The following is a 108,815-nucleotide window of genomic DNA, read 5'->3' as shown; positions in this document are numbered from 1 at the left end:
GTTGATCAAGCATTAATGATAAATTCTATTTTTGTAACAGAGCGCTATTTATAAAATAATAAAACAATAAAAAACCCAGATAAGACAGATAAAATGACACAACGGCCACATGACCTGAGCAAAGAGCAAGTAAAACCAATACAATGAACTGAATGAGATAAAATAACTACAAATAAAAACATTGCAAATAAAACATATATTAAACATTTCCAGACGCTTTCACAAAAAGAAACACCTTAAGAAGAGAATGAAAAGAAGCCAGAGACTCAGTGTGTCTGAGTTCAGTAGGCAGAGATTTCCATAATGTCGGGGCTCTAGAAGCAAAAGCCCCATCAAACGAGCATTTTGTGGAGATGGTGGAGGAATAATCAGCAATAATCAAGCTGAGAACAGATGAAAGCATTTAAGACTTGTCTTTTGAATGCAGCTGCAGACAAAAACAGCAGAAACAGTGACTACAAACTGGATCAAATACACGTCAGGATCTGGTTCATTTCCACACACAGTAAACTCCACTGCAGTGCTCATACTGGCACTTGTTCACAATCAGAAATCAGAAACAAGAAAAAGCTTTATTGCCAAGTACGATTTTTTTTTCCAGAAACACAGTCTGTTTTTTCAGAAAAAAGTCCAGGCTGAGCATTAATGTAACGCATAGAGTTATGACAATGTCAGTATGACAAGATGAGGCAGAGGTGAAGTGTGAAGAGTGTCAGGGGGGTTCTGGGCCTTGTTGATAAGGCTGACAGCAGACGGGAAAAAACTGTTCTTGTGGCATGAGGTTTTGGTCCTGATGGACTGTAGCCTTCTGCCAGAGGGGAGTGTCTCAAAGAGTTTGTGTCCAGGGTGGGAGGGATCAGCCACAATCTTTCCTGCACGCCTCAGGGTCCTGGGGGTGTACAGGTCCTGAAGAGATGGGAGATTGCAGTCGATCACCTTCTCTGCAGACCAAATAACACGCTGCAGTCTGCTCTTGTCCTTGGCGGTGGCAGCAGCGTACCAGATGGTGATGGAGGAGATGAGGATGGTCTTAATGATGGCTGTGTAGCAGTGCACCATCATTGTCTTTGGCAGATTGAATTTCTTCAGCTGCCGTAGGAAGTACATCCTCTGCTGTGCTTTCTTGATGAGGGAGCTGATGTTCGTCACAGAGGGTGACGGGGGCAGGAGAGGCTGAGTTCTTCCTGTAGTCCACAACCATCTGCACTGTCTTTAGAGCGTTGAGCTCTAGGTTGTTCTTGTTGCACCAGGTCACCAGATGGTCAACCTCCCACCTGTAGGCGGACTCGTCGCCATCAGAGATGAGTCTGATGAGGGTGGTGTCGTCCGCAATCTTCAGGAGCTTGATGGACTGGTGACTGGAGGTATAGGTGTTCGTGTACAGGGAGAAGAGCAGAGGAAAAAGAACGCAGCCCTGAGGGGATCCGATGCTGATGGTCTTTGCGTCGGAGACATGTTTCCCCAGCTTCACGCACTGTTTCTTGTCAGACAGGAAGTCTGTAATCCATCTGCATCTTCAGGCACGCTCAGCTGGGAGAGCTTCTCCTGAAGCAGAGTTGGGATGATGGTGTTAAAGGCAGAGCTGAAATCCACAAACAGGATCCTAGCGTAGGTTCCTGCAGAGTCCAGGTGCTGGAGGATGAAGTGAAGGGCCAAGCTGCATTGTCTACAGACCTGTTGGCTCTGTAAGCAAACTGCAGCGGGTCCAGGAGAGGGTCGGTGATGTCCTTCAGGTGTGAGAGCACAAGGCGCTCAAAGGACTTCATGACCACAGAGATCAGGGCAACGGTCTGAAATCGTTCAGCACTGTGGTCCTTGGCTTCTTGTGAACTGGGATGATGGTTGAAGACTTGAAGCTGGCTGGCATGTGACATGTCTCCAGTGAGGTGTTAAAAATGTCTGTGAACTCTGGAGACAGCTGATCAGCGCAGTGCTTCCAGGTGGATGGGGAGACACAATCCGGTCCAGCTGCTTTCCGGGGGTTCTGTCTCCTGAAGACTTTGTTGACGTCCCTCTCATGGATGGAAAGAGTCATCACTGAGGTGGGTGGGGAGGGGGAGGGGGGGACCTTTAAAGTGGGCATTGGTGGAGGTGACTGGAGCTGGAGCTGCTGGGACACGTCATGCACAATGTCTGGAGTGCAACGACTGACTGGCAGAACGAGGCACAAAGAAACCGTAAATTGTATGTGAACAGACGGTGCTGAAGGTTTCTGCTCAGTGCCACTTGTTACACCATTCCCAAATGTAGGTCGATAGGTGGTGTGTATATTCAATCTGATTGTTTCATTTTGTATAACTGTGCCAGAATCGGTCTCCTCTTGTGTGCAAGGGTGATTGAAAAGTGCTGAGTCACCGTGACTGTCCAGCAGTCTAATTTAAGTCGAATTGCCTCTAAACAGGAAAACAGAAAATCACTGCAGGAGTACTTTAAGATAAAGCCAACAAACTAAGATCATGTGCATAGATTTCCATAGGCACTTATTTTGTAAGTAATGTTTGTTGAAATGCTGCAGTCACGTTAGAGCACATAATAAATATCTACACATGTGACATGCCTACAACTACTCCACCCCCTCCAAGTCACTTTAACTGTGAAGATTACAGTTATTTCTATCGTACGGTGGTGATTCTGGATTCCTGTTTTTCTTCTGCTCACATTTCATGCATCAGAGAGTAGTAATGCAAAGCAAGAGAAGTCACTCCTCCTCCGGTCTCACTTGGTCAAATGCCTGTCAACATACTGTAAGCAGCTAGAGGTGGAATCATGCAGAAATAATAAAGACGCAGACTTTGGACATGACATCATGCTGCCCTGAGTGAATTGAAGAGGATGTATGGATGGATGGGGGGCATGCTCCGATAGGGTGTGAAGCATCTCAACTGTGTGGAGTCACAATCTTGGGTAAGAACACAAAAATGGGAGGGGACTCCTTTCCACCAATCTGGTTGTGAAGGGTTGGTCAGAGCTTGTTATAAAAACAGGCGTCTGACAAATTCCAGTTTTTCTCTTCAGCTGCAGTCAGGTGTAGCAGTTCACTCTGAAACCATGGCCAAAGACATGACTCTGCTGTGGGGCTCTGGCTCTCCACCCTGCTGGAGGATCATGATCGCTCTGGAGGAGAAGAACCTGAAGGGCTACAACCAGAAACTGCTCTCCTTTGATAAAAAGGAGCACAAGTCGAAGGAAGTCATGGACATGAATCCCAGGGGACAGGTGAGAGAATCTGGTCCTTTTTACAGTGTCAGCCTGCTTTTTCATGACCTGCACACATTTCTATTCATTGTGATACTAAGTTTTTATTCCACTCTATCTTTCTTCAAGCTGCCTGCCTTCAAACATGGAGACAAGGTCCTGAATGAGTCCCTCGCTGCCTGCTTTTACCTGGAGGTGAGAACTTTGCTAAGCTACTGATTTTGGCCTCGTGGTGCCATATTTCACCAAGGAGATAATAATTAATAGGGCTCGATGCCAAACAGACACAGCACACTGCAGAGGACAGGGAACCAGAGCTCCATGCAGCTGTTGATAATAGTTGCTCTTTTCATGTCTCCATTAACAGAGCCAGTTCAAGTCCCAGGGAAACAAGCTGATCCCTGACAGCGCTGCTGAGCAAGCACTGATGTACCAGCGCCTTTTTGAGGGTTTCACACTCGGCCAGAAAATGGGTATGTTAACCCAGACATGCAAAGCTGAGGTGTTTCACCTCTGTTTTGCATAACAACTGTGTTTGTTGGCCCTGTAAATCCTGCATATTAATAATCCCAATAAATAATCATTACATTTGAGCCACTTGCATTTAGTTATTAAAGCCTCACCAGGCTACAAAAGCTTTTTCTCACAAAGTTTTATGATTGAGCTGATGCTGTTGCCATTTCAAGGTCTGTCTTTTAGGATTTTGAACTGCATCGCTCTTGAGAGCATCACACACCAAACTACCACCATTACACCACTGAGACTTCTTGTCTTCAGTGAGGGAGGGGAGCTCCACATCCCTCCTCCCTAAGAGACCCAAGCTGTTCAAAACACAGCCAATGCACTAATGAGCTTTGCAGTCACACAATGAAACCATGGCACCATGCATGAAGTCTATGCAGTTCATCCCGTACAGCAGCTTGTGATGTTAAAAGTTCATAGCTTGCAAGTCATGAGACTTCCAAGAAGGGAGCTGCACCACAAGTTAATTCCAATCAAGTCATGCATTATTAGAAATACATTTCTAATATACAATTCCATGATCACAGTATTTTCCAACATTTTCAAGCATTATTTGAGCCACTTGTACTGTTTTTACTGATTGTTTTCCATAATACTTCAATGACTGACCCCACCCTCAACTGCTCAGGAAATGAAAGCATTTAAGAGTGCATGTTTGACAATGTTTGGATAGATTTATTATCTCTCATAGCTCCCATACCTTTGAGAGTCACCACTGAAAGCTTCTTTTAATATTTTTCAGCGGATTTTCTGTACTACAACTGGAGGGTCCCAGAGGAAGAGAAACACGAATCTGCTCAGAAGAGGAACAAAGAGGCTCTGATTGCTGAGCTCAAGCTGTGGGAGGGATACCTGGACAAGGTAAACCTGAAGATAACACCTGAAATCATATACACGCAGGAAACTGGTTCTGCTGCAGTAACAATAATAAAAACAGCACAGGGTCACACACACACACACACACACACACACACACACACACACACACACACACACACACACACACACACACACACACACACACACACACACAAAAGGCTAGAATGGCTCTTTGCCAAGATAAAAAATGTTATTATCTCATTTTTCAAATCCTTATATAAAAAACAAAGAAAAACAAAACTGTAAGCTGTGATTTTACCTGAAGTAATGTGTAGGACAAACCAGGAAGTATCAGGAATATATATAAGGAGACACAGAAGGGAGTAAAATACAAAATACAAAATGCAACTTTCTATATGTGCAATCTATACAAACCTTTATTGTTTGTGATATAAAAAGAAGAGATATAACATGTAAAATAAATACATTAGTGAGCCTTAGAAGTACTGGTTGCTACATTTTGTTAGCAGTGGACAGAGCCAGGCTACCTGTTTCCGGTCTTTGTACTAAGCTAAGCTAACTGGCTGTTGGCAGAGGCTTCATATTTAATGGACAGATACCAGAGTGTGAACATTGTCATCGAACTCTCTGCTAGAAAGTAAATGATTTCTTAAAAGGCACATGCACCCATAATATACCTAGTTAGCTCAGTAAATGTTTAGCCGTCGATCGCAGCTATGATTTGTGCAAAATGTGATTGTTACACGAGAAAGCATCAAATGAAAGCAGCTCTGTTCAGTGGCTGACATGACAGTCTTGGCTGTCAGATTTGCTCACCAGCACATGAATGTGTCCTTTAACTTTCTTGTTCTGTCCTCCAGGCACCCTGTTGCATGGCAGGAAAGACCTTTACACTGGCTGATGTGGCTGTTTATCCAAGCATCGCTTTTCTCTTCCGTTTTGGGTTTGTAACCTTATTGACTAAAACTGACTTTCAGCAGCATGAGAGAATGAATGCATGGATTACAAATGCCAAGTTCACATGAACTTTTCTCCATTCTAGGTTATGTGAGGAGCGTTACCCCAAACTGGCTGCTTACTATAACGGTCTTAAGGACAGACCCAGCATCAAAGCCACCTGGCCTCCCACCTGGCTGGACAGCCCAGGACAAGACATGCTGAAAGACTTCTGAGATGCTGACATGCTGAAATCATTCCTGTTACCACTCCTTGCATTGCACTATTCCATCTGGCAGCATTTTAACTTTTCTATGGTTGTTAATTTCCAAATAGAATTAACTGCAGATTACTCTTTTTGTGCTGTAAAAAAACAAACAAACAAACATAAATAAATAAATAAATAAAAAGTGACTTTCAGCATTGTGTTCATTTAAAGTTCAGCATCCACAGAGCCCTCGTTGAAGCCATGGTTGACTGGAATAGGTCGATGTAACAGGAATAATTTATATTAGAATATTGCTGTGGGTTTCTTCAAAAATGTATGTGATCATCGCCATCACAACTGGTCTCTCGCTGTAAGTTTGAAATCAGGACTTATTATTTTCTAATGACCATCGAGGTGAAAACTTTTCCGCAAAGAGACACCTTTAGTTCAGAGTCTGGGTTCAGGATGAAGTTTATTATCAGTCAGTGAGTCCCTCACCCTGGGATCAAAGCAAATGAAACCATGATTAGTGCAGATGAGTAAAACATATTGATGGTAAGAGCTTTGTTAGGTTATGTTAGGTTAAACTTAATTGTTGTTGTGATTTATTGTCAAGTACCAGTTGATCAAGCAATAATGATAAACTTTATTCATGTTCCAAAGTGCCTTGTGAAAGAACAAGATCACTTGATCACACACCTGAGATTCATTCTCAATCAGTCCAGTATTTAAGCTGCTCTACCACACTCACTCAGGGCCAGATTGTTTCCATGCAGGACTCTCCAATTACATTTGCACTGGTCTCTTGTTGCTGAAACTGTCTGCCTTTGACCACGTCTGTTCTACTGGTTCCTGGTATATATCTGAGCCTTTTGTCTCTGCCTTTTGTCTCACACTGCACTGCCTGGATCTTAATGCGCCTGTGACTGTTTTGTGTGTGCTGCAGCAAACACTTGAAGAGACTCTGAGATTTGATGTTATGCACTTCCTGGATCATAACCTGCCAGTGACTATTTCATGTTTGCTTCACCAGACATCTCAAGAGAAACTGTATTCCATTGAGAGACTGTAGTTCTGAATTTATCATTGCTGCTTATCTGTTTCTGCCATATCTCCAATTAAAGTGGGTACAAGTGACATACCCGTGTTCTGGTGGTACTGCTATTGGGTCCTAAATAAACCTGTTACAGTGATAGCATATTTACAGACAACAAATGGGGCCATGAACTGAGCCTTGAGGGAAACCACAATTCAACTGAGCCAAGGAAAAAGTGCCATCCAGTGACAGAAAAGGCTCTGTTTGAGAGGTATGTGTGTAATAAGCTAAGTCGAGCCCTTGATGCCTTCACAGGTTTCTAAACAACATAACAGGATGCTGTGATCGACTGTGTGAAGGACAGCACTTAAATTTAAAGAACTTAAGTTGAGCTGTGGCCTCTGTCTGCAGTTAGCAGAGGGTCATTAACAAGAGTAATTAGTAACCTTAACAAGTGCTGTCTCAGAACAATGAAGTGCTCTAAACCCAGACTGTTAAAATACTTTTAAAAGATATCAGTTTGGTATGAAATGACTTTCTCCAGAACCGTCGCCTCCAAAGACCTGGCATTCACATATGTGGACATCACATTTTGGATTGTCTAGACCACAATACTAAATTTTGCTGTACAAATTTGAAACAAATGTCCTCGTGGACATCATTTGTCTCAGAAACTACATCATGTAAAAAGATAATTCTTTGTTTCTTTGCCAAATAGCAAAGAGAAATTAAAAATGCATGCCATGCAAGAGTTCGAGTCTTAGCAGGTTAAATAAAAAAGATGGCTTGAAGGTAAAAGCAGCAGAACTGACGTGGGGAATGGAAGAATGTGAGGGTCCGGCTGGACTGGACACCTGATGTCCTCCACCTTCTTCACAAACGGAGCCAGAAATTTTTTGGACAGCTCAGTGCCAGGTACAGGAGAAGAAGTGGAGGGATCACTGATAACGGAATCAATTTTGGTTGTTTCTAGAAATCAGTTGAGAAAATATGAGAACATTCTTATTCTCTTAGTTTTTCATTTTCATCCTTATTCTTCGTTGTTCTATATATTATGTGTTTGTTTGTATGTTTAAACTGCTGCTGCAACAGAATAATTTTCCAAATTGGGATCATTAATTAACAGTCTTAGTCTAAGTCTAATCCGATCTCACATCCTTAACTGCTCTCTGATCAATGAATGTTTGGCTTTTAAGGGAGTTGAGTGCTGTTTCAGACTTTCTGACCATTCCATTGTTGTTCAGATTTTCTCATAAGTGCTTGATGGCGATTGTTCATCCAGGGGAGGGTATTTGATTTTAGTTTCCTGTATTCAAATGGTGCAATTTGGTCGAGGATGGATGGGTGCTGATTCTTAAATGAATCCGTGCATCTGGACTGAGAAGAGATATAGCAGAATTAAAGTGTGATGACTTACATGCATCACAGGGCTGCAGTCAGTGTTGAGAATGTGAGAGTGTGTTGTAAGGTAGGGACCAATAACAGAGAGCTGTAATAGTTGTAAATGTTGATTATAATCTGGACTCTGAAACTACCCATCGACTTAATTGGTTCATGGTTTACATGGGACTGTTAAGGTGGATTTCTGAAATTAATGTACTGTATATGGTCCAAGGATGGGTTAAAGGCGAAGAATAAATTTCACATATGCATGGCGTGTGCAGTTTCCCCTCCTAACTTCACATTTGTGTGTAAAAAATGTGACTAATAAAGGGATTTCTTCTTCTTCTTCTTCTTCTTCTTCTAATCACCCCAGCCACCAACTTGAAGCTCAGCTATGGTCCAACTGTAAATATAGGTTAGAAGATATTACAATAATCCAGGCATATGATGCAATACTCACTATGGGTTTATCTTATTTAGCTCCCCTGCAGGCTAATTTAGCACTTAACAACAATATTCCACGTAGCTCATAAGTTTGCTTTACTTGGTTCTAGGGCATGAAGTTGTAGTTGCTGTACAAAGGTTGCAGTAAGCCAATCGCTGAATGTGTCAACAATTCGCTGTACAAATAGATCAGACATACAAATCTGCAAATTGGGAAACTGTCCTTTGGCCAGCCTGCAGTTGCAGAACCACCTCTTTTACGGCATTTGTGCTCCAAGAATCTTCATTCACCAAGACAGTCTTATCAAAACTGAGACTATGGGAACACACTTGATTTGGGTGGGTCTGCTCGCGATCTGCAGCCTTTCCTTCTGTCAAGGTAATAAACAATCTATTCTAATCACAGCACTTGCTGTATGTGGGCAGTGTGTGTTTGCCTAAGTTTCTATTTCACTGCTTGTGTATATGTGGTAGAGTTTCTTCAGAATGTCAGCAGGAGCTTTTGGAGAATGTGGGTTTTCCAGGAGTAGACATAACATCTGTCTACTCTCCTGATGCTGAGCACTGCCAGCAGCTTTCTACCCAGCACCACGCCTGTGTGTAGAGTGCTCATACATGCAGAGGTTCAAATAAAATGAAAAAAACAAACAAGCACATGAATCCAGTAAAAGACTCAGCAGTAAGCCATCGGAGTGTTTTTTTTTTCTTTTTTTCATGAGAGATGTCATCACTGCCCTCCTTCACTCCATGCTGAACTCTTTTCTTCTCTTATCTTGGACTACCACATCTAACTTTCTTCCTCTCTGCTTCCTCCTGTCTGTTTGTTGTAGTGTCATGTGATTGCTATTCAAGCTGCAAATGAGCAGCCAATTTGAAAGTCATTATTCACAGAGCTCACTTTTAAAGTATGAGGAGAGCAATGATATTAAAGTATATCTTTGACGTCAAGTGAAGAACCAGTAAAATCCTACATATCGTTAATAATTATCTGCAGTAATTGATCAATTGCCTGCAGTTTGAAGCATCCCAGGGTCATATAGGTATTTAACATTTTCAGAACCCCCTCACCTATCACAATGGAGACCAGGGGCTTTCTCCAGGACTGGTGCAGAACATCTTAAATTTGGATTTCATAAACCACCTTAAGTCTACTGTGAACTTTGTTGTCAACAGCAAGCCAAGAGGTGAAGCTTCATGTAAACTTAACACCCCCCTCCAAAACAGAGGACATGGAGCCAAAGAGAGAGCTGACCCAGCTGCTGCTGCATCTGCATCTTTTGCTAGATTATTGTATCATCTAACATGTTTAAAAATGCTTAAAAGTTGAAGGAGCATGTTCACACACACACACACACACACACACACACACACACACACACACACACACACACACACACACACACACACACACACGCACAGTGGCAGAAACAGACAACAGGATGGGATGGCAGCGCCATTTACAGTTTCCAAAAGCCTTGTTTCTGCTTTATATGGGGCCCACAATCACACCCACAATGTTCATTTAATGTTGAGGCAATAAGCATGAATCCTGTTTATCACAATCTTATTCTTTCGTGAAGTTGATAAGCTTTAAAGTGATATATTCATGAAAGTTTAAAGCTGCAAAAAAATGGACCTAAAAGTCACCAGAGGAATGAAACACCACTCAAAATGAATTCAGCATATTGTAAAAGGATTTTTCTGCTGCCCCCAAGTGGCTAAAAGTATTTCACAAGTCAATTATTGCAGGTTTATAAAATCCTTTTAGGTTGTTGTCAGTTAGCTCTGCTTTATTTGTCATAATGAGCAGTATGTCATGAAACTGAGTTATTGATTAATTTATCTGCATGGATCACAATGGATTAGATTGCATGTCTGTGCTCTCATTGGTCGAGGCAGGGTGCAGCCTGGACTGATCAGCAGTCTGTCACACAGCTAACACAAACAGAAGACAACACTTTGATACATATAGATGAATTGAATCGTTATTTTTGAACAAACCAAACATAAGCCAAAAAACTCAAAGTCTGTGTTCAGCTGGTAGGGTGTGTGCCCCATGGATTGAGGCTGTCAGTCCTCTGTAGTGGCTGCAGGTTCAACTCCCACCTGTAGTTCATTTGCTGCATGTCATTCCCTATCTCACTGCCCCCTTTCCTGTTGTACCTTCAGCTGTCTCTATCATAAAGGCTAAAAAGCCCAAAAACACAATTAAAAAAAAAAATCTCAAAATCTGTCTTTACAAACTCTCCAGCTGTGGACATCCGCAGTCTCTGTGCTCCAGTGTTTCCTGTTTGTCTCTCCTGTCTGTCTAGTCTGTATCTGTATTGCTGCAGGGCGTGTCTGACAGGTCGGGACTGGCCTCCTAAACTCCCCTGCATGCAAACAAGACCCACCTGCTCACTCTATATAAAAGCACTGGGATTACTACCAGTGTTTGTTGTATCCTCTGCCTTGCTGTGTGGTCATGACCTAGCTGAAGCTCATGGTAAGTCTCCTTTCAGTTTTTGCCTTGTCCACTTTCTTTATATCGGTTGTCTTTTTCTTGTTGTGCTCAGGTGTCTCGCCCATACCTGCTTTGTTTGTGCCCTGCTGCTCTGCTGTCACAAAAGAACTCTCTCCTAACCCCTTTTATTCATTAAAATACTTAAACTGTTTTCTCACCTCCTGCCTCATTTGTCCGAGCCTGGCACATCCTGCAAATTCAGTCAAAACCAAACAACAGCATATGACACCCAGGGTCTTCCTGTGATAAAGCATGCATATTCAGAAAAAGTGTTTCTGTTATTTTAACCTTACTCTTACTCTTACTTTAACCTTACAAATTAGTTCAATATGAGTTAGTGGCTGAGGACCACATACACGGGAGGAAATTAGGAGAGCATTGAGAATCAAAGTGACTGACACTGCTGGTTTTGGTATTTTCATGTGACTTTGTGACAGTAAGAAAATTATAACAGCAGCCTCATCCTTCAATCACCTGTCTGTCTGTCCGTCAGGCTGTCTGTCTGACAGAGCCTTGTCTGCCTCAGGAGTGCCAGAACGTGGACTCCCCAGGTGCAGACCACCAACTCAGCCAACAATGTCACAGAGCCTGCCCACCAGACCTCACCTGTCAGTTCTTGACTTTGACCAATGGAGTGTTGACACTAGAGAAGATCAGGTGGGTCTGACTCACTCATTCATGACAGGACAAAACAAACTGAGCTGGCTCTGTCCTGGACTGCCCTCTGGACACCATTGAGGAGGTGGGTGAGAGGAGGATTTCAGCCAGGCTGACATCGATCATGGACAACCCGTCCCACCCCCTGCATGAGACAGTATGGGGATTCAGTAACAGACTGCTCCGTCCAGTCTGGAAGACAGAACTCCACCACATGTCCTTCATCCCAAACAGCTGTCAGACTGTTTAACTCCAGCATCATGTAATGTCGCACTGTTTTTTCCAATTCGACATCATAAACCTACTTTTGTTTTGCACTACTGTTATCAGTGCTAATACATGCTCCCATTATCCATTTCATCTGGTGCAATACATCTAAGATTGTATATTTTTTTTCCTCAACTGTGCAATAGCACTAATTATTGTCCATGTTGGCAACAGTTTGTGCGCATACTGTACATAGACTCGAGAAATTCAATGTCCTTTTTATACAACAGCATTTTTCAAGTGCAATACAACATGTGACATTGGTAGTTTTTCTTTTAAGAAATGAATAAGTATTTTGTATAATCTCTACACAATGTACGTAGTTGTTTTCTATTCTGTATCCTGTTTCCTTTGTTTTTATCTTGACCCTTCTGTGTCACCATTTTTGCTTTGTAATACTTGCTGCCTGTAATGACTTAATTTCCTCGGTGTGAGATCAACAAAGTCTTATCTTATCATGTTACATTGTACTATGAGTTATATTGTCAGCCTGCTATGAGGCAGAGGTAATGTCCTCAATTGAGATGAGCCTCAACGAGCAAAGCATTTTGGGACAAGTAATGGAGGAAGAATGAATGTTACAAAGCAAATGGGACACTCCAGTGAAGCTCTCTTGACATGCTGATTGACTGAAATAATAAATTACAAAAGAAATGTCTTTAACTTCTTTGTTACCTTCGATCTTTCTGTATTTGCTAGTTGTGTTTGCTCTCTGATAACCTAGATTTACCATCTCTATTTATTCAGAGAGCATTTTCCAACAACACCCTGCCGCACACTCACAGAAGTATTCCCTTATGATGCAGACAACTCATTTTGCATTGTTAACAAAAGCAAAAAAAAAAAAGAAAAAAGACTTTGTCTGCTTTATTAAACACTTTGTCTTTATTTATTAGTCAGCCTCCTTTTACAAGGAGTACTTGTCATGAAAACAGAGTGTGTTTGACTGTAATGATGTGTGCTAGCACAACACAACACCTGAACCAAAACCGGCTGGTGGACACTTGAGAGGCGGCCCAGATGTCTTTGGTAACCTTCTTCTCAACATGTTTTTGGGGATCATGTGTCATTAGCAGCAAATCAAATACATTTGAACAAACTGCATTCAAGCTCGGGAAATAAAAATCTAGATCTGTGCCACTTTGCATAGATAACATGAAAATGTTCTTACTTTAGATGACATCATTAATTATTGATTGGCTGATTTCATCAGTATTTCCTCTGCAAATGATGGACATAAATTTGCTGAATTTTCATCTTTGTTCTGCTCTCCTGCCTGATCATTTAATGACACTTGCTGGTCAGAGCTTGTGTGTTTGTCTTACTGTGTTATTATACATCAGGAGTACAGTGATTACTGCCAGCCAATGATAGAATGTGTCAACAATCAGTCATGCAAATCAATCAGAAGTATAAAAGTGTGAGTTGTGATAGTCTTTCAGGCAATCCATGCGGTTGCAGTTGCATCTCACTGACTGCTGATGGGACTGAAGAATCTCTCTGGCTTCAAAACTGAGACGATGACAACACATTTCATTTTAGTGGGCCTACTCGGCCTCTGCGGTCTCTCCCTGAATCTTGGGAATACAAACACCATTTGTTGCAAATCTGTTTAACCATGTGATTGTAGCACAGGTGAATATGTTTGTATTTCTTTTTCCTTTTCTTCAGAGTGTACACGGAAGCTTATAGTGAATATGGATTTTGCTGGAAAAGACATAATAACTCTGGACCAGAGACAACAGGTCGGAAACAAACAACAGAAGCTGACTGAGGGGTGAAGTACTTCATTAAGAATGCTTTCACAAAATGGAAAGACGTGGGTTGCAGCATTTCCTGATCACTTCGATTCACAACAGTTTCTATTTGGTATAATCTTAATTTGGGCTAAGAATCTCACAGAGCATGCAAAGTGTCTGTGTCACATTGAATAATGCAACATGCATCAAATTAATCAGAGCATCAAAGTGCTGTATGGAATCATCACTGGATGGTAATCAGTCATTATCAAGCAGTCCTCAACTAATTCTCATCAGAAGATAATGGAATAAAGAATCTAACATTACACTACTGTAAATCCAACATTTTTACAAGGTAAATTAAGATAGTGAATTAACTCCATCACTTAATTTTTATCCATCAAAAAGGAGTATTTTTACTGAACACATCAAATGCCAGATGTTTTGCCCACTCGCTAATTTACTTTTAGAATAATTATAATATATAATTATAATCATTATCACTTAGCATTGGGTGGAAGGAACACTCAGACCTTTGATTCCAGTACAAATAGTCATACCACCGTGTAGAAACACTCTTTTCCAAGTACAACTTACTTAAGTTATGATATCGTTTGTATTGTAATTGAATTGGTAGAATAACATATGAATCAGTTTAGTGTTGCATCTAGTAAAGATGGAGCTAATTCTAACTACGTTACTCAAAGTCTGAAGCACAAGCGTCTCCCACTGATCTCTGAGCAGATTCACTAGATCAGTTGGGGGTTCAGTGGCTCGCTCAGACGTGCTATTCATGAGGATTAATATTTGCAGTCTTCCAGTAACAAATGCATAACCTTCCTCTAACCAACGCTGCCTGAGAACATCGCCTACCTGCCTTCTTGATTGTCAGCTGCAGACTTCAGCACACCCGCCTCTCTCTCCACCAGGCACTTCTACTGCTACCTCAAGACCAGTCCCTCTGGACAGCCCACTGCTCGGACTCCACTGATGGGTGTCACCTCTGACTTTTCCCTCAAACAATGCCACCCAGGCCCCACATAGACATATAACAACTTTAATCCACCTTGATATCCATGAGCAACGAATGATATAAGTGTATGATCAAACACTGGCAGCAAAAGGTTGTAGCAACATCTTGCAGGCTGTTGTGCATGTTTTGAGGTACAATGTGTTGTCCTGTCTGTTGTGCAAAGGAACAGCCGCAATGACAAGAGATACAAATGTGCATTGGTTTATCAGAGAGACGACATTCAGTACAGTACTGCAGTGTGGGATGAGAAAGTCTAAATGTTAAATTATTCTTTTTCTTTGGACTTGCAAGTCTGCTGATGGTGTCTTTACCTTCCAGTGTTGCCTGATTGGACAGTTTCCTCCTAGTTGTGCTACATTTGATGTGATTGGTTAGGTGAACAAATTTAGGTCAATAGGTGGTGTGTAACTTCTGTACACTGTACTCATTTGAATAACTGTGCCGGAACTGGTCTCCTCTGTGTGTGCAGAGGTGAGTGAAAAGTGCATGGTCATTGTGACTGTTCAACAGTTTAATTTCAGTTAAAGTAAAACCAGCAAACTAAGATAATGTTGGCATAGGTGTCCATGCACACATATTATGTAAGTAATGATTGTTGGAATGCTACAGTAATGTTAGGGCACAGAATAAATAACTGCAGATGTGACATCCCAACAACTACGACACTACAAGTTGCTGCAGTGTTCCTGCAGTGACTTTAACTGTGATGATTGCAGTTATTTCTTTTGCAAGCGGGTGATTCTGGATTCCTGTTTTCCTTCCTTCCACACATCATGTTTGTCTTAGATCAGAGAGTATTAATGCAAAGCAAAATAAGTCACTCCTCCTCAGATCTAACTTCGTCTAATGCCTGTGGATATGAGCAGCCAGAAGTGAAATAATGCAGAAATAATAAAGACGCAGACTTTGAACATGACATCATGCTGCCCTGAGTGAATTGAAGCAGATGGGTATGGATGGATGGGGGGCGTGCTCCGATGATGGTATGAAGCATCTCAGCTGTGTGGAGTCACAATCTTGGGTAAGAACACAAAAATGGGAGGGGACTTCATTCCACCAATCTGGTCGTGAAGGGTTGGTCAGACCTTGTGATAAAAATAGGCTCTGTCAGATTTAAGTTTCTTTCTTCAGCTGCAGTCACGTGTAGCAGTTCACTCTGAAACCATGGCCAAGGACATGACTCTGCTGTGGGGCTCTGGCTCTCCACCCTGCTGGAGGGTGATGATCGCTCTGGAGGAGAAGAACCTGAAGGGCTACAACCAGAAAATGCTCTCCTTTGATAAAAAGGAGCACAAGTCGAAGGAAGTCATGGACATAAATCCCAGGGGACAGGTGAGAGAATCTGGAAATAATACAAGTCCTTTTACAGTGTCAGCCTGCTTTTTCATGACATGCACACATTTCTATTCATTGTGATACTAAGTTTTTATTCCACTCTATCTTTCTTAAAGCTGCCTGCCTTCAAACATGAAGACAAGGTCTTAAACGAGTCCCTCGCTATCTGCTTTTACCTGGAGGTGAGAACTTTGCGAAGCAGCTGAACTCTGCCTCTTGCTACCATATTTCACCAAGGAGTTAATAATTAGTAGGGCTCCTTGTATGTGTGACAATGCCTCAATGCCAAACAGACACAGCACACTGCAGAAGATAAGAAACCGGAGCTCCTATCCTGTTGATAACAGTTGCTCTTTTCATGTCTCCAATAACAGAGCCAGTTCAAATCCCAGGGAAACAAGCTGATCCCTGATGGCGCTGCTGAGCAAGCACTGATGTACCAGCGCCTTTTTGAGGGTTTCACGTTCAACCAGAAAATGAGTATGTTAACCCAGACATGCAAAGCTGAGGTGTTTCACTTCTGTTTTGCAATACAACTGTGTTTGTTGGCCCTGTAAATCCTGCATATTAATAATCCCAATAAATAATCATTACATTTGAGCCACTTGCATTTAGTTATTAAAGCCTCACCAGGCTACAAAAGCTTTTTCTCACAAAGCTTTATGATCGAGCTGATGCTGTTGCCATTTAGGCCTTTTGGGATTTTGAACTACATCGCTCTTGACAGCATCACACACCAAACTGCCACCTTTACACCACTGAGACTTCTTGTCTTCAGTGAGGGAGGGGATCTTCCAGTGCACCCCTTACAACAGGTTGTGATGTTAAAAGGTCACAGCTTGTAAGTCATGAGACAGTCCTTCAGGGTGCAAAAAGAAGAAAGCTGCCCCGTGAGTTAATCCCAATCAAATCATGCATTATTAGAAATACATTGATCACAGTATTTTCCAAGTTGGCGACTTCAAACATTATTTGAGTCACTTGTACTGTTTTCACTGATGTTCCATCATACTTTGATGACTGACCCCACCCTCAACTGCTCAGGAAATGAAAGCAATTGATCCACTAATGTGGTAGTGAATGTTTTACAATGTTTGTGTATTTTTATTATCTCTCATAGCTCCCATACCTTCGAGAGTCACCAATGAACGCCTGTTTTGACATTTTTCAGCGGATTATTTCTATCAGCACTCGAGGGTCCCAGAGGAAGAGAGACATGAGTCTGCTCTGAAGAGGAACAAAGAGGCTGCGATTGCTGAGCTCAAGCTGTGGGAGGGATACCTGGACAAGGTAAACCTGAAGGTAACACCTGAAATCACATACAGATGCTGGTCATAAAATTAGAATATCATGGAAAAGTTGATTTATTTCAGTAATTCCATTCAAAAAGTGAAACTTGTATATTATATTCATTCATTACACACAGATTGATATATTTCAAATGTTTAGTTCTTTAATTTTGATGATTTTAAACTAACAACTAATGAAAATCTGAATTTCAGTATCTCAGAAAACTAGAATATCACTTAAGACTGATACAAAAAAAGGATTTCTAAAAATGTTGAACTGAAAAGTATAAACATGAAAAGTATGAGCATGTACAGCACTCAATACTTAGTTGGGGCTCCTTTTGCCTGAATTACTGCAGCAATGCAGCGTGGCATGGAGTCGATCAGGCTGTGGCACTGCTCAGGTGTTATGAGAGCCCAGGTTGCTTTGATGGTGGCCTTCAGCTCTTCTGCGTTGTTGAGTCTGGCATCTCGCATCTTCCTCTTCACAATACCCCATAGATTTTCTATGGGGTTAAGGTCAGGGGAGTTTGCTGGCCAATCAAGAACAGGGATACCATGGTCCTTAAACCAGGTACTGGTAGCTTTGGCACTGTGAGCAGGTGAGTCCTGTTGAAAAATGAAATCTGCATCTCCATAAAGTTGGTCAGCAGCAGGAAGCTTGAAGCGCTCCAAAACTTCCTGATAGACAGCTGCATTGACCTTGGACCTAAGGAAACACAGTGGACCAACACCAGCAGATGACATGGCACCCCAAACCATCACTGACTGTGGAAACTTGACACTCGACCTCAGGCAACATGGATTCTGTGCCTCTCCTCTCTTCCTCCAGACTCTGGGACCTTGATTACCAAAGGACATGCAAAATTTACTTTCATCTGAGAACATGACTTTAGACCACTCAGCAGCAGTCCAGTCCTTTTTGTCTTTAGCCCGGGTGAGACGCTTCTGACGCTGTCTCTTGTTCAAGAGTGGCTTGACACAAGGGATGCGACAGCTGAAACCCATGTCTTGCATACGTCTGTGAGTGGTGGTTCTTGAAGCACTGACTCCATCTGCTGTCCACTCTTTGTGAATCTCCCCCGCAGTTTTGAATGGGTTTTGTCTCACTATCCTCTCCAGGGTGCCGTTATCCCTATTGCTTGTACACTTTTTTCTACCACATCTTTTCCTTCCCTTTGCCTTTCTACTAATGTGCTTGGACACAGAGCTCTGTGAACATCCAGCCTCTTTAGCAATGACCTTTTGGGACTTGCCCTCCTTGTGCAAGGTGTCAATGATCATCTTTTGGACAACTGTCAGGTCAGCAGTCTTCCCCATGATTGTGTAGCTTACAGAACTAGACTGAGAGACCATTTAAAGGCCTTTGCAGGTGTTTTGAGTTAATTAGCTGATTAGAGTGTGGCACCAGATATCTTCAATATTGACCTTTTCCACAATATTCTAATTTTCTGAGATACTCAATTGGGGGTTTTCATTAGTTGTCAGGTATAATCATCAATATTAAAAGAAGTAAATACTTGAAATATGTCGGTCTGTGTGAAATGAATGTATACATTATACAAGTTTCATTTTTTGAATGGAATTACTGAAAAATATCAACTTTTCCATGATATTCTAATTTTATGACCAGCACCTGTACATTCAGTTCTGCTGCAGTAACAATAAAAACAACACAGGGTGAGATTCACAAAGGAAAATAAAAATAAAGATGTGGAATGAAACATGATATTTATATATCATAAATATCATACATATAATAATACAAGAAAAAGAATGGAGAAACGGACAGGGTGTATAGATGTGCTGGTTCTACCTGCTATCTGCTTTCTGAGCAGTACCAAGCTCCCACAAGCAGCTGGTTGGCTTAGTTTAGTACAAACACTGCCAACACAGGGATATGGCTTGCCTGGCTCTGTCAAAAATATTACTATATCTCATTGTTCAAATCCTGATAAAAAATTAACATGAACGAACAAACAAACAAACAAACAAACAAAAACACTGCAGGCAGGTAATCTGCTGGACTAGGAAGTCACTGCGCCTGACCAGGAAAGAGTACTAGTTGTAGAAGTACTAGCAATAACAGTAGCACATAATCACCAGTAACACAACTTTTCTTTTTTTTTTTAGAAACTTGACTGTTCCTGATTAGCAGTGGACAGAGCCAGGCTACCTGTTTCCAGTCTTTGTGCTAAGTTAAGCTAACTGGCTGTTGACAGAGACTTCTTATTTAATGGACAGATACCAACGTGATGTCAATGTTTCATCAAATGTGGCTCTCTGCTAGATATTAAATGATTTCTTTAAAGGCACATGCACCCATCATGTATTTTAGTTTGCTCAGCTACTGTATAGCCATCCATCGCAGCTATGATTTGTGCAAAATGTGATTGTAACTTGAGAAAGCAGCAAATGAATTCAGCTCTGTTCAGTGGCTGACACGACAGTCTCGGTTGACACGACAGTCTCGGTTGTCAGATTTGCTCACCAGCACATGAATGTGGCCTTTAACTTAATTGTTCTGTCCTCCAGGCACCCTGTTGCGTGGCAGGAAAGACTTTTACGCTGGCTGATGTGGCTTTTTATCCAAGTGTCGCAGGTCTCTTCCGTTATGGGTATGTGACCTCATTCACTGAAACTGACTTTCAGCTGCTTGAGAGAATGAATGCATGAATTGCAAAAACCAAGTTCGCATGAACGTTTCTCCATTCTGTAGGTTATGTGAGGAGCGTTACCCCAAACTGGCTGCTTACTATAACAGTCTTAAGGACAGACCCAGCATCAAAGGCAGCTGGCCTCCCACCTGGCTGGACAGCCCAGGACAAGACATGCTGAAAGACCTTTGAGATGCTGACATGCTGAAATCATTCCTGTAACCACTCCTTGCATTGCACTATTCCATCTGGTGGCATTTTAACTTTACTATGATTGTTAATTCCCCACCAGAATCAACTGCAGATTAGTCTTATTATGCTGTAAAAAAATAAATAAATAAAAAATAAAAGTGACTGTGGTTGTTAATTTCCAAGCAGAATTTGTTTGCGACTTGAACTGCAGATCACTCTTTTTGTGCTGTTAACAAAAGACATAAAAACTGGCCTTCAGCACATCAGAGCCCTCTTTGAGCCCATGATTGACTGGAATGGATCGAAGTGACAGGAATAAATTATATCAAAATATAGCTGTGTGTTTCTACAACAAGATACGTGACCATAGCCATCACAACTGGTCTCTCACTGGAAGTGTGGAATTTGGAGTTTTTTATTTTCTAATAACTGTCAAGGTGAAAACTTTTCAAGACGAGACACCTTTAGATCAGAGTCTGAGTTAAGGGTGAAGTTTATTATCAGCACCTGAGTCCCTCACCCTGGGATCAAAGCAAATGAAACCATAATCAGTGCAGATGAGTAAAACATATTGATGGTAAGAGCTTTGTTAGATTATGTTCTAGTCAACTCCATTTTTGTTGTCATTTGTTGTCAAGTGCTCGTTGATCAAGCAATGATGCTAAACTTTATGTAACAAACATGCTTGATAAAAGAACAAAATAATAAAAAATAAAACCAGACAAGGCAGATAAAGTGAGATAATGGCCAACGGACATGAGCAAATAAAACCAGTACAATGAACTGAATGAGATTAAATGAACAGGTATTTTTTTAGAATCTGTAAACAATGTTGGTGGAGCCATACAGTATCTGTCAAAAGTTTGGACACACCTTCTCACTCAATTGTTTTTCTTCATTAGACATCTAAATTATGAAGGAACACATATGGAATGATGTAGTAAACAAAAAGTGTTAAACAAACCAGAATGTTTTATATTTTAGCTTATTCAAAGCAGCCACCATCTGCATGACAGCTTTGCACTCTCTTGGCATGCTCTTAATCAGCTTCACGAAGTAGTCACCTGGAATTGTTTTCAATTAACAGTTGTGCCTCGTCAAGAGTTAATTTCTGGAATTTCTTGCCTTCTTAATGTGTTTGAGACCATCAGTTGTGTTGTGCAGAGGTAGGGTTGGTTCAAGGGTCCATTTAACCAATATCAGCACTAGTGTTGTTCAGTCGCAGGCACAAGAGATTATGATTTGTTTGTTTATTTAATCATTTATTTGGCTCCGCCAACACAAATAGTTCCGCAACTGTAAGGGAGACAACCAGGGTCAGGCAACACATAAACATTTCCTACACACAAGCTTGCTACTCTGTGTCTGCATATTACTGCTACTTTGTATTATTTTACATTAATCTGAATGTTTCCATTTATTGTGCAACCACTGAAATGAGAGTCTGTTGACAGATGCTTTGGTGGCATGACGTGTGTTTCTGATGAGTTAACAGCTCAATCAGACAGCAGGTTGCTCCATTGTTTCAGGCTCTCCAGTAACTTTTTAGCGAGCTTTCAGTCCCGTGAAACAAGTTTTTATTTTTTTGTGTTCTGCGACACATTATCTATGAATCAAAATTGATAACGTAGTTTGCGTCTGTTTATATAAAGCATCTCACCTATGCCCACTCACTGCCATGATCTCCCTCGCCTCAAGTCCGGTGTCAGACAGTTTCTGTGTGGCAGTGGCTCTCAGGCTGTGGTTGGTGTAAGACGTGTACTCCCAGGTTATACCAGAAGCTGTCTGTTGCCAATGTTACCCTCCTCGGTTTCAGATACAGGGCTGTTGCATCAGGTGGAATTTTCTTTAGGTATTTTTCAAGCACATTTCATTGCTTCTCATACATAGCACCCCTCGGGTTTTCTCTGTCTCTCTCCAGTGGGTCTTTATGAGTTTTTTTTCTTTGTTGAACGTCATGGGGAAATATTTTTCTCCATTGTTGTCACATTTAAGGATAAATGAGTCAGGTTTGAGATCCCAATTTCCCTCTTTGCCCTTGCTTCCAAAGTGCAACTGAAATTTACCACAATCTAAGACAGTTAACAACTGATGTAACGTTAATTAATGGTTATTAGAATACCTGTACAGCGGAGTGATAATGTCAGTAAAAAGTCCCAGTGCTGTTGTATTCTATATCAGCACTCATGGAATGTCTCTTGTCTAATCAAATTCCTAGGTCAGAACTCAACTCACTGTTGTATAAACAGTGAATAGCCCTATTTGACTACTGTTCTAATCCATATTATGACAAGAACCACTCAACTAAGTAAAGAGAAATGACAGTTCATCATTACTTTATGACATGAAGGTCAGTCAATCAGGAAAATTTCAAGAACTTTCAACGTTTCCTCAAGTGCAGTCGCAAAGACATCAAATGCTATGATGAAACTGGCTCTCATGAGTACTGCCACATGAAAGGAAGACCAAGATTAACCTCTGCTGCAGAGGATAAGTTCATCAGATTTACCGGCATCAGAATTCGAAAATTAACAGCACCTCAGATTAGAGGCCACATAAAGGCTTTGCAGAGTTCAAGTATCAGACACATATCAGCATCAACTGTTCAGAGGAGACTGTGTGAATCAGGGCTTCATAGTCGAATTGCTGCAAAGAAACCACCAATGAGGAAGAACAACAAGAAGAAGAAAACTACTTGGGCCAAGAACCACAAGGAATGGACATTAGACCAGTGGAAATATGTGCTTTTGTCTGATGAGTCCAATTTTGAGATTTTTGGCTCCACCTGCCATATCTTTGTGAGATGCAGAAAAGGTGAGCGGATATGTGTGGTTCCCACCATGAAGCATATAGAGCAGGTGTGACGGTCTGGGTGTCCTTTGCTGGTGATACTGTTGGAGATTTATTCATCCATCCATCCATCCATCCATTATCTATACCGCCTATCCCTTTCGGGGTTGCGGGGGGCTGGAGCCTATCCCAGCTACAATGGGCGAGAGGCGGGGTACACCCTGAACCGGTCGCCAGCCGATTGCAGGGCCACATGCAAAGACAGACAAACATTCACACTCACACTCACACCTACGGACAATTTAGAGTCATCAATTAACCTAATGAGCATGTTTTTGGTCTGTGGGAGGAAGCCGGAGTACCCGGAGAGAACCCACGCATGCACGGGAAGAACATGCAAACTTCACACAGAAAGGCCCCGCCTGACCCGGGGATCGAACCGGCAACCTCCTTGCTGTGAGGCACGCGCACTACCTGCTGCGCCACCGTGCAGCCCGAGATTTATTCAATTCAATTCAATTTTATTTGTATAGCGCCACAGCAAAAGTTGTCTCAGGACACTTTCCATATAGAGTTGGTACAGGCCAAGCTCTTTTATCTACAGAGACCCAACAATTCCCTCATGAGCAAGCACTATGCGACAGTGGCGAGGAAAAACTTCCTTTTAACAGGCAGACACCTCAGGCAGAACCAGGCTCTGGGTGGGCAGCCATCTGCCTCGACTGGTTGGGTGAGAGAGGGAGAGCAAGAGAGAAAGAGTAAGACAGACAGAGAGAGACAGACAGACAGAAATGCAGTCACAGTAACAGGGACAGTGGATGCTTTCATGTACTACCACGGCGTGTTACTAACTTAGTTCCTTCCCTGGAGTCTCTGTGTCTCTGTGTCTGTTGTCGTCTTGCAGGTTCCCATGGACAGTGGCTGAATCTGGATTGTGGATTACAGCTACGTCTCCTGTCCGACAGTCTAATCCTATAGCAGCATAACTGGGGGCTGGTCCAGGACAAGCCAGCCCTAACTATAAGCTTTATCAAAAAGGAAAGTTTTAAGCCTACTCTTAAATGTAGAGACAGTGTCTGCCTCCCGGACAAAGACTGGAAGATGGTTCCACAGGAGAGGAGCTCAATAGCTAAATGCTCTGGCTCCTGTTCTGCTTTTGGAGACTTTAGGAACCAAAAGTAGACCTGCATTCTGGGAACGCAGTGTTCGAATGGGGTAATATGGTACTATGAGCTCTTTAAGATAAGAAGGTGCCGGACCATTTATGGCTTTGTAAGTTAGGAGGAGAATTTTAAATTCTAGCCAGTGCCAGTGCAGAGTGGCTAATATTGGAGAAATATGATCTCTCTTCCTCGTTTTTGTCAGAACACGTGCTGCAGCGTTCTGGAGCAACTGGAGAATATTCAGCAACGAATTTGGGCAGCCTGATAGTAACGATGGTGTCAAATGCAGCACTAAGATGGAATAAGACTAGTACAGAGACAAATCCTTTATCAGATGCAATTAGAAGGTCATTTGTAACTTTAACCAGTGCTGTCTCTGTGCTATGATGCACTCTAAAGATTGATCATGTCTAATACTGAAGAGTCAATTAAAGGTAATACTTCTTTAAACAGCTTAGTTGGGATGGGGTCTAAAATACAGGTTGATGATTTTGATGATGAAATTGTTGAAATTAGTTGGTGAAGGTCGACAGGTGTAAAACAGTCTAAAACTGCGACAGACTGAGTAACAGTTTCTACGGTTTCTGTGTTTGAAGACAAAACAGTACGGCAGGAGGGAGGGCTTTCCTGTATATTTTAAGACTGTCTTGCCAGGCAAACCGAAATTCTTCCAAATTGGTAGAACGCCAACGCCTTTGTATTTTCCGTGAAGTTTGCTTTAATTTGCAGGTTTGAGGGGTATACCATGGAGCTAACCTCCTCTGTTTAATTATCTTCTTTTTTAGGGGAGCAACAGAGTCAGGTGTCAAACGCAATGAACCTGTAGCACTATCAACCAGGTAGTCAATCTGGGAGGGACTAAGGTTAGTATAGGAATCCTCTGTTGTATTGAGACATGGCATTGAATTAAATGCTGATGGGATCATATCTTTAAATTTAGCTACAGCACTATCAGACAGGAGTCTGGGATAAGAATTTTTGCCTACTGGCTGGTAGTCTGGTAATATGAATTCAAAAGTTATTAAATGATGGTCAATTAAAAGAGGATTCTGTGAGGAGACTATTCGGTCTTCAATTTCAATGCCATATGTCAGAACAAGGTGTTTTTAAAACACTGAGTCGGTTTATGTACATTCTGATGGGAGCCAACTGAGTCTAATGCTGAGATAAACGCAGTGCTAAGGCTGTCATTTTCAACGTCCACATGTACATTAAAGTCACCTAAAATAATTACTTTATCTGCTTTAAGGACTAAACCTGATAGAAACTCTGAGAACTCAGCTATAAATTCGGAGTAAGGACCAGGAGAGCGGTATACTATAACAAATAAAACTGGCTGCACTGTTTTCCATTTTTCATGAGAAAGAGTGAGAACAAGGCTTTCAAATGAGTTTAGGTTTAGGGTTGATTAAAAGGCTTGAGTCAAGAATGGCTACAACTCCACCTCCTCTGCCACTGCCTCGAGGAATGTGAGTATTAACAAATTGACAGGCCGGTCACGCCTTCCGCGGTCAGTTCGCTACCTCCAAGATACAGCTCCTGGTAGGGCAGAGCATACTATGCTCCCTCGTCCCTGTTGATGGTCTTCTGGCCCTGCTTCCTGATCTCGATGGCCTCCCTGATCCAACGCTGATGTTTGTTTTCTATGGTGCGGGTCGCTTTGGCGTTCTCCCAGTCCATGATGTGATTTTCCTGTTTACAGTGGTCTGTGATGGCTGACGTGTAGTTATCCTGCTGTGCCTTTTCTTTTATTGCTCTTGTTTGTCTTGCTCCTCCCTGTCTCCCTGATGTTTGTTTGCACGATAGGCATGCTCATATATGGTGTTGCACCTGTCTGGATGTATTGTTGGTTCAAACCACACACAACACTCCGTCAGATCCTGGTTCATCCCAAAGACAAAATACATCCAGACAAGAGGTGCAACACCATATATGAGAACCCATGCCTATCATGCAATAAAACATACATCAGGGAGACAGGGGGTAGCTTCATTACAAGAAAGAAGAATATAAGAAGGAATGTGAGAAGGAGACAGCAACAAGACTAACAAGAGCAATAAAAGAAAAGGCACAGCAGGATAACTACATGTCAGCCATCACAGACCACTGTAAACAGGAAAATCACATCATGGACTAGGAGAACGCCAGAGTGACCCGCACCATAGAAAACAAACATCAGTGCTGGATCAGAGAGGCCATCGAGATACACTGCACAGAGACATACTGCATGCCATTTAAATTCTTTTTTAAAAAGGATCCAACTTGATCCAACATAACTACATATCCTCTTTTGTATTCACATTCTTCTCCCTTGTTAAAACTTGTCAGGTATGTCATGCTTGTAAAGGCCGATGGATGTGTGCTGTGTCATTCATGTTTTCATATTTTAACACTGACCACAGTTGTGCTCAGTAAATATCAGGAAATATTAACCCTGAATAATTTTTCTGTGACTCTAACTGCAACGAGTGACATATAGTGAGACTAACTCAGTTAATCGCCATGTCTTCATGTCTCAAAGAAGAATGAAGACTAACTAGAATACAAACTAACCCGGCCATAGAACATTAGCCAAAAATATGTTATTGACGTTTTATCATTATCAGATTTCCCAAGGGGTTTGGTTGCTTCACTCATTACAAGTGTTCTGAAAGCAGTCCAGCTTACCGCAGGTTTTACTGCATGTCCCTGTTCAATGTCACCACCACCACCACTGTCATCGGCCATGGGAGCTGATGAAGGCCCTGCCGTGGCAAACATATCAGAAATTTTTGCGCATCTGGCAGCGTTGGCTTGAAGAGCCAGCCTCTTCTTGTCTCACAGTTTCTCTGCACCTCCTTTTCATTCAGTATTATGGGCCAGTCAGGTCAATATTTAAAATAAAAAACAAGCAGCTGACAGTCGGCCCAAATAGCATGTCGGCCCACCGGGAAAATGCCCACTATGCCAAATGGTCAGTCCGTCCCTGTTACCTCTACACGTCACAACTGATGGTCTCAAAGACATTAAGAAGGCAAGAAATTCCAGATATTAACTCTTGACATGGCACACCTGTTAACTGAAAACCATTCCTGGTGACTACCTCATGAAGCTGATTGAAAGCATGCCAAGAGTGGGCAAAGCTGTCATCAAAGCAAATGGCTACTTTGAAAAATCTAAAATATAAAACGTGCTCTGGTTTGTTTAATGCTTTTTTGTTTACTATATCATTTCATATGTGTTCCTTCATAGTGTGGATGTCTTCAGTATTAATTTACAATTTAAAAAAGCATTAAATGAGAAGGTGTGTCCAATCTTTTGGCTGGTACTGTACATAGTCGTTTATCTATTCAGTATCCTGTTTCCTTTGTTTTTATCTTGACCTTTCGAGCCACTGTTTTTGCTTTGTAATACTTGCTGGCTGTAATGACTTAATTTCCCCTGTGTGCGATCAATTAAGTCTTATCTTATCATGTTACATTGTAGTATGAATTATATTGTCAGCCTGCTCTGAGGCAGAGGTAACATCCTCGATTAAGATGAACCTCAACAAGCAAAGCATTTTGGGAGAAGTAATAGAGGAAGAATGAATGCTACAAAGCTTATGAGACATTCCAGTGACTGACTATTACTATAATATTATTATATACTATTACTTTAAGTGGGAGAAGCAGAAGCTAAGGCTCTTGTATATGTAAAAGCTCCAAAAACACTGGATGTTATATTTCCTATCATGCAACCAGCATCATTTTATTTTGAGTGCAGCATTGCCATCCACACAGCAGTGCCACCAGCCATACAAGCCTGAAGCTCTCTTGACATGCTAATTGACTGAAATGTTAAATTTCTAAGAGGGAACCAAAAAAATGTCATTTGTTACCTTAGATCTTTCGGTATTTGCCTGTTGTGTTTGCTCTCTGATAACCTAGATTTTCATTCATTCATTCATTCATTCATTCATTCATTCATTCATTCATTCATTCATTCATTCATTCATTCATTCACTTGTTATTTATTATTATTCATAGAACCATAAAGATAATGTTCTATATAATCTGATGTTACACTACTGTAAATCCAATATTTTTACAAGGCTTTTCTCTCAAACCTTGCCACGCAGACCCACGTAAGCATGTAACAACTTTAATCCACCATGATAACCATTTGCAATGAATAAGTGTATAATCAAACACTGGCAGCAAAAGGTTGTAGCAACATCTTGCAGGCTGTTGTGCATGTTTTGAGGTACAATGTGTTGTCCTGTCTGTTGTGCAAAAGAACAGCCACAATAACAAGAGATACAACTGTGCTTTGCTTTGTCAGAGACACGACATTGTTGAAGGCTATCAGTCGCTTTAAGATAATACAGTACTGCAGTGTGAGATAAGAAAGTCTAAATATTAAGTTATTTTTAGACTTGCAAGTCTGCTGATGGTATCTTAATCATTCAGTGTTGCCAGATTGGACACTCTCCTCCCAGTTGTGCTACATTTGATGTGATTAGATCGGTGAAAAACTTTAGGTGTGTAAATTCTGTACACCGTACTCATTTGAATCACCGTGCTGGAACTGGTCTCCTCTGTGTGTGCAGAGGTGAGTGAAAAGTGCATGGTCACTGTGACTGTTCAACAGTAAATCACTGCAGGAGTACTTTAAGATAAAACCAACAAAGATAATGATGGCATAGGTTTCCATTCCACCAATCTGGTTGTGAAGGGTTGGTCAGAGCTTGTTATAAAAACAGGCATCTGTCAGATTCCAGTTTCACTTTTACTCCTTCCATCTTCAGCTGCAGTCAGGTGTAGTAGTTCACTCTGAAACCATGGCCAAGGACATGACTCTGCTGTGGGCCTCCGGTTCTCCTTTCTCCTGGAGGGTGATGATCGCTCTGGAGGAGAAGAACCTGAAGGGCTACAACCAGAAAATGCTCTCCTTTGAGAAAAAAGAGCAAAAGTCGAAGGAAGTCATGGACATGAATCCCAGGGGACAGGTGAGAGAATCTGGAAATAATACAAGTCCATTCACAGTGTCAGCCTGCTTTTTCATGACATGCACACATTTTTATTCATTGTAATACTAAGTTTTTATTCCACTCTATCTTTCTTAAAGCTGCCTACCTTCAAACATGGAGACATGATCGTGAATGAGTCCCTCGCTATCTGCTTTTACCTGGAGGTGGGAACTTTGCGAAGCTGCTGAACTCGGCCTCTTTCTGCCATATTTCACCAGGGAGTTAATAATTAGTAGGGCTCATTGTACTCTGTATGTGTAACAATGCCTCGATGCCAAACAGACACGGCACACTGCAGAGGACAGGGAACCAGAGCTCCATGCAGCTGTTGATAACAGTTGCTCTTTTTATGTCTCCAACAACAGAGCCAGTTCAAGTCCCAGGGAAACAAGCTGATCCCTGACGACCCTGCTGAGCAATCACTGATGTACCAGCGCCTTTTTGAGAGTTTCACACTCATTCAGAAAATGGGTATGTTAACCCAGACATGCAAAGCTGAGGTTGTTGCAATACAACTGTGTTTGTTGGCCCTGTAAATCCTGCATATTAATAATCCGAATAAATAATCATCACATTTGAGCCACTTGCATTTAGTTATTAAAGCCTCACCAGGCTACAAAAGCTTTTTCTCACAAAGGCCTTTTGGGACTTTGAACTACATCACTCTTGGCAGCATCACACACCAAACTGCCAACAGGTTGTGATGATAAAAAGGTGTAGCCTGCAAGTCACGAGACAGTCCTTCAGGGTGCGATAAGAAGAGAGCGGCACTGCAAGTTAATTCCAATCAACTCATGCATTATTAGAAATATATTTCTCAGAGTGATCACAGTATTTTCCAAGTTGGCAACTTCAAACGATATTTGAGCCACTTGTACTGTTTTCACTGATGTTCCATATTACTTCAATGACTGACCCCACCCTCAACTGCTCAGGAAATGAAAGCAATTGATTTTACAATGTTTAGGTAGATTTATTATCTCTCATAGCTCCCATACCTTTGAGAATCACCACTGAAAGCTTGTTTTGACATTTTTCAGTGGATTATCAGCACTCGAGGGTCCCAGAGGAAGAGAGACATGAGTCTGCTCTGAAGAGGAACAAAGAGGCTGCGATTGCTGAGCTCAAGCTGTGGGAGGGATACCTGGACAAGGTAAACCTGAAGATAACACCTGAAATCATATACCTCTAGTTCTGCTGCAGATACATTAAAAACAACAAAGGCTGAGATTCACAAGAGAACATAAAAATAAAGACATGTGCAGTGACATGATATATACCTGACTCATAAAAAGTGAGGGATATTTGGCTTTCGGGTGAAATTTATGGAAAGTGTAAAAAGTTCATGCTACAGTGATATTGTATCATGGAAGTAGGGCATTTCAGTAGAAGCATGTAATGGTGATTTCCTCATCTCAAACAATTTATTGAAGCAAAAGCCAACAACAGTGGTGGGTATACCACAACAAAAAATGTCAATATCTCAATAACTTGTCATATGCCCTTGAGCATCAATTACAGCTTGACAACGACGTCCCATGCTGTTCACATGTTGACTTAATGTCTGCTGAGGTATGGCATCCCACTCTTCTTGAAGGGCGGCCCTCTGGTCATTGAGGTTCTGGGGTACAGAGTTACGTGCCTCTACACAACGACTCCCGTAGGTTTTCTGTGGGATTCAGGTCTGGGGAAAGTGCAGGCTACTCCATTTGGTGTACCCCAGTCTCCAGCAGCTGTTCCCTAATGATGCGACCTCGATGAGCTGGAACATGGTTGTCCATGAAGTTGAAGTTAGGTCTGTGTTGTTCATGCAGGGGCACAATGACTGGATTAATGATGTTATTCAGGTAGTATGGGCTTGTCACTGTACCATTCACAAAGTGTAGGGCAGTTCTGTATTGACTAGACACACCTGCCCGCACTGTAACACCACCACCAAAGGGTCGTCTGGTGACAACAGTGGCTGATGCATTATACTCTCCTTGACATCTCCAACATCGTTGGCGGCCATCATATGTGCTCAACGTGAATCAACTTTCATCAGAGAACAGCACTGAGGCCCACTGGTCCCTCATGCTGCGTAAATGCTCCCTGGCCCATGCAAGACGATGATACCTATGCCTGGCGGTGTGGTCAGGTACCCTTACAGGTCGTCAGGTAGTATGCAGACCACGCTGATGTAAACAGTTTTGAATGGTCTGATGTGACACTTGTGTGCATCTCACCTCCCTTAAATGTGCCTGGAGTTGAGTGCCATTCATCATCCGGTTCTGCAGGGCACCGCTCACAATGAAGTGGTCATCAGTGTGGGATGTGACCAAAGGATGTCCGCAGTACCAATTTCACCTGAAAGCCAAATATATATATATATATATATATGCTACAATATGGAGTAATAAATAGAATTGAATAATAATAGAATAAAAAAGAGTGGAGAAACAGGGAGGGTGTATGGATGTGCTGGTTCAACCTGCTGTCTGCTTTCTGAGCAGTACCAAGCTACAACAAGCAGCTGGTTAGTTTAACTCACACTACAAACACTACAAACACGGGGATATATCTTGCCTGGCTCTGTCCGAAGGTAAAAAATGTTATTATATTTTTCAAATCCTTATCAAAAAAGAAAACAAACAAACAAACAAGCAATAACCACTGCAGTTTGTGGTCTTACCTGATGTAATGTGCTGGACTAACCAGGAAGTCACTGCGTCTGGCCAGGAAATAGTACAACACATAATCACCAGTAACACAACAACTTTTTTATAAACATAATGTTTGTGATTAAAAAAAAAAGAGAGAAGAGAGAAATAACACGTTAATTAAATACATTAGTGATTCTTAGAAGTACTGGTTGGCACATTTTGTTAGCAGTGGACAAAGCCAGGCTACCTGTTTTCAGTCTTTGTGCTAAGCTAAGCTAACTGGCTGTTTACAGAGGCTTCATATTTAATGGACAGATACCAGAGTGATCTTCTCATGTAGCTCTCTGCTAGAAAGTAAATGATTTCTTTAAAGGCACATGCAAACATAATGTATTTTAGTTTGCTCAGCTACTGTATAGCCATCCATCGCAGCTATGATTTATGCAAATTGTGATTGTAATGTCAGAAAGTAGCAAATGAAAGCAGCTCTGTTCAGTGGCTGACATGACAGTCTTGGCTGTCAGATCTGCTCACCAGCACATGCTCTGGCCTTTAACTTTCTTGTTCTGTCCTCCAGGCACCCTGTTGCATGGCAGGAAAGACCTTTACACTGGCTGATGTGGCTGTTTTTCCGAGCATTGCTTATCTCTTCTATTTTGGGTATGTGACCTCATTGACTGAAACTGACTTTCTGCTGCATGAGAGAATGAATGCATGGATTACAAATGCCAAGTTCACATGAACTTTTCTCCTTTCTGTAGGTTATGTGAGGAGCGTTACCCCAAACTGGCAGCTTACTATAACAGTCTTAAGGACAGACCCAGCATCAAAGCCACCTGGCCTCCCACCTGGCTGGAAAGTCCGGGAGAAGACACGCTGAAAGACTTTTGAGATGCTGACATGCTGAAATCATTCCTGTTACCACTCCTTGCATTGCACTTCTCCATCTGGCAAAATTTGAAGAAAAATGTATTTGTCTTTACTTTCCAAACTCCGATGACATCACTCTTTTTGTGCTGTAAACAAAATAAATAAAAAATGACTTTCAGCACTTCAGAGCTCTCTTTGAGCCCATGGTTGACTGGGATAGATTGAAGTAGCAGGGATAAATTATATCAAAATATAGCTGTGGGTTTCCATAACAAGATATGTGACCATTTCCATCACAACTCTCTCACTACAAGTTTGAAATCAGGACTTGTTATTTTCGAATAACCGTCGAGGTGAAAACCTTTCTGCAAAGAGACACCTTTAGATCAGAGTCTTGGTTCAGGGTGAAGTTTATTATCAGTCAGTGAGTCCCTCACCCTGGGATCAAAGCAAATGAAACCATAATCAGTGCAGATGAGTAAAACATATTAATGATAAGAGCTTTATTAGATCATGTTCGATTCAACTTGATTTTTGTTGTCATTTGTTGTCAAGTGCTCGTTGATCAAGCAATGATGATACATTTTATTTTTGCTATTTATAAAATAATAAAACAATAAAAAACCGAGATAAGACAGATAAAATGACACAGCGGCCACATGACCTGAGCAAGTAAAACAAATAAAATGAACTGAATGGTAACTAACATTGTAAATATAATATAATATATAAATGACGAGCTTGAATGCAGTTTCTTCAAATGTTCAAATGTTTGATTAGCTGCTAATGACACACGATCCCCAAAAACATGCTGAGAAGTTTACATGTTGAGCTTCGTCATAAAACCAGCAGGCATCTCACAGCACATCATTACACTCAAACACACACCGTATGCTGTGGCTGTGGTTTTGGCTCTTGTTAAGACCCTCTGGAGCAACACGGTGCCGTGATGTTAAAGAGCAAAAATGGCGTTTATCGTTTAATGAATCAACGCACAAAAAAAAAAAAAAAAAAAAAGGCAACAAAACAAAAACCACAAGCAAGGAATGACAAAGGGAGAGGGCGGCAGGAGGCGGCAAATCATAAAACAAACAAAAACCAGCTACGCCTATCCCCAAATCCACCGCAAACCTAACTACCATCCAAAGAAAAACAAAAGAAGAAATTTACCTATCTACATTATTTCCTACCTCAACAAAAATACACAGGAACAGCCACCCATAAACCTAATGTGCCTGTGGTGTGGTGCACGGTGATGTGTGAAAAACTAAATAAACCCACCATAGCCCAGCTCCCCAAACCTAGTGCCTCAGTGCAAGTAACCGAACCGAGCTAACTAGTCGACCTAAAAATAAACTTGGATCTACAAAGGACTCACGAGCAATAACAATCTTAACACTGTCAAAGAGGCACAACAGCCGCACCGGGCAGCGACGGCAAACACTTTTTATCATGTGCGCTAGTGCCCGGATTGGAGAGGGCGCTGATGAATGGAGGGAGGAGAGACCAGGTGGAACCACGGCATTGGTCGGTACACTCATCGAGGGGACGGGTCCCGGACAGTCGGGAGGCATCTCCGCATCAGCAGCCGCCGCGAAAGGGAATCTCCGATGACGTCACGGTTCCCACGCTACTGAACTGGAGATGCTCATGAATGAATTAAACGGTAATAGCTCTGATTTTGCCTCTGTGTGTTTCCAGGGCTGGAGCGCGGCAGGGGCGGGGTTGATCTTCTCTCGGGCGAGCGGCGATCTTACACACCTGTCAGTAATCTTCTCTCATTAGGACTCTCCTTCTTAAGCATGCTTCTCCCATACTCTGGTACCAGCTGATCCTTTGCTCATGCGTTTGCGTCTCGCCACGTGTTCTCCAGCGGCCTTGCCCTTGTGCAGCGCTTTCATTATTACCTGTGAGTTAGCGTTACCTGCCTTTGAGCGTTATCCCTGACGGAGATTTTTGTTATTTCCTGTGACTGTCGTTTCTCCAGCACTTGTTGATTCTTGTTTGCCTGCGTGCCTGTTTCCCCTTGTGGAGTTTTTGTTGTTGTTGTTGTTGTTGTGATTCCAGTGACTGTCTAGCTCTCTCCAGCACCACTTTAACTTTAGTCAGCCTTTGTGTTTTTTTTTCTAGTGGAGATTTTTTTTTATCTGTGGCTGTCGAGTTTTCCTCCAGCACCTGTTTCCTTTCATTCCGCCCATGAGCTTTCCCTTTAACGGAGATATGTGTTTTTCTTACCAGAAGCTGTTGAGTGTCCTCCAGCAGAGACTACCATCTTCATTTTGATTTACGCCGCCTGGTTGAAAATATTTCTGTTGCTACTTTCTTAAGTAAACTGTGAGAACTTCTCCCTGCAGTGCAGGGTGTTGTTGGAAAATGCTCTCTGAATAAATAGAGATGGAAAATCTAGGTTATCAGAGAGCAACACAAGTAGCAAATATAGGAAGATATAAGGTAACAAAGAAGTTAAAGACATTTCATTTGTTACCTCTTAGAAATTTAGGATTCCAGTCAATCAGCATGTCAAGAGGGCTTCAGGCTTGTATGGCTGGTGGCACTGCTGTGTGGATGGCAATGCTGCATTCAAAACAAAATGATGCTGGCAACATGACAGGAAATATAACATCCAGTGTTTTTGCAGCTTTTAAATATGCGAGAGCCTTAGCTTCTGCTTCTCCCACTTAAAGTAATAGTATATAATAATATTATAGTAATGGTCAGTCACTGTAGTGAGCTTTGTAACATTCATTCTTCCTCTATTATTTTTCCCAAAATGCTTTGCTCGTTGAAGTTCATCTCAGTCGAGGACATTACCTCTGCCTCAGAGCAGGCTGACAATATAATTCATACTACAACATAACATGATAAGACTTTATTGATCCCACACAGGGGAAATTAAATTTTGACAGCCGGCAAGTATTACAAAGCAAAAACAGTAGGTGGAAGGATCAAGATTAAAAAAAAAAAAAAGTAAAGAAAAGAAACATGAAACAGGTGAATGAAGGATGAGGTTGCTGTTATATTTTTCCTTACTTTCACAAAGTCACATGAAAATACCAAAAACAGCAGTGTCAGTCACTTTGATTCTCAATGCTCTCCTCATCTCCTCCCCTGTCTGTGGTCCTCAGCCATTAGCTCATACTCAACTAATTTGTTGATTCAGTTTTAAATTTTAAAAACAAGATGAACATGAACCTAGATACAGCTATATATTCCGCTTATATACAGAGTGAGCAGGTGGGTCTTCATTGGTGATTGCATTCAGGTGAGTTCAAGGCCCTGTGCGAACTTGAAGCATAATCATATGACTTTTTGTAATTTATTTCAAAGGGGGATGGGCGGGTGGAATCAACTGTGCAACAAGTGGCTTTCCAACAAGTCAGCTCAGTCACTTTATTTTTGGCATCTTGACATTTTAAAGAACTAGTTTAGGACACTTTTCATTCATAATATACCTTCATTTTCATTACAACTATACACAACATATTTACTGCACTGTAACTCTAACAGATGAGATGGACTCGCCATGCATAAATTGCACAGAAACTGACGATGTCAGAGTTACTTTCCTTGCCTTCTTGGCCGCGAACTCAGCAATAAGATCTTTATAATCCAGTTTGGATGCAAGTCCTTTTCAACTGATAGCAGGGCAAACCCGCACAGTCTGTCCTGTGACATGGAGTTGAAAAAAAAAAAAGCAGGATTGCAGGCCAGAGGCCCCTTTGTGGCGCAAGGCCCTGTGGGGTTACACAGTTCGCACAGTCCATGATGACTCTGTGTAGAACGCTCTTGGTTAATGTTTTCCTCCAGCCGGTCAGTTCACAGAGCCAAGAGAATAATTTGTTCTTCTTCTTGTGTCAGAGAAGACCTCCTCCCTGGTTTGTGGTCAGCGGGGTCGGCTCTCTTTTTGGCTCCATGTCCTCTGTTTTAGAGGAGGATGTTCAGTTTATATGAAGCTTCATCTCCAGGTTTGCTGAAGTTCACAGTAGGCTTAAGGTGGTTTACATGATATCTGGGTGGTCAGCACAATTCACGGTTTTGATGTCATGTTTCAGGTCCTGAGAGACGAGGCAGGAGGAGTAGTGGTGGAGTTAAGGTTTTGGAGTATTTCTCTGTTTTTTTAACAAGTGGTTCTGCCCCACCACTACGTTTCATAGATCAGGGTCTTCTGGTGCTGTGGTTTTTTTTAGAAGTTCTTATCCCAAGTGCTAAAGCTGTCAAACTGTGCAAACCAGGAAAGTCTGAAATAGGACAGGATGAAGAAATAGGTGTGTGTGAGCACTTCAGTGTTAGAACAGTGAATGTGTCTCATTTTCACCCTTTTCTCACCAGTGGCGTCGCTAGGGTCTCTTTGGGCTCCAAGCAAGAAATCCCTGGGGCCCCCACCTCATTTAATATTAATATTTAATTAATGTCTTTGATTTCTACTGATACTAAAAATAACGAAACTGTCTGATTCTGATTAAATGACAAACACAAACACAAAACGAGGCACAAACTATTACTGAAAATGTTAAACACCGTAATGACCTTGGGATGCTTCAAACCACAAGCAGCCGTTGCAACAATTATTGCAGATAATTATCTATATGAAGGATTTTACTGTATCTTCACTTGATGTCTGTGGAAGGAACACACAAATATATTTTAAAAATCCATAAAATCTGTCAAGTTGGCTGATCATTTTGACTCTTTTGTTTTTTGTGGGAGAATCCAGATACTACACCAGTCTTTGCTTCAACAGTGGGAGTCCTTGGTATTGTCCAGCTGAATTTTCGTCCCCACCGCTGGCGGGGCGCAGAGTGCATGCCCTGCGCAGTGGTATTTTCGTGCAGCCCCAGATAGCAATCAGACCCCGCATCGGATCCGTTCCGGAGGCTTCATAAGGTCCGGAACGGGTCCACAAAACACATTCGGATCGGAGTCCACTTGCACGGCGGGACGGATCCAGATAGGATGAGGATCCCAGATAGCAATCAGACCCCGCACCGGATCCGTTCCGGAGGCTTCATAAGGTCCGGAACGGATCCACAAAACACTTTCGGATTGGAGTCCACTTCCATGGCGGACAGATCCAGATAGGATGAGGATCCAGTCTTGTCCGATTCAGATCTGATTTTAATCCGTTCATTCAGTCGCTAATTTGCTATGTTTAAAATGTCTCATCTGTCCAAAATTAGTTACATAAATTTAATCCAACATCACACTGACCAAAATCTACATTTTATATAAATAAATTTCATTTTACCACTGTGTACAATGGCAATAAAGCTTCCTTATTCTGATAAAAGCTTTAATACTTGTTATGACCAGTGTATCTTAATTAATCAATATTTGCTTTGATTAACACTTGGAAAAAATAGAAAATAAATTTGAAGCCACTCTATGGTTCTTAAAGAAGTGCAGAAATTCTACTATAGGTGCGTTGCGAGCCACGAGCATGGATGGCCGCGAGTTGGACAACATCCAATCAAATTCGGTTAGCTAGAGTAGAGGGGCGTTCATCCAAAAAAGGTTGAGAACCACTGACTTAAAGCATCGATTTTTTTAGACTTTTTAGTCGTCATGCATTAGTAGTATTAGTATTTTGTTTGCTTGAAAAATAAGTGTCCCCATAAAGCCACCTTTTGTTAGGACCTGGCAGTGTGTCTCTCCCTTTTGTTTCCTTTTCCCCTGTTTCCCCCAGTGTGTTTTGTCTGTCTTTCCAGGACCGTGCAATAAGGCTGCGCCTGCCAGTCAATCTCCACCTGCCTGCCTCCTCTCACGCCTGCAGATCATCAGCTCATCACCACCTAATCAGCAGCTGCATATAACCCAGGCTTTTCCCTCCAGTACTCGTCAGATCGTCTGCTTACTTCCATGGTATTCTGTCCTTCCTCTGCCCGTCGACTGATGCTCTGTGTCTGTCCGGTCCAATCTGACCCGTATTTTTGTCTTCCCTCTTCCAGGAGCCTTTGCCCCGTGGATAAGCCCTCAGCCCAGCCCAGCCTCGGTCGTGAGAGGAGTTGGAGCTTCTAGCAGAGTGTTTGTTTGATATCGCCCTCAGTTTTTCCCGTTCTGGAGGACACCTTTAGTTGGACTTTGCAGAGTGTTTTTGTGCTCTCGCTTTTTGTTTACCCGTTCTTGTGGACACTTTTTGGTTAATAAACCTTCTGTTGAATTTTACCTGCCTTAGTTCTGTGTTCTCTCTCAGCCATCCCTGTGAGTTCGCCTTCATCCTGTCTCAGCGTGTGTACACACATAACACCTTTCTATTTACAGGGAATTTCCAAGGTAATGACACAAGAACGGACAACAGCTGCCAGCGTGTGGTGTTTGTAGAGACTGACAGTGTGTGTGAAGGAAGTCGAATCCCTCAACCAGCTTTATGCTCTTTTCTCTCTGCTGTGACACCAAATGAAGTCGCTTGGCCTTAAACTCTTAAACCACCTTCATATCTCAATCAAACAAAGATTTGAACATTACACCAACATTTCACAATTAAAAATTCATCAACCGACCTACAAACAAACAGACAAACAAACAATTATTTCTGATTATTTTGATTTGATTTTTATTCGTTTATTTTCTTCAATGCAATTCTTGTTAGTTTTGTTGTATTTTTTGGTTATTTTCATCTTTTTTAGCCTGATTCAGTTTAGTAATTATTAGTGCAGCTGATTGTGTTGCTGCGGAAAGTGAAGACATTTCAGTCTCACTCCTTCTGAGCTTCTGGAGCCAGCTGTTTGAAGATTCACCACCACTTCTTCTTCTTCTTCTTTGTCTTGGTGACCTGGCTCTCGATCTTTTCCACTCGCGACCTCATGGAGCTCTCCATCAACTCCCACTGCTGCTCCTTGTCTTGCATGGTCTGCTTGAGGCCAGTGATGGTCTGAAGGAGGAATTCCTTCTCCTTCTTCCAGCCCTGTTGCACAGTCTGCAGAGCAGCCATGAGCCTATTATTCTCATGTTTCTGCGCATCCACTTGAGCCAGACAGGAAGTATTCTGCTGCTCTAAGCGGTGGCGTTCAGCCTTCAGCAGACTCTTTGTGTTTTCCAGAGCTGCTCTGATCTTCTTGACCTCCGTCCTGTGTTTGTCCAGCTGTGCTTGATGGGAAGCCTGGCATCTTACCATGCTCTCCGTTGCCTTTTCGGTCTCTTTTTGTAGAGCTTTCTCCATGTTGCTCACTTTCCTCTGGAGCTTGTGAGCTTCAGCACTCTCAAATATCAGGTCTTTCTGCAGCTGTTCTACTCTTAAGAGAGCCTCAAGCTGTGCAGCGTCTTTGTCTGAAAGCTGCGCCTTCAGACTCCGAGTGCTCGTCTCAAGTTTGTCTTCAGCTGCTGCATGGGACTGCTTTTCTTTAAGGAGCTCCACCTTCAAGGCCTTGATCTGCTTTTCAAGGCTGGCGTTTGCTTCCCTCGTGTGCTCTTCAGCAAGGAGCTCCGCCTTCAAGTACTTGATCTGCTTTTCAAGGCTGGCGTTTGCTTCCCTCGTGTGCTCTTCAGCAAGGAGCTCCGCCTTCAAGGCCTTGATCTGCTTTTCAAGGCTGGCGTTTGCTTCCCTCGTGTGCTCTTCAGCAAGGAGCTCCGCCTTCAAGGCCTTGATCTGCTTTTCAAGGCTGGCGTTTGCTTCCCTCGTGTGCTCTTCAGCAAGGAGCTCCGCCTTCAAGGCCTTGATCTGCTTTTCAAGGCTGGCGCTTGCTTCCCTCGTGTGCTCTTCAGCAAGGAGCTCCGCCTTCGCTGCCTTAAGCTCGTTTTCAAGTTTGTCCTTCACTTCCCCCATGTGCTCCAGTTTGATTGAGATGGCCTTGATCAGCTGATCGAGACCATCAGCCTCAAGCTGTGCAGTGTCTTTCTCTGAAAGCTGCGCCTTCAGACTCCGAGTGCTCGTCTCAAGTTTGTCTTCAGCCGCTGCATGGGACTGCTTTTCGGCAAGGAGCTCCGCCTTCAAGGCCTTGATCTGCTTTTCAAGGCTGGCGTTTGCTTCCCTTGTGTGCTTTTCAGCAAGGAGCTCCGCCTTCAAGGCCTTGATCTGCTTTTCAAGGCTGGCGTTGGCTTCCATCATGTTCTGCAGTTTGAATGAAGGGTCCCTGGCGTCGCCACTCAGCCGATCGATATTTTCTTGATTTTTCATTCCGATGCCTCTCAGCCTCTCGGTTTCCTGGTGTGCAGCGTGGCCACGTGGAGCCGTGGCCTCGGCAAGCTGGACTTTCAGGCTGCTGATCTCCCACTGCATGAGCTCTCTCTCCTGTGTCCAGTTGCCCGCTCCGTTTCCTGGGACGTCATGGAGGAAGGTATCCAGCAAGTCCTCCCGAACGTCAATCAGGACTCTGTTTTCTTCAGGAATTTGGATGAGGGTCGCCTTGCTGTCCTTCAGGTGGACCCTCACCTGTTCTTCCAGGTAGCTGAGATAGAAATCAAGTGGTTGTTCAAGCTTCATTGCCCAGAATTCTTTGTCTTCCAAGTGTGAAGCAGTTGACAGCAGTTGTGTTTCCTCTGAACGCTGTTTTCTCTGAACAGTGTTTTCTCCGAACGGTATTCTCTCACGGGTGTTTTCTCCGAACGGTATTCTCTCACGGGTGTTTTCTCCGAACGGTATTCTCTCACGGGTGTTTTCTCCGAACGGTATTCTCTCACTGGTGTTTTCTCCGAACAGTATTCTCTCACAGGTGTTTTCTCTGCAGTCCTCTCTGAGTGGTCTGTGTCTTCAGTGGTCACTTGTGGTCTTAAGGCAACCTCTGTTGTCTTTGATGATGATGTCATCACAAATTCCTTTGATCTTTGCTCAAAGGAATGAATCTTGATTCGTTCTCCTCCACTCACACACTGCACTTTGATCTTGTTGCTGTGGATACCATTTGTTTACGTTTGAACATAGGAATGGGATGAATGGGACACCAGTAGATGTTATGCACATGTAGGCCAAGCCTACAATTACCAAATATAGGCAAATAAAGTTTCAAACCAGTGACAATGTGTTGTTTTGTTTCAGCAGATGATAATGTAAATAACCCTGGAAGTCATGCCAGTGGTGCAGCTGTGCTGTGAAGATGAGGTATAGTTGAAGCCACTAAAATGTCAATAATGTTTCTTGTTGTCTGGAAATTAACTTAATGCATGACAATTTTCTTTTCTTACAGTATGTTGGTCTTACTGTAGTTACCAACCAAAAGAATGAAATTCATCTGAATGGCAGTAAGAGAATATAAAGTTAAAAACAAAAATTTCCACAACATATCAAGTGCATGTAATTGAAAACTTTTATTGGCCTTTGATTATTGATCACACTTGCAGATAAAGTAGCCTAGTAGGGCCAGTCTTATTCATATTTAGAGAGCACCGCTGTCCAAGCTTAGTAACTGCTGAAAACAAAAGCGCTGCCTGGTAATACATCTCCTTCTTTGCACCCTTATGTTGCTCCATGGGAACTCACACTTGTTTCCTTTCCATTAGCTTGTAATGTGCAGCCTAGCTATCTGCTGGACTGAACCATCTGCGTCAGGATGACCAGCTGGAGATCAGAAGGATGCTGATTGGTTTGAAATATTAAAATCATGAGAGTGAAAGGATTTACTATAGAGTTTGATCATACCAAAACTTATTTACACCTGGCTGAGGGCAGAGTGTGTCTTGTGTGTAACTTGTATGCAAAGAGAGAGATAAAAAGACAGATTTGAGTGGAATTTCTTCTTAGTCTTAGACTGTGTTTTATTTTGGTAAAGCTCTTCCATGCCTCCTTTGTATTATACACTAGTATATTTGAGTAGTTTGGCTTGTTTTTTTTATAAGAATATTCCAAAATGTCTTGTCTTGTACTGGTACTGAAACTCAGCTTTTACTCTATGATTCCCAGGTCCAGGTGCGAGCAGTTGTATGATACAGTAATATTGCTATTTGTCCAGTGTGGTAACATATGACACATTGGTCACCAAAATCTAATCTGAGAAGGAACACTGGGGCTCAGCGCTCCTTTGATATTATAACTTTATCCTCATTTCCATTTGCCAAGTTGAATTCATTATGAGCTGAAAACATTCAAGCCAAATCCTCAAGACTGCAGCCAAGCCAGTAGCAGGCAGGAAGGTTGGAACACCGTGTTCTGAACACAGGTCACCTGGAGCTCCAGCTGGAGAAATAAAAATACTTATGACTAGATGGACGACCACTCCTCCTCCTGAGCCACAGCCACCGATAACATTTCAGTCCTGTTTCCCACACCTATGGAGACTTTGCTGTTGCATATTTGCACCTTCACATGTATTTTGATCTTTGGTTTTACAAGTTTCAGCGCAATATGCAATATTTTTGCATTTTGATAACTCTATTTGAAACTCCTTGAACCATGTATCAAGTATAAAAGAAAAGGAGCAATTAAAGAAAAGGCACAGCAGGATAACTACACGTCAGCCATCACAGACCACTGTAAACAGGAAAATCACATCATGGACTAGGAGAACGCCAGAGTGACCCGCACCATAGAAAACAAACATCAGCGCTGGATCAGGGAGGCCATCGAGATCAGGAAGCAGGGCCAGAAGACCATCAACAGGGACGAGGGAGCATAGTATGCTCTGCCCTACCAGGAGCTGTATCTTGGAGGTGGCGAACTGACCGTGGAAGGCGTGACCGGCCTCTCAATTGGACAAACTGGTATGATTGCCTGAACAAAAATGAGTTTGTTTTAATTACATAAAATACTCAATACAGACGAGTGAGCTGCATCGTGTAGTCACTCCTCATTCCTCTTACGGCTATCCCCTTATTTAAGGGCACAACAAAAACACTGTAAAACGCTGCCGCCTTGTTGATGGTGTGATATGTGATATTACTATGGTGACATTATTTACATGCATGCTTCTCCCTCTGTTCTTAAACCACTTGATATAATTTATCATTCTGCTATTAGATTTATTACTGGCGATGGGTTCATGACCCATCACTGCCATCTCTATCAGAATGTCGGTTGGACTTCCCTGGCTCAGAGAAGGGAGCAACACTGTATATTGTTTATTTATAAGGCACTGCATAAAAAAATTCCTCTATACCCATCGAGCCTATTGAGCTTCAGATCTCTTAGCTACCCCACTCGTGTACAAAACCCACTGGCTCTTAATATCCCAGCTGTTAAAACGAAGGTAGGGAAATTTGCTTTTAGTTATTTCGCTCCTTTTAAATGGAATAATCTGCTGTCTCGGCTTTGATTAGATACACTGATTCCTTTTAATCATTTTAAATGCATTCTTGTTGATTTCATGATTTCTGAATGTACATGTGCGGCTGTTGCTAATAATTGATCGCAGTGAAATGCCAGACACTGTGGAAACCTGACCGCGCGACTCCGCCGGTTTACGAAAATCCACTTGCGCCGCTGGCGCACAGAGTTGACCAGGTCTGAGGTGGCGAGCTTTCAGCATACTTTTAAGCCGCCGTCACAGACCGAAATGTTCGAAAATCCCAATGCGCCGGCTCATTATGACACCTCCCCCCTACTGCGCCGCAACGCCCATCCTGGCGCACCTCTGTACGCCTTGGTTTACCAAAATACCAAGTGCGCCGTGCGCCTGCCCGCGCAGCTCGAAAATACTACTGCGCCGCCGGCGGAGTCGAAAATAGAGCCCATGTTGTTTAGCTCTCCTATAGGCTAATTTAGCACTTATATAATTTTGCTTAACGTGGTTCGAGGGCATGACGTTATAGTTGCTGTACAAAGGTTGCAGTGAGCCAATCATTGAATGTGTCAACAATCCGCTGTGCAAATAGATCACACATCTAATTGAGAAACTGTCCTTTGGCCAGCCTGCAGTTGCAGAACCACCTCTTTTACTGCATTTGTGCTCCAAGAATCTTCATTCACCAAGACAGTCTTATCAAAACTGAGACTATGGGAACACACTTGATTTGGGTGGGTCTGCTCGCGATCTGCAGCCTTTCCTTCTGTCAAGGTAATAGACAATCTATTCTAATCACAGGACTTGCTGTATGTGGGCAGTGTGTGTTTGCCTAAGTTTCTATTTCACTGCTTGTGTATATGTGGAACAATGTATTCAGTGTATATATTTGTATCTATACATGTTAAAGTGCCTCTGTTTCCATTTCTTCAGAATGTCAGCAGGAGCTTTTGGAGAATCTGGATTTTCCAGGAACAGACATAACATCTGTCTACTCTCCTGATGCTGAGCACTGCCAGCAGCTTTGTACCCAGCACCACGCCTGTCTCTTCTTTACCTTTGTTCGGGCTGACTGGACCAGAGATAACAGGTACAAAACTAGCAACACCACACGGAATTACAAATAAATCAGTCATTTGTTTGTGAAGAGTGGCATATTTTTTTGGAAAACAGGGCACTTAAAGTAAATGTAAGTCTTTTTTCATGCAGAGCGCCCAGAAGTAAATTATCATACCATTATTATCTTTAAAAACTTTTTCATTTGCTTATTAAGTCATTTTCATGTGTTCTTATTGTTTGTCCGTTTGTTTTTCACTGAAAACATTTTCCTCTTGAAGTTTTAAGGTTGATGTTCAATAAAAATCAAAACAACAAATATAAAACCATCTTCCTTTCTCTGCAGGCACTTCTTTTGCTACCTGAAGACCACTCCCTCTGGACAGCCCAATGTTCGGACTCCACTTCTGGGTGTCACCTCTGGTTTTTCTCTCAAGTCCTGCAGCCCAGACTCACGTAGGCTCATGACCATTTCAAAGCATTCTGAAATCATCAGTTAATTAGTGATGCATGATCACACTCTCCTTTACTCTGCCTGCCAGAGCCCTGTCTGTCTCAGGTGTACGAGAACGTGGACTTCTTTGGGGCGGACTACCAAACCTTGTTCACAACAGACTATGAGGAGTGTCAGAGAGTCTGCACACAGGACCCTGCCTGTCAGTTCTTTACTTTTGTTAATGGGGTCTTCACACCAGAAAAGCTCAGGTAAGGGCACATTGTTACTCTGTTTTTGAGATTAGATTGTCATCGAGAGGTAGTGCGCTTGAGGTATACCTCCATGAGTGAAGTGGTTGTGGCCTCAGCAAATTGTGACAGATGCCCAGTGTAAAGGGTGAACACCTCTCGGAATAACTGCTGTTATAAAGATTAATTTATGCGCAAAAATGTAGTCTATTTACACAATGTTGTACAGGTTAACTGCTGCACACGTCTCAGTCTTGCAAGCTCAGAAATTATCCACAGCAGCCTGAAGGGGATCATGTGTTTGGTCATGTGTCTGTGGGCTCTAAATCCAAATCTGCTGGCTGATCCTGCTGACACCTCCCCCTACTGCGCTGCAACGCCCATCCTGGCGTATCTCTGTGCACCTTGGTTTACCAAAATACCAAGTGCACTGCACGCCCGCCTGCGCTACACAAGAATACCACTGTGTGGGGCACGTACCCTGCGCCCCACTAGCAGCAAAGACAAAAAGCTAGCCCATAGGCTCTACGATCCCATACTGATATTATTTCTTGTTCTGCTTTAGATACAAGTGCCACCTTAAATTCAGCTGGACAATACCAAGGACTCCCATTGTCGAAGCAAAGACTGGTGTAGTATCTGGATTCTCCCACAAAACACAAATGAGTCAAAACGTTAACACAGGTACACAAACATAGTCATAGCAAAAGCTGCAGCATTAAGAAGACATCCTGCAGGTCATTGTGCATGCTGCCTTATGGTATTATCCATGTTTTATACAGCATGTCAGGGCAAGCTGTTTTCAAACACTGACATCCCAGGAAGCGACATCCAGATGCTGCCTGCTGCCTCTCATGAGCACTGTCAGGCATTGTGCTCTGCTCATCCACGCTGCACCTACTTCTCTTTTATCAGGTAATATATATGGGTTGCATTAGTGTATTTGTTGTTCCAGATACTTACAGTATCTTCACTCTACTGACATCATTAAACATAATTTTCTCCTTTTTTGCAGTAATTCCTTCAATTGTCACCTGAAGAGCAATTCAAATGAAATGGTGACCAAAGCTAATGACGGAGTAACTTCTGGGATACCAGCACGCTTCTGTCAGCTGGATAATGGTACAAATCACTATTCAATATTAAAAGATTCATAAAAGGCACACTTTCAGTCAACCACTGGAACTATTTTGGGTATATCGATTGACTAACTCAATAACTTGTTGTATCCAGTCTGAGTTGTTGAAGAGAGGCAGACAGAAATGCAACCACACAATTTAATCTCAGCAATTACACATAGAATTGCAGCATTGTGCTCGAAGTTTAAGACCAAAAAATAAATAAATAAATAAATAAATAAAAAATAAGCACCAGCCCGATCCTACAAATCATGATTCAATATTAAAAGAGTATAAGAGAATAAACTGACAGAAGGGTGGGGCGGAGATAAAATTGCAAATCTGTCTGCTACTTCAGCACCACAGACAGTTCCATGGATTAATGAATACACAGCAATTAGCTGTTATCTCATTGACATGGCCGAGGCCTTAGACTCACACAAATCTCAGTCAGACCTCAGCCACATATTCAACTAAACAACCACTCTGCTCTTGCACTCTCTCTGATATGAGAGAATTGAGTGGGGGTATGGCAGGAGATACATATTGGTCATTTTTGGATATATCACATACTGGTGGTATCTTTCCCTGTTCTTTTTAGCCATGTGAATGTAGAGTGAAATGTCTAAACACCAATTGAACAGATTGCATCAAAATTGGGTACAAATGTCCATATTTGCCACAGGATGAAGAGCACTTTTCATGGATGACTCATTTCATGGCTCGAGGCTCGCAGTTTTGTTTGTATGATGAAGCTATTTAATCTCAGCAGTTACATGTAGAATTACAGCATTGTGCATTTAAGACCAAAAAAAAAAAAAAAAAGAAATGGTTGCATTATGGAAACTCCACTTTCACTGAATGGCAACATAATTTAGTCACAAACAAAGATAAGCCAAACCTCTGCAATTTTTCTTTCACACTGCATGTTCAGATAAATGGCAAACCTTCTTATTGTGGATTTGGCTGTTGTGTGATCTTGGATTGCAAAGACTAAAATCATTCAGGACATATGAATGAGTGGAGTATTTCTGTATCTTAGCCAGCAGCAGAAGTCTAACCTAGCTCCTCTCTGCTCACAGACTGGGTAAAGGTGGCTCAGGTAGATGTCGATTTCAGAGCTTCTGACATTCGCTTCGAGCTGATGGATGATGCACACACCTGTCAGAGGACCTGCACTGAGGATGCTAGCTGCCAGTTCTACACCTATGTCAAGGAAAACTTCTTTAACCCTGATTACAGGTACAGTATTCTTTATGCAAGCATGCAAACCTGCATGAACACAAATATTGTCCATTTCTTCAAATGAAATGTTACCAACAATTCAGGCAATACCCAGAAATCATGTCACATTTAGATTGATCATCACTGTTGCACCCCCCAGTTTTTGATTTAACTGCTGTATTTTTGGTGCCTTGTTAAAATGCCGCTGTTGATTTTGTGTTGTAGGCGTCGCTGTTACCTCAAGCGTGTCATCACCATGCCTGCTCCTCCGAAAATTACCAAACTGGCCAATGTTGTATCTGGCTTCACCCTGAGGAACTGTGTGTAGAGTACTCTACACACATGCAGAGATTCAAATAAAAAGGAAAACAAAACACATGAATCCAGTAAAAGACTCAGCAGTAAACCATCTGTGTGGATTGTTTTTTGACATGAGAGATGTCGTCGCTGCCCTCCCTCACTCTTCTCTCAGCTTGGACCACCACATCTAACCTTTCCATTACGTGATTGCTATTCAAGCTGCAAATGAGCAGCCCACTTTAGGAATTTGAAAGTCATTATCCATAGAGCTCACTTTTATAGTATGAGGAGAGTAATGACATTAAGATAAAAAATAAATTCAGCCGGCACGCTGAATAGGGGCAACGGGTGGATGACAACCTTGTGGGGATTAATACGGGCAGTAGCTCCAGTGTGTAGCCTATTGTGTGCTGTGTAACTGAGGGGTGCAGTGACGCGTTGTTTGGAGTGTGCAGTGGCGTGCTGTTATTTAAACCTGAGTGCTGTGTGTTTAATGCTAGTCCAGTTTCTATCTAGCTCTTTATGGTGTGGGCTGAGCTCTGTAATTCCCCTCCTGGCTGTCTCTTGCCTGTCTGTGTCTTATAGCCTCTGTATTCCTGCGCCCTAATTTATTAACCATTTTAAGATTAATACTATATATTTTATACACTACTGCTGTCCGTCTCGTGTTGGTTTATTTGATTCCTCTGACAGAAACCTTACTAGTAAATTCCAGGTAGTGGCAGTATTCCTAAAGCCTACACTTTTAGTAACATTCATACATGTGTTTTTTGTTATGCAATGTACTATATTTTTCACTGTCTTTTCTTTTAATCCAAGGTGAAGTGTTTCTTGTGTGCTAAAGAATTGGGGTACAACAACACCTCATCCATGCTGAGGCATTTTCGTGCTTTGCATGAAAATAATGAGGGGAGTGTGGCTGGACACAGCCCATATTTTGGGCTCTTCATGTTCACAAGCACATCAACTTCCCCTTACCTTGATAAAACACTGCAGCAGTTTTAAAACAATTGCTCTGTCATTATGAGTTATTCAAACGTTGACAAAATTATTTATTGATAAACATTTGACAAGTAATATTAGATTCCATTGTATTGTCATGTTACATACCCATAATACACTAAACAAAAATATTTAATTTATATGAATGAATACATGAACGATACCTGAAATGCATTTATGAAGATGAATTGATTTATTTTACTTGGCAGTCATTCCCAAGGCTGCACTGTTGCAGGACAGTCTTGAGTGTATTACAAATAGAGAAAATGCTACGCTGCTTTGCTTTTGAGTACTTTTGTTTTTCGTTATTTAGCTCATTCAGTTTACTCTGCCCATTGACCCGAGTTGTTAATTTCTTTGATATTTTGGTTGGGCAGAGGATTGTTTTCTTCTCAGTATTTGTTTTCATCTCTTGATTAATTTGGTGGTTGGCTGTTTTGTTTAGATTTTTTCTCTTTTGGTTGCTGAGGTCCGGTGGTGGTGCTGGTGATTTGGTGGTGGGATTCCCCCTTCTCGTGTGCTGTGCTCCCCTGGGTTCTTGCTTTCCTCACAGTCTGTGCGTGTGTGACTGTCACGAGTGTGTGTCTGGGTGCTTATATTTTTGGTTGGGTTTCTCTGCACCAATCACTAATCCTAATCCAAATAATCCTAATAATATATAATGTTATTTATTAATAATAACATTATATATCCTTCCAATCAAGGAAATGGCTTGTTCCCAGAAAGATCTCTTCTCAGAACTCCTCTTGCTGGCCCGCCTGGCCTCTTCCTCACCCTTGAGCTCAGTAACAAGCTCAGGAAGTTGCTGCTGAAGGTTGGCAATGATCTGTCTTTGTGTGGTGATGTCAGTGTTGTACCTGTGGTGGATCTCGTTGCATGCTCGCTCGAGATAATTGTTCTTTAAGAGGAGTTCATTGTAAGAATCAGTGAGCGTCTGGATGCCTCTCTGAGTTTCTCTCTCTTTAGACACGGACGATTCTTCCTGGCGCCTCAGTTCATCCAAATGCCTTTCTATTTCCTCTTCTTGTTGCTGGATCTTGAGGGTCATAGTGGACATCTCACAATCCTTGGCTCTTTCTCTTTCTTCGAGATCAAGTCTACACTCCTTCTCCTTAGAGAGCTTGTCCCAGAGAAGCCTGATTTCAATAAAACATGCTGCTATTTCCTTTTGACGTTGTTGCTCTAGCTTCAGGATCATACTGGACACCTCAAAATCCTTGAATCTTAATCTTTGCTTCATATCATGGATATCGTGCCTCTGCATAAGGAACTGTTTGGTCAAATGCTCAACCTGGTCTTGGAGCTGCTTCTTCTGAACAGCCTCTAATTCCAGGTTGGTGGTGAGCTTGCTGATTGTCTGCTCCAGAGAGGAATTGTGTTTCCTTGCTCCTTGGAGCTCAGTTTTCAGCTCCTCCACCTGTTTGGAAAGGCCTTCAATTTCTGTCTTGCCTACAAGGTTGGAAATCAGGTGCCTGGTCCAGTGGTGGGGACCCAGAGCCCCTTGCATCCAAATTCGTCTCATAGCCATCTGGTTACCTGAGATCATCACTCACTACTAAGTATAACTTATATAAGTCTCCCTGTTTTTCTTCTTCAAACCAAGGAAATGGCGAACTCTTTTCCAGAAATATCTCTTCTTTTTCTTGACGTACTTCAACTCACACTGGTCTACTTCACAGGTTAGAGAGTATATATATATTTGCTAATGACATCACACACAGATCAAAGCAAGCATCAGAGACATCAAAGCAACAGTTCCCTGTCCTCCATAGTTACTGTTGCCATGACGACAACAGAGCACATGCACTAAAATAATCAGTTTATTGATCGGGATTCTTTGTTTTTATTTAAAAAACAACTAAGAATTATGATCAATAAATTTAAATAATACTTTTGTCAGTTCCACACAGAAGCTGACAAAAGCAAAATCTTGTTCTTTTTTCCCATCCCATCCCATCCCATTTTCTCCCGCTTCATCCGGGGCTGGGTCGCGGGGGGAGCAGTCTGAGCAGGGACGCCCAAGCTTCCCTCTCCCCGGACACCTCCCCTAGCTCGTCCGGGGGGGATCCGAGGTGTTCCCAGGCCAGCCGAGTGACATAGTCACCCCAACGTATCCTGGGTCTTCCCCGGGGCCTCCTCCCGGTGGGACATGCCTGGAATACCTCCCTAGGGAGGCGTCCAGGGGGCATCCGATAGAGATGCCCAAGGCACCTCAGCTGGCTCCTCTCAATGTGGAGGAGCAGCGACTCTACTCTGAGCTCCTCCCGGGTGACAGAGCCCCTCACCCTATCTCTAAGGGAGCGCCCTGCCACCCTGTGGAGGAAACTCATTTCAGCTGCTTGCATCTGGGACCTCGTTCTTTCGGTCATGACCCAAAGTTCATGACCATAGGTGAGGGTAGGAACGTAGATTGACCGGTAAATCAAGAGCTTTGCCTTCCGGCTCAGCTCCTTCTTCACCACGACAGACCGGTACAGTGACCGCATTACTGTAGCCGCTGCACCAATCCGCCTGTCAATCTCATACTCCATCCTTCCCTCGTGAACAGGATCCCAGGATACTTAAACTCCTCGACTTGAGGCAGGAACTCTCCTCCAACCTGAAGGGAGCAAGCCACCTTTTTCCGGTCGAGAACCATGGCCTCGGACTTGGAGGTGCTGACTCTCATCCCAGCTGCCTCACACTCGGCTGCGAACCGCCCCAGCGCATGCTGAAGGTCCTGGCTTGAGGGAGCCAACAAAACAACATCATCCGCGAAAAGCAGAGACGAAATCTGCCGGCTCCCGAACCAAACCCCCTCCGGCCCCTGGCTGCGCCTAGAAATTCTGTCCATAAAAATGATGAACAGAGCCGGTGACAAAGGGCAGCCCTGCCTGAGTCCAACATGCACCGGAAACAGGTCCGACTTACTACCGGCAATGTGGACCAAGCTCCTGCTCTGGTTGTACAGGGACTGTACAGCTCTCAACAGAGGGCCTCCAACCCCATACTCCCAGAGCACCTCCCACAGAATGTCGCGAGGGACACGGTCGAATGCCTTCTCCAAGTCCACAAAACACATGTGGACTGGTTGGGCAAACTCCCATGAACCCTCAAGCACCCTGTGGAGGGTATAGAGCTGGTCCAGTGTTCCACGGCCAGGACGAAAACCGCATTGTTCCTCCTGAATCCGAGGTTCGACTATCAGCCGGATTCTCCTCTCCAGTACCCTGGAATAGACTTTCCCAGGGAGGCTGAGGAGTGTTTTCCCCTGATAGTTGGAACAGACCCTCCGCTCCCCCTTTTTAAAGAGAGGGACCACCACCCCAGTCTGCCAGTCCAGAGGCACTGTTCCCCGACTGCCACGCGATGTTGCAGAGGCGTGTCAACCAAGACAGTCCCACAACATCCAGGGACTTGAGGTACTCAGGGCGGATCTCATCCACCCCCGGTGCTTTGCCACTGGGGAGCTTGCAAACTACCTCAGTGTCTTCAGCCCCGGTGATGGATGAACCGACTTCCAAGTCCCCAGTCTCTGCTTCCTCTACAGAAGACATGACAGTGGGATTGAGGAGATCCTCGAAGTATTCCTTCTACCGCCCGACAGTATCCCCAGTCGAGGTCAACAGCTCCCCACCTCCACTGTAAACAGTGTTGACAGAAAGCTGCTTCCCCTTCCTGAGGCGCCGAATTTGCCAGAATTTCCTCGAGGCTGACTGGTAGTCCTCCTCCATGGCCTCCCTGAACTCCTCCGAGACCCAAGTTTTTGTTTCTACAACCGCCCAAGCTGCCGCATGCTTGGCCTGCCGTTACCCGTCAGCTGCCTCAGGAGTCCCATGAGCCAACCAGGCCCGATAGGACTCCTTCTTCAGCTTGACGGCATCCCTTACTTCCGGTGTCCACCACCGGGTTCAGGGGGTGTCGCCACAACAGGCACCGCCGACTTTATGGCCACAGCTACGGACGGCTGCATCAACAATGGAAGTGGAGAACATGGTCCATTCGGACTCAATGTCTCCAGCCTCCCTCGGAATCTGGTCGAAGCTCTCCCGGAGGTGGGAGTTGAAAACCTCCCTGACAGCGGGTTCCGCCAGATGTTCCCAACAGACCCTCACAGTACATTTGGGTCTGCCAAGTCTGTCCCGTTTCCTCCCCTGCCAGCGAATCCAACTCGCCACCAGGTGGTGATCAGTTGACAGCTCAGCCCCTCTCTTTACCTGAGTGTCCAACACATACCACCGAAGGTTAGATGATACAACTACAAAGTCGATCATTGACCTCCGGCCTAGGGTGTCCTGGTGCCACGTGCATTGATGGACACCCTTATGCTTGAACATGGTGTTTGTTATGGACAAACTGTGACTAGCACAGAAATCCAATAACAGAACACCACTCGGGTTCAGATCGGGGAGGCTGTTCCTCCCAATCACACCCCTCCAGGTATCACTGTCACTACCCATGTGAGCATTGAAGTCCCCCAGCAGAACAATGGAGTCCCTGGTTGGAGCACTTTCCAGTACCCCCCCCAAGGACTCCAAGAAGGCCGGGTACTCTGCACTACTGTTCAGCCCATAGGCCGAAACAACAATGAGGGACCTATCCCCGACCCGAAGGCGCAGGGAAGTGACCCTCTCGCTCAGCGAGGAGAACTCCAACACATGGTAGCTGAGCTGGGGGGCTATAAGCAAGCCCACACCAGCTCGCCGCCTCTCACCGCAGGCAACTCCAGAGTAGAAGAGAGTCCAGCCTCTCTCAAGGAGTTGGGTTCCAGAGCCCAGACTGTGCGTGGAGGTGAGCCCAACTATCTCTAGCCGGTACCACTCGACCTCCCGCACTAGCTCAGGCTCTTTCCCCCCCAGCGGGGTGACATTCCATGTCCCCATAGCCAGAGTTGTTGTCCAGGGTTTGGGTCGTCGGGCTGCGGCTGCCACCCATATCGCATAGCACCGGCCCCTTCTGATCCTTCCTGCCGGTGGTGGGCCTACGGGAAAAAAAAAAATCCTCTTTATTACTGTAAAATGATTATTATCACGGGCAGCAGGTAGTGCGCGTGCCTCACAGCAAGAAGGTTGCCGGTTCGATCCCCGGCGGGGCCTTTCTGTGTGAAGTTTGCATGTTCTTCCCGTGCATGCGTGGGTTCTCTCTGGGTACTCCAGCTTCCTCCCACAGACCAAAAACATGCTCATTAGGTTAATTGGTGACTGCCCAACCTAGGTGTGAGTGTGAGTGTGAATGGTTGTTTGTCTTGTATGTTGCCCTACGATCGACTGGCGACCGGCTCAGGGTGTACCCCGCCTCTCGCCCGTTGACAGCTGGGATAGGCTCCAGCCCCCCCCGCAACCCCGAAAGGGATAGGCGGTATAGAAAATGGATGGATGGATGGATGATTATCACATAATTATACAATATAGAATGAAACCCCTGAAAATTACAAGCACAGAAATGACTTGGACAAGTGAATGTCTTACAAAATTAGTCTTTATTAAAGTCAATGCAATATCCAACACATTCAGTTACTGACGTAGAATCATTTCATTTTTGTAGAATACATAAAAAACATGATCCATATAAACACTATTCCTCGTGCTGAACAGCTTCTCGTTCCTTTTTTTCTTGAGCTATGATAAGAGGTGTCTATATCACATGACATTTATTAAAGCCACTCCATAAATCAACACATTATTACCCTGAATGTAGTTCTTGTAATTAGTGGGAGCCCTGCGCTTGTTTCTCTTTAACGAGAAAGCTTCATTGCCTCATTTGCGAGCCTGTCACCACACAGAGCGGGGTTGGTGTGTGAGAATCACCTGAAGCGATAAACCCGGCCCGGGTTTCCTCTACATTCATTTAGGAGTGGCGGGCCGCCAAACAACTATTCATCTTTTATTATTTGAGGGTATAGCTAATCCAGTTGATGGGTCTTGGTCATAATTTGCTCTGTGTCTTCCATGTGTTTTAAGTGTTTTTTTGTTTTGTTTTGTTTTTCAGTTTATGGAGTTAATCCAATTTGTTAAATATTCTTGTTATATAGCCATTGTTTGCTTTGTAGCAGGATAGCAGGATGAAGAGCAGTGTGTAGAGTACTCTACACACATACAGAGATTCAAATAAAAAGGAAAAACAAACAAACACATCCAGTAAAAGACTCAGCAGAACCATCTGTGTGGATTGTTTTTTGACATGAGAGATGTCATCGCTGCCTACTCTCCTCACTCTTCTTTCAGCTTGGACCACCACATCTAACCTTTCCATGTTTCCTTGTTTCACTCATGCACTCAGACAAACCAAACTTCCTCCCTCTCTGCTTCCTCCAGACAGGCCTGTTGGTCATTACGTGATTGCTATTCAAGCTGCAAATGAGCAGCCCACTTTAGGAATTTGAAAGTCATTATTCATAGAGTTCACTTTTATAGTACGAGGAGAGTAATGACATTAAAATAAAAAATAAATTCAGCCGGCAGGCTGAATCGAGGCAACGGGTGGATGACAACCTTGTGGGGATTAATACGGGCAGTAGCTCCAGTGTGTAGCCTATTGTGTGCTGTGTAACTGAGGGGTGCAGTGACGCGTTGTTTGGAGTGTGCAGTGGCGTGCTGTTATTTAAACCTGAGTGCTGTGTGTTTAATGCTAGTCCAGTTTCTATCTAGCTCTTTATGGTGTGGGCTGAGCTCTGTAATTCCCCTCCTGGCTGTCTCTTGCCTGTCTGTGTCTTATAGCCTCTGTATTCCTGCGCCCTAATTTATTAACCATTTTAAGATTAATACTATATATTTTATACACTACTGCTGTCCGTCCCGTGTTGGTTTATTCGATTCCTCTGACAGAAACCTTACTGGTAAATTCCAGGTAGTGGCAGTATTCCTCTGCCTGGTTTACAAGGTTAATTACAGTAGCCTACATTTTAGTAACATTCATACATGTGTTTTTTGTTATGCAATGTACTATATTTTTCACTGTCTTTTCTTTTAATCCAAGGTGAAGTGTTTCTTGTGTGCTAAAGAATTGGGGTACAACAACACCTCATCCATGCTGAGGCATTTTCGTGCTTTGCATGAAGATAATGAGGGGAGTGTGGCTGGACACAGCCCATATTTTGTTTCTGAATAAAAATCAATGAAGTCCTTAAGTTGTACAATCGAATTCACTGCCCTCTTCATGTTCACAAGCACATCAACTGCCCCTTACCTTGATAAAACACTGCAGCAGTTTTAAAACAATTGCTCTGTCATTATGAGTTATTCAAACGTTGACAAAATTATTTATTGCTAAACGTTTGACAAGTAATATTAGATCCCATTGTATTGTCATGTTACATACCCATAATACACTAAACAAAAATATTTATTTAATTTATATGAATGAATACATGAACGATACCTGAAATGCATTTATGAAGATGAATTGATTTATTTTACTTGGCAGTCATTCCCAAGGCTGCACTGTTGCAGGACAGTCTTGAGTGTATTACAAATAGAGAAAATGCTACGCTGCTTTGCTTTTGAGTACTTTTGTTTTTCGTTATTAAGTTCATTCAGTTTACTCTGCCCATTGACCCGAGTTGTTAATTTCTTTGATTTTGATATTTTGGTTGGGCAGAGGATTGTTTTCTTCTCAGTATTTGTTTTCATCTCTTGATTAATTTGGCGGTTGGTAGTTTGTATTTTTGTTTCGTTCACGATTTATCTTTCCTGACAACTGCCTGTTTTGTTAAGATTTGGGGTGTTCTATTTGTATTTGTGTTGGTATAACCCCACTACTTCCTTTTTTCTCTTTTGGTTGCTGAGGTCCGGTGGTGGTGCTGGTGATCTGGTGGTGGGATCCCCCCTTCTCGTGTGCTGTGCTCCCCTGGGTTCTGGCTTTCCTCACAGTCTGTGCGTGTGTGACTGTCACGAGTGTCTTCTCCGCACCAATCACTAATCCTAATCCTAATCCAAATAATCCTAATAATATATAATGTTATTTATTAATAATAACATTATATATCCTTCCAATCATCTTAACAGGAGGCGCGTCGAGGCTCGGCAGTTGGTTTTATTTCTCTGCCCCACATTTTTAACCTTCACGCTAGAATAGGCATCAATCCGTGGCAGGCCTTTAAACCCTCAATGACTAATGTTATATATGCTACTAGGTGCAAGGCCTGCCACAAAATGTATGTGGGGCAGACCAGACACTCAATTGCCACTAGAATAAAACAGCATTTTTACATTATGAACGATGGGAGTGGCACCAGTGTCCTGTATGCACATGTTAAACTCCATGGCCAACACAATGTCCAGAGCATGGGCCTGGAGAGCAGAAGGGATTGGACCATGGGCCAGAGACAGGCGGCGGAGAGGAAATGGATTCATCTACTAAAGACCATAGATCCCACAGGGCTAAATGAAAAGTATGGCTGATGAGTCCATTTCCACTTGATAACAAACCTTTTTTTACAGCATTTACTAGAAGTGCTCACCTCCTTACTTTCCAGGGCCTCTTCTCCCACAGGTTTCTGACAGGGCTCCGGCTGCGGCGATCCAAGAAACATTGTTCTTTTAATGGTCCTTTTTTTTCCACCAACTTTTATTGTGATTTAACCTTCGTTAACTTTTTAACTCCTTTTCTTAAATTATTTATTACCTATTATTGATATATTTATTCTACTTATATGTATGGATATATGTGTGTAGACATAGATGTGTGTATGTGTGCAGACATGTATGTGTAGGTATGTTGAGATATGTATATATGTATGTGTATACATATGTGTATATGTATATGTGGGTGTGTGCGTGTGTGTGTGTGTGTGTGTGTGTGTGTGTGCATGTATATAGGTATGTATTTTTAGTCATAGTTTTAATTTTCCTTAAACAAACACCTTTTAGCAAATAACAAGCTTTTATTTTATTTTAGAATTGGTCTTTTTTACAAATGTAAGGTTTTAGACAAAGAACAACAGTATTACACATGATTTTATTTTAACCCTGTATATATATGTGTGTGTGTTTTTCTCTTTTTTAATGGTTATTTTTTGCACTCGTATATATTTTGTGACTTTTAACAGCACTTGTTTGAAGACACTTATTTTATGTTTTTAGTACTTATGTTTTACTAATTCCTCTTGTTTTGTGTCTGACTCCTTACATTCATATCCTAGCACTTATTATTATTTATTCTTTTTTTTTATATTGTATAAAGCTTGCTCTTTTTTAAGTAATGATAGCCTTAAATGTTACAGCAGAGACCCTGGAAAGAGGGGGGACTTTGATAAACATACAAGTTCCCGCGGCTGGCCTGTACCGTGGCCCAATCCACCGAGCACATTTTAACATCACACTCAGTCAGGCTTTTAAGTATTTTTAAGGATCAAAGATCCTTTGAACCTCCGAGAGCCCATGCCCCTCGGAGTGCTCCCCCAAGAGCACTGCGCCCTTACCCAAACCTAATCCAAATAATCCTAATAATATATAATGTGGCTGCACGGTGGCGCAGCAGGTAGTGCGTGTGCCTCACAGCCACAAGGTTGCTGGTTCGATTCCCGGGCCTTTCTGTGTGAAGTTTGCATGTTCTTCCCGTGCATGTGTGGGTTTTCTCCAGGTACTCCGGCTTCCTCCCACAGACCAAAAACATGCTCATTAGGTTAATTGGTGACTGTAAAATTGCCCCTAGGTGTGAGTGTGAATGGTTGTGTGTTTGTGCCCTGCCAACCAGCCCAGGGTGTACCGCGCCTCTTGCCCGCTGACGGCTGGGATGGGCTCAGCACCCCCCGCAACCCCGAAAGGGATACGTGGTATAGAAAAAGGATGGATAGAATATATAATGTTATTTATTAATAATAACATTATATATCCTTCCAATCAAGGAAATGGCTTGTTCCCAGAAAGATCTCTTCTCCTCACAGACTACAGTCTCCTTTGCAGGTTCTGGGTCCTGTAGTACAGCAGGGACACGACTCCTCTTGCTGGCCCGCCTGGCCTCTTCCTCACCCTTGAGCTCAGTAACAAGCTCAGGAAGTTGCTGCTGAAGGTTGGCAATGATCTGTCTTTGTGTGGCGATGTCAGTGTTGTACCTGTGGTGGATCTCGTTGCATGCTCGTTCAAGATAATTGTACTTTAAGAGGAGTTCATTGTAAGAATCAGTGAGCGTCTGGATGTCTCCCTGAGTTTCTCTCTCTTTAGACACCGACAATTCTTCCTGGCGCCTCAGCTCATCCAAATGTCCTTCTATTTCCTCTTCTTGTTGCTGGATCTTGAGGGTCATAGTGGACATCTCACAATTCTTGGCTCTTTCTCTTTCTTTGAGATCAAGTCTACACTCCCTCTCCTTAGAGAGCTCATCGGACAGATGCTGACTCTTGTCCCAGATAAGCCTCATTTCAATAAAACATGCTTCTATTTCCTTTTGACGTTGTTGCTCTAGCTTCAGGATCATACTGGACAACTCAAAATCCTTGACTCTAAATCTTTCCTTCATATCATGAATATAGTTCCTCTGTGTAAAGATCTGCTTGGTCAAATACTTAACCTGGTCCCGGAGCGTCTTCTTCTGAACAGCCTGTAATTCCAGGTGGGTGGTAAGCTTGCTGATCTTCTGCTCCAGAGAGGAATTGTGTTTCCTTGCTCCTTGGAGCTCAGTTTTCAGCTCCTCCACCTGTTTGGAAAGGCCCCCAATTTCTGTCTTGCCTACAAAGTTGGAAATCAGGTGCCTGGTCCAGTGGTAGGGACGCAGAGCCCCTTGCATCCAAATTCGTCTCATAGCCATCTGGTTACCTGAGATCATCACTCACTACTAAGTATAACTTATATAAGTCTCCCTGTTTTTCTTCTTCAAACCAAGGAAATGGCAAACTCTTTTCCAGAAATATCTCTTCTTTTTCTTGACGTACTTCAGCTCACACTGGTCTACTTCACAGGTTAAAGAGTATGTATTTATATACTTGCTTATGACATCACACACACATCAAAGCAAGCATCAGAGACATCAAAGCAACAGTAGTAGAATAGCAATGGTGGATTTATTGATCAGGATTCTTTGTTTTTATTTAAAAAACAACTAAGAATCATGATCAATAAATTTAAATAATGCTTTTGTCAGTTACACACAGAAGCTGTTTTGTTTTGTTTTTTCAAATAAAAAAAAATCCACTTCATTACTGTAAAATAATTATTATCACAGAACTATACAATATAGAATGAAAACCTTGAAAATTACAAGCACAGAAATGACTTGGACAAGTGAATGTCTTACAAAATTAGTCTTTTATTAAAGTCAATGCAGCATCCAACACATGCAGTAACTGACAAATATTTGTCATCATGAGGAGTGTGTCATGTTATTGATTCATTTGTCTGCATGCTTTTAATTGAGCTCACATGTCCTCAACAAGATAATGGGTTAGATTGGATGTCTGTGTTCTCATTGGTCAAGGCGTTCTGCAACCTGGACAGCTCAGTTGTCTGTCACACAGCTAACACAAACAAAAGACAACACTTTGATTCATATAGATGAATTGGAAACACAACTAACCTGCTTTTGACTGTAATAGAGCAACTGGAATACATTCTTTGGTGTGTTTGATTAAGCAATAATATTTACAATGTTAGGATTTGTATGGCAGGTTAAATGTCAAATACAGCTCTTTCTATAATTATAATTGATGGTGGCCTGTATTTGATTCAGCCACAATGCTGTTCTGGTATTTTTGAATAAGATCAGAATCTGCAGCCTGTTCCATAGTCAAATCAATTTAATTTTATTTACATAGGCCAAAATCACAACTTTGTCTTTTCAAACTCTACAGCTGCAGACATCTGCAGTCTCTGTGCAGTTGTCCCAGTTTTCTGTCCTCCAAGTGTCTCCTGTTTGTCTCTCCTCTGTCTGTCTAGTGGCGGCACAGTGGGGCAGCAGGTGGTGGCAGGGCCTTTCTGTGTGACGTTTGCATGTTCTTACCATGCATGCGTGGGTTCTCTCCGGACACTCTGGCTTCCTCCCACAGACCAAAAACATGCTCATTAGGTTAATTGGTGACTCTAACATTGTCCTTAGGTGTGAGTGTGAGCATGAATGGTTGCATGTTTGTACATGTTGTACCCCGCCTCTCACCCGTTGACAGCTGGGATAGGCTCCAGCCCCCCCACAACCCCAGAAAGGGATATTCGGGTATAGATGATGGATGGATGGATGGATGGATGGATGGATGGATGGATGGATGGATGGATGGATGGATGGATGGATGTCTATTCTGTGTCTGGGGGTGTGGCAGGGCGTAGCTGACAGGTTGGGACCGGCCTCCTGAGCTCATCTGCATGCAATCACCAATCAATCCCACCTGCTCACTCTATATATAAGAACCCAGATTACTAGCAGTACTTGTCTTATTGTCTGCCTTGCTACCTTGGTAACGATCTAGTCTAAGTTCATGTTAAGTATCGTCTTGGTTCTTGCCTTCTTTCTTCATACTTAATTGGTTGTGTTCTCCCTGTTGTGCTCAGGTGCATAGCCTTGTCTGCTCTCACAGAGGAACATGGATCAGTCAGCTTGCTCTCACTGAGGAATTGGACCTGTCTAGCTATTCCTGCCAAGGGAATGGATCCATCTACTCTTCAGTTTGTATAGGGGCTGATTTTTTATTGATTAAAATACCTAAACTGTTTTCCTGCCTCCTGCCTCATTTGTCCGAGCCTGGCACTTTGGGTCCTGCAAATTCAGTCAAAACAGCAACATATAACACCCAGGGCCTCCTGTGACAGAGCGTGCATATTCAGAAAAACTACCAAAGTGTTTCTGTTATTTTAACCTGACTCAAACAGGTTGTTTTTAAAATTTAAAATTGAATCAAAAATTTAGTTCAATCTGAGCTCATGGCTGAGGACCATATACAGGGGAGGAAATTAGGAAAGCGGAAAGCATTGAGAATCAAAGTGACTGACACTGCTGGTTTTGGTATTTTCATGTGACTTTGTGACAGTAAGAAAAATATAACAGCAGCCTCATCCTTCAATCACCTGTCTGTCTGTCTGTCAGGCTGTCAGTCTGACAGAGCCTTTTCTGCCTCAGGAGTGCCAGAACGTGGACTCCCCAGGTGCAGATCGCCAGCCAACAATGTCACAGAGCCTGCCCACCAGACCTCACCTGTCAGTTCTTGACTTTTACCAATGGAGTGTTGACACTAGAGAAGATCAGGTGAGTCTGACTCACATCGTGTTACATTGCAGAATGAATTATATTGTCCAAGTGTCAGCCTGCTCTGAGGCAGAGGTAATGTCCTCGATTGAGAGGAACCTCAACGAGCAAAGCATTTTGTGAAAAGTAATGGAGGAAGAATGAATGTTACAAAGCTCCCAAGGACACTCCAGTGACTGACCATTACTATAATATTATTATTTACTATAACTTCAAGTGGGAAAAGCAGAAGCTAAGGGTTTCGCTTATCTGAAAGTCCCAGAAACACTGGATGTTATATTTCCTGTCATGCAACCAGCATCATCTTGTTTTGCATGCATTGCCGTCCACACAGCAGTGCCACCAGCCATACTAGCCTGAAGCTCTCTTGACATGCTGATTGACTGAAATGCTAAATTTTTAAGAGGTAACAAAAGAAATGTCTTTAACTTCTTTGTTACCTTCGATCTTTCTGTATTTGCTAGTTGTGTTTGCTCTCTGATAACATAGATTTACCATCTCTATTTATTCAGAGAGCATTTTCCAACAACACCCTGCCGCACACTCACAGTTATCCAGTACAAATACAGTCAGTAGTTTTGCCCAGACAGAATTCAAAGCTGGCTTTTACCAAGGAATATTCCTATGTCCTGTTATTTCCCTCCAGTCTTTCTCTGTATGTTTACAATGTAGATTTCTTAAATCCCTATTAAATCATTCAAATTTTCTCTCAAGTGAAATACAAATAAGGAGTTGTTTGCATTCTAGGCGTCGCTGCTATCTGAAGCGTGTCTTCACTGTCCCTAATCACACATACAATGATGAAGTATTCCCTTATGATGCAGACAACTCATTTTGCATTGTTAACAAAAGCAAAAAAAAAAAAAATAAAAAAGCTGACTTGCCTGCTTTATTAATGCTTTGCCAACTTTTACAAGGAGTGTGTTTGTCTATGATGTGAGCTAGCACAACAGAACACCTGAACCAAAACTGGTTGGTGGACGCTTGAGAGGCGGCCCGGATGTCTTTGGTGTGAGATGCTTGCTTGGTGATGTGCAGTTTTAGCTCCTGAGCCACGAAGCTAAACCTTCTTCTCAACATGTTTTTGGGGATCATGTCATTAGCAGCAAATCAAATACATTCGAACAAACTGCATTCAAGCTCGTTATTGATGGGAAATGAAAATCTAGATCTGTGCCACTTTGCAAAGATAACATGAAACTGATCTTACTTTAGATGATGTCACACACTGGCTTCATCAGTTTTTCCTCCGCAAATGTTTGTCTTACTGTGTTATTATACATCAGGAGTACAGTGATTACTGCCAGCCAATGATAGAATGTGTCAACAATCAGTCATGCAAATCAATCAGAAGTATAAAAGTGTGAGTTGTGATAGTCTTTCAGGCAATCCATGCGGTTGCAGTTGCATCTCACTGACTGCTGATGGGACTGAAGCATCTCTCTGGCTTCAAAACTGAGACGATGACAACACATTTCATTTTAGTGGGCCTACTCGGCCTCTGCGGTCTCTCCCTTAGTCTTGGTAATACAAACACTGTTGAGCTAATCTGTTTAACCATGTGTTTGTAGCACAGGTGAATATGTTTGTATTTCTTTTTCCATTTCTTCAGAGTGTACACGGAAGCTTATAGTGAATATGGATTTTGCTGGAAAAGACATAATAACTCTCTACTCTCCTGATGCCGAGCACTGTCAACACCTGTGCACCCAGTACTCCTCCTGTGTCTTCTTCACCTTTCTGCGGCCAGACTGGACCAGAGACAACAGGTCGGAAACAAACAACAGAAGCTGACTGAGTGGTGATGTATTTTATCAAAAATGCTTTCACAAAATAAATCTCAAACAACGCAATCCTGCCTGTTAAAAGGTCTGAATTACCGTATTTTCTGATCAGTTTTCACAACAGTTTCGATGTATAATCTTAATTTGGGCTAAGAATCTCTCACAGCACGCAAAGTGTCTGTGTCACATTGGATAATGCATCATGCATCAAATTAATCAGAGCATCACAGCATTGTATGTTTATCACTGGATGGTAATCAGTCATTATCAAGCAGTCCTCAACTAATTCTCATCAGAGGACGTCACACAAAATGCAACAAGAAAATGCGCAAATTAGACAAACAGATTTATTTTAAATAATAAAGATTGAGGCTTTATTTTGAAAATGTATGCTAATTATATGACATTTTACTTTAAACATACATACATGCATAAATATACAGCATATAACCTTAAAGATAATGCCATATATAGTCTGACAAGGTAAAATTAAGATTGTGAATAAACTCCATCACTTGATTTATATCCATCAAAAAAAAGAGTATTTTTACTGAATGCATGAAATGCCAGATATTTTTACTATATTATATAATAATTATTATCACAGCAACACTCAGATCTTGAACTCAAGTAAAAGCAGTAGCATAGAATGCTCTGTTACTCTGTTAAGTACAACTTCAAAAAGTAAAAGTACCCTCTCAGAGTAAAATCCATTATATCATTGAGTTGTAATCATTATTGGAAAAATACATGAATCAGTTTAGTGTTGCATCTTGTAAAGATGGAGCTAATTCTAATTATATTACTCAAAGTTTGAAGCATAAACATCTCCACTGATCTCTGAGCAGATTCACTGGATCAGTTGGGGGTTCAGTGGCTCGCTCAGGCGTGCTATTAATATTTGCAGTCTTCCAGTAACAAATGCATAACCTTCCTCTAACCACTGCTGCCTGACAACATCGCCTACCTGCCTCCTTGATTGTCAGCTGCAGACTTCAGCACACCCGCCTCTCTCTCCACCAGGCACTTCTACTGCTACCTCAAGACCAGTCCCTCTGGACAGCCCACTGCTCGGACTCCACTGCTGGGTGTTACCTCTGGCTTTTCTCTCAAACCCTGCCACCCAGACCCACGTAGGCATAAAACAACTTTAATCCACCGTGATATCCATGAGCAATGAATGATATCAGGCAAAACTCACCTTAATTATCTGTTGGGCTGTCTTTCTGCCAGAGCCCTGTCTGTCTCAGGTGTATCATCATGTGAACTTCCCAGGGGCAAACTACCGAACCTTGTTCACGGCAGACTATGAGGAGTGTCAGAGAGCCTGCACACGAGACCCGGCCTGTCAGTTCTTCACGTTTGTCGAACACGTCTTTGTGCCTGGCACTGTCAGGTACATGAAGTCAAGAATTTACAAATGATGCTAAACAAAGACCTGGAGTGAGACGTAATATCACAGTTTGAGACAAATGTCAGTGGGCAAACAGTAGGCTGAGTAATTTTAAAAGACTCACATGAAAAGAAAAGAACAAAGACATGCACATCACTGAGCCTGATGCCACTGAGGTCTGTATACTGCTGGTAGCTTCAGTGCCAGTGAGGGAAAACATTGACTTGCAGCCACACACTTTACCTTTTTGTTATTTCTCTGTCTGTGTTTAGGTATAAGTGCTACCTTAAATTCAGCTGGGCAGTACCAAGGATCCCCATAATTACCCGAGCTGATAGAACAATATCTGGATTCTCCCACAGAATACAATCAACTCAATACTTTGATGCAGGTAACCAAACACTCGTAGCAAAAGACATCCTGCAGGCTGCTGTGCATGTTTTCTCACCGCGCTGCTTGTTTTGTACAGCGTGTGATGGCAAGCTCTTTCCAAACACCAACATCCCAGGACACGACATTGAGGTCCTGTTTGCTGCCTCTCCTGAGCACTGTCGGACATACTGCTCTGCTCATCCACACTGCACCTACTTCTCCTATATGAGGTACAGTGTCCTCTCTGTTGTGCAAAGGAACAGTCGCACTGGCAAGAGGAACAACTGCGTCTGATATTTGAGACACTTTCTGGACCATTCCTACCTGCATTTAGCCGTGTTTTTGTTCTCATGCTGTTCGCAGTTATGCCTTTAAATGTTGCCTGAAGAACAATCCAGACCAAATGGTCCGCAGAGCTGTAAGGGGAATCACATCTGGGTTACCAGCACGCTTATGTCAGCTGGATAACGGTACGTAACACACACCAAAACTCGTCCAACCAAAACATTGAAATCATTCAACAAATATGAAAGTGTAATTGTTCTGTTTATATTCAGGAGTGAGTTTCTACAGTTTGAGCAGCAGCAGCAGCAGCAGCAGCAGCAGCAGCAGTGGTCTAACCCTCTTCCTCTCTGCTAACAGACTGGATTAAGAAGACTCATGTTGGAATAGATTTCCCATATTCAGACATTCGCGATTTTCCGACGAGTTCTGTTGAGGCATGCCAGAGAAACTGTACTGATGATCCCAACTGCCAGTTCTACAGCTACATCACAGACAAGATCAGTAACCCTGCTCGCAGGTGCAGTATGACGTATGATTCAGTATCCAGAAACCATGAAATAATCAACTTAATCCTTGATCACATGTTATTGTAGCCTACATTGTAATTTGAAGACACATCACTGAAGGTGCTGCTGTTGATTGTTTTCTTCTAGGCAACGCTGCTATCTCAAGCGTGTCATCACGATGCCTGCTCCTTCTAAAGTTATCAAACTGGCCAATGTCGTGTCTGGCTTCTCCCTGAAGAACTGTTATTATAAAGTCATTTTTTGAATCCAGCAACTCCAACAAACAGAAATAAACACATAATCCATACATAATCAGTGTAATCAACATCAGTGTAATCTATAGATAATCAAATAAAAGACAGAGCAGAAAGCAATGTGTGTAAATTATTATTTTCATGTAACACCTGAGATGCTTTCTCTCACTGCACTGCTCCCCCTCCCTCCATGTTGTAACATCCTCTTTCTCTTCTTTCTTTCACTAAGATAAATTATCACATGTAACAAAAATTATTTTCTTTAACAAATTTGAACTTTGGATCTTCACTGTTTAATTACATTTAAGTTGAGGGGAAAGCACCCTTGTCCCTGCAGTTCTTCCTTGCTTCCTGCACTGGTGCCGTTTTGACAGCAGAGGTCACTAAACTATATGTTGTAATGGCCCCAGCATCCTTGGCTTTGGTCCTATGTGGTGTGTGTGCAACTGTGGTAACTGCAAACATCTGGCCAATGTTCCTAAGTCCTCTGAGGCTGTTTTACACTGACAATGTGCATCTCATACGAGCCACTGCAGTCATACACTTGATGCATCCTTGACACACCTCAGTGGATTTATTATTATCCATCCATCCATCCATTTTCTATACCGCCTATCCCTTTCGGGGTTGCGGGGGGGCTGGAGCCTATCCCAGCTGTCGGATTTATTATTATTTGTTGAATAAATTTCAGTTTATTATTGCAAAGTTTGGTGTGTGTCTCCTCCCTTTGTTGTCAAAGCATTGGATCAACCACTCACTGTCTTCAGCACTGCTCAGTGTGGACACTTTTGGGTTTTAGTTTGGTTATTTCCTGTTTTATGTTGAAAGAGTTTTTCCTCATGTGGTGTGCTTTGTTTTACTTCCTGCCTTTGTTTCTCGCCCATGTGATTATAGATCAGTCTCACCTGTCCCTCCTTAGTCTTTGCTTTGTGTGTTTCCATCTTTCAGTTGCAGGTCGTTTGTTCCCTTGTCCTGCATTTGTTTCCTGCTTGTGCCAAACTGGTTTCTTATTAGTTTGTTATTTGTATTTCTTCTTCTTTGTTATTCAAACTGCTTGCCTGAGTGTCCTGCATGTGGGTCTTTTGAACTCTGAACATAACAGACGTAGTCACAGGGGGCTTAAGACTTCATACTGTAGCAGTGGATGCAACAAATGGGCCGAATGTTACCCTCCAACAAAAACTTTTGGCCCCTGCTGAAAGCTGAATTTACACTTTTATAGCTTTCATTAAACCTTTACAGGTTTTTTTTTTTCAGAAGTCTAATGTAGAACAAGCCAAAACAAAACAGTCTCTGATTGTGTGGATAGATTAATTGCATGTCCAGCCTCATAGTGTGACACAGATCATGTATATAAGTCATTTTTAGTTAAATGAGTATTATTCCAAGCTGCTGTAACTATCTTAGTCCTTAAAAAGTGACATCTGCTCTGTATCAATACATATTTAAGACATACAGTATCGGCTCAGGCGAATCGTACATCCAGGACATGCTCAAACCATGCTCAAATGGCTTGCCGCTCCCTCACCTTGACGAGGACCACCTACTGCTCAGCAGAATCAAGGCTGTTTGAGCTCCCCGTTTGATATCATCTTCTGTTACAGACTGTAAACTCATCAGTTCAGACTGCACCTTGGGCCATGAAAAGTTGGTTTTGTTTCTAAGTGTAGCTCTTGAAGAAGTTCAGATGGCTTGATTAGGTTACTTGCAATGTTTGGGTTGTATCCACATGGCTGAACGCTGGCGCTGTGGATAAAAGCGTGAGCTAAACGAATGTGATGCAGCGTCATGCAGGCCTGCGTTTCCACTGTCCCTGTACAACACTGGCTCCCAGTGAGCAATGTTGAAAAAAACAGACAAACTGGCTCATGGCTGAATTATTTGCTGACCCATACTTTAAAAGGATTTATATTTTACCACCACAGTGAAAGTTCAACCACCCCTTGATGTTAATCCGGACTCTGAAACAGCAAACAGCTCACAGGTACTTGTTGTGCCGGCTGGGAGTTCACAGCACTGGGTTATAAAAGCTTGCATGGTACAGCAGCATATAGCCCACCTCACTAAAACTAATGCAGTCTAATAAAACAATCTATAGTATGCATACCCATTTAAGCCTATGACTATTATAACTTACCACGCTTACTGATCTTTGCAAGTTGTGTTTTCATTTTCTTTTTTATCTCAGCAGGGCAGGGCTGTGCAGGAATTGAAGCCAACCAGTCACTGAGAGAGTCAACAATCATTTATATAATACAAAGTACAAATGTGCGGACTGAGTTAAATAACCCTTTGGTAAACTTGCAGGTGCAGTTTGTTTGCTGCAGTGCTTGGAGAAGCCTCAACACCAGCAAGATGAAAACACATGTCGTTTTCGTGGGGCTGCTGTCCTTCTGTGGTCTCTGCAGCAGTAAAGGTAATACATGTCTAGTAAAAACCTAAATTTGCGTTTAACCATCAGTACAACATACAGCCGCTTTTTCCTCTGATAGCTCGCACAGGCGCAGGTTTTGCTGTTTTACATGCACTTTGTGGCTGCCTAAGTGTTTTACTTGTTATCATGTGGTATAATCTATCTGAATGTGTGCGTATTCCCATGTGTTTGTTTTCCCATGTCTTTAGAGTGTAGTTCAGGGTTTCTGGAGAACGTGGTTTTGCTGGGAACAGAGAAGGAGTTCCTCTACTCGCCCGATACTGAACATTGTCAGCAGCTTTGCACCCATCATCCTGCCTGCCGCTTCTTCACCTTTAGACGGCCTGACTCGAGTGATGAAAACCGGTGTGCTATTACAAGTTCACACTGAAATAAATACAAAGAGTAATTCCAGTATTTCACTGAAAACAATTTCGGAAAATAAATCTTAAATCTTTATGTGTAAAATCAAAGTCCTGTTGCATCTGGTGCAGTGAATCTTCTGTTCCAGCTGTGCAGACGTTAGCTGTTAGGTAGCCAGCAACAGACCAGATCAGCTCCGAATGTTCTCAGAAGTCCCCAGAAACTCCCTTTCTTTACTTCCCTCCCATCCCTCTTCCTTTCCCTTACTTCTCTGTACATTCGTGAAGCCCCAGGATATGTGCAAATGTTTTGCTTTAAGTTGAAACATTTTCAACTCGTGTTGCGGGCTGCTTGTGCTGCTTCATGCAGCCCCAGGTGAATTCACAAATAATCCGTTTTTTTTCTATTGACTTTGTATGCAATCATGCCGGCTCCAAACATGGTTTTGTGCTAATTTCAAATGCTGCGTTAACAGAACTGTAGGATCCTCTGTTTGTGAGCTTGAGCCACTGATACATATTCTTGTTTCTGGAGCCATTGGACCCAGTCTGAAACCTTTGCCTTCCTGCATTGTGGATTTGTCAATTGCTGATTTCAGCACTCTTCTCTCTTCACAGACACTTCCACTGCCACATGAAGACCAGTTCCTCTGGACTGCCAGAAGATCAAACTTCACTGCAGGGAGTCACCTCTGGCTTATCTCTCAAATCCTGCAACACAGACTTTAGTAAGCATAAAGCCATTTTAAGTCAGTTCAGTTGCTACGTCGTAGTTGGTGGTGACCTCTCCTTAACTGTCTGTCTCCCAGTGCCTTGCCTGCCTCAGGTGTACCCCGGTGTGGACTTCTCTGGAGCAGACTACCAGACCTTGTTCACAGCAGACTATGACGAGTGTCAGAGAACTTGTACAAATGACCCCAGCTGCCAGTTCTTTACCTTTCTCAATGGAAATTTCACACCAGGAGAATACAGGTGAAAGAGGATACGTTGGTTTGTCTCCTTTTAATTTCAGCATTGCACAGAAAATGGAGGTATGGCTGTGATAAACATCCATGGGAATTCGTAACCTATAAACTATGCTTAAACTATCAGCTTAAATTGGGTGACATCTGTTCACAGTCCCACTATGATTCATGGGGTGCAGTGACAACGTACCAAACCCCACTAATATTATTTCTTATTTTGTTTGTAGGTATAAGTGCCACCTTAAATTCAGCTGGACAGTACCAAGGACCAAGATAAAGAAATTGGCTGGTTTAGTGTCTGGATTCTCCCAAAAAATACACACAAGTCAACAGTCTGACAAAGGTACACACACACACACACACACACACACACACACACACACACACACACATTCATAGTAAACAAGGCAGAAATTGCTCTTGGAGGCATCTTGCAGGCTGTTTTTTTCACCCTTTTCTTTTTTCTGTGTATTGACAGCATGTCAGACCAAGTTATTTGCAAATACTGTCATCCCGGGAAACAACATGGAGAATCTGCATGCTGCCTCTCCTGAACACTGTCAGGCTCTGTGCTCTGCTCATCCAAAATGCACCTACTTCTCTTACATCAGGTAGTCTCTGAGGGTGTGATTACAGTAGTCAGTAATATTAGCAGTCCTTTTAAATGCACTAACCATGAAAAAACAAATAATGAGTGAAGAGAAAGTATTCAGAAGTCCTTTATAATCATGCCTCTGTCTTGCTTAGGATTCTTTACCTTCTTGCAGAGAGTTAGATGTCATGTTTTAAGTGTGGAGCTAGAGAGCAGGTGATTAGCCGAACTTAGCATAAAGATTGCTGTCAAATATATCAGCACCTTCAAAGCTAACTGGTTAACTTGAGGTATCCTTTTTCTTTAATGAAAACACAGCGTTGTGGTTTTGACATGAAGTTCAGAGCTCTAACTATTTCTTGGTGACTTTTGTTTCTAGTCGTGACTTTAAGTGTTACCTGAAGAACAATCCAAATGAAATGGTGGTGAAAGCTGAAGATGGAGCCACATCTGGGTTACCGACACGGTCCTGTCAGCCAGACAACAGTATGTATTATCAAATCTAAAGCATAGTGACAGAGGCACAACATTGATATTTGGTGTTTAGAAAGGCTAAGCTGTAATGCTCTTTGTATGTGTGTGTTCCTTTGTGCCTCATAAAAGTAATACAAGTCATTTTTTTGGGTCAAGGTGGGATATTAGCTGTAATTGGCAAAAGCAAACGTTACATAAATGACAGCATTATTGGATGTTTCAGGTGCTGTTCCTGGATTGTTTTTTTTTTGTTTGTTTGTTTTTTTTTGGCCTCTTGGCGGCAGTACACAGCACTGATGTTTCCTTAAGATATAATGAGGAACTTTTTAGAAAACAGTTGTCTGTGTTGACATCCAGCAGGCACAGAGAAACATTCATTTTAAGTGTTTCTGGTCATGTGACAAATGAATAACTAATAGCCACTCTTCTTTTTGTTCTGTTTTGGTCTCCAGCTCTTGATGGAATTACAGTAGATTTAGGCACTACTTAGCTAGGTTTAGGAAAATAACATGGTTTGGCTTAAAGTAACAACTTCTTTAAAGCAATCAACAATGACAATTGGTCTCCTGTGTGAGGGTCCTGTGTGTGACCAACCATTCTACTACCACTCTACCCTGACCTCCACCTGCAGGCATACTTTGTAACCTGTTATGCTAAGTCAGTTCTTTGCTCCTGTCATCATCAAACATTACCAAAACATACATGTTGCTGCCATCAAATTGAGACTAAGCAGATATTAACGAAAATCAATGAAGCTGACCAGGTAAAAAACTAAATGTATTGTCTTTGTACTGTTTTCAGTTGAGTATATGTCAAAAAGGATTAGCAAGTTATCACTTTCTGTTTCATTTACGTTTTACACAGCTTCCCAACTTTCAGGCTTTCAGGCAATCAGGCTTTTATAACAGAACCATCTGTTTTGTCAGATTTGGTTCTAAGATAATCTAATGTTATATAAAAGGACTTGAGCAATGAATGTGGATGTGTATCTGTTTTTATCCTCTCAGTTTACTCTTGCTGTTAACCTTCTGGAGATAAGTCAGCAGTAAAGGTGTAACCCTGGTCCTCTCTGCCAACAGGCTGGATTAAGACGACTCATGCAGATATAGATTTCTGGGGTTCCGACTATCACGACGTGCTGGCAGATGATGCAGATGCATGCCAGAGGACCTGTACTGAGGATCCAAACTGCCAGTTCTACAGCTACGTCACTGACGGTTCCTCTGAGCTTGTTCACATACAGTATGTCTGTGGATTATGCACACACATGCACATGTACACACAAACTCCAATACTGTCAAACAGAGATGAAGCTGCATTAGGTGACATTGCAAATTGCTAATACAGTACCAGAAACAAAAGACAGGACTCTCTAAAAGCAGTAAATTAGTACAAAGACATCATGTAACAGCACACAACAGTAGATGCTACTGTCTGTTGCAGCCACACTTTGAACCTTAATCAATTCAAAGATTTAATGATAGATGCGCAACTGATACACAAAACTGTTCACGGCACATAATTAAAGATGTTGTTGTTGATTCTGTGTTCCAGGCGCATATGCTATCTCAAACGTGTCATCACCGCACCTGCTCCTCCTAATGTTGCCAAATTGGCCAATGTTGTGTCTGGATTCTCCCTGAAGAACTGTAGGTTGAGTGCTCCACCCCCAACTACACCAACCCTGGAAGAAGTAGTCACGCCCTTGACTTAAGTAAAAGTATTCATTGTGTACTGTACTGCATTAATACTCTGCTACGAGTAAAAGTCCTGCAATTAAAATGTTACTTAAGTGAAAGTATGATCAGGAAAATGTACTTACTTGAAGTATTATAAATAAAGTCCTCAATGCAGAAAAATGTCCCCTGTGGCTGTATGTATGTATGTATGTATGTGTGTGTGTGTGTGTGTGTGTGTGTGTGTATATATATATAGTATTACTCATGCATTAACGTGAAAGCAGGATTTAAGTGCACAGTTGGTTGAGGTGGTCCTCGTTTTGAACTATATTAACATAAGATTGCAACTAATGATTATTTTCATTATATATTAATTCACTAGTTATTGTACTGAGGACAAGTTGCAAATGGTATGAAAAGAAAAGACTCAAAAACGTGCTTTAAGTGGAAACAGACAACTTTCCAACCCTCCTGGTGTTTCCAGGCGGTATTACCGCTGTCACAAAGAAAACTGGATTGCTGTTCGATTTCCTTGGAGCTCAGCAAGTACCAACAAAGAATATATTTCATCTGTTTCCAAATTTCTGTGAAGGAATGATCAACATCGCTTTGGAAATAAGAGAGAATAACAAAGTATTTCCAGTGAAGAGGTAAAATTCAGTTTTGTCTGGAGTTAGCATAGCCTGATTATTGCTTTGCACAAACAGGTTGGGCGTTGGGGTGGAGAAGAGAGCAGAAGAAAACACTGGGAGAAAAGGTGCGAGTTCATTCATTTAGTTTCTAATAGAAACATGAAAGCAGACAGAAACGGTGCCATTTGGACTGAATCGGCAGTTAACCTTCATTTTCCTGGAAGATCGTACCAGGTGGCAGACAGAGTTGCACAGTGAAAGCGATGCTTCCAAGGAAACAATTTACACACTGATGGTGTCATTATTTTATTGGACAGAGTCAATAAATGACATTGCACATATATCATCCAATAAAACATTAAGCACTAATACATGGAGGAGTTTATTTACACGATGAAGGAGAAATTTCTCTCACTTCCTGATTTTCGATTCTGCCTCCTCCCTGCATAGTGAACCCTCCTCTTTTCCTCATTCGGCTTGGACCACAACGTCGGTCTAGTCTGTACACTCTTGTCCCGCGTACACACTGACACACACACACACACTGACACACACACACACACACACACACACACACACACACACACACACACACACACACACACACACACACACACACACACTCACTTCCCTCCTTTCTCCATCGTTCCCTTCCCTCCTTGCTCTCTTCTCCCTCCAGCCTCCCCTCCCCCGTGGGAAAGCCAGTGCAGTGTGACTGTGGTTGTCCTTCCTGGAAGCTGTGGTGGTGACTCTGGCTCCTCCACTCAGAGGCTAGAATAGTGCCAGCCAGCCCGTGTGTGTCTGTGTTTGTGTGTTGTCTGAGTGCCTGTGTGTGTGTGTGTGTGTGTGTGTGTGTGTGTGTGTGTGTGTGTGTGTGTGTGTGTGTGTGTGTGTGTGTGTGTGTGTGTGTGTGTGTGTACGCATGCACCCTCCACAAACATTCCACCACCATACCGTCCGTCCGACCGCCGGCCGGCCTTGCACGAGAGCCACGCCGCCAGTGCGGTTCAGTCCTGACGCCAGCCCTGAAGACTCACATTACACACACACACGCACACACAAGACGTGTGTGCACACAACACCACATAAACAAAACACTCAGCAAGGCACAAACACACACACACACACACAGGGCGGCGAGCACATGAAACTGGCTTAAGCACACACTAGCACACTCACTCGAATAAACAATATGCACTTTGCGGAACACACACATTTTTGGACCGCAGACCACAGACATTGCATCCTGAAGTAGATCAAAGCGTTCCCCAGCAGTAAACACACACAAGGCTCTTCTCTGCTCTCTCATCCCCGCGGAGCCGTTTTGGTGAAGCACGGCACAATTATGCCGATCTTCTTGAGAAACAACTCATTGCAACTGTCATTCATCATTGTCCGGGGGGTTTCCTGAGCACCCTCTACGTGCTGGCCGACTCTCGCTGATTCACACTCTTTCTCTCTCTGTCCTTTTAAACCTTCACAGTCCTTCTCATCTCCCCTTAACCCTGTCTCCTGCCTCCCTCCCACCCTGTCATTGAACGTCTACGCCAAATCAGTCACTCAACCACAGCCCTTCAGATCTTTTTCTTTGTTTTCCCCTCTCTCCATCTCTCCATCCTCCCTCTTGCCCTCTCCTTTACTGTCTGTCCATTGTTGAGGAGACAGTGGCGCAGACAAACAGGGAGAGAAGATATCCGCTGGTGTACCACAAGATTGGAGAGAAAGAATGGCAGAGAGACAGCAGAGGAGAGGAAGATACATGGACTGATATGAGGGTAAAGTTAATTACAGGGGACTGCCAATTAGAGGGCAAAGTGATGGGTCTGTTTGCCTCGCCGCGGCATCCCAAAAACATCACCAGCTCCCACCATGTTTATCCTCTGCAGCCACAAGACCACAGCTCTCATCAGCCATCACTGGAGACAGCTTAGATACTGAGGGGGTTACGGTTGGGGAACATACAAGCAGTGTTTGCAGACATGGCTAATATGGATAAGTAGCTAACATGTAGCTTTTAACCATTCCCTTGCCATTTGTACTGACAGTAGAGAATGTATAGCTGCAATTACATGTTACCATTTACTTATGCAGTCAGAAAAAACACACATGAACATGAGAAAAGGTAAAGGCACTTAGTCTTTATAGAGATTTTTGTTGAACATTCTTTAAAATTGGAAAATGTAATCAAATGTATAAATGTTTTGGAAAAAAAACAAACAAACATCACAGTTAAAAATCAGTGAAAACTCAACGTCACTCTGTTGAGCGTGGTATACATGGCTCTGTTGGACACTGTATGTGTGTATTTGTCAAGCAAGATCATGAATTATTCAAATCTTCTTTCACATTCCTTCAATATTTTATTATATATGATTGTTTTGTGATTATCTGAAACTTCATCCACAGTCTGATATGGCTTTTTAGAGTCCCTCAAAAGCAGAGACAATCATCAAATGTTCAATACTTTCTCCAAAGGTATCATGTTTGCTACATGGTGCACATGGGAGCTCCATGTCCACTGTACAGAGTTCATTTGGAAGTCAAAACCAGAGTTGACACTCAGAAAGCTCCGATCTCAGTCCCCCATCCCTGGGCTGACTTGGCTGATTCGCTCAAGCTCCTACGCTGGGCTGCGGGAGATGGCAGTGGTGCGAAGGGCCTGAAAGAGACTTGCAGTGGGGCAGAAGATGATGAAGTAGAAGAGGAGGAGGTAGAAGGAGAGGAAGAGGAAGGGGTGAGGAGAGGGAGGGGCGAAGCCCTGGTGGCGCTGTGAGGGGATGGTTGAGTGGGTCTGGAGGGGGCGAGGACCGGGGATGCTGCGAGGGAGGGCACCCTGTGGACGGTGGCCAGGGCTGTGGGCGCGAGAAGCGGCGGTGCGCCCTGCTGGCACCCGGCCAGGGGGGCGAGGCGGAGGGAAGCGTGCGACGGGTAGCTCCCCAGCAGGGCCAGATCCCTTCGCCCACTGGGGAAAGGAGGTGAGGAGGAAGCCTGTGAGGTGGGGGAGATCTGAGGGAAGGACGCCCATGGCCATGGAGGAAAGGGCAGGGCGGAGGCTGGGGGTGACTGTAGGAGGAGAGGGTCGAGCTCACTTGCACAGTGGGACAGGTGGGAGACCAGGCGGGCCCCTATAGGATCCGGGGACTCCCCGTCAAGGGAGCTGAGGTACCGCACCACCTCCCCAACACACTCCCTAAAGCCCAGGGTCCTGTAGTCGACTGCCAGGGCTCTTGCATCAAAGTAACCTGAGAGGGAGAAAGAGAGTTTAGTCATCCACTGAATAACAACGATGGAATGCAGCTCGTCCTGAAAAACATTCCGACTGAACAGACTGCGTGTTTTTTCCTTTGTCCAAAAAAAAAGAATGAATAACTACGTTTGTCCACTTTCTGATGGGAAATAGATGTATATTACATATTCCAGCATTATCCCAAGGGCTTTAGTGTCCATGCTCCACAGAAAAATGGATGAAACGGATGCAGAAAAAGCAAGAAAGTGACTTTCTTTTTTTGCAAGCAACAAAGTGTCACCTTTGCCTCCCATGGCATGCAGGAGTTTGAGGTGGTCCACAGTCATCTGCAGGATCTCTGCTTTCTCCAGCTTAGATGAGCCCTGCAGGGAAAGTGCGCAACATTTCACTCAGTTGCATCATATTTTACAAAGCTGGTTCATTACTTCTGTTATTGAAACAGTGGTAGCAGATTTAATTAATCAGAAAAAATTGCAATAGTGGTTTTAATTTTAGAATAAAAAAGAATTGATATTGGTCTTCGTGAGCGGTTACCTGTTTCTCGAAAGCACTGGGTACCAGCCTCCTGAGCTCTGACAGGCTGTGGTTGATCCGGTCTCTGCGCCTCTTCTCTATGATCTACAAGAAGAAGAGAGAGACAGTCAGGGCCAACCAAAAATGACAGGACTAAAAAGATTAAGATCCAAGGCTATAATCCACTCACCCCTCGTCTCTTCTTCCGGGCAAGAATCTGCGAGGCGCTGCCAGGAGACATGGACCCGGTGACTGGGCTGTACCATGAGACAGATAGAGGGAAAGAGGGAGATGGGGGGATGGCATTGGCACAGAGAGAAAAATGGTGACTTTGATTCTCCTGCATATTGTTATTATTACCCTCCTTAATATAACACAGAGGCAGGATGGCACATCAGCTCCCTTCAATCTAATTTGTTTGTTGGGCACAGAACGGCAGAGGAGTGCCCGTGAGAGGAGGGAAGACAAGATTGTTTTTGGTTTAATGCATTTCTGGACATTAGTCTCAGTGAAATGACATGCTGTTCTCCTTTCCATCTGAGCGAAAGCACTTTTAGAAAGATGATTATATAGCCTCGGGGTGATGCTTTCGCTCGCATGGGACTCCAACATGCAGCATGGGATCTGAGCTCCTCCGAGTACAGTCACTCAATATGGATTGTGTTTGTTTGTGAACTCTCAGCTCACAGGCCTGTAAGAGCCTGACAGCTTGGAGTTCCCTTCAAAATGCCCCACCAGAGACTTATTGAGTTTCTATTGGATTTTAACATGAAGGCTGCCAATTTAGCTGTGTGTTTTTGTTTAGGTTTATGTTTGATGGGGCTGACTTGAAAAGGCAGCACTGTCTTCTGTTTGCGTGTCACATGGCAATTTGATTTATCCAAACCGTCTTTAGTGTTACTGGCTTGCCCAGCACTTGTGACGTAACCAGTATTGCTGTGAATGTATTTCTGTATGTGCACTGATACAAATACACTGTAATGAATATCCCCTGTAATCCACATTTCCTTAATTCCAGCTGAGGAATTTGACGAAAAGCTTTGACTTGTAAAGATTGTGTGCAGTGCTGGGAGTCATTTTACAGTGAAACACGTCATACAAAATAGACTGCAGTTTAACAGCTTGGTATTGTTAGGTCACATTTTGCATTCAAAGGTTCAAATGATAAAGAGTATTTAAGTTTAGTATCTTGCATTATACCTGCTTAGTTGTTTTTTGTTTGTTTTTTTTATTTACTAGATCATTTCTTCTCTATGAATGAAGAACAAATTATGATTTATTACATTATATCAAGTTACCTGTATGTAAGATTAGAATTTAAATGCAATAAAGCTGAAAAGACAGTCATCATAGCCTTTAAATATGTCAGTATTTTTTGACAGTGAATGAAATCTGTCAAATAAAGCAAAATGTCATATAAGTCAAATGTTCCAGCAAAATGCTGCAAAAGCCTCAGTCTGTTTGCTGTGGTGTTGTTTCTCTATTTGACTGTTTTCTGCTTTACGCAACACCAAAGAGTTCCTGAACTGGAAAAAGAATAAAACTTAATGTTGTCACATCAAAATAATTTCCAGTCATAACTGCAAAATATTCAGTGATTAAATTGTGGCTGACAAGACTTTTTCTAAAGTATTTGATATGTTTTATATTGACTGCATTCAGTTTCAAATGATACACTGTCAGAAACACTGACTTCAGCCTCTGCCGCCATGCTTCAGACATGACAGGCCTTACATCATTTTTAAATGACACTTGTAATGCATGTCATGCGTGCAATGACTATCACAAACTGGTGTGTTCACTCACATGGGCAAATAAAAGCAGCAAACATGACAGTTTCCTTGAGAGGGGAAATCAAATGAATAGAAGTTCAGTGAATATAGGAGATTTGCTGCCAGTGGTCTGATGTTAATACAGGCAGCTCAGATTATTTGAAAGGTCAGTGGTGTTCAATTACTTAAACACATTTGTCAAAAGGATTTAATGTGTTTAAGCTGAAGGCAGAAAACTTTTAAGAATGGGAATCATTCATTTTTAACTTTAACTTTTCCTGCTATCCTTCAACTGCAATTTCATGTATGGCAGCATTTAAATCCTGAAAAGCCTGTAGTAGCCGGCAGTTCGCTGCCAAATTTGTTTAGAGCACATTTGTCTTTAGCTACCAATTGCAGTTGCACACCATGTCATTTTCCTTTAAAGTGTGACTGGAGGGCATGTGTTACAACCTCAGGTGTGGTTGGCGGATGCTCACCAAAAGCTGTCTTCTTGTCCGACGTCAATAAACTCGTCTGTGTCCGAGTCTGGGGAGCTGTAGTCGTGAGGTCTCTTCATGTCTCTGCCCCTTCCTCACTGGCTGGACCGACAGATAGATGGATGGATGATGGGCTGATGGATTTGGGTGATCTTGTCGGCCGCTCTCTCTGCTGCGCGGAGGCAACACACTGACGACCGTCTGTCCTCTAGATGAAGCTCTCAAACTGTGTGCCCCTCACTCTGTTGTTCTTGCGCTGTTACTTATAAAAGCCTTGTTGTCCTTAGTTACTTCTTGTCACTTGTTTTTTTTTGTCGTTTGCTCATGTGTCTTCTGTCCTTTCCTCTGTGAGTCAGCAGTGCCACTTGATCGACCCCCAAGGGCCCATGGCAACTAAGAAAATTCACAAGCTGCTTTAGTCTTTTACTCTATCACTGGCATCCAATCATAGTCTCTCTCTCTCCCTCTCTCTCTCTCTGTTATTTCTCTCTTGGCTCCCTCTCTCTGTCACAGCCACCCAATGACAAAATAGGACTTTGGCAGTTGGGGCAGGGTTGCCAGTTTTGGCTCCCCCGCCTCTTCTCCCTGTTCCTCCTCCCTCCCTTTAATCTGGCCTTCCCCGGTTTGTCACCCTCCTTCCCTTCCCCCCGCCCCATCTTTCCAACCCTTTGCTCAGTCATCCTCAGTCAATTAGCCTCCAATCTCATCCTGCTCTCCTTCCTTCCTTCTTTCTATCCTTCTTTCTTTCTCTTTCTGTACCTTTAATTATACTGCTTTGTAGAACAATGGCAGCCAGAGGGAGGGAAGGAGAGAGGTGAGGAGTGTGGGAATGATGGACTGTGAAAACACTTCATCATGTGCAGGGGAGTGTGTGACAGTGCATAAAGCTTTACTCTCACACAACCACACAGGTGACTGTAAGAATGGAGTAGCTGAACTGCTTTTTTTTTTTTTTTTGGGGGGGGGGGGGGGGGGGAGTATAAGAGATAAATAGCAGAGGGAGAAAACACTACTGCCGTGATTAAAACAAAACAAAACAAAACAAAACAAAACAAAACAAAACAAAACTTATCACCTCTAGGCAGCTGTCAGTGATCAACAAATATGGAGAAAAGTCTGAATAATCAAGCACATTTTTAATTTCATCCTCAAACAAAACTTCATATTATTTTAATGCTGCTTAATAAGGCTTAAACTCAGTAAATCAGTAAGTTCATTTCCACCCAATCAGACGTACCCCCACAACCCTGTTGTGTGAGCTGAAGTGCCCCTTCATCAACCCCACCTGCCCTGCTACAAATCTTATGTTTTGTTTTTAGCACTTTTTAACTTTCAAAAAGTTTATTGTTACAATATTTATTTTTGTACAACTGAACTGTCAATGTATAGGTTACATTGGAAAAATGTACATACATGCCACTATCACTTGTAGTAGCAGATGCTAGTTTTAATCATATTATCCATTACTTTAAGCTAATGATCTGAACATCTGTTAGCATGTAGCTAACTATTTGAACATTTTGTTAATAACTTTTGTTAAAAGGTAATTGTAACTGTTTTTCCGTCACTATTGGCATCTTTTTCAACTGTTTATGAATTAACATTTACTTTTAGCTAGCAACACCTGTTTATCCATGAACTACTTTTAGCTAACTCAACTCAACAGCATGCTAGCTAGCTGTCACAAGTCATTTCTCTTCTGTCAATCATTCACCTTCAGAAATGTATAAAAGCACGAAAGGCAAGAGCCCCTATGAAGAGAAGGTTTAGACAGAGGCAAAGCGGCAGTATGTTACTAAATATGAAATTGTTAATGATAGAGTTATGGTTAGCTCATGTTATGCTAAGTGAATGCTAACAAAACATCAGCTTAATCTACTGCTATCTCTTAAAATGAACCACAACACATTAGCCTACATTTATGTCTGACTGTTCACTGCAACATTTCATGTTTTGAACCTTCATTAATGTGTAGTGACTTTTATGTTAGTTCAGCAACAGCTGACGGACGGAATTCTTGTAGCTAACATCACGTGTTGGTCGTGCATTTGGCTGTTACAGCCCACGATACAACAATGTTCACCCTCTATGTTGGAACTAAAGTTGACATGACATGCTTATTGTACATAAACTATAAAAAAATAAAAAATAAAAAAAATAAACTACTCAAATAATTATTGATCATTATCTTTGGTATTTTGTCATATATAGATATGCAGTGATGATTGCTGGGTGATGTGTTTGTTATACGGTGTTGTGCAATGTAGAGTCTCTATTTGATCATGTGACGACACGTTATGTGTATGCTTCATAAGCAGTGACTAGCTTGCAATGGGGCTGTGACTACTTAACGCCACTGGCATCAAGAAATCCTGCTAATCGAGAGCGTGGAATCAGACCTCAGGCTCTGACAATTAAAGCCAACGTCTTTCCAAACATTTTTAATTTGACATGCATGAAAGTGAGTGTGTGCAGAAACGAGTGAAGACAGGAATCAACCCAGTGAGTGTCTGAACATCTGGGCTCTTCACTGGACAAGATAGCGCTCTCTGGAACTGACATACACGCAGATGCACTCACACACACGGTTCCTGCAGCACTCGGTTCCGCTGCCACCGTGGGAAGATTGCTGGTAGCCTACAGATTGCCATGGAAACACGAAGCCCAGGCGCCCGTTGTTAGGAGCGAGGCCTGACTGACCCTGCAGTGTGTGCATATGTGTGTGTGAAAGACGGAGAGAGGCCAAGTGGCATGCCCCCTTCCACACAATGCCCAGCTGAGTGTGTCTCTTCCTGCTTGGCAGACTGGAAGGGTGTGTTAGTTTAAACATAAGCCTACTACAAGCACAATGCATGGGTGCCAGATCTGTGTATATTTATTTTTTTGTTGGTTATTTAGTTCGGTCCTGTATCTTGCAACCAGCTCTTCAGAAATAAAATCAGGTATACTTTGATTGATTTCTTTTTTTCTCTCACTGCAGATGTTTCTTTTTCTTTGTCTCTTTTAGGAGGACATCCTTTTCAACAGCCTTGTTTTCCTGTTTGCCTCCCTTGCATTAGATGTGGCTGTAACTGAGCCCTGCCAGCCTGCATTTTATCATATCATACATGTAAAGCAATGAAGTAACTTAAAACATGGACATGTGCGTGTGTTTGTAATACCCAAGTGTCAGTAATCAGTGTGACTGTCACCAGGGGGGATTAGAGTGTGGCGAGTATGAGTCAGGACTAACAGAAAAGAGAAATCCCTCTCTCTCTTCCTCCTAGCCTCACTCTAAACAACCCCCACTGTCTACATGTCCTTTCATTACCAATCATTCCTTAATTCAGATCTGGATCTAATTTCAGCATCAGAAAACAGGGAAAAAAAAGAGTCTGACAGAAATGAGACATCTATGAAGTCAGGCTTCAGTCTCTTCTCTGTTGTTATTTTTATCACCCACCCATCCTTCTCTTCAAAGAACAACTTTCTTCTCTCTATCACAAGCACCCCCCCCCCCCCCCCCCCCCCCTTTTTTTTTAATGAAATCGCTCTGGTTTCACTCATTGTTTTTTTTGCCGGCCACACTTCCCAGTTGTTCCAAGATGAGGCAAGTCGCATGAAAAACACGTTCGAAATGGAAAGCAATTAAGAAGATGAATGAATAAATAAATAAGTTAATTATGAAAATGGTTTCATGGTGGGGGTGTGTGAAGAGGGGGTGATGGAGAGAAACATAAAGAAGGAGAGGGAGAACTGGCACTGGATGGTGGGATGGAATTCTGGGAGATTTCTGGCGATCTTGGTCGGCCACTTCAAGTCCTCTCCCTCCCATCCTCCAAACCACAACAAGGCAACGTCCCTTATTGAAATTAACAAGCTCATACTTTTACAATTTGCACACACACGCACACATGCGCAACTGGAGTATGAACGTGTGAACGCTCTGGGAAATACACACACACACATGGGCCATGAACTGATTCACACAAGCACATACACACATACGCAACTCCTCCACACGCATGTGGACAGTGCATACCCACAATTTATAAGGCACAAACAATTGCAATTATTGTTTCTGATGCATGACTATTGCTATTGTTTGAAAGTCTGTGAGATGGAACCAGCTCAGCATTTGTTTGCGACCTTTTTCTCCGCATTCATGTCAAACTGAATAACTGATCAGATATGTCTCACTGCATGGATGACTTTGATTATTTGTACTGTTTTTCAACAGCAAAAAAACAACTTTCAGCAACATTTTTTCCCTTAAAATGTTGATACTTCCATGTAAAAAGACACCCAGAGGATTGTAACCTGTTGACAACGAAGAGAATAACTCATAGTGAGCCATTAAAGAACCATTAAAGATCAAACAGACACAGAGAGTCTTTTTTAGTGCATTTTTTTTTTAACAAAAGTGCACATTTACAAACAGTAGTGGTCTCAATATCACACAGAGTCATTCTGAAACCTCTGGAGTCGATTCAGCTGTGAATATATTAAATATGTTTTATTTTTAGTGACATAACTTGATTTATATATCATGCAGAGACAAGCTAGGAAACCACTTGAAAATGCTTTTTTAATATCTTTCGATCATAAAAAAAAAAATTCTGGAAGAATATTGAATTTGTAATGTTTTTAGCGATTTACAGGCATACAGACTTCCAGTGTTAAAACCATACAACTGACTTGGAAAAAAGTCACAATACATTTCTTTAGTACATGTAAACAATATTTTTACAACCTGTTCTATAAAATCTGTTGTTCTATAGTAATATTTTGAGTGATTATCATTTAAGATGTGTAAATCTTTATTAAAGTCTGTCATTTTTATGTGTTTTGGGTTCCTATCAGCTTTACAATTTGTTAAACTGACAAAATTAGAGGCCAGACTTGAGCAGTTTAAAATGTGCTGAAGAAAAACAAAATGAATGCATAGAAAGCCAGAAAAATGACCCAAAATGAACCTGGATTCCGAAGCGTTAAAGGGCCCTGGAGACAAAAATTCTGTTTACATTCAGTGTTACTCACTGAAATGTATTATGTGTATCCTTGAGGTCTAACAAATATTTCAAGTGCATTTCTTTCCTCATTAAACATTTGCAAAACTGATTTTTTCTTAGTTTTTTTTTTTTTTTTTTTAAAGCTTTAAAGGCAAGGGCAAAGTAAGTTTATTTGTACAGTACCTTTGAACATCAAGGCAACATGAAAAGACACATTACAGCATTTCAAAGTAATAAAACTAAAGAGATGGTTAAAAATAAGATTAAATAAATGATAATATTCATAACCTCAATTTAATGCTTGTCTGATGCCACATTTTTATAACCTAATAAAACAACCTTGTTCAGTTCCATTTTCTAAAATAAATTCTGACAACGACAAGATAATCTTTCAGTTTATCAGATAACTTACAGTAGATATGGAGATGGCGCATGGTTTCCACTGCAGCAATGACGTGCAACTAAATAACTAATATAAGAGAGTTTATATCTTAATGCAAAAGCATAGAAAAACACATTTAACACAGACATGTTGAAATACGAGCAAGTTTTTTAAAATGTAAGAGGAAATATTGAAATGAGGGAGCAATACTTTGATGGTGAGTCAATGAAACTGTTATTCTTTAAAAAATATTTGTTGCTTTTGATTATTCAAAATTCTTTTTTTTTAAACGATTTATATTTAAGAGACGTTACTAAGAATGTCATTGGTGTTTGTAACCATATCTTTTAAAATAATAAGGTACCCAAAAATAAATCCTCAGCTGTAATCGGATAACATCAGTCAAAATCAAATGTTTGTTCACAGTCTAGAGCCCCTGAAGAGAATATATGAAAGGCCAATTGTGGTCAAAGGAGCCCTGCATGGTGCCCTGCTGTATGCAAGTGCTATTGACATACACCCTCCCCAAAAAATCGGTTGATTTCTTATTGGTATGAGGCCTTTATAGTAGTCAGCCGGTGGCTGGGCGCTCAGTCACTGGGGTCAAGATTGGATTGGCATGGGAACTGGCACTGGAGTAGCTTGGCACTGTCCGGGCTGGACCCATGAGGGAATTATCTGCCCTTCAGACACATAAGGAATGCCTGGGACCTGTGGCACTGCCTGTTTGGCCGTCTCCACCATTCACTCAGAATAACCTGGATATATGAGGCATTCCTGGGAAGGGCAGGTTTGTTCCTATAGGGTGCTTCCAAAGAGCTGCATTGTGTTTTTAATGATCTGATTGAGCTGATATGAGGTGTGAATAAACCTCCGGAGAAATGGGGTTAGACACAGTCAGTATATATGTTTGATATAGTTGCTGCTGTGATTTGAGGTGTCAAGAGGGCAGGAGGGCTGCAGTGACGAGTACCGCTGCCTGTCGGAGAGCGAGAGACATAGAGAGAGAGAGAGAGAGAGAGAGAGAGAGAGAGAGAGAGAGAGTCCTCCCTCCTCATCCGGCTCCCCTACACAAAAATAAATAAAGAGGCTAAAAGCCGAAGAGAAGAAGCAGAAAGGAACTTTTGTGGCTTCCGAGTGGGGTCCCTTTCATGGCGGTTCCCACAGTACTAGGCCCATGATGACATTCACCATGTTTCACACACACACACACACACACACACACACACACACACACACACACACACACACACACACACACACACACACACACACACACACACGCTGATGGGCCCTATGACTGCGGTGACTTTCGCTGGTGCCGGGCCCCAGACGGGACGGCGAGGGCCCCGAGAGCCACAGGCAGCCATTGTGCTGTCGCCGCGGAAACCAGCCTCTTTATGTCAGACATGTTTTTCTGTTTGTTTTCTTTTTTATGTCTTTAATGTGGGCGAGGGGGGAATGTTTCCCCTCTCATCTCCTCCCCTCCCTCCTCACTGCTCCGTGTTATTTCCCCCCAATACCCATCTTCCTCCTCCTCCCACCGATCCATCCACATTTGTTTCTCCTCTTCTCCTCCCTCCTCCTCTTCCCCTCCCATCCTCCCTTATTTTGTCTCCCCCCTTTTTTTCCCCATGGAGATCGTCATTTGTAAAGCTCTTTGCTTGGACAGCCCATATCTTTGTCGTGGTGTTGCGGCCTCCCTCTCACTCAGCCCCTTTTTATCTATACTTCATGAGGTTTTGGCACAGACTGGCACTTTTTCTTCCTGCACTGCAAAAACAACGCGCACAACTCTAAAACAACAAAACCTATCCCCAAAAGAATTCCGCCTTTCCCACGCTAAGCCAATTTTCTTTACAAGATTAAACAAACTCCCAATAACAAAATGAAAGGGGGGTAGGGGGTGAAGGGGGAAAAAAAAGAATCTGGTTATGATTCCAGTCTCCAAAAAAGCCAAGAGAGGATGCCCCAAAGTCGTCCAATGAGAAAAACAAACCTGAAAAAAAAAAAAAAGCCAACTGTTACTATTTTTAAGCGCTTCAAGAATGTCGTTCGGTGCCATGACTCAAAGGCACGCCGGCCCTCGTCCGTAATCAGTTCATTCTGACTGCGCTCGTCCGCCACATCACACGCGGGACGCAATCTTTTATGAGCCACAGAGAGAGAGGAGGAGGAGAAGGGGAAAGTGAAAAATGAAAGAGTTCAGGGCTAATCCACAGTGTCCCTTCAGCCATGCATGCGACTGTGCCTGATTTGATGACTGAGAGGGTTGGTGGGGGGGGGGGGGGGGGGGGGGGGTATGGCTCAGCTAATATTAGCCACTTTAAGACTAGTTTTGCTCAAGCGCATTGCCTGGGAAGCTGACTATCATTCAAGTTTATGGAGGAGACTCATTTTTATTGCATGGAGTCATGTGATGCTTAATTCCTCTATCGGCTTTCTATTCTGGTCAGTGTCTGAAGAAAAGGCGCGAGCAGTTCTCAAAGGAAACTGTACATGACAAGGATATATTAAAAACATATGCATCTATTCCCACATCAGCTTGAAATTCAGAGATTTAGATTAAGAGGTTGGTTCATAAAACCTCTCATAGAGCAATAAACCCTGGAGGTAGTGGTCCATCATTGCTTCACACTGCCCCAGGCGCCCTTTGCTGTTGCTCTTTGACAGCGTCTCACTTTCCCAAATCCCTCTTATAACTTTACACCTCAGATTACGGCCTTATCAGGGAGGCATCCAGCCATCACCTCGTTCCGACGGCAGCTCGGAAGAGCAGGCATAAGCCCCTAAAAACCAGCATAAAAACCTGCCGCCACCCCGCTGCTGGGTCATTTTTAGCGTTCTGAGAAGGGGATTACAGTGAGTGTGCAGGGAAAGAAAGGGAGATTTATTTCGAAGGAAAGATGAGGATAATAACGTCAGTGTCCTGACCAAGTTGGTACCACTTTTAATGGTCTTGATTGAGGCTTTTACGATTAAAAATTACTACTGAGCTAATGGATGCACTGAACACTGAATCTGGATTCTGTCTGCATTCTTATTTATACTGTCGCCAAACTAAGTTGGTCAATAAAACTAATGGACTGGGTCAGCTCAGCTGATCTATAAACACGCACACACTCTGTACTGTGCATTGTAGTGAAGAATTGAAAAGATCCTCTCATGAATTGTTATCACTGAGGTTCCCATTCTTTCCCATGTGACACACCCCCACTTTCCTGTCAGATGAGTTCACACTCCAGCTATTACGTCAAAATATTATATATAAGTAAAATGTATACGTTTCTGAATGGATCATAAACTTAATCTTATTTAACATGATCCATCAAATAAATCATACTGTTGAATTGTCAGTGTTTAGGTGATCAAGTTGGCTACCACTTAGAGTGATAGTAGTGCAATTACTTTAAGCTAAGCTAAGAATTGATTGAAGGCTCTTTTTTTTTTTTTTTTTTTACTTCTAACTGTCTGAACTGTTTAGTCATTATTTTTAGCTACCTATTTCAACTGTATACCCATTATTTTAGCAACTATTTCAACAGTTTATCCACAGTTTATAGCTGAAGAGTATATTTAAACTGCATATGTGATACTTTTAGCTACATTTTCCACCATTTATTTATGCTTTTCACAATTTAAACTGTTTATTCACCACTTTTAGCTTGGTATTTTATTTGCTTTATGTTACTTTTAGCTAATTATTTGTGTATTGATTACGTTTCAGTGAGCAATTTAAACCCTGCTCGCTTGGCAACTAGTTTTAGGTAACACATGCGCAGCTCCCGGGTTATAAATTTACAAAAGATCTGCATTACACCAATTTGTAATCCTATGGCTGTTTATTTTCAAGAGCCCCTGTTTGGGACTCACTTTTCTCTATGTAAGCGCACTGCTGTCATTTTTGACATAGGACAAACACAAAACAATGCCATGACAAAGCTTGACTTACAGCACAGAGATAAATGGATGTAGACAGACATGAAAGCTCTCGCACACATTCAGAAAAGCACACACAACAGATGTTCATGCAAAACTGGCTTGCTGGAAGGCATACTTGTGTAGTGAACTAATTCTATACACTCTGCATGTAGCTCATGCACAAACACACGCTGTCTTTCTCAGACATGAAAACTTGCTTGAGGTCAATGCTTGAGGACGACGAGCTAACTGTATATAGTACAAGAGGCTTTGATCTTTGGACTTGGCTGTGGCAAAGACAGCCAGCCAGCGCTGAGGCCCTGCGCTACCGGAAGCTTGTGGTCTGGGACGGCTCCATTTACTACTCTGTTCTGGTGCTAAATATACAATAATAAAAAGGCTGGCAGATTTATTTCAGACTGTTATACATTTCCTCTCCAGCGAGGGAAGAAAGGACAGCGAGAGACAGACGTCTCCAGATCACCGAGGAACATTAAGTGATAATTACAGAGAGAGATAGACAGAAAGAGAGGGACGAGGTTTCCCCCTCTTGCTTTTCTCTTCCTCTGCCACCACAGAGGAGAGTGGCGTCTCCAAGCTAGAGAGGGGCGCCCGCTGTATTAGAATCCCAATGATTGGCTATGATTGCTTTATCTGATCCCATGAGGGATAAAAGGACAGCAAGACACACACATACACACACACACCACATGCCTGTGTTTCATTGCTCAATGCTCACTGCCTCCTCAGAAGTCAAACATGGCTTTTTTTGAAAACATCTTTAGACATGTAGCCATAAAAGAAAGTATGATTCAAATTCAAACATTGTCTTTATCTGTTTCAAGTCAGTGTTCTGAAACACACAAGCATGCACACACACATACTCCCCTATGTACTCGACTTCACCACCAGTCCACCGCACTCCTCTCAAAGCTCTTTGATCCCCGGTCGAGGGTCCTCTCCGCGGTGCCTCTGTCTGAATTCCAGAGATTCTGGGATAATTCAAACGTTTCATGGCACATACTTGGTCCCCCCAGGAGACAGCGGCAGAGATGGAAAATGCCACCACGGTCTCTCTCCCTCCATTGTCCCTACTCTTTAATCAGGCCCTCTCTGTGGCTCGCGCTGCCACCGTGGTGTGTTGTCTCAGCCTGGGAAAATGCCGTCCTAAGTGGCTGTTATGCGCTGAGGCGCAGACCACAGGGACCCAGAGGGGTGCTGCTGGAGCCCTCTGTGCCAGCCGTGGGTCTCACAGTGGCTAACACACACAATGAGTGAGGTCCCAAATCTGGATGCAGCCTTACATAACAGCCGTCGCTACATCTATTTACTTTTTAGACTGGGCTTAGATCGGTAAATCATACGCCATCATAATCATAGAGCCAAAACCCAGTCATAAATCAACAATATTATTTGTTCCTAAGGGGTTGCTGGGTGTAAACTAGCATTAAACTGCCACACAGATAGGGCAGTATTGTACAAACTCCAGTGTGATTGCTTGGCTGTGAAATGTCTGTGGAGAGGGAGTTTCCTGCCCTTATGTCAACAAAAGACCAAAACAAAGGCCTTGTGTTTCCCTGAGTCAGTGCAAGAAGAAGGTCAGCAACCAGAGCTACCTCAGAGTTCATCCCATTTCAGCTTTACTTTGGGGTAGACTCGTGTTAGGGATGGGCAGCTAGGTCAACCGACGGTTGGCCTGCCTTCGGCCGGACACGGCGCTCCATCAGGTCAAGTTTACAAGGACTGAGTCAAACCCTGCTGGTTTATATTTAGTGCTTATAAGCATGAATAGAGTTTTTATGAGGTGCTATAAATTTCATTTTCAAAAGAGGGTGAGTATGGAGGCTCATGTACGCCTACCCTGTGGTTTCTCCAGGCCACCACGAAGCCTTTGTATTCGCCCTGTTTGCCATGGGAAAATATCTGAAACAAATAAGTCGCTCGGTCGGCACCCATCAGTGTAAAAACACTTCTGAGAGCTGTGGATTGTGCTGAGAGGGTGTGGCGCAGCGCTGAAGGAACTACTTGTTTACTCTTGCTGTGTCCGAAAATAAAAAAAGCAACTATTTTCTCTCCGAAATGGAAGGCAAATAAACAAGTATTCTTGAGCAGACAACGTGGGCAGGCACGAGCTGCTTGCGGTCGAGCAGCGGCATGCTGGACTTGGTATGAGAAGGAGGGTGACACTTTGAGGTTCTTCCCCACAACATCATCACCATCATCATCATTGTCATCATCACTATCAGTGAGTTTCTGTGATGGAGAAAGGCAGACGGAACTCAAATTCCAGCTGTAGGTGAAGAAAACATTTTACTGTTGAAAACGTGTAGTTACCATCATGTTTTTAAGGGGGGAAGGAAACGTGTGTGTTAAACTGCTCAATGATGAAACATTTTGCTCTAAAATGACAAAAAAAGAGGTGAGTCAAGTGATGCATTTTAGCACATCTGCTTAATACGCCTTTTAATCACACCATGAATTAAAGAGGTATTTTATATTTCTCTGCCCTAAATACTTCCATGAATCTCCTCTCTAATTAGCCAGATTACCTGTTTCCATGGTGATATTTTGGAGGTTAATTTGTACATTGTGTCCCTACTGTAGAGAGCATTGGTTTGTTTTGTTGCTCACAGTTGAATGGAACATTGTGGAAAATAATGTTGCACATGAGGCACATGATGTGCAGAATTTACACTCCCTTTTAATTAAATTAGTTTGTGTCAGTCTGCCTTCAGCTGAGCTACAGCAATGACTGCACTAACCACACTATACTGCAGCAGCTGAAGGCTGACACCACGATGTTTCGTTGATGCTGAACACTTTCTCAGTCAGAGCTCTGTGTTAAAGTTTAGCTCAAACTTATAGTAACAAATCAATCCATTTGATGGACAATTAATATTCCCATGTAGAAGGGTTATTTCATGATTTCAAAGAAGACACAAATGTACATGAAATACACATGGGATACATGGGATTTAACAATCCCATTAAATATTTTGGATGAAAACTCAATGCAAAAAGAATTAATTTAAATGCAAAATCTGCATCTTGCTTAAGATCACTTCGACAGGAAACACCTTAATATCAAATCGGGGGCTTTTCCATATTTTGTGACCTTGCCACCAGATAATCCTGCTATTCATGAAAGTCCCATTTTCATAGTACATGATTTAAAGACCAAATTAGATTTAGTCTCATGGCGTTGACTGTCTGATTGAACCCGCAATCCCTTCTCTTAAGTCTTCATAGTTCAAAAATCAAGTTCAAGACCTAACTACGAAGGAATTTTACAAACGTGGTCACCAAATCCACATAAAAGTTTACAATACATGAACAGTACGCCTCTGTCACTCACCGACTGTCTCTGCTGCAAGCGGAAGACAAATGTTTGACTGTAGTTGAATATCTAGACTGTTGTAAACGTGCTCCTGTTCTATATACTCCGGTACGGTAGGTGGCGGTATGTATCCAAGAGTTGGTATTGCAGTCCGAATAATGACAGAAAGAGGAAGAAAGCGGAAGTTGTTGGCTAATGTGGAAACGGCGTACCTGGGTGATGTGTATGCGTGTGATGATATAGGTGTTCTCACGCTCAGTCGCGCTATTACACAGGTGAGACGGTATTATATGTCCTTTTACCTCAATGTATGTCCTTAGTGTGCTGTTTCGTTTCAGAATGTATCACCAACCAGCTACTCGGCGCTAGCGACACGTTAGCCTGTAAGCAAACACAAAGCGCTTTGACAGTTGATTTTTTTTTTTTTTTTTAATCTCCTCTATCAAAAGTCTTTTGTTTGGTTTAATGTGTTTGTGTTTAAGCTTTGTTGTCTTTCAGGGTGTTTAACGTTACCTAATCGTCGTGAATATGCACAACAGAACTGGCTGCTCATCAAGTTACAAATACTTGATATACTGTATATGTGTCCGTGTGTGTGTGTATATGTATACATACGCAGACACACGTGTATATATATAAATATATACATGTATGTATGTATGTATTTGTGTGTGTGTGTGTGTGTGTGTGTGTGTGTGTGTGTATAAACATATACGTGTGTGTGTGTGTGTGTGTGTGTGTGTGTGTGTGTGTGTGTGTGTGTGTATGTGTGTGTGTATACTTAAGTGTCAGTATCAACCTCATGCTGTTTCCCTTAACCCTTAAACTGTCTCTCTCTTCCCTGTCCCTGGTAGGGCTCACTGAGGTGTAGACATGGAAGTGCCTTGCTACCTGCCCAAACTACTGTTTGAGCTCAATGAGCAGCGTAAGCGGGACTTCTTCTGTGACTGCAGCATCCTTGTTGAAGGTCGTGTCTTCAAAGCCCACCGCAATGTGTTGTTTGCTGGAAGCGGCTATTTCCGGGCTCTTCTGGTTCACTATCTGCAGGTGAGAATAGCTGCTATCAGTGATTCTCTGAGGTTTGCAAGCTTTGGACATGACCTCTTAGCAACAAATGTAATCATTTGGCTAAGATAATGCTTTTGTTATTATGTCATTAATGATTAATTTAATGCCTTAAAGTGTTAAGAAACAAAATGAAGAAACAAAACATGACTTTCTATGAAAGCAGTGAAGAAGAACATAACAAGTAAGTGACTTCCCCATGGGTGGAGTGGATAGTGGGAGTCAGGACCCTCTGTAAGGCAATTGGTATGGAGGTCTGTTCTGGTTTGTTATGCAGGCCATGCATTGCTGATTTAGTCAAAGTAGGGCATTCACTTCTTTTAAATCTTACTACTTTTAAAAAGTTTTGAAGTAAGCCAGGTCCAAAAATAATGAATAATGAAAAACCGGATTTCGCTCTCAGTCTAGTTCTATTAACAGCAAAACTGTATTTTTAAGGAAATTCAGTCTTAAATTGTCTTTAATCTCTCAATGCATCCTTTTCAGGATAATGGACAACGTTACAGCACAGCATCATTGGACATTGTGACAGCGGATGCCTTCTCTATTATTCTGGACTTCCTTTACTCTGGCCGCTTGGCCCTGAACAGAAGCAATGTCATAGAGGTGATGTCAGCAGCCAGCTACCTGCAGATGACTGATCTGGTAAACTTCTGTAAGGGATACATCCGCTCATCTTTGGAAATATGCAACAAGGAGAAGGAAAGGAACACAGAGAAGGAGAACCAGGCGCAGGACGGAGGGATGGGTCCCGCGGACAGCGGCACTCCTGCTGCTGCTGCTGCTGTCTCCAGCGGTGCAGAGGCCGCAGAGCCTCATTCACAGGTTGCAGAGGCAGATAGAGGGTCGGGGTTAGGTACAGAGTCTGTGGCCTTGGCGAGAACCCCCTTGTCTATCCCTGTCACCTCAACTCCAGGCACCAGCAGGGACAGTGACTACCATTCCAGGGAGGAATTTGGATCTGGTAGCGAGGGACAGAAGGGACACATGGATCAGACTAATCTCTCATCCTCTTCATCGTCTGTTTTGACCCTGGAGTTAGTGAACCCCAAGATAGAGTACGACCCTGATGAGGAGCTTATGGAGTCCCCTGACACCAAAGACCTGGCCTCGTATCCAGGGCCCTCTCTCCATAACTCTCATCATGGTCGGATGCTTCCCCCAAGCCCATCTCCCTCCAATGAGCGGTCTCCCTTGGGATACAGCCCTTCCTTCAATTCCAGGCAGCTGATGGAGATGTTGGCAAGAGGTGAAGGCCCCAGTCCTCCAGGGGACAGAGCGGGGCCGCGCTTTAACCAAGGACTAGGTAGCAGCACAGGAGGAGGCCGAATGGATGAAGGTTTAGGATTTGTGGGATCATCTATCATGGAGATCCAATCTGATTGGCTCGGAGAGGATGCGGGTAATTTACAAGCTCAATCGCAGCCTTGCAAATGACCTATGCAAATACATATGTTTCCTTGTAGGATTGAAAAAAGAAACAAATGCTATGTTGCATTGAACACATTTTCATGCAGAAGAGTGAGGCTGCAAATTTTCCAGTGCTGCTCTATTGGGAAAAATCTGAACAGCTGGCCTCTTTCTCCCCCTGCAGGTGACGGTTTGGTAGTGCCAGTGAAACTCCACAAGTGCCCTTTCTGCCCTTACACTGCTAAGCAGAAGGGAATCATGAAGAGACACATCCGTTGCCACACGGGAGAGAGGCCCTTCCCCTGTCCCATGTGTGGCAAGAGGTTCACAAGACAGGAGCACCTTCGCAGCCACGCCCTCAGTGTAAGAAGTCCAGTCATAATAAATAATAATCAGACTAATTTTCTATTGTCTCGTTTTACAAGATTTCTTCTTTCTAATTGTCGAAAAGTCAAACAGGGAAGTTACAAGTGGTTTTGAATTGTGATCTATTTTTTTTTTTTACATTATCGAAGACTGTTGAGGATTTATGCCTTATGTTGGGAACTGTGGGAACAAAAAAAAGAGATCACGTGTTGAAGATAACTTTTTCAATTGTTGTGGGGAATTGCACAGTGGCAATGGTCTGTTCTCTTGTATTTCACAGTTAAATTGTTGTGTTTTGTCTCAGTTGTAGTAGAATTGTAGTTTAGATATAATGGTTTGGACAAAACCAGTTAAAGCTGGTAATTGCTAGCAGTTAGTTGTAAACATTAATTAGCTCTTTGAGTGCTGTTGGTGTTAAATTCAGCTCTTTTTTCCCCCGACGCTTGTGTTTTGTGTGCAGTGAAGGAAGTATGAGAGCATTAAATGTTTCTGCTCCCTTGTTGTTTTTCTTCACCTGTAAATAATCTGAACATTGGTGTTGCCCATACAAACTGATTCACATTCTGCTGTCTCTCACTGTATTGACCACTGGCAGGTCCACAGGCACTATTGGCCGGTGTCATGTAAGAGCTGCAGGCGAACCTTCACAGGATCCAGTGTTTCACCAGGACTCAGGCGCTTCGGCATCTGCGACAGCTGCAACTGCGTTACCACCACTCATGATGATGCTGCCCCTGTTCACCCCACCAGCCAACCAGAGCCCATGGAACGTGCGGACGGGGGTACAGATTGGTCCAGTTTTATGGATGACGTAGATGAGGTGGAGGTCGGCAGAGTGGAGGACTTGGTAGAGAAACAGATGCTTGAAAGGCAGCTGGCTGTCTGCACTGATGTAGGTCACACACTGTGAATCTGTGGCCGACTGCACTTGGAAAAGACAACCATTCCTTGAACTGTTCAACTGTTTTGGTTAAGTGTGGCCATACTGTTATTGATGTTGATGTTAAATTATTACTGTATGATGATGGTCTTTTTTTAAGATGATTTATTTAGACATTCCTGCTTTATTTGATATTGACAATAGAGAGAGAGACAGGAAAGGAGAGAAAGAGGGGACAACATGAAGCAACACGAACCCAGAGTGCTGCGGTAAGGACTCAGCCTTGATACATGCCACGCGCTTGACCGCATGATTTTGTTGATCACTTCCAAATTTCTCTATATGTGTTGTACATAAAGAGAATGTGGTTGTCGAAGTTTTCTGGATTTCTCCTAATGTCATAGAGGTTGAGCAAAGAAGCCTGTTCCACATTTTGTCCAGAAGTTCACAGATAAAATGAGCCCTGTGGTTATAATGGAGCTGTTGTGGATGTTGTCACAATAAATGTGTTATGTCATTGCGGACATATTTCCTTCTATCACACTTTGTTTTTCTACATGAAGATACTTTCAAATCCACTGACATACAGTTCCCTGCTGCTTGTCATGCATCAGGCACCAGGTGATTGTCCTGCAGTATTTTGATCCAAAAAGTGACCTTTGACGCCCTCTAGTGGCTGCAAGGCTGCCATTACATATAAGAATTTGTTCTTAATGACCACCTGGTTAAATAAAGTTATAATTAAAAAAAAGTGGTTGAGCGCCACACCACTAAGGAATAAATATTCAGTGCTTAGTAATCTGTCCCAGAAGTCAGTGAAATCAGTGACTACCTAACAATGTATAGAGATCAGTAACTATATATATATATATATGGAATTGTACAATTAGTGAACACTGAGTCAAATGTAACCGGGATGGACGTCGTACTTTTATTTAAGCCCCTTCTCTTTCGTTGGAATTGCACCAACAGAGGGCGATGCTGCAGTTGTTACACAGGTAGAGGAGTCCACTCAGCTGTCGAGTCTGACTTTGTGACAGTAATAAGAGCTTTCTAATCAGCGTGGGACTCTGGCCACTTCAAATGCGACTCACATGCATTAATGTTACACCTGTGATTCATCTCATTCCCCTGCTCATGTTGGGATGTAGGAAGTAATGTAGACAACTTGATAGATTGATTCACATAGGAAACTCTTTAAGGGGGGTTTATTGTCATCTACAGAGCAGCACCCAGTGGTGCAATGTAACAAAAAACAAAAATAAACATCCACTATTGGCATTAATGGTCTGAGTCTTAAATGAATCAGGTTGGAAACAGTTGACAGGCCAGCAGGTCCCTGCACTTGGGTCTCTACCACTCTGTGTGTTTCTTCAGGATGTGGTGCTTACCAATGACAGGTGGGGTAAGGGCTGCTACTGCAAACATGGTGGCTACTACAACTGTGCTGACAGGTACACACCTGGCAAACTTACACACCACAAATGAGAGAAATGCCAGTCTATCCACACCTGTTCCTGGGGCTACAGGAGAGACATGAAGCTAAGAGACCTCATGGACCTGAATAAAGGTCAGAGGTCAAGAAAAGTTGTCACCTAGCCGATTTATGTCCAGTCATTTTGTGATAAATTATTGCAATAATCCAGTGTTTCTCAATTCCGGTCCTCAGGCCCCCCTGCCCTGCATGTTTTAGATGTTTCCCTCCTCCACCACACCTGATTCAAATGATCGGCTCGTCATCAAGCTCTGCAGTGGCCTGATGACGAGCTGATCATTTGAATCAGGTGTGTTGAAGCAGGAAACATCTAAAACATGCAGGGCAGGGGGGCCCGAGGACCAGAATTGAGAAACACTGCAATAATCTAACACTCTCTTTCCTCGGATCTTGGTGTACGTGGTGGCAATGGGTGGTAACAACCTGCGTACCATTGGTGTGACGGCAGATGGCACGTTTGCCCCGGTGGCTGAGGGGAATTGGTGCTTGGTTGGGGATTAATGGGGAGGCCATCTATGCTTCCAAACCCTGCAGGGCCCAGACGGAGAACGGCACTGTCACCGTCTAGTGAGATGCTGATTGTGTTTTTCATCCCATTTCCTGCTGCTTTTCCAGGGGCCAGGTCACACTGGCAGCACGCTAGGCAAGCAACATATTGTGATTTTGTGATTAGAAAACAATGCAAAGCCTGTCGTGGCTTGGCTCTCGCCACTGATTGCTCTTATTATAGGTACACTGCCAAAAAACAATACAGTTCATGACACAATCTTTGGTTCCAAGCAACCACTTTGGCTCTCAACTCCAAAGGCGTTTGTGGCCAAAAAAAAGTAAGCCTTTATGCCTACAGACTTAAATTCCAGTTACCTTCATTTGTCATGTTCATAAACTCTACACACAACTCTTTTACATCCACAGGAAACACTTATGGACTATCCTAATATAAATCACGTGTACGATAAGCAGAGTGTGTGTATAATGGACATGTTATTGTCCTTTTTCATGTTCATTTTAATCATATGCCATGGTGGAAAAAAGCCAAAGCTGATACACAGGTGTTACTACTCACATTAATGAAGGTACAGGGCCTTAATTAATGTGGTTAGTAACACCTGTGTTTAAAAAATGGCTGTGAGAAAAGTCTGGCCGAAGAAGAAGAAATCGCGAAGCCAACTGAGGAGGGCGACAATAAGCCTTCGTTGAATCTAATAACCACAGAAGAAGAACGCTTATTTACGACTTTGTTTTGTGCTTGGCAGACAGCGGGTGTCTGCGGTGCTGCTCCAGAGGGACTGTCGGACTACGCGGTGACATATGGGCAAGTCGCGGGATTTGAGCGAGTTCCAGCGGGGCATGATCGTGGGAGCGCGGCGCGCCGGCTGCAGCATCTCGGAAACGGTTAACCGGCTGGGATTTTCCAAGACCAGCGTGTCTCGAGTTTACAGGGAATGGTGCGAGAAGCAGAAGACCTCCAGTCACCGGGGGTCCTGCGGGAGAAAACGCCTGGTCGGTGACAGCGGTGAGAGGAGGATGGAGAGTGTGGTGGAGGCGAACAACCACGCGACGAGTGAGCAGATCCAGGCTCTGTACAACAGCAGCGGGCAGGAGAAGCCCATCTCTCTCAGGACCACACGGCGGACCTTGAAGCGGCTCGGTTACAGCCGCAGGGCTCAGCGGCGGGATTCACTCGTCCTGGCCGGGTTGGAAGCTCTGGCTGTGTACGCATCATGCCCGGAGCGCACTGAGACAGACACGGACGTTGTGTGCAGCAACAATAATGAGTCGGACTCAAGAATTCAGACCTCCACCGACCTTGTGTGCAGCAGCGAGAAAGACCCGGTCCCAAGGGTGCAGTAGAGACCTGGATACCTTGTTCCGCGGTGGCCTCCCTATTAAGTCCAAAGAAAGTTGCCTCCTGAGCGCATTTCTTTCTTAAGGGAACAATATGTACAAAGAGAACTTGCACATAACGAGAAAGTATTGTAAAGATACAAAGTCAAAACAAACAAACAAAGATGTAAAAGAATCTATGTGCACATGTATTTAACAAAAAATAGGTTTTGACCTTCTTTCGCCATAGCATGCCTTTCTATTTGTAGGGTCATATTCAAATAGATCGGGGCTAATTGAAACCAGATTTGTTCTGGAGTCAGTCCATTTCTTTCTTTTGTTAAATTATTATTTTTATATAAAAATATACTTGGCCAACATCTACAAATGTACAGAGAAAATCTTTGCCCAATTTGTTGAATTAAAAAAATTCTGTATGCTGTAGTTTTCCCAGTCAGTCTCCTTACATCGCCTATCCAGAATATATTGTTATTTCTCTAGCCCATTATTTAGGACCAGAAATATCTAATTTACCAACTAAACCTTATGTTTACGCAAAACATATCAAAAAGTACACATGCATCAGGACAGTTACGATCAACGTCGAAAAAAGGCTCCGAGTTATGATCTCCAGACACCCTTACTTACACATTTAAAAGCGCCACAACATACCAGAATGAATTATTCTTAATTAAACAAATGGATGCTGAGTTTGCTTTGTCGAGAAATGTGGACTAAAGCAGTAATGCAAACTGTCATCAGCAGGCCTGTATCTACTACTGAGCAGGCCAAGGCCATTTTTTGTTGGCCTCCTGCTATTGAAAGCTTGCACATGGTGGGCATTTTAGTATGAAGGGTGAGTCCACCAGAATTGTATTCCTGGCAGCGTGGGGAGGGTACTGAGAGAGCATTTAGACTTTCGTGTTGTCCATAAAGTTTACAACAAATAGAAATATGTCAATTAATAAATACAGGTTATGAACCACCCCACGTATCTTATATAATCTGTCGTCACAACAATTAGGATGTAATTAAGATATAAGAAATCTTATCTTGTGTGACGCACAGTGAAACTCCCATGTGTGAAGGCATACCCCGTGTTATGTTTATCTGTAAATAAAGTTGTGCAAAAAAAAAAAAGAAAAAGAAAAAAAAGGAGCGACAGTCACGTGACCATTCATGCGCTGCAGTCATATGATGGTCATCATTTTAACTGACTGGTAACACCAGAAGTGGAATCCCCGTCTAATGTTTGACAGTGTCGCGGGCCTGTTGGTGTCCCAGCCGCTGAAAACATATCTCCGCAGGAGTTAGCAGGAAGACTAACCTGCTGCAGTCATGCTCGCCGTGTATGCCATCGTCGCTGCTGTAGTTTCTCAAACGGCGGCTCGGTACACTGCGAACTGGACGAGCCTGGACGCCAGACCGCTGCCGTCATGGTACGACGAGGCTAAGGTGGGGATTTTTATCCACTGGGGCGTGTTTTCCGTCCCCGGGTTCGGCAGTGAGTGGTTCTGGTGGCACTGGCAGGGCCAAAAGCCTCCGGACCAGAAGTATGTGAACTACATGTCAAAGAACTACCCGCCTGGGTTCAGCTACGCGGAGTTTGCTCCCCAGTTTCACGCGCAGTTCTTCGACCCGGGGGAGTGGGCGGACATATTCAAGGCTTCAGGTGCAAAGTGAGTGTTATTTGTAGCTAAAAGTCCAAACAGAGCGTGGGCTAACACTTTTTTTTTCTTGTTTTTTTTAACTTCCGGGTTCTTATTTTACCTGAATGTGCTCTGGTCCGCAGTCTGACGCAGAATGTATGTTACACTGACTCATTATTTTAACTGCAGATATGTCGTCCTGACTGCCAAGCACCACGAAGGATTTACTAACTGGGCGTCTCCTAACTCCTGGAACTGGAATTCAGTTGATTCTGGTCCTCACAGGGACTTAGTGGGAGACCTGGCAGAGGCGGTGCGCAACAGGTGGGCCATTAAATGTTTAGTTATGAAGCACAGGGAAGGCGTGTATAGATGTGCTGACTGATAATGCAGTGAATCAAAGAGTATTGTACAATCCCCTGCGTTCATGTCACCTTTTAACCAATCACATTCACATTCTTATGGATTCTGCATGTCTTCAGTGACAGATTTTAAGGTTTTTAATTCCCTCGTTTAGGTCATTGCACTATGGACTCTACAACTCCTTGTACGAGTGGTTCCACCCGCTATACCTGATGGACAAGAAGAATGGATTCAAAACGCAGGAGTTTGTGATGCATAAACTACTACCAGAGCTCTATAACATGGTTGTAAGGTCTGCACTAAAATTTCTCCATCAGCTGATTGCAGTATAAATGTGTTTATTGCACTTGCATGCACATTAAGTCAGACTTAGTTACATGGGCCTGTGTGAGTGACAGGCACATGTCAATAACACTGAACAGTAGCGTGTTTAAACCTTTATCTTCCTGTTGTTTTACAGGTACAGACCTGAGGTGATCTGGTCTGATGGGGACTGGGAAGCACCTGACACCTACTGGAACTCCACCCAGTTCCTGGCCTGGCTCTACAATGACAGCCCGGTCAAAGTACGTGTTTTTTTGAAGTCATATGTTCAGTTATCATTTCCATACAGCTACATGTATTTACCAGACTTTCCTGGTTTTAGGATATTGTTGTGACCAATGACAGATGGGGATCTGGCTGTGCGTGTAAACATGGTGGCTACTATAACTGTGCAGACAAATATACTCCAGGCCAGCTGCCCAAGCACAAGTGGGAGAAGTGCACATCTGTGGACACCTTTTCATGGGGTTACCGCCGAAACATGAAGATGATTGAGCTGATGGACTTGCCAACAATCATAGAGGTGAGGATATGTGATCGTATTAGTTTAGAGTTGATAACCAATTCTGGAATAATAGCGAGGCTGTTTCTGCCTCTGTATATGACTCTCACACATAGAATACAGGGTCAGGGTTTCTGCTTGTGTATACAGCTGTCATGGATGCTTTGTTTAATAAGTGGTACTTATGGCCGTGTTGATTGCTAATGTTTAAATCTATCCTAGAAGCCAACATTCCCTCAGGATTAATCTAATCTAATGAGGGAAGTGTTGCTTTTATAATTGGTCAGTTTGTTCATTCATAATTTGCTGTTACTATCACTTATCCCTTGATTTTGTCATCATTGTCAAAAGAATACTTATTAAAAAGAATGAGTCAAGCATGTGATATATCAGTCATCCTATCTTCCACTGCTTTCTTTCAAATGCATATAAGAACCTCAGTGTCATCAGTCAGGTCTCTCTGATTAGTTGTGCTGCTTCTCTTGCAGGATCTGGTTCACACTGTGGCTCTGGGAGGGAACTACCTTCTGAATGTGGGTCCCACACCTGATGGGATGATCCCGGCAGTGTTTGAGGAGAGGTTGAGGAGTGTAGGAGCCTGGCTAGAAATCAACGGGGAGGCCATCTACGCCTCCAAACCCTGGAGGATCCAGACGGAGAGCACCAGTGTAACAGTCTGGTAAGAAGCAGAGGGAGAGCTGAATCGAAAAGCTGTCTTGTGGTGTCCATCATTTGTAATTGAATGCACATTTTTCATAAATCTATATAGAAGTTTTAACCAGTGGTTTAAGTTCCTTTGTCAGCAGGACAAGAACTGACTGCACGGTGTCATTAACGTCAGCTCTTAATTTACTGGCAAAACAGGAATATCTGTAGTACAGCTTCAGTCTGAGCAAGTCTTCAAAAAAGTATATCAACCCCACATGTTTCAATGACTACTTTAAGAGGCTGCCATTAGGAATGTATTTCGATTGCCTGCATATAAAACATGTAGAAGGAAGTTTGTTTTTTTCCGGAAGCCATTAGACCTCTGAACAGTAATAGAGTTCACAGTGACAGAAATAGTCAGTTTACCTTGTGTATAGGCTGATAAATGCACCTGCACTTTTGACCTCACCCTAATTGCTATGAATGTCAAATTAGAATTTTTAGATACACTTTTTAACGTGTGTTAAAGTTCCTCTCCTGGCACTGATTAAACCCCTAAAAACTCACCTTCATCAAAATGTAGCTCTACATCTGTGACTTAATTTAGTATGCACAGGTCTAAACAGCAAGAAGGTCGCCGGTTCGATCCCCGGGCGGGGCCTTTCTGTGTGAAGTTTGCATGTTCTTCCCGTGCATGCGTGGGTTCTCTCCGGGCACTCCGGCTTCCTCCCACAGACCAAAAACATGCTCATTAGGTTGATTGGTGACTTAAAATTGTCCTTAGGTATGTGAGTGTGAATGTCTGTCTATATATGTTGCCCTGCAATCACCTGGCGACCAGTTCAGGGTGTACCCCGCTTCTCACCCGTAGACAGCTGGAATAGGCTCCAGCCCCCCCACAACCCCCGAAAAGGGATTGTCGGGTATAGACAATGGATGGATGGAGGTCTAAATAGCACTCACTTCTGTCTCCATCCACCCCTCCACCTCTCACCTACAGCTTGAGGAACAACCCCAAAGTCATGTGGAGTTTTCTGTCTGAATTATCATAATGAATATAGCAGTCATCAACTTGCATGCTTTGAAGCCCCCCTTGAAGGACTAGTTATTTTAAATTGAATTGATGCAACTTGCCATCTTCATTTCTCTAGGTATACATCTAAAGGAGCATCCGTATATGCCATCATGACAGCTAAACCTCCCAAGCCCACAGTGCAACTATTGGGACCTAAAACATCATCAGCCACTAAGGTAAAGGGACTGATACAGTGGTCTTGTTTAAGTTTTTACAGTTGATTTAAAAACTTAACAGTCAAGCCTGGGCAAAGAAAAAATGTGACTTGTAAGTACAGAAGCTAATCCTCATATATGAAAAGTGAGAATTGTGAATTTTTGTCCATTGTCCAGGTGAGCTTGTTGGGGAGTCCAAAGCCCCTACCTTGGTCCCCACTCCTCCCCAGTGCTGGACTTATTGTCCTCCTGCCTGAACTGCCTTACTCCCCCGGTCAAGCTTGGACACTCAAACTGGATGGTGTCCAGTGAGCCTTAAACCCCGCAGACACTGCGAAGTTGAGTAATTAGAATTTCTTCATCTCAGGTTTTCACCATGCTTGTGGGATCAGTGGACACTCGTGCACTATGGTTGAAGGGACGCCGCTTATGTAACGTTTTTAGTATTTTTACCAAAATGAAAGGGAACTCTCCTTTTTAATCAACTCCTTTATCACTGAATGTGTCACTGCCTCTTAATTGTGCTCTTTTTGTAGTCATTGAATAATTCTGAATGAAGAGTGGAATCTGAAGCTCAGCAGTTTACATGTGAGGCACTTTTATCGTTTTACTGTGCTTTTTAAAATGATTGAATAAAAGATGAGTTGTCTGTCTGATGAATGGATTTCCTGTGTGTTTATACAGTATATTAGTGATTTTAAAGGTTCCAATGAAGCTCTAGGAAAAGCAACAGCGTCCAGAACTAAGTTTAAACTTTGAGATATTTTAAAATACTGTTGTTCGTGGTCCACTTTCTTACATTATTCTCACAGTGTCCTTGGCCTGCAGGGTTTTTGAAACATCCCTTCAGAAAAGTCAAAAAGTTGTGTCTCAGTGTTCCTAATGGCACTTAAAGCTTCCTTCCATGCCACTGTGTTGTGCTCTGACTTAAATAATTCTCAACTCTTTGCACTCAAGTATGAATGAATAACTTCGTTTTTTGCTCTACATAGTACGGTCACCATTGGGAACAAGACGACATGGGTGCTCCTAGATGTTTTAGTGTTCTGCACAGCACTTGTTAGCACTTTTATTTTCAGCAACCCCGTTAAGTGCCTTGAGGTGGCATTACTTATTCACCTCTCACACTTCAACGCCTGCACTTTGGTTCGAGCCTGCTTCTTGGACCCGGAGGCTACTGTTGCATGTTCTTAAATCTCAGGTGAACACTTTATATTCAGTTACAGCGGGCTATGTCCGTGAGTGTAGTTCTGTACCACAGCTACTGTGAAAGGACAAAAATATCCCCTCAATGTGTCAGTCTGAATTCAGACCTGAGTGGGAAGAGGATGCCTGCGGGAATGTGCATTTGACTCAATGCTACGCCGACGCTAAATTGTTCTCTGTCCTCTCCTTTAACCTGCTTGGTATTTACATTGCAAATTGCTTCAGGCAGAAAGAGAGAAGAAGACCCCCTGCACTTTGCATTTTTCATGTGTTCTCCCAAGTGGGTATATCTGCAAAAAATGTCTGTCTACTAAGTCCTTTAGTAGTGTGTTCAGTCATGATTTTATCATGACAGAGTGCCACTAGCTTCAGACAGATTTCAACATGACAAAGTACAATAAGGCAGACAATTACTTTCAGAGAAGCTGTTTTTTGCAATTAAAATATAGGTCACTCTATTAGAATAGTTCTTATAAACACCCTAAAATCAGCTTGCTATTTGAAATGCAGTCCAGCATAAACACAATTTAATAGGAATAGTTCAGCACTTTGGAAATTTAGCTTATTTGCTGTCTGGCAGTGAGTTAGAGAAGATCAATAACACTCTCATGCCTGAATCATCTCATGCCTGTCATTAAATCTGAAGCTATGGTCAGCAACCAGTTAGCTTAGCTTAGCATAGAGACTGTAAACAGGGAAATGTGGCTCTATTCAACGGGAACAAAATCCTCTAACCAGCACCTTTACAGCTCAGCTTTGGTTTTTGTACAGCTGTATGTTATCCATTTCTTCATCTAACTCCTTGTCAGAGAGCATATAAGTTTTTTTCCAAAAGTGTCCAACTTATGCTTTAAACTGCTTTAAAATCCTTTTTGTTTCCAGCTGGTTTGAAATTAGTGAGGCTAAGGAAAGGTGATGTCATGCATTTCTGTGGACCAATCAGAGGTTAGCAACATTTTAATCAAAAACTGCTAACACCTAACTGCTTCTCTCTCTCTCTCTCTCTCTCTCTCTCTCTCTCTCTCTCTCTCTCTCTCTCTCTCTCTCTTTTTTTTCAGCTGTTGTTGTTGCTAATTTAGTCATGAGTATTTAATATAACACAAAGTTCAGATGTGAAAGTTTTCTGGACCTTTAACTGACTAAAGGATTCTTTCTTTTTTTTTCAGCGCTTAAAACTTTTAGTAGTTGAAAAAAAGCAAGACAAAAGAAAGACAAAGGAGACACAGCACACTTCATTTAACTCGCTAAAATAGCTTTATAATAATCATATTAATAGTAATAATATTAGCCATTAGAAAATGTTTTGACAACATTGACAGTGTTACATTCTGTGTTGGGGTAAACCACGTCACAGTGTGCCATCTCTCTGGGCTTCAGCGCTATCAGACGTGCTCCTCTGACACATCCAGATCCATAAAACATACAAGATCAATAAATAAATTTGTATGTACAAAATGAGAACCACAACACAACAAACAGAATCATGATTTATACTTCACTGTGCAACGACCTCCACTGCTCTCCAGCACATGTTCCCGCTGCATCTCCCGCTCACTGTGGTGTTCTCATGCATCTAGTGTGTCCACTGGTGGCATTATGAAACAAAGTTCATATCTGATGGCATCGCTATTGCTATATGCTCCAGTCAGTTGTTTTTATAGGAGAAAAAAAACAGAAGCATTTAATGTTTGTATGTACAATATGCTGTCTTGGCACTGAATCAGATGTAGAAAACGAGAACACGAGTAAAGCTGGGCTGAAAGACAGAAAAGCTTGCTGTATCAAACCCGTCTGATTAAAAATCATGGTGTTCAATGAGAAACGCAAGAAAGATGAAAGAGGAGGAGAGCAGAGAACAAGGGGCTATTTAGTTTTTGCTACATAGAATACAGAGAGAGTAGAGTTGGTATCAGTTTGATGTCCATGTTGGTTTCCTCCTGTGGCAGAACTAAGAGTCCAGAGTGGTACAGATGCACATAAAGAAGGTTGATGTCTGGATCTTCCACTCCATCTGCTCAATGCTTTCCTCTTTTGGTGATCTTTCACTCCTCATTGGAGTGTCCATCATTGATCCCAGAGAAAAATGTCTTCCCAGAGTTATTGTCAGTTTGCTTTTCTTCTACTCCATCTCCTTAGTAGCAGCGATTGAAGACTTGTCATCATAGATTAAGCTATTTTTTATGTTATCGTACACAAGACTCGCCCTTGAATACAGAACAATGTTTACCCATACCTATAGTTGACAACACCATTTATAAGAATGAGCGTCATGGCAATAATTAATCTTTTTAATGACAATAATCATACTAATAATAATCATATTGTAATAACAATATATGTAATATTGAGAAGAGCAATGTCCATTGGCAACAGGTATTTACATTTTTGTAAACATGAGGGTGGCAGGGTATTATTTTTTTGTTAATTACACAGTAATTGCTCAGTTGTCTCTGACCCACATGGTTACCTGTGTGTGTACTGTTAAACAACATTACAGTGTAAATAAACACACGCTGTCACACACGCATACAAATGCAATTACACCTCAGAGCTAAAGGCACATTGGAGTTTCAGTTAAACATCTTCTAGCCGTTGAGCTGCTCTGGAGGCGGAGGGAAGTAAAACCTCGGACAGAAGAACCAAAAATATGTTTTAAGGTACTTTGGTCAAAGTATAATTAGTATTAAAGATCGAATCCTTAAGATTTTCAGGAAATCAGGGCCTGTTTCTGATGCTGTTTGTAGTTGCCATTTTTTTTACCAATAGGCATTTAATGTAATGACATTCTGAAACTCTTTTTCTGCATTGTAGTTTTCAGTGTTAGTGGCGGAGTCCCCCATTGCCGCAGTGGATTGAAATTGCCTACGAATGCGCAAGAAGATTCACAGAAAATAATGCATGTGTGCAATCCAGTTATCCATTAAAACTATGCTACGTTACTGCTAATGCTAATCTAACGTTTCCTATTGTTGCTACTTAGTTAAAAACATTCAACAGCTGGAACATGTTTGTTCATTGAAACAAACAAAACATTTCTGACAGTGGACATTGAAATATTGCAGGGAGTAACGGAAAGTGACTCAGAGGCCACAGCTCAAGGTGTTTAATCTGGACAAACTTTTTTCATTGGCCTCT

General features: G+C 42.6%; 7 protein-coding genes across 11 annotated transcripts; 6 read left to right on the top strand and 1 right to left on the bottom strand.

The window, feature by feature from the left end:
- The first annotated feature begins 2,968 nt into the window (after positions 1-2,968).
- On the top strand, positions 2,969-32,869 carry LOC139345401 (glutathione S-transferase A-like). 4 transcript variants are annotated; one of them, XM_070983947.1, is made up of 7 exons: positions 2,978-3,216; positions 3,325-3,390; positions 3,563-3,668; positions 4,460-4,578; positions 5,418-5,500; positions 5,600-5,845; positions 32,828-32,869. In XM_070983947.1, exons 1-6 carry the CDS (start codon positions 3,049-3,051, stop codon positions 5,727-5,729), a joined length of 672 nt encoding a protein of 223 aa, XP_070840048.1. In that variant the 5' UTR covers positions 2,978-3,048; the 3' UTR covers positions 5,730-5,845; positions 32,828-32,869. The 4 variants fall into 4 exon arrangements, with proteins under 4 accessions (XP_070840050.1, XP_070840049.1, XP_070840048.1 ...); XM_070983949.1 differs by lacking the exon at positions 5,600-5,845 and having other exon boundaries at positions 2,969-3,216; positions 32,583-32,869; XM_070983948.1 differs by lacking the exons at positions 5,600-5,845; positions 32,828-32,869 and adding an exon at positions 20,107-20,310 and having other exon boundaries at positions 2,969-3,216.
- heyl (hes related family bHLH transcription factor with YRPW motif like) lies at positions 6,555-80,600 on the bottom strand. Of its 2 annotated transcripts, XR_011603212.1 has the most exons (6): positions 80,085-80,600; positions 78,024-78,090; positions 77,855-77,938; positions 77,601-77,682; positions 76,350-77,315; positions 6,555-6,564 (listed from the first exon to the last, which is right to left on the bottom strand). XR_011603212.1 is itself a non-coding variant. In XM_070983944.1 (5 exons), exons 1-5 carry the CDS (start codon positions 80,162-80,164, stop codon positions 76,633-76,635), a joined length of 996 nt encoding a protein of 331 aa, XP_070840045.1. In that variant the 5' UTR covers positions 80,165-80,600; the 3' UTR covers positions 76,197-76,632. The 2 variants fall into 2 exon arrangements, 1 of the variants encoding a protein (XP_070840045.1); XM_070983944.1 differs by lacking the exon at positions 6,555-6,564 and having other exon boundaries at positions 76,197-77,315.
- LOC139346152 (coagulation factor XI-like) lies at positions 44,109-48,245 on the top strand. Its single transcript, XM_070985083.1, has 10 exons — positions 44,109-44,188; positions 44,509-44,609; positions 44,769-44,925; positions 45,238-45,347; positions 45,434-45,596; positions 46,141-46,259; positions 46,358-46,490; positions 46,591-46,697; positions 47,776-47,935; positions 48,143-48,245. The coding sequence occupies exons 1-10, from the start codon at positions 44,109-44,111 to the stop codon at positions 48,243-48,245; spliced, it is 1,233 nt and encodes a 410-aa protein (XP_070841184.1).
- On the top strand, positions 63,773-67,058 carry LOC139346210 (coagulation factor XI-like). Its single transcript, XM_070985168.1, has 9 exons — positions 63,773-63,886; positions 63,975-64,131; positions 65,170-65,279; positions 65,380-65,542; positions 65,812-65,930; positions 66,009-66,141; positions 66,275-66,381; positions 66,554-66,713; positions 66,850-67,058. The coding sequence occupies exons 1-9, from the start codon at positions 63,787-63,789 to the stop codon at positions 66,965-66,967; spliced, it is 1,167 nt and encodes a 388-aa protein (XP_070841269.1). The 5' UTR covers positions 63,773-63,786; the 3' UTR covers positions 66,968-67,058.
- LOC139346150 (coagulation factor XI-like) lies at positions 69,312-73,476 on the top strand. Its single transcript, XM_070985082.1, has 9 exons — positions 69,312-69,372; positions 69,579-69,735; positions 70,350-70,459; positions 70,541-70,703; positions 70,924-71,039; positions 71,175-71,307; positions 71,668-71,774; positions 72,842-73,004; positions 73,317-73,476. Exons 1-9 carry the CDS (start codon positions 69,312-69,314, stop codon positions 73,474-73,476), a joined length of 1,170 nt encoding a protein of 389 aa, XP_070841183.1.
- Positions 80,601-92,868: 12,268 nt separating the features above from the next.
- Positions 92,869-97,716, top strand: zbtb8b (zinc finger and BTB domain containing 8B). The gene is made up of 5 exons (XM_070984718.1): positions 92,869-92,990; positions 93,570-93,762; positions 94,267-95,182; positions 95,375-95,553; positions 96,152-97,716. The coding sequence occupies exons 2-5, from the start codon at positions 93,589-93,591 to the stop codon at positions 96,464-96,466; spliced, it is 1,584 nt and encodes a 527-aa protein (XP_070840819.1). The 5' UTR covers positions 92,869-92,990; positions 93,570-93,588; the 3' UTR covers positions 96,467-97,716.
- A 3,234-nt stretch (positions 97,717-100,950) lies between these two features.
- Positions 100,951-105,137, top strand: LOC139346323 (tissue alpha-L-fucosidase-like). The gene is made up of 8 exons (XM_070985344.1): positions 100,951-101,437; positions 101,597-101,731; positions 101,925-102,062; positions 102,231-102,336; positions 102,417-102,617; positions 103,085-103,275; positions 104,396-104,495; positions 104,652-105,137. Exons 1-8 carry the CDS (start codon positions 101,097-101,099, stop codon positions 104,784-104,786), a joined length of 1,347 nt encoding a protein of 448 aa, XP_070841445.1. The 5' UTR covers positions 100,951-101,096; the 3' UTR covers positions 104,787-105,137.
- Positions 105,138-108,815: the final 3,678 nt, after the last annotated feature.

Source organism: Chaetodon trifascialis, chromosome 17, assembly GCF_039877785.1.
Source record: "Chaetodon trifascialis isolate fChaTrf1 chromosome 17, fChaTrf1.hap1, whole genome shotgun sequence".
NCBI classification, from domain to species: Eukaryota; Metazoa; Chordata; class Actinopteri; order Chaetodontiformes; family Chaetodontidae; genus Chaetodon; species Chaetodon trifascialis.
This window is presented reverse-complemented; position numbering and strand designations above follow the sequence as displayed.

Coding starts and splice junctions, on each gene's coding strand:
- LOC139345401 (XM_070983949.1), top strand. CDS start 3,049: ATGGCCAAAGACATGACTCTGCTGTGGGGCTCTGGCTCTCCACCCTGC. Junction 3,391..3,562: donor CTGCCTGCTTTTACCTGGAG/GTGAGAACTTTG, acceptor CTCCATTAACAG/AGCCAGTTCAAGTCCCAGGG. Junction 3,669..4,459: donor CACACTCGGCCAGAAAATGG/GTATGTTAACCC, acceptor AATATTTTTCAG/CGGATTTTCTGTACTACAAC.
- LOC139346152 (XM_070985083.1), top strand. CDS start 44,109: ATGTTCGAAAATCCCAATGCGCCGGCTCATTATGACACCTCCCCCCTA. Junction 45,597..46,140: donor TTCACACCAGAAAAGCTCAG/GTAAGGGCACAT, acceptor GTTCTGCTTTAG/ATACAAGTGCCACCTTAAAT. Junction 47,936..48,142: donor TTCTTTAACCCTGATTACAG/GTACAGTATTCT, acceptor TTTGTGTTGTAG/GCGTCGCTGTTACCTCAAGC.
- LOC139346210 (XM_070985168.1), top strand. CDS start 63,787: ATGGGACTGAAGCATCTCTCTGGCTTCAAAACTGAGACGATGACAACA. Junction 65,543..65,811: donor TTTGTGCCTGGCACTGTCAG/GTACATGAAGTC, acceptor GTCTGTGTTTAG/GTATAAGTGCTACCTTAAAT. Junction 65,931..66,008: donor AACTCAATACTTTGATGCAG/GTAACCAAACAC, acceptor TGTTTTGTACAG/CGTGTGATGGCAAGCTCTTT.
- LOC139346150 (XM_070985082.1), top strand. CDS start 69,312: ATGAAAACACATGTCGTTTTCGTGGGGCTGCTGTCCTTCTGTGGTCTC. Junction 71,308..71,667: donor ACCTACTTCTCTTACATCAG/GTAGTCTCTGAG, acceptor TTTTGTTTCTAG/TCGTGACTTTAAGTGTTACC. Junction 71,775..72,841: donor GTCCTGTCAGCCAGACAACA/GTATGTATTATC, acceptor CTCTGCCAACAG/GCTGGATTAAGACGACTCAT.
- heyl (XM_070983944.1), bottom strand. CDS start 80,164: ATGAAGAGACCTCACGACTACAGCTCCCCAGACTCGGACACAGACGAG. Junction 78,091..80,084: donor GGACAAGAAGACAGCTTTTG/GTGAGCATCCGC, acceptor CTCATGGTACAG/CCCAGTCACCGGGTCCATGT. Junction 77,683..77,854: donor CCAGTGCTTTCGAGAAACAG/GTAACCGCTCAC, acceptor CTTTCCCTGCAG/GGCTCATCTAAGCTGGAGAA.
- zbtb8b (XM_070984718.1), top strand. CDS start 93,589: ATGGAAGTGCCTTGCTACCTGCCCAAACTACTGTTTGAGCTCAATGAG. Junction 93,763..94,266: donor TTCTGGTTCACTATCTGCAG/GTGAGAATAGCT, acceptor CATCCTTTTCAG/GATAATGGACAACGTTACAG. Junction 95,183..95,374: donor TTGGCTCGGAGAGGATGCGG/GTAATTTACAAG, acceptor CTCCCCCTGCAG/GTGACGGTTTGGTAGTGCCA.
- LOC139346323 (XM_070985344.1), top strand. CDS start 101,097: ATGCTCGCCGTGTATGCCATCGTCGCTGCTGTAGTTTCTCAAACGGCG. Junction 101,732..101,924: donor GCAGAGGCGGTGCGCAACAG/GTGGGCCATTAA, acceptor TCCCTCGTTTAG/GTCATTGCACTATGGACTCT. Junction 104,496..104,651: donor AAACATCATCAGCCACTAAG/GTAAAGGGACTG, acceptor TCCATTGTCCAG/GTGAGCTTGTTGGGGAGTCC.